The following is a 144,179-nucleotide window of genomic DNA, read 5'->3' as shown; positions in this document are numbered from 1 at the left end:
ATGTTTTGGAACCAGCAGCCTCTTTGAGACCATGGTGCAGGGAGGGTAAAGCCAAGCAGAGGACCAGCAGGGACAGAGCTCCAGAAATGTGTAAATCTGTACACCTGCTAAGCTGAGCCATTCCCACAGACTATGCAGGGCTGGGAGATATTCAGGTTCTGACTGGGTGGAATGCAGAGACCTTGCTGAACATTCTGAGCAGTGGGCAGCAATCCCAGAAGGGTCACATGTTAGCAGCAGAATTAAAAGAGTCCTTTATTAAAGACTACTCTAGACATACCTGGAAAAAGCTTATAAACAAGCCTCAAAGATAAGACTCATGCACCCCAATGTTAATAGCAGCACTATTTACAACAGCCAAGATATGGAAACAACCCAAATGTCCATGAACAGATGACTGGATAAAGAAGATGTGGTACATGTATACAATGGAACACTACTCAGCCATAAAAAAGAATAAAATAATGCCATTTGCAGCAACATGGATGGTCCTGAAGATTGTCATTCTAAGTGAAGTGAGCTGGAAGGAGAAATAAAAATGTCATATGATATCACTTATTTGTGGAATCTAAAAAAAAAATTTTTTTTGGAGGTACAGAGAGTTTATTCAAAGTCCAGTACAGACTGGCCCAGCTGCCTTCTACAATGTGCCAGGAAAAAAGAGCCTACAGAAAAGGTAGAAGTTGTTATAAAATTGCTTTAATTCAGTTCTCTCCACATTACAAGCTGGCGGCAGGCAGTGGACTCTGCCTGCTCCCCTTACAACACTGAGCCTGTAACCACTGTTATCAAAATATACATCTGTCACCATAAAAAACCATGTGTGCTGCCCCTTGTGACTTACAACAGGTATAAAAAATTATAAATATTTACACCCTTGTTCCACGTGACATGGAAACTTGGGGCCCAGACCCTGAGGGAGGGCTGGCCAGCATGGGGCCTGTGTGCGGGAGCCCCTTAGACCCCTGAGTGCAGGACGAGGCAGTTAAGACCAGAGAGTGGCTGCCCCAGCTCCTGGGGTCCCAGCATTAGAGGCAGAAAAAAAAAAGAAACAAAACTTTGGTCCAAAATTTGCAGGAAGAAAGAAACCCTGAAAGTTTAAGAGCATTCGTCCTCCCTGACCGAGGGCAGTCGTTTGTGAGTAAGGCATCTGGGGGCCACCCTGAGGCTGGATCCTGCCCTGCAACTTCGTTACAAGGAATAAAATAACAGTATACAAGGTCATACTCGCTGGAGACACTTTAGATTACACGCATGCCATTTTTATCTTGCTATATAAAAAGGTACCTAAAACTATTTCTTTTGCATATAAATGAGAAAGTTTAGGATATTTGGTCAAGTGGAAATATTGCTAGGCACAGACGTCTGCAGCTGCATCAAAGCGTAATACAAAGGTTCCAGTGAAAACAAAGCTGAAGAAGCGCCAGGGACATGCCCTGGGGTCTCGCCCTGGGACTTGGGAGGAGAATCACATACTTGATTAAAGGATCCAGGGTGTCGGCCAGGTCGGCCACTCACAGCCTGCTGCCACACCAGGCACATGATCCCAGGGGAGGCTGGCCCCTTGGGCCGCAAAAGCCCTCCATGCCTGCTACCCCAAGAAGGCCCTGCCAGAGCAGCAGGTTTAAAGCACAAGAGAGCCACGTGGAGGTTTCGGAGCATGCACCCTGCAGCTGCAGAAGGCATGGGCGAGGGGTGGGGAGCAGTGAGTGCCGTCCTTGCCTGCACCCCATCTCCCCTAGGTGAGCAAGTGAATTAGATTTAATTTTTTAAAAACAGGTAAACTGATTTCTCTTAAAAAAATAAAATCTCTGGTCTTTTAAGGTCACTTCAGCTGCTTTTTAAAGTGGCTTTTTTCTGGAATGACAGAAGTTGTGGCCAGGAACCCAGCAGGCTGGTCCTGGGGGCCTAGATGGTGGACTTGGAGAAGTAAAAAACTTTTTTAAAAATTTTCTTTAATACAACAAGCCTCAAGGGGTCAAACTGACTTGAGAATAACTGCCTGTCAATCAAAACAAAGTTCAACACCCTTTACAAGAAGAAAAAAAAATTCAGATACTCAACAACATGAAATTCACAATATCCAGCACCCAATAAAAAGTCAGTCAATATAGAAAAAAACAGAAAAAGATCCAGAAATAAGAGCAATGACAGAATCAGCAGAAAAAGCCTTTAAGACAACTATTATAAATATGTTCAAGTATCTAAGGGAAAGCAGGAACACAATGAGGAGAAAAAAGGATATTTAAAAAGAACAAAATGGAACTTTCCAGAGATGAAAAATACAATATTCAAAATAAAAATTTTATTGGATGGGATCAGCAGCAGATTAGACGTGCAACGGGAAAAAGATCAGTGAACTTAAAAATGATGCAAAAGAAACCACCCAAACTGAAGCAAACAAAGGGAAAAAAAGGGTGAAAATAATGAACTGAGCCTTGGCACCCTGTGGGACAATAAGTACCAAGTGGTCCAGGTTCATGTAATTGGGGTGCAGAAGGAGGGGAGAAAGGAGAAAACAGAAGTCATCTGAAGAAAAAGGTGTTTGAGGAAATAATAGCCCCCAAATTTTCAAATTAAATGAAAAACAAATCATAACCAAATTGTTGAGAAACAGAGATAAACATAATATTAAAAGCAGTGCGAAGAGAAGGAGGGGAGACATTACACACGGGAGGGAAAAAGAATAGTCGCTGACTTCGAAGCAGTACAAGCTGGAAAACAGAGGAGCAACATTTCCAAAGTGATGAAACGGGAAAAAAGTTAACTTAGGGTTCTCTATCTAGCAAAAATATCCTTCAAAGAGACAGGCAAAAATAAAGAAATCTTCAGGCAAACAGAGAAACTGGGAAGATCATGGGTAGCATAGTTGCACGATAAAAAATATGAAAGAAAGTCCATTCTTCAGGCCATTGAAAGGTGATCTCTAATAAAAACTCAGATCAAGAGCAGAGCTGCACGCGCACTCGGGAAAGGGAAGGGCGCGGGGTCTAGAAAGGAGGGGTTAAGTCCCCTGGTCCCCCCTGGTTTCCCTCGACTGGGATGGAATAAGGGGAGGCAATGATCGAGAGGGCGCGGAGAAGGAGCCGTTTCTGGTGCCAGCCCCGCCGCCGCCGCTCAAAGGTGAGTGGGACGGAGGCGGCGGCCCCACGGGGCAGCCGCACGAGAGGCCGCCTCCGGGGAGCTCCGCGGCGGGACGCAGCGCGGGCCGGGGCTGCATCCACCCCTCCGGGCGGCCGGTCGCAGCAGCAACGAGGGGGCGGCCCCCAGGCGCAGTCGCACGGGGAGGCCCGCTTGTCCGATCCCCACAGGCGAGCCGCTCCCCCCGGGCGTGGGGGAGGAGCGACGCGGAGGGGGCAGAACAGAACCGGGCCCCCCTGCCCCCTCCTCGACCCCGTAATGGCTATCAGCCCCACCGACCCCCGGGGGGAGGTGGGGGGAAGAGGAGAAACAGCTGTAATGTAGGGGGAGGTGGTGGAGGCTTCAAACATCCAGCCTTCAAGAGGCGCAGGCGGGTTAATTCAGACTGTGACTCTGTCTTGCCTTCCAGCTTCCTCCTGGAGGGCAATATCTTTGATCCGCTGAACCTGAATAGCCTCCTGGATGAGGAAGTGAGCCGCGCACTCAATGCAGAGGCCCCCTAAGTCATCCCCACTTCCGGCCAAGGGGCGAGATCCAGTGGATAGCCTCATCCCCAAAGATATTACTGACCCTCTCAGTCTGAATACTTGCACTGATGAGGCCCAAGTAGTTCTTGCTTCACCACTCAAGACTGGTCGGAAACGGCATAGACACTGGGGACAGCAGCAGCAGCAGAGGCAGGCAACTGGAGGGAACGATAGCCACTCTGTGCTTCCCACAGCCCCCCTCACTCCCTCACTCCATGGGGAGGGCACCACACAGCAGCAGCGGCATAGGGGCCAAAACTGGGACGTCCCCCAACCCTATGAAATTAACACAGCCATCAACTGCAGGGATGAGGTCGTGTCACCCCTTCCATCTGCCCTGCAGGGTCCCTCAGGCTCCCTTTCAGCCCCTCCAGCTGTCTCAGTTACCTCTGCACCCCCATCTTCATCCTCACGACATCGCAAACGTCGCAGGACTTCCAGCAAGTCAGAGGCAGGGGTGGAGGCCAGGGTCCCAAGGTAAAGGGCCGAGGGAGTGGGGGAGGCCGCCACCGGGTCCACCCACTACCTGCAGCAGGTTTCAAAAAGCAACAGTGCAAGTTCCAGTATAGGAATTACTGCAAGTACTGTGGGTACCACAATCCTTCTTGTGAGGATGGGCACCTTCGGGTGTTGAAGCCTGAGTGGTTTCGGGGTTGGGACGTCCTAGATCTGGGCAGCAATGTGGGCCACCTGACCCTGAGCATTGCCTGTAAGTGGGGCCCATCCCGCATGGTGGGCCTGGATATTGATGCCCAGCTCATCCGCTCCGCCCACCAAAACATCCGACACTACCTGTCCGAAGACCTGCGTCTGCCACCCCGGACTTCTGAAGGGGACCCAGGAGCAGAGACTGAGGAAGGGACCACAACTGTCCGAAAGAGGAGCTGCTTCCCAGCCTCACTGTCAGCCAGTCGGGGTCCCATTTTTGCACCCAAGTGCCCTTGGTTGGAGCTGACACATCTGTCTTCCCCAACAATGTTGTCTCCGTCACAGGTAACTATGTGCTGGATCGAGATGAGCTGGTGGAGGCCCAAACACCAGAGTATGATGTGGTGCTCTGTCTCAGCCTCACCAAGTGGGTGCATCTGAACTCGGGAGACGAGGGGCTGAAGCATATGTTTCGCCAGATCTACCGGCACCTACGTCCTGGGGGCATCCTGGTCCTGGAGCTTCAACCTTGGTCATCTTACGGCAAGAGAAAGACCCTTACGGAAACAATCTACAAGAACTACTATCGAATCCAGCTGAAGCCAGAGCAGTTCATTTCCTACCTGACATCCCCAGAGGTGGGCTTCTCCAGCTATGAGCTTGTGGCCACACCCCACAACACCTCCAATGGCCTCCAATGGCCTCCAGCATCCTGTGTACCTGTTCCACAAGGCCTGTTCCCCCAGCCACTAAGTGGCCTCCTGAACAGAAAGTGTGCAGAAGCTGCCTGCTGCTCCTAAGGACCTGGGGGAAGAGGAAAGTATCCCAAGGTCTTTCCTTTCTGGCTCCAAAAATAGTTTCCTTTCTTGGATCTGCAAAGAAAGCTTTTCCTGTGTTGCTGCCCCATCCTCTTCCCTACATCTCTGGCACCTAAGCAAGCCCAGCTGTGCTGGAGTTGCCATCATCTTCCTCTCCCTAGCCCGCTGGGCTGGATGGCATGGACTGTTTGCTGACCTCCGTTCTCCTACGGCATGGGAGGTGGGGGGTATCAAGTTCTCTAGCCTTTTTCTCCTTTTCTCCCAGCTGTCCCCCATTGGGAAAGGGGGTTGGGTTTGGAATGTGAGAACAGCACAATAAACTTGATGTTTAGGGTAGTGGCCCCCCCAACCCCCCCAAAACTCAGATCTACGTAAAGGAATGAAGAATACTGGAAATAGTAAATATGTGAGCAAGTTTTAATAACTTTTATACTCATTTTAAAAATAACTGACGATGCCAAACAACAGTAACGAGAATTTATTTGTGGATTTCACCACGTGGAGAAATAAAGTGGATGATGATAACAGCACAACAGACAGGAGGCGCTTCAGCAGAATCGCACTCTGTGAAGTGGCACATACCACTCTTTGAAGGTGGATGGTGACAAGGGAAAGAAGGATATTATGACCTCTTGAGTGGTGATGACACTAGGGAGCCAGGTAGAGGTCTATGGAACGCTGGGTACTACTTCCGCAACTTTTCTATAAGTCTAAAATTATTTCAGGGGGAAGGTATAGCTCAAGTGGTAGAGTGCGTGCTTAATATGCACCAGGTCCTGGGTTCAATCCCCAGTACCTTCTCTAAAAATAAATTAATAAATAAACTTAATTAACATCCCCTCCCCACCAAAACAAACCTAAAAAAAAATAAAATAATTTCAAAATAAAATGTTAAAAAGAAACAATATAAACCAACATAAAAATAAACACTATAAACCAGATACATTTGATCTTATGTTAACTGTATCTTTAAAAATTGATTTAACAAATAAAGGTGCTACCAAGGATCCAGCTATTTGTCTCCTCTCTGTGTGTCATGGAGTCAATGTCATTTTCAAGGTGGTTTCCATAACAGTCTCAAGACCCCTGCTAGCTAGCTAGTTTCATCATGTCTATCAGGGGAGAGGGTAAGCACTTTATAGGAAGTTCTCATAATTCCTTCACAGAGAGCCCCCAAACATCTCTTCTTGTGTCTCACCGCACTGACTGGATCACATGCCTACTTCTGAACCAAGCTCTGTGGCCTGGAAAATAGGATATCTTGATTGACTCAAGCCAATCAGGGCTCACCCTGGAGCTGGAGGTGAGGTTATTAGTCACATCGGAAACTCGCTCCTGGGGAAGTTGGGGTTTTGTTAGAACAAGAGCTGAAAGAAATGTATGCTGGGGAGGCAGCCACCAAATGCCTGTAAGAGATGGCTTCTTCTGGGCTGCTATAAGCAAAATATATTTTAAATTCCCAACCTACGAGGCTCTAAAGATTGATTGTTAGTATTATTAACTGTAGCTGTTTTATCATTCTGCTCGCTCCTTCCAGAGAAATTTCCGAAGAATTTGGATAGGCTTACACTTGCTGATACCATTTAGATAAAATATTAGATAAACTCGTTTATCTATTTTTCATCCAGTTTTGCACGACTCCCAGAAGATGGCCTGTTCCATTCTCTTTCTTCCTCCCTCCTCTACTTGACAGACTCCCTTACCCCCTTTTCCTCCTCCTCTTACTTTCCTCACTCTTCCTGTTCTCAACACCTTGTTTGCAATAAAACAGGTAGAGCAATCTTTGAGTCAAGTGCAATAGTAAGTGCAATTTGTTTGACAGTCCCCTGCTTTCAAAGAACATGTTTGTCGTGCAGATGCAGTCTTTGATTTTTCCAACAGCTATTAAATGTAAAAATGGTTAGTGCTAATATAAAAACAAACAAATGTTCCAACTGTGAGCTCTTCCCAGTGGGAATAATCAGTTTAGAGTGAGGATTAGAACCTCTGCAAACAGAGGAATGCAATTACTGGACGTCTTCACTCACTCTTGTTTACTCAATTTTCTCAAACCCCCATTGATAAATGTTTCCCCAGTGACTGTCATGGAAGAACATTGTAATTTTCCTAAGCCTGCTTAAGAGCTTCTAGCCTTGACTGAGTCTAACACTTTTGGGACAAAATTTGATTTTTCTAGGAATAATAAGTAACCAGTTTCAGAGTTTGCCAATAATAGGAATACACATCAAATAATGTATTATCTGCAATTATGTTTTAGTTAGCATGCTATTACATAATTAGCAATTTTTAAGATTACTATAATAATCAAAAGAGCATATATTTTGATAATGTGCTGATTACATGGCCTACAGAATATCTTAACTCTTAAGGAGATGCTTGTCTTTGAGCGTTTTTGAAATTCATACAGTGGAAAGTCAGCTCATCCTGCTTCTCAGCTGCAAACCACTTAACAAATCCAGAGTGAATTTTAAAAATGCCAACCCTGCTATCTGAAGATCCTGCCATTGTGCCAGATTCTGCTGATGGAAGAATGTTTTTCACAGCTTGAATATCAATCCTGAAAAAATATCCAGCAGAAAGCAGAAATATTAGACAAAGGGGAAGACTATAAACCCAAAAAAGAATGCATTATTTCCCTTAGCTATAGTGGTCTGGACTGGTGAGTCTCTGAATACTGACTTTGCAGATTTATCCATTTTGCAAGTGTTATTTTTGTTATTTATACCATTAAAACATTTTACACTAGTCACTGTTATTAATTCACAATTTACATGAGTGTCAGTTTTTTAAATGACTAAGTACAATTTGTATATATTTAGCCTAAGTTTATAAATATAAGTAAAGAATTCTTTTTTTCCCCTAGAACATAAAATACTCTGTGATATTTTAATGGGAATTGGAAAAATTAAGTGTGAGTGAGTGAAGCCAGGATGTCCAATAATTGACCTCATACACAGCCTAGTGAGAAAGCCAAGAGACTCTAGCATCATGCTGTCCAAGAGGATACAGTGAGAGCCACACATGTAACGTCAAACTTGTTAGAAGCCAAACAAAACAGGTGAGATTAATTTTAGTATTATATTTTATTTAGCCTAATATACATAACACAGTCAATATTAAATTATGAATAATAGATTTTGCCCTTTTTTATACTATGTCCTTGAAATCCAGCATGTATATGACACTTAGAAGCCCATCTCAACTTGGACCAACCACATTTCAAGTACTCCAAGGCCACATGTGGCTGGTGGATATCACGTTGGACAGCAGAGTTCTGGGTAGATTCACCATGGGTTGGGTGTCTTCTGCTTCTGAGGCTTTTGGGAGACAAATTAAAGTAATAGGTTTTTAAAGATAAACCTCTTACTGAGGTCCAAAGTATACAGAAAAGTTCACAAATCCTAAGTGCATCTGGATGAGTGTTCATGGAGGACATAGCTGTGTAACCAGAATCCAGATCATGAGATGGAACACAAGGAGAACTGCAGAAGCTCCCTCATAGTTCCCTTGGATTTTCTTACTGTCACAAATATGAAGACACTGTCCCCTCTCCCTGAAGTGGATCTACTTACATAACTGGGACGAGGGTATTGCCGATCTGCTGAAAGTCAATCCTTGGGTGCTAAGGGCATTTTCATTTATGGCCATGAACTTGGATTAAGAACCCTCACACATATGAAGAAATCCTCATGGCATCATGCCAGGAAAGCAGGCTTGGGAAAGCAGGACATCCCTGAGTACGTTAAAAAAAAAAAGAAAGAAAGAAAGAAAGAAAAGAGCTATGGCTGTACTTGCCCAGGCTCTCATTTAGTTTCAAATAGTGGGTGATTTAGATTCAAACAGCTTTTAATCTGCTTTCTTTCTTCACATGGCCATTAAATATGAGGAGAGTAATGAGGAGAAAATTATTCTCAGTTATAGCCACTTTGATGGGACTCTGTGAAGACCATGAACAGTTTTGATCAGGCAAAATTGTCTCTTGGCATACGAAGAACTGGGTAGACAACATATGCTCTGGAAATACTTGGTGTAACTAGAAGCATGAGAGGCCAGAGCAAGCCTCCAAGCATTTTATGTATTTTTCTGAAAAAACAAACAAACAACAACAACAACAACAACAACAACAACAACACAAAAACCAAAAACTGGAAGGCTATCTCTGAGATTTACAGATGTAAAGTCTTTCTAGAGTCAGGCTGGGGGGTGAGGCACAGAAAGGGTCAGAGTGGGGATCAGCATGAAAGCAGGAGGCAAACAGAGCCGAGCCAGGGAATCAACCACACGCCCCTGCCCTCCGCCTGGGCCGGGAGCGCTGCTCAGCTGGACGGCCCTGCCCGAGCAGAGAGCAGTCTCCATCCACCGCGCAAACCTTAAAGGCTCTCCCAGGAGATAGAACCCCTGCTTCCTGCTCTCAGCCTGAGGTCCTCCTCTTTCTTTCGGGCACGTCCTGCCCAGTAGGGTGCCTTTCTTTGTGGGGGACAGTGTCTAGGCTATTTTCAAGCACCTGACAAATGAAGATGATAATGAGAACCCGTCAACCACACAGCAATTTAAGCGGTTAGAGATAGACAGTGGTATTGGCGAAAACCCAGCCTTTCCATAGCTTAGTGACCATTTTGTCATAACCTGTTCTGAAGAGAATGAAATCATTTTATAATATTGGCATCAAGGGAAGGAGGCTGAGGATTCCCTGTTACATCATTTGCTCTGTCTCAGAGTATGATTTAACACCTGATGTATCTGAACGTGACAGAAATCCGTATCACCATGGGGTCTTGGGGCTTGGCCAGGAAATGGGCTGGCAACACTAGATCAGCCAGGGAATTAAACCCTTCTAATTCCCCACAAGACCTTTGGAAACGTCGTTGTTGGATTGAGTACCTCTGAGAAACTCTTTGCGCAGCTGAACAAGGGCATTAGAACATTTAAGAATAAAATAAATTAACATAATCTTAATACTTACGTGCAAAATAGATCTCTTCACCTCCCAGAAAAGAAAACCACAAGACAAAACAATGGGGGTTCTAAATTTACTTTCTGAAAAGATTTCAGCTTTGTAGAGGTTTAACTGACATATAAAATTTTAAGATATCTGAAGTGTCCATCAGGGTGACTTGAGAGATGTCTACATTGTGAAAGCATCTCCCCCTTCCAATTAATTAACACACTCATCACCTCACAAAAAAGTCAGTGATAGCCACATAGTTACTGCTTGTATTTAGCAAAAGGAGTGGAGGTCCAGCTCTGTGAAGGTAGTTTTCAATGGCAGCAGGAGTTTGATCATGTGATAACCCCCAGACAATGCCTAAACCCACCCATCTCCATTACAACCTCCTTAATGTCCAGCTTAAGGATGGAGGAGGAAAAGGAGAGAAGGATGGCAGCCACGTGTAAAAGAAACCGTGAAGTTCAACTTTCTCTGGCTTTCCCACCTACCTCTGTCCCAACCTAGCCTTTGCTCCCTGATAAAGCTCTCAAGGGTTGATGCATCTGAGCAGACTACATAGCAGCAGTTGTACTAGAACTTCTCTTTGTGCACACCTAGGTAAGTGTGTCATTTTCATAAATTCAGACATCTTCTGTATACCAACAACTCCCAGATCTAGACACACCTGGCACAGACCTTTCCTCTGAGCTTCAGACACATAAAGAGAGCTTCATGGTAGACACCTCTGAATGCATGGTTTATACGTATGGCAAACTCAGCATGTCCAGTTGAGCTTGGGGTGTCTCCCTGACAAACCTGTTCTCGTCCAGTGTTCTCTGACTCAGTGAATGGCACCACCATGTCCCTAGTTACCCAAGTCTAACATCTGGTAGTCATTCATGACACCTCTCACATCAGTACACCAACTTCCAATCAATCACCAAATCCTTTTGATTCCAGCTCCTGCAAACCTTAAGTCCATCCACTTGAGCTCAAGGTGAGGCACACAGTCCTTCAGACTGTCAAGTCTGCCCAAGACTTCTGACACCAGCCAGAAGTTGGAGAGGGCGGTTCCCAGAGCTACCCTCACTTCAGTCTAGCTGGCTACAGATACAGGGGTCCCCACAGACTCCCTCAGGTTCTATAATTTGGTAGAATGACTCACAAAACTCAAGAAAGTACTTTTTATTACAGTAAAGAGTAAAAATCAGAACCAGACAAAGGAAAAGATGCATGGGGCGGAATTTGGGACTGAGAGGGCTGCAAACTCAAGCTTCCATGTCCACGTGGAAGAGAGAAGGGTTCACTGCTATCCCCGTGTCCATGTGCAGGCATACACATGTGGAGTGGGCCCAGCTAAGCAGCACACCTGAGCGCTGGTGTTCAGAGATTTCACTGGGGCTCTATTAAGTGGGCGTGTTGATGGAGCCTTAGCCACACAGCTAAACTCAATCTCCAGCCAGCTCCTCTTCTTGGCAGTCAGACTGGAATCACGTGGCTCAAAGTCCCAACCCTTTAATCATAGGGTTGGTCTCTGGTGTGGCCAGTCCTTGCATTAAGACTTTTGGTGTAGGAAGAACCCCTCTGCTGAGTCATCCCTTCCCATAACCTATCAGAATGCCCACCATGAGTCATTTATTAGCATAAACTGTTAGGTATGGTTTGATGGGTCACTGTGAATAAAAACACATTCCTATTACTTGGGACATTCCAAGGGTATAAAGGTTAACTCCCAGGAGCAGGGACAAAGGCCAGACTTCTCTCTGAGTAAAGTTAACTCATCACTATACTGCATCTTAGAACTGGCAGGTTGGTGCCTAGGACAGACAGGCTGAGTTCTTTCCCTAACTATATATATAAGAGGTAGAGAAAAAGCAACATATGGCTTTGAAAAATAGTTTTAGTGTTGATTACAAGCAAAAAGTAGAGTTGTCTGAATTGAACTGCCCCTTGTTTCTTTTTAATTAGATCCATTTGTTTGAATTACAAGTGCATTTTCAAGTAACCATTTTATATAACTAAATTTACATGATTTATTGTATTATATTTATTTCTTATAATTCATGGGAAAATGACTCTTTGGAGAGTCAATACAGGTCATTAAAAATAAGTAGTACACTCACATGTATCAAACTCTAGAAGATTCTGTGAAAAGTCCACTCCCACATCCGTCCTCCTTCCATGCCTCTCCTCAGAGAATACCCATGTTACTGTATATGAAAGAGAGAAACTCCTGACAAATGTTATGCACATACAACCATAAATACACAAACACCAGAAGACTTAGATCCACGTCCTGGCTCTACACTAACCATGGAACTCTGGAGAAGTCATTTAAACTCTTAGTTACAGGGCACATCTGCAAAGTGCCAAAAAGGATGATTAGGTTTCTTTCAATTCTAAAATAGCTCAGATGATGAAAGCTGACCACAGCAGTTTATCCCTCCATTTATTTTCATCTTGAAGTTGGAACGTCCTTCTTTAATCTACAATAGGCAATTTCATCATTTTCTTACATGGCATGAAGAACAGGAACTCACATGCCGTCTGTAACTTCTGTTTGCCTCCCCTTCTTGACGTCTATGAGCTGAAAGAATCAGAACTCTGCCTTGCGGACTATTCATGGACTCAAAACTATTCCTTGTCTTCAACTCATTGATGTCCTGAGGAAATGCAGGTTCACAATTGCCAGATCTTTAAATTTTTCAAGAGAAACCTTTAACCCAGGTTTTTAAAAGTCTCTTGATTTAAAAATGTTGGTAAGCTTTTAATTATTTTTTCAGTTCAGTTTATACATATACACCACATCTTCTTTATCTTTATTCATCTGTTGATGGACATTTAGGTTGTTCCCATGTCTCGGCTATTGTAATTAATGCTGCTATGAACATAGTGGTGCAGATAGCTTTACAAATTAATATTTTCATTTCCTTTCAGTATAGTCCCAGAAGAGTAATTGCTGGATCATTTGGTAATTCTAGTTTTAATTTTTGGAGGATCCTCCATACTGTTTTCCATAGTGGTTGTATCAATTTACAATCCACCAACAGTATAAAAGTGTTCCTTCACTCCACATTCAAGCCAGCATTTATCTATCTTTTTGATGATGGCCATTATAATAGGTATGAAATCATACCCCATAGTTTTAATTTGCATTTTCCTAGTGACTAGCAATATTGAGTATCTTTTCATGTACCTGTTGGTCCTTCCTACATTTTCTTTGGAGAAATACTTATTTAGGTCTTTTGCACATTTTAATAGGGATATTTGGGGGTTTTGTTATTAAGTTATATGAGTTCTTTATATATTTTGGCTCTTAACCCCTTATCAGATATACAAATTGCAAATATTTTTCCCATTCCATAGGTTATCTTTTCACCTTGCAGATGGTTTCCTTTTCTGTGCAGAAGCTTTTTAGTTTGGTATAGTCCCACTTATTTAATTTTGATTTTGTTGTTCATGTAATATCCAAAAAAGTCATTACCAAGACCCATGTCATGGAGTTTTATTCCTGTTTCCTGTCTTCTTCTAGGAGTTTCATGGTTTCAGGTCTTACATTTAAGCTTTAACCCATTTTGAGTTAATTTTTGTGAGTGATATAAGATATGGGTCCAGTTTCATTCTTTTATATGTGAATATCCAGTTATCCCAGCACCATTCATTGAAGAGACTGTGCTTTCCCCACTGAGTATCCTTGTCTCTCTCGTCAAATATTAGTTTATCATATACGCCTACATTTATTTCTGCACTCTCAATTCTGTTCAATTGGGCTATTTGCCAATACCATACAGTTTTGATGACTGTAGCTTTACAATATAGCTGGATATCAGAAAATGTGATACCTCCTGCTTTGTTCTTGTTGCTTCAGATTTCTCTGGCTATTCGGGGTCTTTTGTGGTTAGATATATATTTTAGGACTATTTTTCCTACTTCTGCAAAAAATGCCATTGGAATCTTCATAAAGATTGCACTGAATCTATAAATGGCTTTGGTAGTATTGAACATGTTACCAATATTCATTCTTCCAATCCAATAAATGGAACACAGGATACATTTCCATTTATTTACATTTTCTTTAATTTCTTTCATCACTTTTTTTTAACATTTTTTACTGATTTATAATCATTTTACAATGTTGTGTCAAATTCCAGTGTAGAGCAAATTTTTCAGTTATACATGAACATGTATATATTCATTGTCACATTTATTTCTCTGTGAGCTACCATAAAATCTTGTATATATTTCCCTGTGGTATACAGTATAATCTTGTTTATCTATTCTACAATTTTGAAATCCCAGTCTATCTCTTCCTACCCCTCGCCCCCTTGGCAACCACAAGTTTATATTCTATGCCTGTGAGTCTATTTCTGTTTTGTATTTATGCTTTGTTTGTTTGTTTGTTTTAGATTCCACATATGAGTGATCTCATATGGTATTTTTCTTTCTCTTTCTGGCTTACTTCACTTAGAATGACATTCTCCAGGAGCATCCATGTTGCTGCAAATGGCATTATGTTGTCATTTTTATGGCTGAGTAGTATTCCATTGTATAAATATACCACTTCTTTATCCAGTCATCTGTTGATGGACATTTAGGCTGTTTCCATGTCTGGGCTATTGTAAATAATGCTGCTATGAACATCAGGGTGTAGGTGTCATCCTGAAGTAGGGTTCCTTCTGGATATAAGCCCAGGAGCGGGATTCCTGGGTCATATGGTAAGTCTATTCCTAGTCTTTTGAGGAATCTCCATAGTGTTTTCCACAGTGGCTGCACCAAACTGCATTCCCACCAGCAGTGGAGGAGGGTTCCCCTTTTCTCCACAGCCTCTCCAGCATTTGTCATTTGTTTCATCACTCGTTTTTAGTTTTCAGTATAGAGATCTTGCACTCCTTAGTTAAATTTATTCTAATTATTTTGCTGTTTTTGATGATTTTGTAAATAAGATCAATTTGTTTACTTCTTTTACAAATATTTTGTTCTTAGCATATAGAAATGCTATTGATTTTTGTATGTTAATTTTGTATCCTGCAACTTTTCTGAATTCATTGATTAGGTCTAACAGATTTTTTGAGTCTTTAGAATTTTTTATACATAAAATTATGTCATATGCAAATAGAGACAATTTTACTTCTTCCTTTCCAATTCTGATAACTTTTAGTTCTTTTTCTTGTCTATTTATTCTAGCTAGGACCTCCATACTATGTTGAATAGGAGTGATGAGAGTGGGACCCCTTGTCTTGATCTTAGAGAAAAAGCTCTCAACTTCCCACCACTGAGTATGTTAGCTGTAGACCTGTCATAATTTGCTTTTAAAATGTTAATCTATGTTCTTTCTATGCCTAATTTGTTAAGAGATTTTATAATAAATGGATGTTGAATTTTGTTAAATGCTTTCTCTCTATTAAAATGATCATATGCTTCTTTCTCTGATTCTATTAATGTGATATATTGTATTGATTGATTAGTGTATGTTGTACCATCCTTGCATCCTAAGGGTAGATCTCACTTGATCATAGTAAATGATCTTTTAAATACGCTGCTGAATCTGGTTTGCTAGAAATGGATTGAGAGTTTTTGCACCTGTACCCAGCAGGGATATCGGCCTGTAGTTTTCTTATCAAGTAATGTCCTTTTCTGGTTTTGGTATCAGAATAATTCTGGCCTTGTAAAATAAGTTTGCAAGTGTTTCCTCCTCTTCTATTTTTGAAAGAGTTTGATAAGGATTCAGGTTAATTTTCCAAAATGTTTGGTAAAATTGACTAATGAAGCCATCTGGTTCTGAGCTTTTCTTTGAGAGATTTTTGGTTACTGATCGAATCCCCTTAATAGCAATTGGTCTAGTCACATTTTCTTTTTCTTTCTGATAAGGTCTTGGTAAGTTGCATGTTTCTAAAAAAAATCCCATTTTTTTCTAGATTGATAGTTTATTGGCAGATAACTGTTCATAGTGGCTTATTACGATCCCTTGAATTTCTGTGGTATCAGTTGTAATGTATCCCTTTACATTTATAATTTTGTTGATTTGGGTCCCTTCTGTTTTTTTCCTGGGTGAATCTAGCTAAGGGTTTATCAGCTTTGTTTAGCTTTTTAATGAATCACCTCTTATTTTAGTTAATCTTTTCTATTGTTTTTTCAGTTCTCTATTTCATTTATTTCTGTTCAAATTTTTATTATTTCCTTTCTTCTGCTGACTTTGGGCTCAGTTTGTTCCCCTTTTTCTAGTTCCTTAAGATATAGAGTTAGTCTACCATTTTAGTTCTTGGATTCAAAGTTAATAGAAATCTAATGCAAAATTATCCATAGCCTTCAGCAATCATCTGAAGAGTATTTGGCAAGCTGAGGGAAATATTTTTTGTACTGTGATTTCCACATAGTATCCCTGACAAAAAAATATAAGAGCAAACAATGTTTTCCTAAATTTTCTGCCTAATGTATTTTGATTAAACACTTTCTCATGCTTATTATAAACTATTCATGTGTCTCACAGAGAGACTTCCTTCTGTGAGTGACAGCTCTGTGATTTATAATTAACACTTTATGAGAACAAAGTGGAAGGAATATATTCCTATGGTTGCTTTACACTAAGCACATTGACAATAACTTAGTTTTGCTGAATGTTGATAACATTCTGCACAGCTACTATCAGATTTTGGCATAAAGATTCTCAGAGAGCCTTGTTAAAACTTACTATCATTTATATCAAAGATACTGGCTTTAGTATTTCAATAACTAATATTCTCCCAATCACAAATTTATTCCAAGCTCCACTCCAGTGATCTGACTCCATTTCTACTGGCCTGGAACCCTTCTAAGCTCCATTCTCACCAGTAAAAGAGCTTGTCTGGAAGGTGCATTTATAGAAAGCAAACTTTAAAAAAATCTAGCTTAATTATTCATTCATTTGTAGTGACTTTGTAGTTTGACAAGGTCATGGTGGTAATTATATGCAGGTGCAATTAAATTCTTGCAAAGCACAACTAGGATTATTATTGTCCAAGTCCTGTCTTCCATGTTCTCACATACCATGTACTGAAAAATCTCAGAGACTCAACTCTTCATTTACCAAAGATTCCTCTGAATTCCACTCTTCTTAGCGAATTAACTATATTAACGTAAACCAAGAGCATCTATTTAATCTGCTTTTTTAAATCACATAGCCAGTATGAAAACTTAAACACTGAAGTAACTTTAGAAACTGACTTCATTCCCTTGACTTTAAGATGGCAAAACTGAGAACTTCTTCAAGTTGTTAATTCATAACAGTCATGCATTTGGAATCTGATGCCAATTTTTTCTCTGTCTCATCGCAGAAATTTAAGCACTTGTACAAAGCTAGGCTAAGCCAGTTTCAGACATTGCCATAAAAAAAATATAGTTTAAAAGAGATAGTACCTTCTTGTGCTGCATGCTAGATCATATCCCTTACAAGTATTGAATTTTGGTTGGAATCATATGAAAGATAACATAAGCTGTGTAGAAAAATCTTTATTAGCTTTTAATGTGTATCATCTGATTCCCCAGGTCTATCATGTATGCATATAGAAGAGATAATACCACTTAAACAACAAGCTTAGGAGTCCCAGGTGCAGGTTTTCCTTGCTGTAACAATTTGATCACAAGGAAGTAACTTTTAGAATGTTGTTTAAGGTTGCAGACAGCTTTTTGTTTGTTTTACTCAATGAAAGGAAGTTTGGTTCACCAATAACATGCAGAACATTTTTCAGCCTACTTAAAGTTATTCCATGAATATAATACTAGTGTATGATATTTAAGGTACACTCAATAATAGTTATTTATTCACTTAGTTTTACTAATTAATATACTTCAGTCTAGAGACCAGACTGATTAATAGGCAGATGTCTGCACATGTAGAGAAGCTTAAAGTTCCATTTGATTAGAGAAGTAATAAGTAGTTCTGGGAACTAAAATTCTGTACTTAACAGTGATTTGCTGGGAGGAACAAAAGTTTGATAGCATTTCTTGATGACACAATGAAGACATTAGTGCTAAAAGGTACACTTGTAATTTTATCTATTTTTCAGCCAACAGGAGGAACAAAAGCAGACTTCCAGGAAGCATGTCATATAATCAAGGAAAGAAAGGCACGTGTGTACCAGGTGATAATTTGGATATCCATGTTACTATGCTCTTTAACTTGGCTTTAGGAAAATCATGTCATTTTCCTGTTATAATAGCTACTGTATTTTAATTGGACACATAAATATAAAAAAGAGTCTTATAGCATCTTCTCAATTAAGCATTAATAAAAGATATGTTTAAAAAAGAAAAAAAGTCTTATTGTAATTTTAGATTAAATATCTCATATACACATATAGCTAGAGAGTAGGCAAACATATTACACAGTATTAATTCACATTATTTTCAGAAGATGGGTTCTGATTTCCATTAACCTTGAATATCTTTACTTGTCAAGCAATTAATATGACAGACAAAATAACAGATGTACTTTTCCCATTAACCTTCAGAAAGGAGTGCCCCTTTCCCAGTATTCATAACCATCTGACACAATCTATTAAAGCAATGGAAACATTCCCCCACTCAGAGACCTCCAGTTTGCTCACTGTGGATAAAATAAATATGTAACCCAAATTTAACTTCCCTTTCAAAGGCATATGAGACTGTCTCCTAACGTGTCTTGCCAATTTTTAAAATTTTTATGATGGTAAATAAACCCTGGAAAATTCCTTCTTCGATTTTACCACCTGAAACTGCCGCTGTTGGCTGCCACTATCAAAGCCACCCAACTCCAAACTCACGTGCAAACCTCATCAAGGGCAGACATTTCTAATTGATTCCAGAAGTATTTCTTTTGCTGAGATCAGGGGGCAAAGGAAGAATAATGAGCAGCTTTTTAGAGGGAACTAGGGGGTTAGGGTGTTGAGGAGGGGGGCTTTTAAAATCTCGGGCTGGGCCAGAAATGCATAGCAACTTTACGGTCAATTGGCGAAGAGTGTCTGGAACCAGGCATCCTGGCCTTGTAGTTGATGGTAGTGAAACCAGCTTACAGGCAACAGCAAGCCCATAACGAGTCCCTGTCATGTACTAGTGGAACCCACATTGATGTTCTGCCAAATATCCCTGCACCTTTTTCTCAGGGTCAGGCTTCCCCTTAGAGCCCTCATCTAGTATATGAAATCCTGCCTACCCATGGATCTTAAGTTATTTCAGCCATTATCAAAGGCAACGCAAAAAGAAAGTCTAAAAATTAGAACTTGTCTGTGTTTAATTCCTTGCATGCTGACAAGGCTTTATATCACAAGGCTGTGTTTGCTTTCATTCAGGGGATATATTTCAAACACAGTGGGCCATCTTGTTAGTGCATGGAGAGTGTCGGATGCTCAGGTCATAAGTCACAGCACAGCACGTGGCACACTCTGACTAGAGAAGACAGAATTCGAGGCTCTTTGTTATTTCAAATGTAGGACAGGTGATTATAAAAAGGGGCAGGATTTTTTTTTAATGCCAAGCAGAAAACCAAGGTGATGTGGAAATCATTTCTTATGAGTAAATGATGTTTACCCTAAGCTGCTGCTTGTAATTCACTCTGCTGACATTGGTAGATTACCCCCATGAAAGGACAGCCATGAAAAATGTAGAGTGACGTAAATCAACAGGATGGACACTGGTTCAGTGGTCAGGAAGGGGAGATGCAGAAATCTAGACTCCTAACATTCCCAAATTTCCATTTTAATCTAAGCAATATAATTAATAGAGACAGTATCCATTTGAGAACTCACTCAAAATTCCAAAATTTGTGATAGTGGAATAAATTCAAGATGTTTCTTCGTCCAGTTAATCTACTCTTGGCAAGTAAGCACTTCTTGTTTTCAAACAAGAGAAGTAAAACAAGTGAAAAAGCAAGACCAACTAAAGGAAACATACAAAAACTAAACAAAAAGACATGCATTTAAAATGTTTTTTTAAAAAACACTCAGAAAACTCAATATATATTTTGATGTACAAGTCTCCTTAAAACATCTTCGCTTTGATGATTTCAGCATAAGTTAACAGAAATATGTAAAATCAGTGCTCCTCATAATATATGTAGTATTAAAATGTGGGGGAAAATTGCTTGATAGTGAAGATTTCCTTGAAGCTAGTGTTTGCAAAAGCATCTGTACTTGGTAGTTGCCCACACTGGTACTTTTCAAATAAGAGCCTAAATTAGAAGGGATGGCATGATACTATATACACAGAAACTACTAAAGACACTACCAGAAAACTACTAGAACTCGTCAATGAATTCGGTAAAGTTGTAGGATACAATATTAACATACAGAAATCTGTTGTATTTCTAAATAGTAACAATGAAATATCAGAAAAAGAAATTAAAGAAACAATGCCATTTACCATTGCATCCCAGCGAATAAAATACCTAAGAATAAACCTACTCAAGGAGGCAAAAGCAACTATGTTCTGAAAACTAAAAGATGCTGATTAAAAGAAACTGAGGACAACACAGACAGATGGAAAGATGCACCGTGTTCTTGGATTGTTAGACTCACTATTGTTCAAATGGCCATACTACTACGAATTTTTTGATAGTTATTTAAAATTTTTATACTTTTGAATATACATTGCTTCCTATGAAGCAGTCTTTTAAGTCCTTTCTACAAAGCCACTCTCTGTTGTGTATTTAAACCCATTTGCATTTAATATTTATGAAATTTTAAATACATTTTGTAAAATTAAAAAGAAAATAAAGTAGAAGGGGCGGGTGGGTAAGAATATGTGATATATTTGTATCTCTTAATTTTTAACCATCTTAATAGGAAACCATGATACTTAGAAAATTATTATGGGTTAACATTTTCTCATATGTAGATTCAAATTTATTTAAAAATCTCACACAAGGGCCAATACAATTCAGGAATTTTAATGTGATCATCTACAATCTACTGTGTCAAATGTAGCCTTTCTCTCCTATCATGAAACAGAAAAGCATATATTCTAACATTGCTTTATTTTGTTTACCAGGTGTTTTGTTGCTCATAGAAAGAAAAAGTAATTATTTCTAGAAAAACAGAAGAAGTGGAGAGGATTTTTGGAAAAATAGGCCTCATATAAATCATTCCAATTAGTTTATTTTCACCTGCTATTTAGCCTGCTACACATTCAATACATTAGTTACTTTGTATCCACGCTTATACAACAGTACATGAATGGACATGAGACATATATGTGCGTTATGAGTGAGTTTACACATAAAGCTTTCTGCACACGAGCTAGAGCAGAATAAATGTATTTTATATTTGTGTTATTTGTATGTGATAATAAACCTTGAAAAATGTATATCTTTAGATTCTAAAAATGCAAGAATTATAAAGGACTGTGAAAGAGTAAAATATTTTATTTTATTTTATTTTTTATTGTAGTATAGTCAGCTTACAATGTTGTGTCAGTTTCTGGTGTACAGCATCATGTCTCAGTCATATATATGCATACATATATTTGTTTTCCTATTCTTTTTCATTGTAGGTTACTGCAAGATATTGAATATAATTCCCTGTGCTACATGAACAATAAAAATATTTTAAAAGAAAGTGCCGGTGATAAACTGAATTAGAGGTAAAGACAGAAGAATGAAAAACTTTATGGTATGAATATGCAAAAAAATCTAAAGGGAATTTTCTAATAACCTCAATGGTTGTGTATTTTATGCCATTCCACGAATGCTGCATATGAGGCTAAAAATAAAAATCTCCTACATCCTATAAAATATATTCTCTTATGTGTCACCTGCAAGTTATTTTCAAATTTCTTAATTAATAGAGTAAGAAGGGATTACGTTCTGGGATGTGATCTGCCTCGTGAAGTGGCTTATATTCATGAATCTATTGGTAAATAGCTCATTAACAGAAAGAAATAGCTAATATTTGGTTTATTTAATAGAAGCCTCATATATTCTCTGCACATAAGTGAATTCCAATACATTTTAGTACTTTTGATATTATGTAAAGATTTTGGATTAATTTTGTTTGAATACTCTTCCCTGCAAAAGGATAGGGGAAATTCTGATCTGTACATTTAAAATTCAAATAATTAATAAACTTTGCTAAAGAAGCCATGCCTGTGGAATTAATCTTCGTATGTTAGCTTTATATTTTTACATAATTATAGACTAGATTCATAACACTGTCTAAGATTCATATAGATGTATTGGTGGTTATAGGAAGAACCGTAACTGGATACACCTAGCAGTACATATATAGGAAAAGTATATGTTTTTCTGAATTAGTAATGATGGATGGTTTAGTAGTACCATCTTCATGTATAGAAATAGAATACTATTTATATGGCATTGCTTTATGGAAATAAAATGCATTTGAGTTCAATCAAGGGGCAATGAGATAAGCTACAAGTTGAGGAAAGATATTTTTGACAAATATAACTGACAAATGACTGTTATCATACATAGAATTTCTAAAAAGCAGAACTAAATAACAACCAAATAGAAAAAAATGCATAAGTGACATGCAAAAGCGTATTGCTAGAAAAGAAACATAAATGGCCAATTAAGATGAAAAAGTGATCTGCTTCACTCATAAACAAGAAAATGGTAATTAGGAATACAATGAGATATCATTTAGACCCCCAGATGAGCAAAAGTTAAGAAATCTAACAATTATGATTTATACTCTTACAGTGATAAATTTTACAACTCCTTTGGAAGACAAATTAGCGTTCTCTTAAGAATGTAATCAGGCCACATTTCCTACAACCCAGCAATTCCGCATCTAGCTGTATGATCCCACAGAAATTACATATATGTCATGCGCACTAGAAGATATGTGCATGAATTCTCGTGGCAGCATCATAAAGTCAAAGCTAGAAACACACACTAGAGAATAGATCTTGGACATGGTCATACAAGGTACATAAACAACAACTACATGTAAGAAAAAGGATACACTTTAGAAACAATACACTTAGTAAATTAAAGGAAATTGTAGGAAACTATATACATGTAGTATGATACCATTTTATTATACTGAAGATTTTTTTGATAAATCAAATATTGCTTAATGATAAACTTAAGAATATATGAAAAAATAGAATGTGTTCAGAAAAAGCATGGCTATGATAAACACAAATTACAATTTCATGGTAGTATCTGTCAGAGTATGAAGTAGAGGAGGGTCACATGGACAGCAGATCATAGTGTTAATAATACTTCACTGGTATTGTAATATTTAGTCTTAAGGTATGCGGATTTCATTTTATTATCTTTTAAAAACCATTTTATATAATTTAATAGATAATAAATATTATATAATGGAAAATTGTAAGTTGATATGAAGAAAGTATTGTTTAAAACATACATAGCTATTACTCACAAATGCAAACTTTGTACAGTTGATAGTAATATTTGAGACTTGAAAAATATTGAAATAGGTTAGTTAAAATTGCTGGATATTATGAATATTCACAAATCAGTGCGTATATGTGTGTATGTGTGTGTGTGTGCACGCTATTTTCCCCCTTAAATCCATAATTATATTTGTGGCAGATTAACATATATTTCATAAAAAAAAAACTTGGGTGCAATTTAGTCTTCACATTCATAACATGGCCAGGTGTACAGCTGAAATGAACCGTCTAAGATGGCTTTAGACAACTATGTCTACATTTTGTGATATGCTGATTATCACTGTGACATAAACCTAAGTGATATAAAACCCAAGTGTGGTGGCTTGGATAATGGCCATAAATTTGGGCATATCCTTTTTTAATTGACTGCTCTTCTAATCAAGAGATGGAGTCCATTTTTCCACTCCCTGAACAGTGGCTGGCCTAGTGATGTTCTTGGAATGTGTATTAATTATGATGGAATGTGACAAATGGAATGTGACAAAACACATTCCAATGGAATGTGACAAAAATGATGCTTTTTGAGTTCCAGAGCCAAAGCTTCAAGAAATGTGGCAGATTCAATTGTCATGATCCTGAAATTGCCAGATAAAGACCAAGTCTGCTCCACTGGCACGTGAGAAGTCACGTGGAGGGAAATTAAGGGTATTCCTGCCAACAGCCCTCAAGTGACCCTCGTGCATATTCAAGCCCAGCTGATCCCCACACTTAAAAAAGCCTGATGAGTGAGGCCAGGTGAGACCAATAGTGGAGGGAACACAGAATAGTGAGAAATAAAATTTCATTGTTTCAAGCCATTAAGTTTTGGGTTGGTTTGTTGTGTAGAGATAGAGAACTTAAACACCAAAAAAAAGAAAGTAAAATGATTATAAATCAATAAAAAATGTTAAAAAAAATAAAAAATAAATTAAAAAAGGCTGAATTTTACTTGAAAAAAAGAAAGAACAAAGGAAGAATCCATGAAAATATGAAGCTGGTAAGAACTTTACTTTCTGAGACAAGCACTTTTACCAATTATTTAGATAACAAAGGACATCTGAATATGCAGGTTATTAGAAGTCAATATTTAATTCAGCAGTCTATGTAAGTTTAAATTCCAGCAACTTGCTCTCCTCCACGTTGGTGAGGAACAATTACAGAGCAGGTGACGCCAGTGCATATTCAAAATTTACTGAATAAATAAATAAATGTTGAAGCATCTTTACCATATTCTGCTGGCTAGAAGCAAGTCACAGGTCTCGCCCACACTCTAAGGAAGGGGATTCTGTGGACTGACAGGTCATAAACAGCAGGGACAACGATCACTGGGCCACTCTAGTTTCTATCTGCCACAGCTGGAGAGGGTGCAGAAAATAACTCAGACAAATCCTTATACACATATATATTTATATTCGTATGTGTTCATTAGCTACTGGGATGTACTAAGGTGAATAATAAATCAGGGGTGGAGAAGGCAAAATTAGAAAACAACAACAATAAAAATGGTACCCAGGGATGCTGTACATCAGAAATTGAGACAACATTGTAAACCGACTATATTTCAATTAAAAAAAAAAATGGGACCCAGGGAAGGTTGGCAGCATATTAGTTAAGACCTGATGTGAGGGCAAAATTCAGGTGGATTCATGGGAAAGAACAGGCAAAGGGAAAATCAAGAACAAAGCTCCCGAGGCAGGGTACACTGAACATGCTCCTAGAACACTGCACATGCCCAGAACTGAGCAAGCAAGAAGGAAAGTAATAGAAACATGGTCAGAGCACTAAGGCAGGGTCAGCTGATTTTCACTCCATGAAAGTATCCTGGATGAGCCTGGCTACATCAGGTGAGAGCCCTTAAAAGAGGGACTGAGCCTCACAGAAGCAAGTGTTTGTTCTTGTGGTTGGATGAAGTAGGCGGCCATGTGGAGGAAGCCCAAGTGCCAGGGACCTGCAGGCGGCCTCTAGGACCTGGGGGAAGCCCCTAGTCCAAAGCCAGCAGAAAGTGGGGCCCTAAGTCATACAGCAGCAAGGAAGTGAATTCTGTCAATGACCTAAGTGAGTTTGGAAGTGGATTTTTCCATAGTTAAGCCTCCAATGAGAACACAATCTAGCTGACACCTGAAATGCAGCCTTTTGAGACCCCTCACAGAGAGCAGAGGATAGAGAGAAATTGTGCCTGACCTCCTAGCCCGTGGACACTGTTAGATAATAAATGTCTGTTGTTTTAAGCCACTAAATTTGTGGTTATTTGTTACAGCAATCAAAAATTAATACACCAGTTTACATTGAGTCCCACAAAGGCAGGGCTTTTGCTGTGATTTTGCTGCAGCAGGCATCCAGTAAGGGTTGAATAACCATTTCTGCCTGCCACTTAGAGCACTGGGCCAGCTGGGTTCTGTCTTCTGTGAACATTTATTTATCACCTATTAAGACCCACTCTTTGGGCTGTTGCTACATCTCACCACTTAAACAGTCCACGGTACCCCTGCTTCCAGCCTTTTCACTGTTCTCTCCTTTCAGCCAAGTGTTCACCAACTTCCACTCAGCTTGTTCAAATCCTACCCATCTCTTGTGCACATCTTCAGCAGATACAAGTTTAGAGGTAAGGTGCTTCCATTTTAATTTTAAACAAAAGCTATAGACCGGATTTTAGAATTTTTTTGAGGTCTAAATTTATAAATATTGCATGTTCTTTTGGAATCAGCTAATAAGCAGATATTCTCAGGTTTATGTTTTCATTGATTTTAATACCCTTGTTCTCAAAACATTATTTTAAGTGTGTGTGTGTAGTTTGTGTACATATGTGTGTATATAGTAAAGATAAGATCTTATATAATAATAATATCTTATATAATAATATATATCTTATATATAATAAGATATAATCATTATTAATGCTACTACTTACATGCTAGAACTTATGGTAGGTTCTGCAGACTGTCTTATTTACTCCTTTGAATATAGAAACAGCTCCCATAAGTTTTTTATTCTCCTTCTTGCTGAGGGATCTAAGGTGTGATTATTTTAGATAATTCCTCAAGGCCATACAACTAATTGGCAGAGCTGAAGATGGCTGTTAGATTTGTATGACTTCAAAACCAATGCTTTTTTCATTACCCTAAACTATCTCCTTAATTAAATACATAGTCACATGAAACAAAATATACATAGTATCAAAATAAATGCAAACAAGTATTTCTTATTATCTCATATACCTACATACTTATCAAAATAGCTATTCATCTTTCAACTTGCTATCTTTGTTTAAGTGTTCATCAGGTTAGATATCTTTAAAGCTACTGATAAGAGAAATTAAAGCAATCTCACATTCACAGGTGTACCTTAGAAAGAAAAAATTATACCTGAGCCAGCAGAAAAAAAATGTATGTGCTTAGACGGGATTTCAAAATTGTAGAATAGATATACAAGATTATACTGTATATAGCACAGGGAAATATATACAAGATCTTATGGTAGCTCACAGAGAAAAAAATGTAACAATGAATATATATATGTTCATGTATAACTGAAAAATTGTGCTCTACACTGGAATTTGACACAACATTGTAAAATGATTATAAATCAATAAAAAATGTTAAAAAAAAAAAAGTGAGCTCAGGGAACAAATAGAATTTTAGGGGTAAGTAAGCCATTTCAGAGGCAAAAAATGAGATAGAGCCTCTGGGCCAGGGAACCAGGTGGTGCTGGCAGGAGAGTATTGGCCCTGCCTGGGGGTCCTACTGGTCTTTTTATGGGGCTTCCCACCTTACCTCAACATAATAAAAGTCGTATATGACAAACCCATAGCTAACATCATGTTAACTGGTGAAAAGCTGAAGGATTTTTCTTTAAATCAGGAACAAGCAAAGGATGCTCACTCTCACCACTTCTGTTCCATTTGGTACAGGAAGTACTAACCAGAGCAATTAGTAAGAAAAAGAAAGAAGAGGCATCCAGATCTGAAAAAGGGAAGTAAAGTGTCCCTGTTTGCAGTTGGCATGATCTTTTACAAGCAAACTCTAAAGATTCCACCAAAACGGTAGAACTAAACAAATTCAGCAAAGTTTCAGGATACAAAATCAACTTATAAAAGTCAGCTGCATTTCTATACACTAACAATGGACTATTTGAAAAGGAAATTTATGACACAACATTGTAAAATGATTATAAATCAATAAAAATGTATAAAAAAAGAAAAGGAAATTGAGAACAAATCTCACTTACATTAGCATCAAAAAGAATAAAATACTTAGGAATAAACTTAACAAAAAAAGGTGAAAGACTTGTATATTAAAAACTACAATTGCTGAAAGAAATTAACAAGACACAGATAAACGAAGACATCCTGCATTCATGAATTTGCTTTATTTTTTTAGTGCTTGCTTAAGCATTTACAGTATGTATTTTTACCTTAATTTAGTCTACCTTTAATGAATATTGTACCACATTCCATGTTATATACGAACCTCACCATAGAATGTTTCCACTTTTTGCATTCTGTTCTCTGTGCTGTTGCTGTCATACACCTTACTTCTGCACATGTTATAAACACCACAATACATTGTTACTATTTTTTTGCTTTAAGAAGTCTATTGTTGTTTAAATAAATTTAAAAATGAGAAAAAAATTTTTAAAAATGGGTGAATGGAAGAATGAATGGATTGTTTTTTACATCGAATTTCTCATGAATAGAAAAGCAAGTTTAAAAAAGGTATGTGAATTGGCCAAAATACTGATGGAACTATCCAAAGAGAAATGTACAAGGGCATGGACTAAACTTTGCTCACACTAGAAAGATAATCATACATTGTATAGCAGTAAATTTTGTTCCTAAGTAGCAAGAGCACTACACTCTTACTTAATTTTCTGGATATAAGCTAAAGGGAATAAGATTTCCACATGGAAATCCCAGGATCAAATTCAAATTATACTTTGTATTTCTGTCTCGGATTTAAACTACCTAAGAGCTGCTTTATAATCTAAGTGAAAAATAATTCAAGATCAATTTTCCAGTCTGTCTGTGCTCATGTGTATGTGTTTTTAGCTGAAAGTGTAACCAGCAGTATGCTTGTTTAGTGTAGGACTGTTGTCATACACACCTACGGAATTAGACTTTCAAAATAAAGTAACATAACAGACAGCCTCCAACCAGCCTTCTAGATGAATAGAGAAGAGTCACAGGGCTACAAGCTGATGTTGCCAGTCAGTATATACTACACTGATTTATAGAAGAAAGAGAATTAATTGCTTCTATGACACTGATTCTAATTATAGCCTCAAAGAAAAATGATGAGAACAGTCTTGTAGGATAATCACTCTTCGTTGGCCTTAATTCATATTGAATGGAGTCACTGAGACCATATATTAGAGTTCTGGACAACTTGTGGGATGCAAAAAAAGTTTTATTAACACTATGATAAATAGCAAAAATTTACATAAAGTTCTAGGAAATAAAACTGCGAGGAAAACACAAATTTGAAATTCACAATTAACAAATAAGAATTGGTAACTCGTTTTAATTTTTAAATTTTTGAGCTTTAAAAAGAAGTGGAAAATGCAAATCAAAACTACAATGAGGTAGCACCCCACACGGGTCAGAATGGCCATCATTAAAAAGTCTACAAACAGTAAATGCTGGAAAGGGTGTGAAGAAAAGGGAATCCTCCTGCACTTTTGCTGAGAATGTAAATTAGTGCAGCCACCACAGAAAATAGTATGGAGGTTCCTTAAAAAAGTAAAAACAAAGCTACTATATGATCCAGTCCTAGGCATATATCCAGAGAAACTCTAATTTGAAAAGATACATGCACCTCAGTATTTATAGCAGCACTATTTACAATAGCCAAGATATAGAAGCAACCTAAATGTCCACTGACAGATGATTGGATACAGAAGTTGTGAAACACACACACACACACTCACTCACACTGGAATAATACTCAGCCATAAAAAAAGAATGAAATATTGCCATTTGTAGCAACACAGATGGACCTAGAGATTATTATACTAAGTGAAGTAAGTCAGACAGAGAAAGACAAATACCATATATCACTTATACGTGGAATCTAAACAAAAAAATGACATAAGTGAGCTTATTTACAAAACAGAAACAGCAGAAACAGACTCACAGACAGAAAACAACTTATTGCTACCAAAGAGCAAAGGGAGGGGGAGGGATAAATTAGGAGTTTCAGATTTGCAGATACTAACTACTATATATAAAATAGATAAACTACAAGATCCTACTGTACAGCACAGGAAAATATATTCAATAGCTTGTAATAACCTATAATGAAAAAGAATGTAAAAAAAAAAATATATATATATGTATAACTGAATCACTATGCTATACACCAGAAAATAAAATTGTAGGGAGATTTTAATACACAAATGCCATCAGCACACTTTATTTTGTCTTCAGCTGCTAAAACTTCATGGAATGGACAAGAAGGATGTAATATTACCAGATACATCCACAAACAATGGCTGCTAGAGTAAGGCTTAGTTAAACCAAAAGTTACAGTAATTTTACTTACCTCTTGCTGGTGATTTATAGTTTAGAAAGTGCCTCATATACTTTATCCTTGGATTGTTAGCCCTAGTGTAAAAAGAGTATAAAAATTAATTCAAAAATTGAGTGACAATTAGCAGAGCAAAAAGATTATCAACTTAATTCAAGAATTGAGTTGTGCTAGAATTCATTTTTCTAGCACAGCAGAAGCATCATTTACATAACAATTGATATGCTAATTTATTCTCCCCTAAGAACTCTGCTATGTGGCAATCCTTTGCCAATAAAGTTCAAGATATTTTGTTATTTGAAAGTTCAGAATTTGATAGGTGATAACTTTTTTGAGGGTTTTAAACTATAAAATCAACCTTAGGTTAGTGTGACATGAAAAAATTAAGATAAAACAGATGAAGAAATTCTTTGGAAGGAAGTTATTTGCCATTTAAGCAGAATATTTTCCTCTTTGCCCCTAAATAGGGAGAAATTCGTGTCTCTTTTTGAGAATGTGTGAAAGTTCTTTACTTCTGGTATTATATCAATCTACCGATCGGTAATTTTCAGATGCAGAAAGTTATGCCCCCCACCCCTTTCCTTCAAAATTTCTATATTTAAGCTTTTCACAAAGGCTTAGCTATAATGATGATATTTTTCTAAACCATTTAAAGGATGATTCCAGATTATTTAGAAACAAATCACTAACTAGAGGATCTGGTCATGATAACAGATTGCACTCACATTGAAGCCTTATTCTATGACTCCCAAACCCTGGAAACAAGATAAAATAAATATAATCATCTGGTAAATCTGAAACTGCTCTAGAAATTAAGGACAGCAATTGAGGAACAAAACTATGAGGTTCTTCTAAAGTATGGAAAGCAGACAGGTCCAAAATTTTAAAACCAGAGCTGGAAATGAAAGAACTGCTGATGGACGGATGGATATATTCCAGTGTATCAGTCAGGGAAGCAGAGAAGCAGGACCAGTAGTGGAGGTATCTACATCCCTGTGGACAAAGAGATTTGTTGCAGGGAATTGGCTTACCCACTTGTCCAAATGTGGAAGCTAGTTAAGCAATCTCTATGAAGCTTTGTCTCCACATTTGAGGCTGGAGATTTAAGTCCACAGGGCGGGCAGTGAGTGTGGAAAGATCATGAGCAGAACAGAACCCACAAATGCAAACTGGAACTTCATAAGGAGAGACTGAAACCTGTGCCCATTCTTGTCACTCTTGACCTTGGTGTTATTAGTGCCACTGTGTTATAGAGCTAAACCTGCAAACCTGGCTGAGGGTCAGAGAAGTGGGTCCAGGGGTAGGCAGGCTAATTGCAGGCCTAGCTGCAACCGCATCAGCAGATCAGTAACAACATGTGCACACCCAGACCAGAAACATACAAGAAAGGGAATTCTGGGAAATGTAGGTCAGCCTACTAGCCAAGGTTACCACATTACAAAGCTATATATTCAAGAGGAAGATGTGGAATGCAAGGGAAAAATAATCAGTGAAACAGCTTATTAAATCTAAACGTGCCCAAGAAAGACAAATACTGTATGATTTCACGTATACATAGAATCTAAGAACCAAAACACATGAACAAAGGTAACAAAGCAGAAATGAAGTTGCAATACAGAGAACAAACAGGTGGTTGCCAGAGAGGGAGGAGGTGGTGGGAGAATGAGATAAATAGGCGAGGGGTACACAGAGGTTCAAACTTCCAGTTACTGGTAGAAAATGTACAGAGTGGGCAATATAGGCAATAATTATGTAAGATCTTTGTATAGTGAGGGATGGTAACTAGACATATCACGGTGATTATTTTGAAACACAGAGAAATATCCAATCACTATGTTGTGTAACAGGAACTGACACAGTGTTGGAGTTCATTATACTTCAAAAATAAACAGACAAACAAGCTCATTGAAAAAGAGATCAGATTTGTGGTTACCAGAGACCAGGGGTGGCAAGAGGGGGAATTGGATGAAGGTGGTCAAAATGTACAAACTTCCAGTTATAAGATAAGTAAGTATCAAGGATGTAATGTGCAACATGATAAATATAATTAACACTGTTATATGCTATATACAGAAATTATTAGAGTAAGTCCTAAGTGTATACTGTTGTAAGGTTATTATATTGTATATGCAATGATACAATATTATTTGATGATAGAATGTGATGATAAAGATGAATACTGCAAACTCCAGAACAACCCTCAGTACCTTCAAAAACAAACAAATAAACCAAACAACAAGCAATTCAAACAGATACAGCTGTAATGAAAAACCAGTAGAGAAGATACAGGGGAATACTAAAAAAAATACTTAATTAAAAAGAAGGAAGAAAAAGGGGAGGGGAGGAAAAAGAACATATGGGACAAATGAACAGCAAAGAGCAAGATGACAGACTTAAATCCAACTATATCAGAATTTAAATTAAATTTAAGTGGTCTAGACACTCCAGTTAAAAGACAAAGCCTTAGTGAAATAAATCAGAGGAAGGCAAATACTATATGATCTCACTTACAAGTAGATTGTAAAAAATAATACAAATGAATGATATACAAAACAGAAACAGATTTACAGACCTAAAAACAAACTTGTGGTTACCAAAGGGGAGAGGGATGGAGGAGGGACAAATTAGGAGTATGGGATTAATAGACACAAATTGTTATACATAAAATAGATAAGCAATAAAGATTTACTCTCTAGCACAGGGAATTATACTCATCTTGTAATAACCTATAATGGAATATATTCTGCAAAAATACCGAATCACTATGCTGTACACCTGAAACTAACACAATATTGTAAATCAACTACACTTCAATAAAAAAAAATGAAAAAACCTGCCAAGCAGGATAAAATATAAATGTCAATTATGCATTTCTTAAAAGAGTTACATATTAAATAGAAAGATACCAAAATGTTGAATGTTAATGGATAGAAACAGACAAATATAAACCATAACAAAAGAAAATTGGCATGGCTATATTAATACTGTTTTTCTGGCTTGCATAGTTTCAGACAAAAAGACGTTCTCTTCTTTACATTTGTTCCTTTGTATATAATGTGCCTTTTTTTTCTGGCTGATTTTAGAATTTTCTCATTATCACTGTCATTGTAGTTCTACTTTTTTTAACTGAATTTTTTCTCCTCCTGAATATGAGTCACATATTCTGCTTTTTCGCACATCTAGTAATGTTTTTGGATGCTGGATGTTTGGAATATTATGTTGTTGAGTGTCTGAATTTAAAAAAAAAAAAAACTTTCTTTAAAGAGTACTGAATTTTGCTATGACTGGTACACAAATTATTTGTGGATCAGTTTAATCTTTTTGATGTTTATTAGGTTTGCTTGGGGGGGGCAGCAGTGGGCTTTACTCTAGGCTGCTTTAGCTCTGTTACAAAGTTTCAACCCTTCTAAGGTCTCTGCTGAACAGTCCAGCTTTTCAATGTAGTTTCACTATTGTATCGAGTTAGAAAATAAAACACCTCCCAGCCCCACATGAGCTCTGGGAAATTTCCAGCCTACAGCTGCTTTGCAAAGCCTCATGGAGTTCTGCACAGCATTCATGTAGCTTAGTATTCAGCCCAAACCTCAACAGGCCTTTGAACAGATTTGCAGGTTTTTGGAGCTCAGACTCTGCACAACCCCCTTTCTCCCAATATTTGCCTTGTAAGTTCCATTCACCTTGGCATTCTCAAACTCCAGTCCCTGTCTTTTCAGTTTGGAGAGACCGCTGTCATCTGCCTGCTGCCCTCTTACTATGATCCAACATGGAAAGTACCTCTGGGAAGAAACAAATGGTGATCATCAGTTTCACCTTGTTTCATTTTTAAGAAGTGTTACAGCCCTGACTGGTTTCCAACTTCTGAATGTCTGTTGTTTCAGAGATTTTGTCCAATTTGCTGATTGTTTATGGCTAGTTCAGTACCAGGTATTCTGTCATGGCTGAAAGAAGAAATCTTACATTTTCTCTTGGTTGTATCATTGAACCAATGACTCCCATGAAAAATGACCTACTTCTGGACTTTTTAGATACATGAGCCAATGAATTTCATTTTTATTTTAAGACAGAATGAGCTGGATTTTTCCGTTGCCTACAACCAAAATCTGTATCCCAAGTGATATACTCTATAAAGACTTGGATTCAGAGCCAAGAATTGAAATATTGATTTGCTATTTTCTTATTTCTCCTGTATTTTTTCCCAAATTGATCTTTAGCAATGCAAGCACTATTCTAATTCAGTTCATTTTCCTTCTATACACATTTACTGAAAAGTATCTACATACATTGACCTAAATGTAATTCTGTGATATGCTAGACACCAAGATTATAAAGATAAAGTTACTGCTCTCAAGAAGCTAACCGTCTCCTAAGGGAAGCTAACACATGAGCGATTAAGGGCAATACTGCTTATTGTGGATAGAATTGTGTCCCCTAAAATGTTATGCGGAAGTCCTAACCTCTGATACCTGTGAGTGTAAAATTTAAGAATTTGGAAAAACGGTCTTTGCAGTGGTAATCAGGTTAAGAGACGGTCATATTGAATTAGTGTAAGCCTTAATCCAATGACTGCTTATCTTTATACAAAGGAGGAAATTTGGATACAGACACAGAGAGGAGGGTGCCAAGTGAAAACAGAAATGCAGATACCAGGGCAGAAGGCCACATGAAGACAGAGGCAGAGAGGAGAGTAATGCATTGACAGGCTAAGGGATTCTAAAGTTTGCCAGCAACCACTAGAAGCTAAGAGAAGGCAAAGGAAGAATTCTCCAGAGTCTTCAGGGAGAGCACGGCCCTGCTACCACCTTGACTTTGGACTTCTAGCTTCCAGAACTGTGAAAGAATACATTTCTCTTGTTTTAAGCTACCTAGTTTGTGGTACTTTGTTATGGTGGCTCAAGGAGACAAATTCAGTTTTATACACACAGTGGTGGAAACACATGGCAAAGAAGCAGCACAGAGGAAGGAACGAAGCTTCTCTGGAACTCATGTGCTGCGATGCATCCGAGAGAGGCAGGGAGCGAGGGAAAACCAGGGCCCATTGTTCAGGGACTTCTTTAAAAAGTTTAAAATTAACCTATATCCAACTTCAGGAAATACTTTTGCTTGAGTGCTAGAAGAAGTTACCTTGAGGGAGCAAAGAGCACTGGCTTGACCCAACCTACACGACCACATGCTTTGAGGGTCCGGCTTGCTTTTGCAAAGTGCTTTCTCTGCAGAGCAGAGCAGCCTGGAGAATGAATGTGAAAAGAGCAGCCAGTGCGAAGATGACAAGAAGCCACCAAGAAGATGAACAAAAGGACCCAATAGAGGGAGTTCTTATGTCAAGCTTCCTGGCATATGGCTCCCCCATCCCTCCCCTGGAGCAGAAAAGCAGCTTTTCCGTTTGTCCCTCTGCCTCAGTTCTGAATTTTTCACAGCTGGGCCCACACGTTGGTGGGCTTCCTAATTCCGGACTCTCACCACCCGCTAATACGTCTATTAGATGTGAGCTGAAGGACAAATTACTAGACACTGAACCAAGGTGTCAGTCAGGAGAAGAAAGACGGGAAGGGGAAGCAGAAAAATATTTCAAGAAATAACGGCCAAAATTTTTCCAAAATCAAGGAAAACCTTGAACCCACATATCCAAGATTCTCAAAACTCAGGGGCTAAAAATGACAAAGATTTCTCATGCACACAGAGCTTACTGCATTTTGGAAGAGCCTCCAGGGCACCTGTCATCCAGGTGATGGCTTCACAGGATCAGCCTCGGCTTTCCAGCCAACATCGCACCATTCTCGGGGTGGCCCCTAGCTGGTGATGAGCACGTCAATATATCAGGCACCTAGTCATTTCTGCCCAATGCGGTACCCCTTTGAAGGGCAATCTTTGCTCCAGAGTTCTGTCTTTCTGAGCCAGAGACCCTGCCCTGCCTGCCCTGTGGTCTGACAGCCCCTCTGCCCAATCCTGCTTCCTCCCCCTCTCCTTGGTAACTTCTACGTCATGACAAAACATTGACACTCCTGACTCCATCACCACAACTGCCTCTTGGAGAACCCAACCCGGGATCCTCCTCTTAGCCCTCCACCCCACCATCAAGGGAGGAACTGGGAAATCAAAGTAAAACCCATCGAGAAAAGTAACCTTCCCTGTTTGGCTCATAACGAGATACTTCCTGCTACACTGAGAGCACGTTTTAACGCAAACAGACCCAGCTAGAAGGCAACTTCTTTTCTAGCATAATAAGAGGTGTTACTGTGTAAGATACAGAGCCTAAGTCTTGGTAATAGGAGGAAGAGGCTGCCTCAGAAGAATACTAATTCCTGGTTAAGTCAGTGGAAACCAGCTGCAATCTATCACTGGGAAGAGAGGCCAAGTGGTCCCGCCCGGCAGCCAGGAGCCAGAGCCCCTTTCCTTTCTTTCAGAGCCAGGCCAGAGCTAAGGCAGAGGGAAACCCATCCACAGTGAGGTCTGGGTTAGCAGAGTTCACAAGCCCTTCAAAAGCAGCAGGATCTGACACCTCCTTATCTTGCAGGATTACCAAGCTTCCCCCCAAACGGGTGATGCAAAGAGATCTTAGGCGGCAAAATCCCGACCAGCCGACCAGCCGTGTAGCAGTGCTGTGCTGTGCTGCACAAGGATGCTTCCAGGAACACTCAGTGACAACCTTTTTATTTTAAAATTTTGTACAGGCTGCTTTTACCTCCATCTCAGTTTAGGGTGGTTTAATCTGGGAAGTGAGGCAGGCAATGTTTAGGAAGGGGCAGTTTCTGTTCCTAATCACCTAGTAGGTCACTGTCGGAGACAACCTTGATTTCTGTTAGTGATCCCTCTCCATAGAGGGTTGCCAGGGACATCCCGGTGGAATAAGGAAGTGTCCCCACCCTACTGGTGATATGATGATCTGTCTGGGTGTAGAATTTCCTGGGTGCAAATGGGTCTATTTTAATTTTATGAGCCTCCATAGTTGGTTTATTTTATAAAGTGGTTTCCCAAAGTGTAATGGATAAAGCTGAATATGCTTTGTATAAACTTCTTGGGCATAAGGTCCCTGCCCCTCCTTACAGGCTCTGTCAGCTCATGTCACGATAACTTTCTTGCAGTCTGCAAAAGGTATTTTGTTCCTATTATATCCTCTATCTGAAATGAGGTCCGCTCTTTGTCTATCAGGCTAAAATGAATCATTTCAGGAAATTCAGCTTGGATTGCCTGCTCCCTGGAGCCTGCCCACACCTTCTTCCTTCTCTCTTCAACCCAGGGCTGTCCTGTCCTATTGCACTCCTCTGATCCTTTTTATATCTGTTTATTGAGACTGAGAACTGTGAGTTATTGATGGAGTTTACATTAAAAAAAAACAAACTAATATTTTTGTGGCCACCAGTGAACTCTTCTTGTAAATACATCTATTTCTAAACCAGTTCATATCATCCAGATGAACTGAAATGGAAAACATTTGTGAAACAAATTTTTAAATAAAATACCTTACTTAACTAAAGCACAGTATAAATATCCTAATTGATACGTTCTTTAGTATATACTCCTGAAAAGGGGGGCCTTAGCGTTAGTTCATAAAATATATGATGGGCCAAAACCTCAACAGAGGGGTGAGGTATAAATTTAAGTGATCACATGTAGTTTTTCAATAGACTCTTTTTGGTTGGGGGGAGGGTATAGCTCAGTGGTAGAGCACATGTTTAGCATGCATGAGGTTCTGGGTTCAATCCCCAGTATCTCCATTGAAAAACTAACTAAATAAATAAAACTAATTACCTACCCTCTGCAAAAAAAAAAAAAAAAAAAAAAAAAAGACTCTTCTTGGCAGTGTCAACATTTTGCTTTTGAAACTATTAGTCTAGACCCAGAATTGCCAAAGCAATATTGAAGAAAAATAGAATGAAGCTGGAGGAATAACCCTCCCAGACTTCATACAATCTCACAGAGCTACAGTAATCACAACAGCATGGTATTGAAACTGTTAGTCTAATTAAGAACTAATGCTAGTTCCAGTGATGGAGAATGAGTAAAATGCTCATAAGTTTTTATCTCCTCCCATCTCCTGAGACAGAGGGGGACAAACAAGAATAATCTTTGATAATGTAGGAATTCCCTCATTAGAGTTCCTTACTGTTTTAAATGGTAAGAAGATACGTGGATAGAGTTGTTTCTGAAATGCCTAAGCTTCTTTTTTTTTCTCTCTCTCTCTCATTTTATTTCAATGAAGTTATCAGTAAAGAAAAGTCACATGACCTTGGTGGGTCAGATTTCTTAAACCCTGCAACACGAGGAACTCTAAATACATTAAATATTGTTACACATTCACACTTCCAATGTACAGGTACTTGGAGACAGTTACAGCCCTCACCAAGCTAGTTTGGGGACATGAAGTCCAACAGCATATGAAATGCTGTGAAGGTATAACTTTACAAATAGCAATGTAAACTTACAGAACTTGCCTTCATTAAGGTGGTATGTTCATGTAATCCCAGCACCTTCACAATATAATGAACCAAATTTACTATACTTCACTTCTAAAAACCTAGATGAAACATGAAAAAGAAGACATACGGTATAAATTGCAACTTCAGGAAAAGTTCTTGCTTTATTATTCCAAATAATTTTTCCCATGTGAAATAAATGTCCGATTGTTCCTGGTATGTGGGAAGATAATATGTGTTAAAGTCACAGTGAAGCCTTATTGACGAAGCTTGGCTATCTAAACAGCACAAGTTGAGAAAAGGTTTACTCTCCAAACCTGTTAGACTGGATGAAATGAGATTAGTAATGGCCACCTTGCGACATTACGGGAGGTCTCATTCCCATCGGAGGTCGAGGAGGCCCACCTTGGTAAGGGGGCACCATTGATGGTCCCTGCCCATACAGAGGCATTGCACCAGGAAGGTAACCTGGCATGCCTTGATGATGACCACCATACTGACCATGAAGTGGCATTGGGGGTCTCATTCCTTGCTGCTGTGGGATGCCTGGCTGTGGTGGCATCGTACCTCTAGTTGGTCCAACAAGTGGATTACCAGTGGGAGCCTGTCCTAGTCAAGGAAGATTACGTTGATATTTAGGTAACTGCTCTCTCTTTTCCAGTGATATATCCTCATCTGGATGGATCAACTTACTGGTTGCACTGGTTGTCATAAGTGTAGCAGGCTTACTTGTTACTGAAGCTGCTGGTTTAGCTGCAGTGCTATTGGTTGTACTAGTGGTCAAAGCTGTAGACTGTGTACATGCAGGGAATGTAGGCTATGGGGGTTCTGTAGTTGTTGCAGGGGTACTATTTAAGGGCTTGAAATCTGTACCGACAGGTCCTTGGACAGCTGCCTGAGCCTGTCCCGCACTGGGGAAAAGAGGCTTAGTAACTGGAGGCTATGGAGCAGGAACTGTTGGTGTTGGCGCAGGTGGTCTGTTAAGAATCCCTGGTGCTGAACTTGAGTTCAGTGGAGCCTGAGCTTGAGTCAATGGAGAAATCCCAGGACGTGGAATAGGAGGTGGCATATCCGGCATCAGAGGTGGTGTTCCTGGTCCAGGTGACATTATTCCACCCATCGGCATCATTATGTTTTCACCCCAGAATGACTGGGTGTATTTTCTCTGATGATGCAATCCAGGTGGCATGCCTGGCATAACTGGTGGCGTGCCTGGCATCAGAGGAGGAACACCTGGCATTAATGGAGGTATGCCTGGGGGCATTCCTGGTGCTCCCAGAACTGGTGGTGGTCCTGGTTGTGCCACTGTGGGGATATAACCTTGCGGAGGTTGAACTGGCTGTGGTTGAAATGAAGTTGAAGCTGCAGAGTCATCATCATCATATTCATCAGAATCATCCTGTTGGTTCATTTTTTGGCTCTCTGCTTGTGTTTTTTGCTCAAGAAGTCTTCTTCTTTCATCCATGTCTTTTCCTGGAATACCTTCCATATCATATATTTCCAGTTCTATGTCTGTTCTCCCAGGTATTACATTTGGCACAGCATCTATTGTCTCTTTATGCACCTGCATGCAATGAATAGCTAAGCCAGGTCTTATATACACTTTCTTATGACATATATAGCATTTAAAATGCTTTGCTTTTTGGTGCTGTATAAGGATATTCTCATCATCAAAATCTCTATTACAATCTCTATACCAGCACTACGGCTTCAGCTGCTGCTTCTTCTTGTGTCCCATAACTGCCCTCTACTGAAAAAAAAAAAAAAAAAGGAGGATAAAACAAGCAGAAAAAATGAGTCAAAATTTGCTCACTCCTCCGACCCAACTGCCACCACCGCGTCCCACAGGAAACCTGAAATGCCTAAGCTTCTAAGGAGCTAGCTTCTTCCTCCACTGGTTGGAGCAGGAGAACACTGGCATTGGTGGCCTCAGAGGAAGGGAATGGGCTTGCTGTGCATCCTGTCAACTCAGACTGTCCCTTTGGGAGGGGGCCAGAAACTCCAGATCCACCCATTTTGTCAAGCCAGACAGGACATTCTGGGTATGGGCTGCCCAGACACGTTCCCTGTTATTCTTTCCTTTTTGCTTTAATTTCCCACTTATAAATTATCTTATCTTTAAATAGCTAATGTAATCACATTACACAAAAGGGATCCAGTGTTATCCCGTAAAGAATAAGTCTCCTTCCAGCCCCTGCGCTCAAACCATCCAGTTGTTTCCCCTCGATTTGACAACTATTATCACCTGCTTGTGTGTCTTCTAGTTTTTCTCCTCAAATTGTAGCATAATATTCATGCTATTATGCACCCTGCTTTTTAACTTAGTATCTTTTTGAGATTATTTCAAATCAATACATATACATCATTCTTTTTTTAACAACTGCATATTATCCTATTACTAAATGAATTTTATTTCTTTGCAATTGAAAATCATGCTAGAATGGATATTCTTTCTTTCAGTTTTACTGAGGTATAACTGACAAATAAAACTGTAATATATTAAAAGTGTACACTGTGATGATTTGATAAATGTACACATTATGAAAGGATTCCCACCAAGCTGATGAACACATTCATCACTTCTCATATTTACCATTTCTTTTTTTCTTGGTGAGAATGCTTAAATTCTACTCTCTTAGCAAATTTCAATTATACAATACAGTGTTACCAACTATAGTTGCCATGTTACACATTAGATCTTCAGACTTATTCATCTTACAGCTGAAAGTCTGTACCTGTTTACCAACCTCTCCCTATTTCCCCCACCCTCCCAGTCTCTGGCAACCACTTTTCTACTCTCTTTATATGATTTTATCTTTTAAAAAATTATTCCACATATTAGTGATACCATGCAGTATTTGTCTTTCTCTGTGTAGCCTATTTCATTTCACTTAGCTTCATGCCCTCCAGGTTCATTCATTCATGCCTCCAGGTGGCAAATGGAGTTATCCTTCTTTTTTTTATTATCCTGAATAATATTCCATTGTACAGATACCACATCTTTATCCATTTATGTGTCGATGGACCCTGAGGTTGTGTCCGTATGCTGGCTACTGTGAATAATGCTACAGTGATCACAGGAGTGCAGATAGCTCTACAGATAATGATTTCATTTCCTTGGAATACATATCCAGGAGTGGGACTGCTGGATTATACGGTAGTTCTATTTTAAACTTTTTGAGGAACTTCCATACTGTTTTCCACAGTATCTGTACCAGTTTACATTCCCACCAACAGTGTACAAGGGTTCCCATTTCCCCACATCCTCATCAGCATTTGTTATCTCTTATTTTATTGATAACAGACATCCCAACAGGTGTGAGGTGATATCTCATGTCCAAGGGTTGCTCTGACAGCAGTTCTCACTCTTTATCCACAAGCATTGGTTACACATTCCATGAGGGCTGGCCAGCGGCAGAAGCCATTCTGGGGCACCCTTCAAAGGATGAGATGTTATTTCAAAAGGATAAGTTGTCTCAGGTTTTTGCTAAGTGGGGTGCACCCTATCTTTCCTCTTAAGCCTCCAACCTCTAGCAAACAAGCAGGTACCTCCACCGTGCAAATTACAGAAACTGAGTTTGGAGTCCAAAGAATGTAAAAACCAGACTAAGCGCTAAATGAGTAAGCAGTAAACATGCTACATATGGACCCTGTCCACTGAGTTAAGCTGATTTTAAAGGCCTGGAGTCAAGTACACAATGAGCAATGTTTACTTTGAAACTCTATCTTTCAGGCTTTTCAATGATCTTTTTAATAGTGTGGCTGCCTTTCGTGTGAGGGGGTCTTATGTTTCACAGTGGGTGCTTAGCAGTATTACCCTTTTGAAAAGCCAGCAGGGCTCCCCACTGTTTCATGACCATTTGCAGAACAGCATCAATCTCTGGGGCCCCTTATTTTTTTTTCTCCCCTGGTACAACAAGACAAATGCACTGAAATTGTGCCAAGATTTTGCTTCCACCCTAGCGTGAGATAAAGAGGATTTACAGGCAAAGAACTCCCTTGAATAGCAGCCAAAAAAGCAGATAACTTTTAAATAACACAATGTGGTGGAAGAAACTGCCTTGTGGCAGTCGACTGTGGAGAAAAATAGCAACTATTTACAGTACATGTTGGCAAACTATCTGTGTTTATGTTCTAGAAAAGGTGAAAGGTCACCACGCTATTTCTGGCTTTCCTCACATCGCTAACACTTGAAGTGAATATTACAAACAGAAGTCTTACATTTTTATTATTTATCTTCAGCCAAGTTCAGTTGATTTACAACAATCAACCATCTGACTAATTCAATCTGAATGGAAATGAATTCAAAGAATACATTATAAGGAACCTATTATGATAAATTACCTAATATTATACAGATGCACCCCCTCATTTTAAGCAAATTTAGATTTATAAAGTGGATAAATAATAGATAATTGCTTTCTTTTACTGAAGGGCTCTTTTCTTTTTCTGTATAAAGTGATTCATCCTCAGATTCCTCTAAATAGTGAACTCTCAGTGTTCTTCAAGTATAATTAGATTTCAAAAATTCTTTTCAAAAACATATTTTCTGGACCACATCTATTGAATCAAATGAAGCTTGTTGTGCTGAGACTCTGCAGCTGTTCACATGGGAGAGTTAGTGTTAGGAGGTTTAATTAGTTTTCAAAAACCACAGTACTTGGGTGGAGCGTGATGGTGAGATTACCTAAGGACACTGACTTTTAAACATATATAATATGAGGCAACGAAACATCTTGTAGCCATAGAAATAGCCACACAGACTGCAACAGGGTCCAGAAGAGAAAGACGCTGAGTCTGAAGGTTAGTACAGGCAAAAAAGAATTGTTGCCTGTGGTAAGGCAAGAAAATCCATTGAGATCTCTCCCCTCCCCTAGCCCTAGTTTCTATTCACTCACAATGTCCCAATAGTTAATTTGCTGCTCAAATACCTTAACACCAGGAAAGAAAGTACACTGATTCAGCGGAGCTGGGATTAGTGCTCATTATATGTTGTTTAACAGACATGTTTGATGATCTCTCCATGTATGTATGGATAATATCAAGTTACTGGACTCGAACCACTGGGGACAAAGTCCTGTAGATCCAACAAGTGGCTGGTCAGCAAAAGACTTTAGATCAGTGGTTCTCAAACTTCTCCACCACATGGCACATTCAGAAAATGATAATATGTACAAGTCACACTGAGATGAACTGGGAGGGACTTAAAAAGTCAACATGGGGCTAGGTGAAAAAAAAAATACTAACTTTTCTTTATATTGCACATTTAAGATAAGGAAAATAAAAATTAGTAGAAATATATTAAATACTATTCATAAAACATTTACAAATAAACTAGCCTCACATGTTTAAATGAAAAGTTGAACTAGCCATAGTGCTTCACAATAGGCACTTCTATTTCACCATCGTTTAATATAGTAGCCTATTCTTAATAAGAGTCACTCACAGTTTATAAATGTCCTGGTATGCATTCTTTATAGTGAAGTATTACTACATTACACCTTATTTATTTTATCAAATCAGTATATTTTCTGTATTTAATTATAAAATGTTAACTTAGTTTTTGAAACTTTTTGGAAATACATTTTTTCCACTTGGCCCTATGGTTTGTTTCCTACTTAGCTGAATATGTAATGCAGCTTGTCCTAAGGCTGTCCACATACTTAATTTACTTAAATATTCATTTTAAGTAAAGCTCTCACTGTGTATAGGAATTTATATTTTGGAGATGCTTGATCTATCTACAAAGAAAAATTAGGAATTACTTTCTTATAAAATGCTCCTAGAAGACTTAATTGTGTTTATTTAAAAAAAAAAAGCAAACCTGTAATGTTAGACTTGTGTGCATGGAAGTAATTAAGGTACATTGTTATTGTAGTCTGAAGTTGTAAATGATAAGACATATTTTGTTTGTACTGTAGGTTTTTACTGAATGATCTATTCCCCATCCCAAGGCAAGAATGAATAAAATTAGGTTAAATGTGAAAAAAAGAAAGAAAAGTTGAATTTGTTTTTGTAAATATTTTACACACACGCACACATACCCCCACACCTGATTTGCAGGTTGAAACTGCTGGATGTAATTCCTGATCAGAATCTTTCATGCTCTTCACAGTTACCTTGATCAGCAACCACATTTACACAAGTAGAGGTGGCAAATAACAGACTGTCACTTTTCCTTTAATGAATGAGAACTACTTTCTTACCCTTTATCAGATAATTTGATCTTTAATTTTGCAAATTTTTACTTCATAGGTTTATAATTTTTAGGCATAAAAACTCTCTTAACTTTGCCAAGTGCAGCACTGAAATATTTTGTGATAATGAATAGATACTGAATTTTTTAAAATGTTTTCAAATTAAGTACTTCCAGTTTTTAACCAAGTTTTTATTCTAGCATAAACATATTGCTCTGCTGGTCTTACTAATTTTTTAGTATTCTAATTTTAACACCTGCTAAACATCAGTGGTGATTTTTTTCTTTGAATTCATTAATGTTAGCAGTACACATTATTATAATTCCTGTGGGCCTTCCAATTTTGGACCACGTTCATTAAGATGCTCAGAATATTAGTTAACACATTTTTTTTAAGCCAACAAGCCAAACTTCAAATTTGCAAAGAATTATTTATACCCACACTTGCACTCAAAATTTCAATTCTTTTAACCTCAGAAACTCTTGAGAAAATTTTCGCTGGTCATCCTCTTTGGTACCAATTGGCAGAGTGTTTTTTGGGTCTTAATTTTTGCATAAAGCTGTAAACAGGGATGACTACTGTGTCTTGGATTCACCATGTTAAGACTATCATTTACTGTGCAATATAGATCTGTGGAGAACCGTTTACACCAACATTTTTCTGTAATAAAAACACTGAGTTTTTCACTGATAGGATTTTGGGAACAAACTACTGATGTAAACTCTTTCACCTGCAATTAAAGCATCAAAAGACACATTTAAGCATTGTTCCTAATATATCTTATTTATTTCCACATATTCATTCAGCACTTTAGATATCTTATCCTAAGGTCTTTGTTTTGGTACCTCTTTGCTGAATAAACAATTTTTTTTTGAAACATTTATCTTTAGGTTGTGTGACCAGATCTATTCACTGGACATGTTTTATAATCTCTGTAAATTCATCAATCATTTTTTGATTTAACTATCTTCTAAATTAGTGTTATCTTGAAGGCACTGCACATGCCAGAAATGCATCTACTTATGGTGCTATTCAAAAATGACATCTTTTCCTTGCTGGTCCCAAACATAGACAATTTCCACAGAAGCTGTCAAACTGAATGATTTTGCAACCGTGTGAGTGTGTGTATGTGTATGAGTGTGTGTGTGTGTGTGTGTTTCTTGGCTTTAGCTATGAAACTGAGCTTAATTTCATACAGGTGTAACTAATTTCATAAGAGAACTTCAATTTTTATTTTGAACTTGCAGTTGGTCTAAGAAGTACAAATCTTTTTCTCTTTAAGGCATACATTGTGTGGAGTGGAGCTGGCCTGATTTGTTAGCTACTTCTGCTTCACTTCATAACTTTTCCATGACCAAAAAAAAAAAAAAACCGTTGAGGAGGAAAAGAACAAATGGAGACTATAAATGCTAATTTGAGATAATCCTCATTATTCTGCACAAAAGTGACTTAAGCCTCCTGACTCCTTGGCTTGTTTGGCCATTTCTGCAGTATTTTTCCCCCAGCTGTATTGACATAAAATTTACATATAACATTGTATAAGTTTAAGGTGTACACAGTGATGATTTGATATATATGTATTGAAAAATGATTACCACAATAAGGTTGGTATCTGGTATACCCTTCACCCCACATAACCAGCATCTGTCATTGTGATCACTGTTCTGGTGAGAAGACTAAAGCTCAACTCTTGTAATAACTTGTAAGTGTACAATACAGCAGTGTTAACTATAATCACCATACTGTACATTACATCCCTGGAACTTACTCATCTTATAACTAAAAATGTATACCTTCTGACCAACATCTTCCCATTTCCCCTGACCCTTCAGCCCCTGGCAACCATCATTCTACTCTGTTTCTATGAGTTTGATGCTTTTAGATTCCACATATAAGTGAGATCATACCGTATTTGTCTTTCTCTGTCTGACTTATTTTACTTAACATCATGCCCTCAGGCCCATCATCACTGTCATAAATGGCAGGAGTCCCTTCTTTTTTATGGCTGAATAATCTTCCATTTGTATATAGATACACATTTTCTTTATCCAGTCATCTGTCAATGGACACTTAACGTTGTTTTCATGTCATGCTATTGTGAATTATGCTCTGCAGTATTGTTTTGAAAGCCATCTCCAAAAGTTTAGCCCAGAACCTGTTTCTCCAGTGTTTGCAGCAATGTTATAAATCTCTAATTCCCTGCTAACCAGAACAGATTTTGTTGTCTGCAGTGGAACTTCAAGTGACACAGTAATTGAAACCAGCAGTGGTTACTGATCTCAGAGGCTCAAAGATGTAAACTTTGGACTGGTTGTTTGATCTGACTGAATTTGAAAACAGTGAAGATTTCCTTACTTTGAGAGGATGTCTTATGAGGAGTCACCTGTGGTGTCCTAGAAAGAATTACCTATTGGAGACAGTTTTGACAGACTGATTGCCATAGTACAGTATGGTGGACTTCAAGGGATGTAGAGGGGTGAATTAATTCGAATTATATTTAGTAGTTCTGAGACAGAAAAGGAGGATTTTAAGTCCCAGTAGAAGCCACAGCTAGAGAACCAGAGGTTGCCTATGACTGCCACACAGTGATATCTCTTATAACCGCAGTCTGGATCTGTAGATTTCTGATTTATAATGTGTGTTGAATTCAGAGCTTCACCAGGCTTCTGAGAGACCTAGAAGGAATGACCAACCTAGTAGCAATAAGCAACCTTAGTGTTTAGATTATGGTCTCTAAATTTCATTTTCCATTATAATGAACTAGAGCAGGAAAAAAAATTCAAATTATATATATGACAAATGACCTGTATCCAGAATATATAGCAAATTCTTACAACTCAAAAATAAGACAAACAGCCCAGTTAAAAGTAGAAAAAATATTTGAATAGATATTTCACAAAAGAAGGTAGAGAAATGGTTAACAAGTACAGAGAATCAGCTCATCACCATAAGTCACGGAGGAAATGCAAATTAAAACCAGAAGGAGATACCACTATGCACCCAATAGAGTGACTAAAACTAGAAGGCCTGACAATATCAAGTGTTGTAGGATATATAGAGGGATTGAATCTCTGACTCACTGCTGACAGGAATGCAAAAATAGTATAATTCCTTTGGAAAACAGTTTGGCAAGTTCTCATAACATCAAACATACACATGGCATAAGACCCAGAAATCACACTCTTGGGTATCTTCCCAAGGAAGGAGAAACATATGTTCACACAAAAACCTGTGTATAACTGTTCAGAGCAGATTTATTTATAACAGTCCAAAGCTGGAAAGAACCCAAATGTCCATCAACCAGCGAATGGATGTTGTACATCCGTGCAGTGCAATCCTACTCAGCAATAGAGAGAAACAAACTATTGATACACGCAATGCCATGAACAAGTCTCAAAAGCTTTATGCTAAGCTGAAGAAGCCAGACAGAAAAGGTTGTGTATTGTGTGGTTCCATAGATAAGATATTCACAAAAATGCAAAATTAAAGGGAGAGAAAATAGGTCAGTTGTGCCCAGGGAAGTGGGATGGAAGGAGAGATCCAACTTCAAAGGGGCCATGAGGGGAATTTGGGATGATGGAAATGTTCTATATCTTAATTGTGGTAGTGGTCACACAGCTGTCAACATTTGTCAAAACTCATCCAACTGTATAAATAGGACCTCAAAACTAGACATGTGCAGTAAAGACTAAGTCTGCAGGGGAAAAAAAAGAATAAAAAGAGCCATTTTAATTATTTCATGAAAATTCTTTACAATTTGTTATGACACTGTATTTTCAGAATGTGCTTGTATGATGTGTTGGATCAGAACATGGCTATGACAATCAAGCTGACCACAGTTCAAGTCCTGGCTCTGCCATTTACTGCCAATTACTTATGCCAGTTTTTTCATGTGTACCTTATAGGGTTACAGTGGGGGGTTAATGATACATTTCAATAAGTTCACAAGTGCCTGGCTCATAATAAGCACTCAACAAATAATAGTTATTTGAAGGATATTTAGGTGCAGAGATGCACACATAAGTAAATTACAATATCATGTGAGGAAAGCAGAAACAGAGCAGGTATAAGGTACACTGATGGCACAAAATGAGAAATGTTCACTATGTTTGGAAAAGCCAATTAAGACTTTCTGGAGGAAATCATGATTAAAATAAATTTTGAAAGACAAATAGATAAGTTTTCAGGCTGATTAGGAGAGTGAAGGGCATAAAACATCATGGTGTCCCTGGAGAACTATGAGAAGTTTGCTAATTTTTAAAAAAGTGATTAGAGAAGTTATCGCAGTAGAGAGGAGTCACCTGGAACAAGGTCTTGAATGCAAATTTAAGACTCTTTTTGCATTTCATCATGTATGTGGTGGAGTAACTGGCAACCAGCAGAGAGAGAGAAAAATGACAAAGATTACTTGGGTCATCTTGGAGAAGACGGACTGAAGCAGGAGAAAGCTAGAGGATGGGAGGCCTGTCAGAACACTTGTTCAATGAAATCAAGCCAAGGATGGTGATATTCTGCACCTGGGCTATGGGAATGGAAAAGTGAGAATAAATTCAGGAGACTTTTAAGGGAATCCAGATAACTGCATATGAAGGACAGCAGGTCTACGATGACTGTCAGACTTCATGCTTGGGTATCTAGGTGAGTGGTGGTAGCCCTTGATAAATAGACAAACATGTTTATATTGGGAAGATGATGAATTTAGGTGGGTAACGTGGACCTTCAGGTGGAGCTTTCCATAAAAATGATATATGAGTCTACAGCTCAGTATTGGAGTCTGGTGGGAAGATATATATATACACACACACACATATACATATACATATATACATATATATATATATATATATGGCATTTGAAGTCACAAAAATAAGTAAGATCACCCTGGAAAAGCATACAAATACAGCAAGAGAACCAGGGACAGATCACTGGGAAATATCAACATTTAAGACTGTACAGAAAAGACCTTAAATAATGGTCAGGAAAGTAGGAGTATCAAAAGTAAGTGGTACCAAGCAAAGCAAGGAAGGTGTGTCAAGAATGAGGTATCATCAAGAGAGTTACTGGCAGCAGTGATGTCAAGAAAGATGAACACTAAGTAGTAGACGATGGATTTGGGCAGTTTTAGCGGGAGGATCAAACTATGGTTTGAAGAGTAAGTGTAGGTTAATAATGTGGAAGTATCAAATGCAGGCTACTTTGGGGGAAATTCATGGTCAAGAAGAGAAAGGGAAAAATAGAATGATAGCCAGAAGGAGATACAGATTCAAAGGAGTTTGTTTTTGTTTTTGTTTTTTATGAGGCAAACAAGAGACTTCATTGTATTTGCATACTGAAAGGAAGAGAGAGACTGGCTAAAGATACTGGCGTGTATTATTCAAGGTCCAATCAGGAGACAGAAATCACACGTCATTTAACCACAGACAATTTTATTTAAGGAATTGTTAACAATGTATAAAGCTGTTTATCAGGTAATTTAAAAGGTGAGAAGAGGACATACAAGGATATGAAAGAAGCAATTGTATATAAGAAGCACCCAACACTCTTAGGACTGGGGAACGCACAGGAACAGAGACGAGACGGAGTTCAGAAAGTGTGAGAGGAAATCAGGAAAGGGAGAGATTTTTTGTTAAAGTTAAAGAGCATTTTGTGAAGATGGCATTTGAGCAGGGCTTCCATAAGCAGAAATGAAAGAATATTCCAGGAGCTGTACAAGTTGTACATGACCTGGCAAATGGTAGATGCTTAAAAAATATTTGTGGGATAGACGAAATGCTAAAGGAACAGAGTGAGCGAGAATCTAGAGAAAAGCAGGGGAAAATCTAGGGGAAGAGTAATTTGGCTGGGGCTTGTGTTGTGGGGGAGCGGCGGGCTGGCACAGATAGAACAGGCGCAGGGCGAATGGCTTTAGACTTCATTTTAGGAAGCCACTGAAGTTTGTGTATGGGAATGACCTGTCTAGAGCAGTAATTTCTGGAAGGTGGATCTGCGGTAAAAGGAAGAAATGGAAGGAGGGAGAAACAGAAGTCATCACTGAGAAGGCCAAAGATGACGACCTGGAGCAGGGTGACAGTAAAAATTTAAGAGAGGGAAGAAACAGGGGACAAAAAGTGGAGGGCCAATGACTAAATGCTGACTGGAGTTGAGGGTGGAGGAGGAGGAAGGTAAACAGATGTTCCATGCTTTTGGGAAGAAGGGCAGAAACAGGAAAGAAAGGTGTAAGAGGAATAGGTTTTGAAGGGACATGGTAAGTTCTGTGGGAACAGACTGGACACCTTTGTGCATGGAAAGGTGGCGATGCCGGCCGGCACCTCAGCGGAGAACGGGCAGAAAGTGATGACTTGGGAGTCACCTGCACTGAGTTTGCTGAGGCGAACGCTGAGGCTGCACTGCCTGCTGATTTACAGTTGTCACTAGGGCGGGCCCTCAACGACCAGAAGGGGAGGATTCCCAGTGTCTATCCTGCCCTAAAGCCCAGGACTTAGAAACAGGGATGCACACGGATCTGCGGGTACCTGTGTCTCCCTGACAGGACAATGGACACTGCGGACCGCGGAGCGCGCGCTTCCCTGGCGGAGGCGCGCGCAGGCGCGGCCCGCTGTCGCCTAGCAACCGGGCACAACAGTGGACCAGGAGGCGCGCGCCGGGGCGGCGGTTGCGGTTCGTCAGGTCTGAGCAGAGACTGTGGGGCGGCATTTCCCGGCAGGTAAAGCAGGCGGGCGGCTGCGCCGCTGTCCCCGCGGTTTGGAGAGGCCCCAGGAAAACTTCGGGAAGGAGAAGGTGCCCCCTCCCCGTCTGGGTAGGGACATCTGGGGCGACTGGGAGGACACATTGTGAGGGCCTGTGGGTCCCTGCCCAACACCTGCAGTGTTAGAAGGGGGGTTCTGATGGATTTCTTATATAAGTGTCCCAACCGTCTCCTATTTAAACAGGTGACAAAACTGAGGTCTGGAGTGGGGATCTTAGGGTCTAAGATTCTGTTACTTCACAGTGAGCAGCTCAAAAAGTGGGTCCCCAATTGCTCTATCCTTTATCCTCAAAATAAATCTCATTAGAAAACGTTTAAGATCACATAGGCTGGACGTTCAGGAGGAAGGTCAGTAAACTTGTGAAAAGATTCCTTTCCAAGAATCAAGACGGTGCACATTCAAAGCAGATTTGCTTTCATGTGTAGTGCCATGAAGTTCATACCTTTTCAACCAGTTATTTTACTGCTAGAGACAGATGCTGCAGAGGTAGATGGAAATTTTATGTCTAGGGATGTTCGTTTGCAGCCTGTCCACAATTCTAGAAAACTGGAAACCAATGCTCAACAATAGGGGACTGGCTATAGTGGATTTTAAAATATTTTAAATGACATATTGATCCATTGATGATGACTGAAGCAACAAATGGAGACTGGGATTTCATGAACTTGTCCATTAATTTAAGAATTTAGTAAGAAAATGGTCCCATGAAGGGAAGTTGAGAATAAGGGATAGAAATCCAGGTAGGAAGGTAAAAATCAGCATAGAAAACACACAAAAATGGAACTACATAGAAATAGTGATGATCTCCTTGAGCTTATTTCTGAGTGATTTTTTTAAAAAAATTCCATGTGCCCTTCCTTGTTTTCCAAATTCTCTGTAATGAAATGTAATACCTTTGTTAAGTGTACAGTAGACGTAGAATTGTACACTTAAAATGATTTAAAATGGTAAATTTTATGTGATGTAATTTTTAGCAAAATAAAAAAACACCAATGGGCAAGTGGTAAAATAGTCAAAGAAAACAGACTTTATTTGCTTCAAAAAGTCAAAGGGATTCACTTTCTTCCCTTGACATCTCTATAGCTTTAAAGGAAAGCAAATCTTTAAAGAATAAAATAAGGTAATTTAATTGTATCATGTTGATTTTAAGTGAAATGTTTAATTTACAAAGTTAAAAAAAAAACCCTTAGGGTAATCTCTGGGGCTCTCTGCCCCTGATCTATGTTGGCTGTATATTTTCTCCCCCATTAACTGTTATTCCCAATATGGTGAGAAAAACAAACAAAACGCTTCCCACTCCACAATGTTGCCAAGGACCAGTTCCATCTCTGTAATCCTGTATGATTCATCTATTCCAGCCTCTGTATTTTTCAATATGCAATCACTCAAAACCACTGTCCTGAAATGGGAAAAATAAATTCCTGAGTGAAAATCAGATGACCTCAAGTAACTTTCTACAGGTGTAACTTAATTGCTTCGAGAATGTTATTCATAAGGAATCTTTTGTAAATCAAAGGCTGCTATATCTTGGAATTGGTTATAAAGAGCTATAAAATCTCTTTTTCCTAGAAAAATCGTAGGAAAGATTTTCATCTGTCCGTAATAGTCTGTGTGTCTGCCTGAAATGTTACAAGCACAAAGTCTAGGATCTGTGTGCTTTTCACATTTCTGTGAAAGATATTTGAGATCTGAAAAATCAGATTGGCTCTAAAATATGAAAAGCAAATCTGAGAATTAATGTTAAATGTTTTTATTAATGTTAAAGTTACATTTGAAAATTTTTTCTCATTTTGCAAGAATTTCCAGGTGTACAAACTAAGTCATTTCAAGTGCAAAGCTTCCAAACTTTTTATTATGAAAATTATATTTAACGGGAGATGTGGATGCATTTTAATGTTTTAACATATTGTAGTGTGAGATAGTAGTACATCACACAGTAAGCTTACCCAGGCCCTCAAAGATCTTGAAATTTATGTGACCTGAAGTTAGTTACCTGGAATAGGTATCTTTCAGAAGACACTGAGTTTCTTTGAATGTGTGTTTTTTTTTCTGTTCAGTGTCTCTAACGCTTGGGGTTGCTTTTGTCCCTTGAGAACCCATTTGAACTAACATTGACATTGTAGATTCTCTCCAAAGATTTTCTCCTTTTCAGAATTTCTCTTGAGACCATAGGGATTTCCTTGGGACTAGAATATACCATTTGAGGTTACCATAATGCCAAACATAACCCTACAAACTCTTAATTGGAGAAAACTCAAAAAACTTCTAGTGTTATTCTAACAGTCACCAACATCTTGGAACACCTTCTCTCTACCCAGGTGGAGTTACTCCTCGTGGTATAGCAACTCTATACTATTCTGTTGGCTTTTATCTTCTTAAGCATGGACATATAAGGGCAAACGGGAAAGGGTCTTTACAAGAAGTAACCCCAATTTCCCTAGAATACGTCTTTCAGATTCTCAATTACTTTTTTTAATTGAAAAGTGGAATATATTAGAGAAGAGTTTTTGCTATTTGAGAAAATGACACAAATGTTCATTTGGACTTGGTAGATCTTGGATACCATTCAGAAAGTAATTACTGCCAAGAAAAACAGAGTTAATGATTTTTAAAAATATCAAATGTCTACTATGTCCAGACACTGTCCTAGGTGTTTGGAATAGATGAGTGCCAGAAAGCAGATAAGAATCCCTCCCTTGGTGGCAGAACGTTCCTGAAAATCTCAAAAGTGGTTTGGATTTAGTCTCCCAAGCCCTACTTAAGTGGGCTATAAGAATGATAAACCATTACCTGTCATGTCGGTAAAATTTACATCATTAATCTAGTCTCCTTTCCAAACTGCAAGGCAGGACTAATGCCCAACAATCTTATCAATAAGTTCCTTTAAAATTGTGACGTTTGGGATGTAGGTAACATATTTGTACATGTGGAATAATTTCTATATGTATTGCATGGCCTCTTCTTAGGGTGAAATTTAGAGGGGGAAGTACATTTCCTCCCAGGGACATAGGTAACTGAGAGATTTGTGCATATACAATGTACAAATGACATTTTAATCATTTGTGGCATCTTTTTCCAGAATGGGTAAAAAGACAAAGAAGGAAGCAGAGCCCCCTCCCAAGGACGTGGTAAGTTTCTGATTTGAATACTAGCAGGACATTAACAACCAGTTTTAAAATAAATTGTTCAAACAGTTTGGCATGTTCCAGTGTATACATGAGTGCACAGTGGCAGAAGTCCAAAGTCTGACTAATGATAAGATTAGTCAGAGAAATCTAACATAATATAAACAAACATTTACAACGTTGTCATTACATAATTAGTGCAATTAGAGAGTAATTATTAGCTTTTCCAGTTATGTGGATGGCATGTTTATAAGCCTAGTTAATGAACAAATAGTTTTGGTTTGTTCTTTCAAATACTTTAAATTTACACTTGCCAGTCTCTCACTAATGTTCATTATCCAACTGAAGTTTTTAAAATGACTTGAAGTTATGCTGTAGCTATTGGATATGTCTGTAGAGTTGTCTGAAGATGACCATTTGGACATCACGAGTCCTGTATTTTCCAATTCTATGGAGAGAAAAGTCTGTGTTCATCACCTTTTTCTCTTTCAAATGCTTGAATAATGCATTCCCCACAACACAAACTTAATGTTCAGTAGGTTGGCTATTTGGGACAAGGTGGTTTTAGAAGATGCAAGATAATTTAAAATCATCATGGTAAATAAGCATGGATCATACAAAAAATTATTTCCATAGCAGTAGTGATTATAGAAGTAAAAAATTAGAAATAACAAAAATGTTTTATAATAAAAAACTTAGTTAAATAAATTATTCTATTTTGATAAAATAAAAGATCACTGAATGTTTGATAGCATGGGAATACAATCACAATATCTGAATTAAAAAGCTATCAAAAAATGAAAGCAGTATTCTATCTTCTGTCCTTAAAGTTTATGAACTACTGAAAGGTAGTGTTAAAAATGGAAATGTCCTTAGACAGTTTTCAATTTAGAAACATTTTGAAACAGACATTTGATGTAGTTTTTCTTTAAGTAAGATGGGAGTAGGAAAAAAAAAACGTGTACAGTCAGCATACTCACAGGATTTTACAGTTTGAAGGAACCTGAGCTTAGTGCAGGAATCTTCCTGACAGCAACTAGAACACAGTGGCTACAAATGTGAGCTCCGTCCCAGGTCTGCCCCTTGTAAACACTGTTATTTTGGTGACGTGGCCAAATTTGGAAGGCAGCTATGCTAACCGCTATACCACCAATGCTACGTGGCCAAATTTGGCCAAGATATTTCACCTTAAAAAAAATCTCTTAAATGAGAATTGTAATGTCCAGCTTGTTTCGGTTATTCTATGAATTACAATGAAATAGAGCACATGAAGTTTCACAATGCCTGGCACATAGTAAACACTCAGTAAGTAAGATCTGCTATCTTGGGAATCCTTTAGTTGCTGCTACACACACGCACACCCCTGTATAACTTATGTATGATCCTTCAATACAGCTGGAGACAAAGGCTGCAGAAGACCTGTCTGCCCAGGTCTCGGAAAGCTTTGCAGAGATAGTCTCTTGATAGATTTCATCAATCTGGCTGCTCTCCTTTGGACATACTCCTAAAATGTTCTAAATTCTTTTATTTCTTCACTGCACCTGGTTTGCATTACCCCTCTTTTTGCTGCAAAATAGCATTATTGACACCTTATTACCAGCAAGTGGCATCATGAACACAGTACTTGGTGACAAACACTTTCTGATCAAAATTAGAATTAAGGGACTATTAAACAATAGATAGACTTATCTAATACACTTTCCATAATTTTATAATGTCTCGCTGGTATTGTCCTCTGTACAATACCAGAGGGGCACACCAAGGACTTAAGAAACAATTCAAGTTAACAAAAATCTAGCTCTTGCTTCTTAAGGTCACAGCAGCAACCTTGAGGGCAGCCAAAGGCAGGTGTGACAGTTACCAATGGTCCCCGACTATCACCTTTCCCCAGGGTCCTTCCATCCTTCCCCTACTCTGATTTTACGTTAATAAAGCTGATAGAGTAGTATTGAAATATCTAGCTGCTTTTCTATCTTATACGTTCTAATATTTCAAAACAGTATAGCACAATTTAAAGTATCTGAACTTGGAATCTATCCCAAAGTATACCTCTTCAAAGTCTGTGAGGGTTTGTTGTACAAATTATAAATGAAAACCAGATTTAAAAGAGGGATATATATAATTGCTTGAGAAAATAAACTTTTTCCATGTCGACTCATGGCAATTTGCTTCTTGATGATTTCCTAAAACATTGCTTCCAATGGTTTTTAGTTTTATTAGTCTTTGATCTACTGGTTAAAATGGGCAATGGGGATGGAAAAACAGAGTGTTTGGTGGTAAGAGTGAAACAAAAAGCTCCCTTTGCTTTTCTTAGTATTTTCATTGTCAAAACATACATTAATATGGGCATTTATGGTTTCTTGCTCCCCATTTCATCTTGTAAAAGTGAGTATTAGCTACAAAGATGCCTAGATGTGGGAAAGATATGGCTTGAACAACCAATTCAACTATATTCTGCTCTCCCAGATCATTTCCAAGTCTGGCTGAAAGGTGCTTTGTGATGCTTTGATAAAAGGCAGACTTTCTGTGGATTGACTGCATGAAAGAATTATAAACAAAAATGACCTTAATAGGTAATGTTTAGTGTAAAGCAAGATATGGTGACTAAGCGTATGGGCTTCAGATTTATGCTGTCTGAGTCTGAACCCTTACTTCATCACCCACCGTCTATGATCTGGGGTGAATCTCCTCACCTCTGTATTCCCCAGGGAGGGTGTAATGATGTCCACTTCATAGGCTGTCCATGTCACACCCACTCACAGCAGTGAGGCAAGATTCAGTTAATGAAAGATGCTTAGAACAGTGCCTGGCATTAGATAAGAACTTTGAAAATGTTATTATTAATGTTGTAGTTAAGGGTGCTGTTCATCATTCTCCAAAACTATAGATGTTTGAATGAGAACTGTCAAAGGAGGCAGGGATACCAGCTGTCAAAGACCAGCTGATGGTCTTGACTTTAGTGGCTAAATTCCCAGAGACATAGAGCACGTCCATCATGATTCATGGTCAGGTCTTCGAGTTTAAGAGTATGGAAATTTTATTCCCTTATATCTCAGAGGCAAATGAACTTCAGTGGATAAATCCACAGTATCTAAACTCACAAGAGGCTACGATTTGGCTCTGGAATCTTAGTGATTCTGTATCAGGTTAACTGAAAATTTATGTTAATAGTTCAGTACCTTTTCTTCCTTGTTAAGTGCATACGGGAGCCAAGCACGGTGAGCGGTAAATCAGAGGAACAGGCAATAGCGTAACTGCTCCCTCACGTGGGCAACCAGACCCTGAGTTGGATGTCTCCCGGGGCTTGTTTCTTCCTGACCCCTTTCAGCAGCCTTAGAACTCAACCTTGAACTCTGTCATAGACTTTTTTTCTAGCAATGAAATGTCACAGGGACTTTCCCCCATCTTTCTCCCTCATCACAGATAATGATACAACATGAATTAATAAAATATAGTATAAATTCATAAATAACACATATACAAAGCTGTATAAATAAATGTCAGCTTACTGAACTTGCTCAGAAAAAAATCTGCGGTTCCTGTTAAGGCTGTAAAGCAAACTAGAGTTCATTTTAGCTGTTTCCATTTTAACTTTTACCCTTTTGCAGATTTTAACGGCTGTCTAGAGAGTCTGTACCAAAGATTCATACTAGAGTGGTGCAGTCTACTTCCTTCTGTTTATCTGTCTCTTTTCCTGTTCAGTTGGCTCCCTGTGATCAGAGAACAGTGACTTGGTAAACACATTCCAACAGAAATCAGAAGAGCCTTTTATTTGCACTTACCAGCAGCATAAAAATCACTCCAACTGTCATGATTCACCTGTTTCTGCTGAGTTCAGCTCTGTAATTTTACATTCTTTTAGACCTGTGCTGTCTAATACAGTAGCCACTAGACACATGTGGTGATTTACATTAAAAATAACTAAAATTATATCAGTTAAAATCAACAATAAAAAATAAATTGAAAAATTCAGTTCCTCAGTCGCATTAGTTACACTTCAAGCGCCCATGAACCACATGGGGATTGTGTGTGCCCTTTCAGACACACAGAATCGAAACACTTCCATCACTGAAGTTCTGCTGGGCAACTTTATTCCAGACAGTCTTATTTCCTTAACAGAGGTAGGAAAGTATCCCTACAAGTCTCTGGCTCCTCTAATTGATAGAGCTTAAAATTCAAAGCTCAGCCAAAACGCCTTTCCTTTCTTTCATTCTCTTTCTCAATAATTTTGGTTCATTATTTATTCTGCACGGAGCACGAAATTATAATTTCACAACCAGCCTGTTGGTGGCTGACTGTGAATTCCTCACGGGAAAGCAGATGGGATATGTAATTACAGCCCAGTATTATTTATTTAGTCATGTGGCATTCTGTTACAGCTATCATTTTATTCTCGGCGCCTTTTTTTAATAAAAAATTACTATAATGCTGCAGGCTCTGTGGGGAAAACAGATGTCATGCCAATGTCTCCACTGTCTGCCAAGCACTGGTATTTCTCCTCCTGGGACAGCTCTTAGGATTATAACTCTCACACGGTTTTCCTCTTCCCTTTAAGCTTCTTGTACCCCCATCACCTTTTTCTTAAGGATGACCAGAAGATCTGGCAACATTCTGAAATGTCTTCTAAACCACTGACAGAGGATGCAAAGATCCTTACCATAGTTTTTGTTCAAGTGTATTTTCACGTACCGTGCTCCTTTGAGAAGTGTAGCCATTCTGTGGAGATCACGACAAATCTATATGCTTCAACAGAGTATATTTATTCCCATGCTTGTAAAATCAGCTTTAAAAATCTTGAAATATCAGAAGTCTTTCAAGTGAAAGTTCTAAAATGGAAGGGACGGTAACCAGCCAGAATGCTAGGGAAATTGTCTTAAGTGGAAAAGGTGATCGAAGACTGGGATTCTCAAGGGTTTGGTCAGGGGGGTCACCGGGCCTTATGAGGGTAGGGTGGTGACTGCAGACTCTCTCACCACAGAATGCACACCAAACGTTCTGCATGCAATTTCAGAGAGGCAGTGTGTCCCTGGAGCCCACTGATGGCTTCGTGAACCTGAGATTCAGAATCTTCTCTGGCATTAATAGATAGTAGGACAGTGAAGGCACTTCAAGGCCACATAAAAAAGAAGTTTCCAGAGGCACTTTCATACAGTCCCTTATAGACATTTTGAGTATTTCCACATCCCGGGTGTTATTCCAGGTAATGGAGATCGACGACACATAACATAGTCCTTTGCCTGAAGAAAGCCGTCCATTTATTGGATAGATGCTGAGTGCATACCACATGCAAGTGTTCTTCTGCATCTGGGGCATACAGATCAGGCCTCGAGGCAGCTTTCATTCTAGTGGGGGAAACAGCCAGCTAACAACAATATAATTTAGGGAGTGATAAAATCAATGAAAATTTCCCTGGGTTTTGTTGAAATAATCTAGAATTTCAATTCTAAGTCATTATTAACTTTTTTTTCCATACCATGTGTCATAACTTAGGAAATCCTTTCTTAAGAATTATGCTGTGATTCAGACCATCATTATCATTCAGTTTAACTATCAATTTTACCACATTTATTGATTCCCCACTATTGTTTTTATATTTTGTCCTCCCCAATCTTGGCTGTAGTATTTTCCCAGGAATTTGTTTGAGTGCACAGTTGATACACTTGTTGAGCATGTGAATGCCTGAACATGTCGTTTTCACATATGAATGATGACTTAGTAAGGTGTAAATTTCTTGGATCACAATTCTTTCCCTTTCAACTTTGTTGATTTTCCTCAATAGAGGGTTGGTGAAGGGAGGATCTAGGTCATTTGCTGAGGCCTGACCTTTCCTTATTTTTCAATAATACTTTTGCTTCCTATCACGTATCTTCTACTTAGTCAAGCTCCTATTTTATTCACCATAAACACAACATTCATTCCCATTTTAAACCTTCCTGATGTGGTTCCCCCCATTTGAATATCTTTCTTCTTTATCTCAACCCATCCCGTTGTATCCATTCTTCAAATCACATCTAAAATTCTACCACCTCCACGGCCCTTTCTCCATTTACCCCAGTTCAAATGAATCTCCCCTCCCCCAGCACAACATTTATTATCTCTGCCATATATGTTCTTGTACTTCATGGAATCCTAGAATTTTATACCCAGAAGAGATCTAAGAGATATATAATCCAACTCCCTAATTTTTCAGATTAAAAAAGATGTGGTTACTGAGTCATATGTGTCACCCAGATGACTCCACGTCCTCTGGCATTCTGGGGTTACCCTTTAATACCTAGCTTAGGTGATTCTCAAGCCTCCATCCCTGAATACTTTTAGAAGTTCTTCCTGAAAATTTCTGTGGATTTCCAGGTCCTTTTGCTCTCCTGTTCAGTGTTGGAGACACCATCCCAGCCATTGCTCTGGGCTTTCCCAGAGGCCACTTTTTCTCAGCGGTTCCTATCACTGGAACCCATAAGTGTCACAAGCTTGGGGCATGGAAGACTTTTACTGAAGATCTGGCTCCCCAGAAAAGAGTCTAAAAGGCTTGAGACTTTTTTTTAAACTTTTTTTTTTTTATTGAGTAATAGTCATTTTACAATGTTGTGTCAAATTCCAGTGTAGAGCACAATTTTTCAGTTGTACATGAACATACATCTATTCATTGTCACCTTTTTTTTTCACCGTGAGCTACCACAAGATCTTGTATATATTTCCCTGTGCTATACAGTATAATCCTGTTTATCTATTCTGCATTTTGAAATCCCAGTCTATCCTTTCCCACCCCCGCCACCTTGGCAACCGCAAGTTTGTATTCTATGTCTATGAGTCTGTTTCTGTTTTGTATTTATTTTATTTTTTTTAGATTTCACATACGAGTGATCTCATATGGTATTTTTCTTTCTCTTTCTGGCTTACTTCATTTAGAATGACATTCTCCAGGAGCATCCATGTTGCTGCAAATGGCTTTATGTTGTTGGTTTTTATGGCTGAGTAGTATTCCATTGTATAAATATACCACCTCTTCTTTATCCAGTCATCTGTTGTTGGACATTTAGGCTGTTTCCATGTCTGGGCTATTGTAAATAGTGCTGCTATGAACATTGGGGTGCAGGTGTCTTTTTGAAGTACAGTTCCTTCTGGATATATGCCCAGGAGTGGGATTCCTGGGTCATATGGTGAGTCTATTCCTAGTCTTTTGAGGAATCTCCATAGTGTTTTCCGCAGTGGCTGCACCAAACTGCCTTCCCACCAGCAGTGTAGGAGGGTTCCCTTTTCTCCACAGCCTCTCCAGCATAAAAGGCTGGAGACTTTTGCAACTCTTACAGCTGCTAATACAGAAGCACAAACAACGGCTTCAGTTTGGGTGTTTGATCATTCTGTCCTAAAACCCAACAGCCATCTTCCCTTTAAGGGGTATTTCCATCCCAGCCGTGTCCTTTCAGGTCACTGCTTACTGCCATCCTCTCTGTCTTCACTCTTCTAGCCTCACACAATTATGTCTCCTTACTCAGAGTAATCTAATTCTCCATCTAAAACTGGACATCAACTTTCTGTTATATTCCAAAACACATTACGGTGTCCATTTAGAAGAGTCAACACAAAGAACCAGCTAATGCTCTGAAATTCAATTTTTTTCCTTTAGTATAAGCAGAAATTCCTCTTTTACAGTCTCTGGAAATGGAAGAAAAATAGTGTAATAATTTGTTTTCTCTTTGACCCAAAAAAGCCCAGAGGGGCCATGAGTTTGTTATTGTTCATTTCAGCTACACATGAATGCTCAAGACCTCACAGCAGGATACACGTCTTCATAGAGTCCTCTAGTTTTTCTTTATACTGCATTGCCTTTTCCCCTGTTCTAGATTTTACCTGTTTTGCATGCTTTCATACGCTGTTTCCTTTTGCTTTCTAGTTGTTTCACACATGTAATTCCTGCTTTCCCAGAAAGGGTGTAGTGGTTGGAAAGCAGGTACTCTTCCCTGAGACTCTCAGGGCATTGAGTATATACAGGTTCATAAGGATTCTTGTGTATTGACTAAGAATTACACTAATACATGTTATTTAATGAGCAGCTAGCATGTGCCAGACAATGTGCTAAGTGCTTTACGTATATGATGATCCCTAATCCTCTCCTTAACCCTTTGCGATAGGTATTATTATACCTGTTATTCAAAGAAGGAAACTGAAATTCTAGCAGCTTAAGTAACTTGTTTGATTCTGCCTGACTAAACTGAGAAACTGCACCTGCCAGATTCTAGAATGCTTTGCTTCTCCCTCCATACCTCAGGAATTCCAGTGCCACCAATGTCGACAACTGTCTATCAGTAATGTTTTTTAAATAAAAACTCCATAGTGCACTTTGTGGGCAATGACCACATTCTTTTTTTATAAGATTATATTCTCTTTAAGTTTCCAGACATCATTCATGTTTTACGTGCATTTTAAAGCTCATGTGTGACTCTGATGTTTTTCTCTCTGCATTTCAGTTTGATCCATTAACAATTGAAAGCAAAAATGCAGCCACGGTGATGTTATTGCTTAATTCCCCAGAAGAAGAAGTTTTGGCTGATGTGTGTGAAGCCATTTATAGATTTGCTTTAAAAGGTTTGGATTTTTTCAGTTTACCTTTCTATTTCATTAACTTCTTAAAATATTTACCACATTAGGGACCCTTTTCTCCCTAGCCTTTAACTTTCTGTCAGATGAATTCTTTCAAACAACCAGACTACCATTTAATGCATTACCTGGAAGTACTATATCTCCCCACCTGTAATGTAGTCACTGGATAGAACAATCATTTTGAAGGTTTCACTGCAGTTTAAAAAATTGTAAATGACACAGGAGCTGAAAGAACTCCCAAGGATCAAAGCTGGAACAATTTGAGAAAAGAAAGGAAGGAAGGAAGGAAGGGAAAGGAAAGGAAAGAGGGAAGGGAAGGGAAGAATTAGATTATAACCCAAAGAAGAAAATAAACATCTGTGAATCTACATGGATAAATGATTGAGTAAGTAAACAAATGGGAGAGAAAAGACAAATCTCCAAGGCAGAAGGAAGCCAATTTAGGTAGATACTAGTCCTTCAAGGAGGTAGGATGTAACTTCCCACTTTTTAGGGGCTGTGTGTAGTGACATCTTCCCAAAGAGTGCAACACGGGCACAGCGGGAAGAAAGTAAGTTTCTAGCATAGAAGCCTGACCGGTTGATCAAAATCAACAGCCACAGGGATACGTCATTTAATAATAGGTGCCCTTGACATGACATTGACAATGAAAATGACACTTTACTTCTGTGTTATTTTCCCCCTAAAGCTATAACCCCAGTCCAAATATGATTTTTTAATAAATCAAACAAATTCCAACTCAGAGACATTCTACAATGACCTAAATGGTAGTCCTCAAAACTGTCACAGCTATCAAAAACAGAAACATCTGAGAAACTGTCACAGCCAAGAGGAGCTGAGGACACACAATGATAAAATGTCATGTAGGGTCCCAGATAGGGTCCTGGAGCAGAGAAAGAACATTAGGCTAGAAGTAAGGAAATCTGAATAAACTATGGAATTTCATTAATAAGAATATATCAATATTGGTTCATTAATTGCATCAAATGCCCCTTCTAATGTAAAGTGTTAATGACAGGGGTCACTGGGTGTGGGAAATATCTGTATTATCTCTGAAATTTTTCTGTAAAATTAAAATCGTTGTAAAATATAAAGTTTACTAAAACATTGTAAATATTACATATTAGATTCTATTGAAAGGTTTAGTTCATTCTGAGTGGTGATAAAAGTAGACCTTTACTATACTATGTAACAATGTAAGTGGAAATATTTGAAGAGTTCAGCATAACTTGGTATTTCTAACAAGATCTTTTTAAGCTAAGATGGGAGCAATTTGATTTTAAAGAAATGATACTTGAAACATTGCTTTAGTGACTTCTATGAGAGAACAACAAATCATTCAATTAGCAAATGGTAAAATGCTCACCTGGCTAATTACCACCATCACCTCTTTAGTCATCACTAAGAATTCTGAAAAAAACCAGGGTGCTGCTGGAAGGTCTGACTCACCAGCAGATTGTGTAGACTACAGGGTCAAATTTCAGGGAGACATTGGATCATGCATCTGTATAGCAGCATGAGTCCCGCTCAGCTTTACAGAGTCATCAGTAAAGTCACATCTTTTTATGTGACAGGATTTAAAGAAATAGGTAAGCATGTACATTACATGAAATCAACTGAAATTAGAAACTACTGAAATCAAAACAAATAATTATAAGTCTGGTGTTCTCTATCAGCAGTATTTTCTGAAATATTCTCTTAAATGATGGGGATTTGCCTTCTGGCCAAGATGGAGTAAGGGGCCAAATTTACACTCCTGCCCAGAAAAACTAAGAAAACAGAAAACATGTGAAATACAAGTTAGCAAAATGCTGAATACCAGGCAATGAAGGAGCGCAACTGTTGAGAGACAGGAGAGAAAGGAAACATGTCCCCTGATTATCCCCAGTTTGCTGATTTCAGAGAGTTTCCAGGCCACAGCACAGCATGGGAAGGCGCAACCTGTGGTGGACCCTCTGAGTTGAGACGATAGATCTGAAAATCCAGGCAGCAAGAGACAAAGGCTGCAAGAGTTTTCAGGACAGAGTAACAGAGAGGAAAGAGTTGCACACAGAGAGAACTCAGGAGATCTGTAAAGGGTTCCACTCAAGTGTTCAGCTTGATTCACATGTCCGTATGTGGGGACTAGTCAGAGTCAGACAAAGCACCCAACAGGATTAGATGAAAAGATGCCTGGTGCTCACCAAGCTACACTTCAAAAAACGCACTTAGAATATAATGACACAAATAACTTGAAAATAAAAGGGTGAAAAAAGGATACCCTATGCTAGCCAGTGTTCATCAAAAGAAAGCTGGAGGGGCTGTATTAGTATCACACAAATAGAGAAAAGAGCAGTATCAGAGGTAAAGATGGCCATGTTATGATAATAATAAAGGGGTCAGTTAATTAAGATGCTATGAAAAGTCCTAAACAGTTATGTACTTAATGTCAGACCTTCAAAATCCATGAAGCTGGAAATGCAAAGAGAAATCGACACCCACAAGTATAGCTGAGGATTTTGACACTCTTCTCTCAATAAATGAAAGAACCACTAGACAGTAAATCTGTAAGGATATAATAGATTTGAATAGCAATATAAGTGCATTTAACCTAATTTATATTTATAGAACACTCCAAGAGCAACAGAGTATATACATTCTTTTCAAGTACGTACAAGACTTGGAAAAAGGGCCATAAAACAAGACTTAATAAGTTTAAAAGAATTCTAGTCATACAAAATATACACTATGCCACATTAGAATTAAGGTAAAAGTCAATAACATGAAGAACTCTGGACAATCACTAGAAATTAGATAACACACTTCAAGTAACCTATGCATGAAAGTCAAAAGGAAAATCTACATTGAAAATGAAAACACAGCATATAAAGATGTGTAGGATGCTACTAAAAGAGTATTTAGAGAGAAATTTATATATTGCACTAAATGCCTGTTAGAAAACATCTCTCAAATCAATGACCTCAGCTTCCACTTTAAGAAAATAGAAAGAGAAGAACAAATTAAACCCAGTCATTGGTAATAAGGATAGAAATCAATGAAACAGAGAATGGAAAAAGAATGGACAAAAGCAATGAAATGGAAAGCTGGATTTTTGAGATCGATAAGAATAATAAAACCTCTAGCCAGACTGATAAATAAAAAGAGAGAAGACAAGTTATTGAGATGGAGAATGAGAGAGGGCACATCATTACAGATCTACAGATACTAAAAGGATAATATGAATATTATGAACAATTTGATGCCAATAAATTCTACAACTTAGATGAATTGAGCAAATTCATTTTAAGGCACAAACTCTCAAAGCTCACAAAGAAAAAACAGATAGCCTAAAAAAAACCCCTTATCTATTACAGAAATGGAAATCTGTAGTTAAAAACCTCAAAAAAAATCCTTCAGGTCCAGATGTTCTCACTGCTGAATTATACCAAACACTTACGGAAGAAATAATACCAGTTATACACAAACTGTTTTAGAAAATTGAAAAAGAAGGAATATTTCTCTATTCTATGAAGCCACCATTTATTTAAGTATCCTAAAATTTATCCTTAAAGTTTATTTTACAAAATATTTTCATCCAAGAAATTAACTTTTAGAACTCCAATAAAATGCAAATAATATGGAAGATCTGAGAAGGACGTCTGTAATAGTCAGCAATGCATATATCAGCATATTCTTATCAAGTGACAGATTTAACCACTTAGATACAGGGCAATTCCATGGGAAGGTAACAGTCTGTGTTTTGAGAACTGTGTTATCAGAATGAACCTATAACTTTAAGTACAAAATATTTTAATTTTATGAGAAAACTGAGGCGAAAAAGTTTAAAAGACTTTATTATACTCCTAAATTAATTTTGAAGTGAAATCTGTATTTTCATAGCCAGTGAAATTGAAAAGCTGAAATTAATCAGGACCTAAACATTATTCCATACTTTGCAGAATGACACCTCACTTATCAGGATATGGATAAACTGCTTCTACAGTTAGGCTCAACTTCAGCCTCAATAATCTGGTTCTGGGGCTTTTTTTGCCAGAACTAAGGAGTCTCCAGTGACCCGGATGGCTCTCCTCTGTGCATGCACCTCCCTGCTGGCTGCAGGCAAACCCATCAGGAGAAAAATGAGCCCTCTAAACTCCATCACACATGCTTTAACTTGAAGTGGGGACTATGTGTGTTAATTTTTGTAATTAATTATGCAAGTAAGTATGATTGAGTGCCCATTATTACATGCCCGCCACTGTGCTAGGCACTGAGGTTATGAGAGAATAGAACAGACAGGGTATCTGTGTTCATGGAAGGTTAAATTACAGGGGAGTAAGCAAGTAATGCACAGAAGTCGTTAAGTGGTATGAAGAAAATAAAGCAGGATAAAGAGAGATCAGAAAGCCTGGGATGTAGTGATGACGTTAGGTAGGGTGGTCAGAGGAGACCTCTCAGAAGGTGCAATGTGGTCTCAGAACCAAATGACAAGAGGGAGCCAGCTTTGTAATCATTTGGAGATGGAAGAGCAGCAAATGTTCAGGATACCTGTGCTCTAAAGTTTATTCTAAGAGAAACACACTTGGAAGCAGAGGAATGTGAAAGGCAAATGGCAAATCAGAAATTGGAATGACACAGAGAAGAATTTTGATGGTACTGCTATCCATGTATGATTTTATTTCAGGTGAGGAAAACAAAGCAACCCTCCTTGAACTTGGAGGTGTGGAACCTTTAACTAAGCTGCTTACTCATGAAGACAAAATTGTGAGAAGAAACGCCACTATGATATTTGGAATCCTGACTTCTAATAGTAAGCATCCTCTTTTAAAACTAATCAAATAATCTCATGTAACGCATTATCTTTCTTTCAAATTTAACTCTAAGGGGTCTGTTTTAATTTTATTTAAACTGACCTTAATGTTCACAAAAAAGTTAAATACATATAATGTATGATTTCATATTTTAAGGGATATTTTTAAATATAAAAATATGTGCACATTTATCCATGCAAAAACTCTCAGGGTTAGTGATGTAGTATGTTCTGGTCTTACAAGTTAGGAGAGCAATCATTGTCTCTTAAAATTAAAATAGTTTTTTCTTGAGTTAGGATAATGTAATTTGTCAGTTATATTTCATGTATATGTCATTGTAAATGAAGCCCAGAGCAAAAAGTTTTGGTACATTTATTTTTTTGAAGCTGCAAGCTATATTTTGCCAACAATAAATTTAGACATGTATTTACCCCTTAAATCAGACTTATCACTTGCTTGAATATTTTCATAGATTTTAATATGGTGGAATGATAGTTAAAATATACTGTCATGTCTATTAGAATATCAGTTTGATCAAAATCCTGCAATTAACGCAGTCCCTGACTAATGAACAGGATATGTTTTCCATTTGTAAGTCATTGTCATGTTATAATGGTGGATTTTTGAGTTAGCCAACAAAAGCCTTGTTATTTATAATAATGACTTTCTTGGTGGAGACTTAATTCTACCATGCAACTCAGGCTGATAGGAATAAACCCGTCTCTCTCTACCATGGTACGTGGCTACAATCATCCTACTTTGTCCCTTTTACCATAATCTCAGCAAAAACACAAGCACAAATTCCTCCTCCTAACTTCCTGCGCTGCCCCAGCTCACTTACCAGGGACCCTGTGTGAGACAGTAGGGGCTGCTCATTCCACGAGGTCCAGCAGGGACTGTGGCCTTGGTGTCTTTAGAGACAGTTATGAGTGGAGGAGGGGGAGGGAGGGGAAGGAGAGCTTTGTCTGGCTTCCTTGCCATTACAGCCTCGGCTGCAGAGGCTCCATGATCAGCACCTGCAGTGCTGGGGCGAGGGTACTTCATAGGGGTTGTTGGTGGAAGGAGTCCTGGGGGCAACTTCAGGAGCTCTAACGATGGCTGTGCTGAAAGGTGGGGGGGTCTCTGGGAGTATTTCCGGGAATGGCAGCAGGCTGAGGACAGTCATGGGGGAATGAATGTTCCACCAACCTAGATTATAACGACACTGGTCAGAATGCTTATCCAGTGCTTACGGTGTGCCAGGCACCATCCTGCACGGTGCTCATTAATCAAATCATCTAATGAGGTTGGAGGTATTATTTCCTTTTCACGTGCAACTGAGGCACAGAGAAGTTACGGTGGAACTCATCTGTATAGTGGGGCCTTCATAAATCTATCTCAGGGGCTGTCTTATAGACTGGTTCTGCCCTGTTGAATGTGTCACAGTGAATGTATTTATAACCAAAAAAGGGAAAATCTTTAATTTCCTTATGTTCTATTCTGTGTACACACCATAGAATTTGAGAACCAAAGGTGCTTTGTAATATCTCTTGTGCAACTCCTCATTTTAAAAATAAGAAATATTCCTCGAAGGAATCTTTGGGTTCCTTGCCCAAAGTCATGCAGGTGGCCAGCAGCAGAACTGAGATGAGAACTAGGATTACAGTTTTACTCTCTGACTCATACTTCAGTAGACTTCCTATTCACTAAATCCTTTATGATCCTTAACTTTGGTGTACATGTTAAGTCAGGTTCTTGTTCTAAACTGGGTGAAAAAAAAATCAAACCATTATTGGGGTTAACTTATCTGATTTTCTGTTTGAACCCTCTGAAGACATGAATAAAACACACGGCATCCTCAGCTGCTTGTGAAGTTCTTTTTTTTTTTTTTTTTTTTGTTAGAAGAGCCAACACACTAATAGCTATTGCTTCACTTTCCATACATGCCCAAGGAAACGTGGAATGAAACACGAGCACCCAGTCATTTGATAGAAATGAAAAGTCACGTTTCCAGACCAGTATGTAAATAAATACATCTCTGAAGCCACATGGTTAAATCATCCTCTTTGGGAAGACTTAAAATAACTGATGCTTCTTCAGAAATTTGTATCTTCGTATGGTTTCCATGCACACGGTGAAATCACTGTGTTCGTAGTGGATTAACCAGCAGAAAGTCAGAATGTTCCAACATTCCAGTTGCTAAAGGATTGCTGTGAGAACCATCTTTCCCATTTGCTGTTGCAAATAAGTAGTTTTTTTGTTTTGTTTTGTTTTGTTTTGTTTTTTGGTACAATGATTGAGCTACGTGCCTGTGCCACATCTGGGTCATCAAAGATAGGCATTTAAATTACTTTGTTAACCCTTTAACCAAATGGAAGCTGCTGTCTTCTTTCACCTGCCCAGCTGGTATTTAGTTCAGTGGGGCCATATAACAGAGACTCACTTAACAAAGTCAGCTAAGGACCCTTGTGAGGAGAAGCAGCCTTGGAAGCCCGGACTTGACATCACTTTGAAGAGCTTGCCATCTTAGGAGAAGGTTGATGTAAAAGAGTCTACAAGATCAAGAATAAATTAGATGGTCAATATTATGCAGCCAAAATATTGTGAATAAGAATGCAATGAAAACATACAGCATGAAGGTGCGCCAGGAAGAAAGATGCTGGTGGTTCTGAAACAAGGTAGAATTGCAGGTATCACAGTGTTTGGCTAGAGCATGTTCACATGGTCTAACCACAAGCCCAAGTTACCGTGTCTGAGAGTGTTCTCTGGTGAGGAAAAAAGGGGGCAGAGGTCAACATTATGTTCAAAGTGACAGAAGTAGTACCTTGTCCATTATTTTTGCTGATTTAACTTCCAGAAAAGAAGGACTGTTTGAACAATCTGGTATCAAAAAGCAGAATAACAAATTAAACAACTGTGCCACCAGTTTACACAATCTGTCCGTGAATCTGAACCATCCATTGAGCCTTAAGAAAGTGGCGCAGTGGGTTAACTTACCAGATCTGTCCTTGAACAGATTTGCACTAAATTCATATCTGGAAGGGACTTTCATGGCCCAGAGCAGACCAAGGGGTGGTGGCACACACAGATGCAGCCAGGGGCCCCTTCCTATGGAAGCAGATCCTTCCTGCAGAGAAACACGAGCAGCAGAGAGTGCCCAGAGCCCGGACCTTCCTGACCTCGTGTTCAGCGTTGCAGCAGAAACTCTGGAGTATGTGGAAGATTATTTTGTACACTAAACAGAGAATGTACCTGGAGATCTAGAAGCCCAGAAGTGATTTTTCTGCCAGCATGTAAAAACAGACTTTGGTATGATCTTCAAAAAATCATTCCAAACAACACGGACTGGACTCATAAGAGTCAGGAGGCAATGACAACACACTTTTCCAGAGGAGACAGTGAGACTTACAAGGACCCGAGTATCAGGCCAAGGCTATTATTTCTTAACCTGTGGAGGTAAAATGTGTTTTTCAGACAAGTTTCAACTGTAAAATGAAGTTCTGTACTTCCCCAGAACTCAATTGTTCTTTTGTGCCGAAAGCCTGTTCATGTGCAGATAGCCAGCTGTAGGTCTGCTAGCCCTCTGAGCCCCTTTGAAAAGAACAAAGATGAAGAAGTTGTAACAGGTTGAGGAACAGCCATACACCTGAATCCCACCAGGAAAGGTGTATAATACAAGGCAAATATATCCAGCGGTTAACGAGGAAGAATTCATCCAGAGACCACCTGCTTCAACTGCTACAAAGTGAACTTTTCCAAACTTCCATAATGCTAGTTTTGGCTTACAGAGAGGATAATTGACCAAGAAGAGAAATTGCAAAACTAAAGTAGCAGCTATGCCTTATTTTTCAGAAAAAGGGGTTAAGGATGGCAAGAAAGAAGTAGGGGCATAACTGTTAGCTTTAAATAGACCCCTGTATATAATACAAAAATGAACTTTAAAAAATCAATATACTTGTCTTTAAGCGTTTTTGGCATGTCTGATAACCAAATGGAATGTAAACATGATGTATTTATTGGAAAAGGCTGAGGATAATACTTATTTGCATTTTGTAGTCATTTTATTAAAAATCTAAATTTAAAAATATCCTTCCAACAAAAGAAAAAAAGAATTACTATTACATAAGAAGTAAATGTAGGGCACAGTAACTCAACTCTACTGATGAGTGTTCTGGGCACCTTTTGCACATCCATGGTTCTCTTTTCTAGTGTTTTGGAAGGTAGTGCAGTTGAGCAGTCAAGGAACACAGGCTAGAGTCTGTCTGAGGTCAGACAGACCTGGGCTTGAAACCTGTCCCCACCACTTACTTTGAGTGATTTTGAGCCTCCAGTTCCTTCTCTGTAAAATTAGGTAATAGATCCTATCTCATAAGGAACTATTCCACAGACACTGCCATTATTATTAATAATAAACATTACTATTCTGTTCCTTCTTGTAGGTGACATTAAAAAGTTGTTAAGGGAGTTAGATGTCATGAGTTCAGTGATTGCTCAGCTGGCTCCAGAAGGTAACTCTACATCTTCTATCTATTTCACAAATGGGGGATGGTTTATTTTTCACATCTGATCAAACAGCCCATTGAAAATAATTTATGAAACACCAATTGTGAATTGTCCTTAAAATCTCTCAGACCAAGATGGGCTCCAACCAAGATGAGATTTGTGGAACTTTGGGTTTCAAAGCATGCTTTAAAGCAGTGGTTGAACAAGCCTTTACATACTTGTGTTATTTATTTTTGATACACAGAAGAAGTAGTTACCCATGAGTTTGCTAGTCTTTGCCTAGCAAACATGTCTGTGGAGTATATGGGTAAAGTGCAAATATTTGAACAAGGTGGATTAGAGCCTCTCATCAGACTGCTAACCAGCCCAGACCCGGATGTGAAGAAGAATTCTATTGAGTGCATTTACAACATGGTCCAGGTGAGATTAATTTCTAAAAATGTGTTATATGTTATGTTATAGACTATATTTCCCCACTTTAAAAAAAGGAAAAAAAAAACTTTTAAAAAATTCCGATTTAAATTGATCAGTTCCTCTTGGTACTATTTATTTAGTAGTTATCATTCAGAGGGGGAAAAAAATGGAAGTTTAGTGTCCATACTTTTTAGTTTTCACATTTTATAAGTAATTGTCCCCCATGGAGGGGCATTTTAGAAATGTATTCCAATTTTAAAAGAATAGAATGGCTTGCAAATTAAGGCGCAGTTATACTAGATAAAATATATTTTTTCCAAAACAGGACATCCGTTACTAATGTTGAACTGATGTTGACCTGGGCAGTTACCTATTGACCTAATCTTGGTGATCCTCTCGGATGTGCCATGCACCCTGTGCCATGTACCAAGAATTTGGATTAGGCTTGTTTGTTGGTGAAAAATCTAGTGAGTTGAGTTTTGCCAAACAGAACTCTTCGTTTGCATTTGCAAGATGCTACTTCACGCTGCTGTTTTCCTCTGTGATGGAAGAAACTGCCTCCCTCCCCCTCCTCCACCTGTCCTGTCCTCTGGCCCCTCCCCCACAGCCCTCCATCCCCCAGCCCGGCAGGGCGTCCTCGCACCCAAAGCAGGTCAGTTCCCTGCCGCTCTGGACAGCCTCCTCTGCTTCTTTTCCTGCTCAGGCTCCTGAACAGTTCCTACTCACATTTGAGACACTTTCAATCAATGGGAAGTACAAGACACTGTTTTAAATAGCCATGAATAGAATGTAAAAGAAGAGATATGGAAGCAAAGATGAAGGAGAGTTCACTGAGAGGCAAAGTCTCTAGACAAAATATACAGAAAAAGAGGACAAATGGGTTCATGCCAGGAGGCACCCAAAGCTTGCATTCCTGGCCATGGTGCATCCTTGCCCCGCAGCCGGGCACTCACTGGGGCTACCTGCGCTCTTCCTGCAGAGTCAATGCCGCTGTCTTCCTTCTCTGGTGACTTGACTTCATCCTAGAGTCCTCAGTAATCCTGCAAATCTGGATTTGCATGTTTCATCCCAAGACTCCTTGTGAGCTCTGTTTCTCTATACTTTTTATCATGTGGAAATGAGAGGACTCACCTCCACTGGCCTTCAGAACAAGTTCTAGTTAATAGCAGTGTCCTCGGTTCCTAGGGCTGCGGTAACCAAGTCTCACAAACTTAAAGCATGGCTTAAAATGGCAGGAGTCTGCTCCCTCTCTGTTCTGGAGGCTGGACTTCTGAAATCTGGTGGCAGCAGGGCCATGCTCCCTCTGGGACCCTGGGTGGAACCCTTCCTTGCCTCTCCCTAGCTTCTGGGGGTGGCTGTGTGTCCCCGGCAGCCCCGGTTTCAGCTGCACAGCTGGGGTCCCTCCCTCTGTCAGCTGTCTCTCCTCCTCCTCTTACAAAGACACCAATCTTACAAGGACACTGTTAAACATCCACCCTACTCCACCATGACCTTATCTTAACTAATTATATCTGCAATGACCCTATTTCCAAATGAGGTCACATCTTGAAGTACTGAGGGTTAGAACTTCAATATCTATTTTGGGGGGATACAGTTCAACCCATAGCTAACAGTACCCTACGTTTTTCACGTCCAAAGGGAGCTGCATATTAGAGGTCAGTTAAAGGAGGGGTAGAAGAAAGCGAAGCTGGAAGAGGGGTCTTTTCTGCCTTTAATACTATTTTAAGTTGATCCTATTTTGATTTAAAATGTCACGATTTAGCAGTTAGAGTTTGGGGGCTTTTCATGGCTTTTTTGCTTTGTTTTCTCTATCACGCTCCCTAACAACCCCTCCCTCTACCATACACACACAGAAGATTACAGACACACTATGCAGGACGACTTGTCTGGCCTCTAATGACCCCTTAATCTTGTAAATGTCTTAAATAAAGGTCATGTGTCAGAACTAAACCTGATGTAAATTTGCATGCACAGGGCCTGCTGCCAGCACTGCGGGCAGATAAGCATTTTATAAACAATCTGTTCGAATGAAGATACTAAAGAATTTGATGCCATCATTTCATTTTATCAAATACTATTTGAAACAGAGTTTAGAGCATGAAAAGAATTTCATTATGCATAGATTTTACTGTAATGCCGTTTATAGTTATAGGAATTTGCTGTATACTAAATAGTAGATACTGAAAAGTCATAGATTATGTCTATTTCCCACTATTGGCAATGTGTAGTTAAAGGGATTATTTCGGTGTTGTCAGCTGAATGTTTGTTTATTTTTGTTTGTGAGTTATTTTGGAAGTGAATCTGGAATAAGTTATGGGAACATTGTAACTTACAATTTTCCTTTTTAGAAAATAGAATTTCTCCATTCTTGAGATCATATTTTGCTTTAAAAATCACTTATTTGATCATTTGTATTTCATGGCAGGATGTTCAGTGCCGAGCTACACTTCAAGAACTAAATGCAATCCCTCCGATATTAGATCTCTTGGAATCAGAATACCCAATTATTCAGTTGTTGGCTCTCAAAACCTTAGATGTTGTTACAAACGAAAAGGAGTTTCGGGCAATGCTCAGAGACAGCCAAGCACTGGACCACCTTATTAAGATCCTAGAAACTAAGGTACCTGTAACATTCGTTCACCTAAGAGATGTATCTCTCCTTAGTGTTGTTATAAGAAACAAATTACTGAATTTTTTTTAAACTGAAATTTTATTATATGTAAGCTTGGTACTAAGTATAATGCTTATTGCTACATAGTTTATCAGCATGATTACATCAGACTAATGATAGAGGCCATTCCAAAACAAGTTTTTTAAATCTTCTGGTTTAAAAGATTTAAGATTTTAAAATTCTTGTTTATGATCTTATGATTTCTTGAAGCACCTAAAATTAATCTTTTAACCTTTGTCTGCCAGATTTTTCTCTAGGGTAAAAAGCAAGAAGAGTCATTTAACCCCCATTCTGGGGGGCATCTGCTTTACTCAGTCTACTGATTTTAAAATTTCATTGAAAAAAGAATACCTTCACAGAAACTTCTAGAATAATGTTTGACTAACTATCTGGATACTGTGGCCTGGCCAAGTTAAAATATCACAAGTCTATCATTAGTCAATATGGCACCCAAACACAGCTCCTTAAATCATTAATCTTCATGTAAAGACAATGAGAACATCATACTTCCACTTAACACAATACGAATGTCTTGTGTAGAACCAAAAACACAGCGGCCCCCTCCCCAGAGGAGGATGCAAAGTCCTTGGATGACATTTACGCTTCTTCACATCCCACAACTTTTAAATACTGAGATGTGAAGTTAACAATACTTAAATGCTATTCTATAAAGTCAGTACGTCTCATGTCACCTGAAGGGTAAAAGAGAGAAGAAAACAAAGATATTTCATACACCCACACATACACATCCATAACAGAATAAAAAAAGAAATAACTCGTAATAATTACAGTCTGGGTGGCAGTCTTAGCTTTTAGTTCAGGGGACTAACTGTTGTGTCTCCTGGTGTGAGCATCCCCTTCCTGTGGAACTGAGACTTCTAGATCAGAAGTGTATAAGTTATGGGTACAGGTAACAAAAATGTTGCTCCTGAATCACTCTGGGTAATGAGTGGGGCCCCTCCCACATCCACTCCTTGACTCCTGGACCCACAGACCCGGGCTATGGGAGCAAGACCACCATATATTGGATGCTGTGTCAGTGCACCCACGATCCCTGTGCTTGGCTACAGCTGTGACTGAAGTCTTCCAGAGGCCATTCTGTCAAACCAGCTGCTTCAGGATGGTGGAGACCATGGCAAGTCCAGTGACTTCTGTGACCACGTTCCCACTGCCGTGCTTCCCCTGCTGTGAGTTCCTTGAGCAGAAGCAGTGCTGTGTGGAATGCCACGGCGGCGGTGCGGCATCCTTGCCGTGTCTCTCTCACTTTAAGGATTTCCACCTTAAGTTTCTAACTGTTCAGGCAAGGCTGCAGTTTCCCACCGCCTTGGGGATTCTGGAGATTCCTCACGCAAGAAAGCCACACACTCACAATACTCCCCTTTAGAGATTTTAAGAAATATACTTTTCCTTTAGCTCCTGTCTGCTTTTTCAAAAAATTCCTTTCTTTACATTTTGAAATTGTTATTGGTAGAAGTCTGTTGGAGCAGCTTCACTTGGATACCATTCCTGGAAGTTTCCAGGAATTATTTTTTATCTATAAAATGTCTTGGAGTAGGGGAAATGAGAAGAGATGGGGCAAATGGTTAGGGAGAGTGATGCTACATTGAACAGAACTGTCTCGTTGGGCCTCTGTCACAACAAAATTCATTACATTATGTTCTGAGTGACCTTAATCCCTCTTGTAGTAAAATTTGGAAAGTGTGACTTTCTTTTATTATAGTTTTCTAAAGTTGTGTTTGCTTTTACTATCAGGAATTGAATGACCTTCATATGGAAGCGCTTTCAGTGATGGCCAATTGCCTCGAAGATAAGGAGACGATGGTGCTGATTCAGGAGACAGTTCTTAAAAAGCTCCTATCATTTGCAGAAAACTCTACGAATCCTGATATTCAGAAGAATGCAGCAAAAGCAGTTACTAAAGCCGCCTGTGACCGTAGGTCTCATTTTATCACACCTGTTTCCTCTTGTGTTCTTGACTTTGATTAGTACCAGCAAACGCTAGAGTATTTGTCTACATTTAAACGGTCATTTGAAAATAGTGCTACACTTACTACTTAAGGCCAAAATTCATCTCAATGCCAATAAGTAAAAGTAGAGACTGCTTTGTCAAGGACATAATAAACTCAATATGATTTAATTATAAGCCCTTAAAAAAAAACCCCAATTCATTCCTAAGTTAAATTTTAAGACTTATTTCTCCTGATTTTGAAATTTTACAGAATGTATGCATTGTTTGTGATCCTGGAAATGTTGTTCCCATAAATCCACATTTTGAATAATATCTATACAGTAATTTCAAGTTGCAGCTGGAGTCTAGCTGAGCCACATTGTATAGCTGGGAAAAATAATATGTTCATACTATGTACAGAATACAATTTTCATTTCACTGGCAAGCTGTGTTGACATAAATCTGTAAAATATGAGAGATTAATTACATCATAAGCACGAAAGATGAAATTATAGTTTAATTTATGTATATTTGGAGTATTTTCTTTAACAAAATATGTGATTTTATTTTCCCCCTTCCACATAACTCCTCTTATAAATGATGACAGCTTTGACTAGTTTAAGTGATTTATATTCTAAACATATATACTCACATCTGTATATATGTTTGTGTGTCTATTACAAGAAACATTTTCTTTTCAACCTGGAGTGGATTTCTTCAAGGCAAAGTTTTAATGCAGGATGCCGAACTTCACCATCCAGGACAAAGTTAGTAGAAAGGGGCTTCCTCAGTTAGATCATAAAGGCCAAGTATCAAGACAGGCTGTAAAATGAAGGGGTTTAATCAAGCAAAAGCTGCCTGATTCAGTATTTTCAAACCTGGTCAGTTCTCTTTTCTATCTGTCCCAGGTATGGTAAGAGGCCAAAAGAGAGGCCAATGGGAAGACACGGGCAATGTCAAACCTAAAATTTTTACGTATCTTAACTTCTCTTTGGTTTGCAGCCCCTCTTGGGATAATGAGTTTCTCAGGTTTATTGCCCATCCTGTGACAGAGAGGTGAAAAGAGTGCTGGGGTGGGGGGGCACATCCCTGTATTCTAGTTCTACTGCTGGTTTCGCTGCTGGCCCTGCAGTGACCTAGGGATGTGACTGTAAGCGAAAAACAGCCTCTCTGGATCTGTTTATTAATTTGTTTATTAATGATTTACTCAGCCCCCTCCCTTTGGGTCAACAAACCCAGGGCAGGCAAGTAAATAGACAATCACAGTGCAGTGTTAAAGGTGCCTGATGGCAGGAGAACAGGAGGGCCACCTGCTGCAGACGCAGATCAGACAAGCTTCCCAGAATAGGTGATTTACAGACAAGGACTTAGAGTAGGTGATGGGAACTGGCTGGGCACAGAAGGTCCTGCTGGGATGGGGAGGCTCAGCCGTGCTCCAAGGAGAAGGAGCAATGTGTAGAGGCCAGAGAGGGACAGAACATGGGAAGTTCCAGAAAGCGGGAAGTTCAGAACGGCCAGTGAATAGACTACAGCAGAAAACTGAGAGTTAAGGCTGGAGAAGCAATGAGGTACCAAATGCTAATGGGCATCACAAACCAAGTTAAGGGCTTTGGACTTTATTTTCGTGGCAACAGAGTGCCACTCAAGTGACTCGAGAAGGGAGGAAACATTAATTTTTCATTTTTTAAAGAAAGAGCATCTTTAGAGATGGGCCAAGATGGCAGAGTAGAAGGACCACTAGCTCACCCTCTCCTACGAATACGGCGAAAATACATCTACGTAGAGAACCAATCACACAGAACACCTACTGAAGTTTGGTAGAATATCTCTTACGTTGGAAATACAAGGAAATCATCACAAAACCAAGTAGGAAAAAAGAAAAAGAAAAAGAAAAAGAAAAAGGAGATCAGCGTATGACCTGTCCCTGCGGGGAGGGAGCAGCAAAGGAGGAAAAGCGCCCTCACTCTGGGAAGCCCCCTCCCCAGCAGGGAGGTCAAAGGGGACAGAAAGGGGGCTTCAGAGGCTCGGAGCAGAAAGCAGCAGCTGCTTGGCAGACAGACCTGAGCGACACCGGCACAGGGGGTCCCTGCACTCCCTTGCCCAAGATGCCAGCCGAGGGGGAGCGGGTTGGGACTGGCTGCTGGAGCCTGGGAAGGGGACTGGGGCTGACTGTGTAGAGACAGCAACAAGGGGCTGGAGTGTGGTGTGGGCTCAGGCTGGGACTGCATGCAGAACACAACAGGCTGGGGCCCCCATGAGAAGCACCGCTGCTGGTGCGTACTTGGGACAGGGGTGTCACATAGCCACGCCGTAGGCACGGTTGCCACAGGCCCAGAGGGCTCTCCTGGCACCATTGTTGGTGCGTTCTCACGGGCAGAGGGGCAACGTTCAGGCACAGCTGTCTTTCCGCCTTGCTCCACAGGGCACAACAGCTAGTGCACGGCTCCCCCCACAGAGGCAGGGTAGAAGCCTGAATCCGTTCCCAAAGGGCCTGCCACTTTAGGTGGAACTGAGATTTAATTTGGTCCCCAAGTGGCAGTGGCAGATTTGTGCCGCCAGGGCCTTTCTGGACGTGTGCCTCTGAGAGTCCTGAGCAGAGTTCTGGCACACGGTGGGGGCGGCTCTAGTGTTAACAGCAGCCAGTGTACAGGGACGCAGGGCTGGGGTCTGTGGCTCACGGTGGCTCTGGGTGTGTGACTGCACATGCGCTACGTCGGGTCTAGTGCCAGACTCCAGCAGATCTGCACGGGTGGCTCCGCGGGTACAGAACCTGGGGCACACCAGGGTGGGTTGGCCAACATTCCCATGGCTGAGGCAGGGACAAGGGCAGTGTCAACAGAGTGTGCTTTGTAAACCTGCGTAACAAGTGACAGATGCCACAGAGGGCACTTCCCAGCAATTCCTTTTCCAACAGAAGTGCCTCAATCCCACCTTCCACACACTGCAACTCACAGATGAGTCTGGAAGCCTCCATCCCAACAACAGGAAGCAGGCTTGGCCCCTGTCAGCACTGTGACAACCGCAGAGCAAAGAGGAGGCCCCACTCAGCAACCAGGGCAGGCTCTGGTCACAACACCGACTACACCCCTAATCAAGGGGAGAGCAACCAGCACACATGGAGGAAAGACATGGCAACCATCTGGACTGAAACAGCCCTCATGATGAAAATATTAGCTGCACACAATCTATATGGGGACACTACTACATAAAAAAAAAAAAAAATCACCCTTCAGGACCACAGTAAGTAACTGTGACTCCTAAATTCACAGGGTCAGAGAAAAAAATTAGTAAAATGAAGAAGCAGAGGAACCACTCCCAATTAAAAGAACAAGAGAAGTCCCCTGAAAGACAAACAATAAAACAGACCTTGACAGTCTGCTAGATTTTGAGTTCGAAAAGGTGACAAAAGCACTGAAGGGAATAAGAGAGACTATGAATAGAAATGCAGAATACAATGAAAAGGAAATAGAAACTGTAAAGAGGAGCCAATTAAAATCAGAAAACTCAATGGCTGAGATAAAAGCCAAGGTAAAGGCAGTCAAACAGCAGACTAAATAATGCAGAAGAACAAATAAGTGATCTAGAAGACAGAATAATGGAAATCACCCAGTCAGACCAGCAGACAGAAAAACGAATGAAAACCAATGAGAGCAGTGTAGGGGACCTATGGGACAATACAAAGCATGGGCCATTTTTGCTCTCTTTCTTCCATACCTATGATGCACTCTTTCATAATTTTGGTTTTTAATGTTTTATTCACCAGGAGTGTTCTGCCTAGGCCTGGTAATAATAAACAGACAAGGCTTATAGGGTGCCCTGCCCCGTCCTCCCCACCAGTTAAGGTGGCAATGGCATCCTTAAGCCCAGTTTTGGATGACAAGGCAGCATTCCTCTAATATGGTCTTACAACACAAACATGCTACTTCCTCCTGGTATGTAGGAGGAGCTGATATAGGTTTGGAACATTCTGAGGAGCCCATAATTCTTGACTGACCAAGAATAGTTTATAGAAATTTGTTTCTTCCTCTCTTGCCCCTGCCCAAGGGAGGGCCCTCTTTTTCTTCTTTTCTTCTCAATCAGCTTCCCACCTATGCATCTAATCTCCATCTCCTGACCTACTGCATGTGATTTCTGCTTCCACCTTCTGCCAAAATGGTCCTTGTAGACTTTGACAGTGACCTCCCAGCAACTAAGTTTTATAGACGCATTTTCAGTCTTGATTTCTCTGCGGCACTCCACGTGATTGATTGCCCCTTCCTCTGAAAACTCTTTTATCCCTTGATTTCCATAACACCCCTCTCCCCTGATTATTATCCTAATCATCAGACCAACCTCTGTCTTCCTCTTCTCTGCCTACCATTTCAGTATCAAACTTGCTTTCCCACCTTCTGTCTTGCTGTCTTTTAAATCTCACTCATGACTGTGTTTCAGCTGACTCTTTGATTGCTTATGAATCCCAAACCTGTATCTAATTATAACCTGTCTTCTGAATTCCTGCCTGTATTTCTGATGACTTCCAAGCACATCCAACTACACTGCCCAAACTCAACTTCTGAGGGGCCTTGCATTTCTTTGAAAATCTGATGAAAGAGTACCCTTCCCCTAGTACACAGATGCACAACATTCTGCATATAATTTCAGGAAGTTCATGGACTGCCTGAAACCCATCTACGCCCCCTGGATCCATGGACCCCAAGTTAATACCTCTGGGATTAGAATGAACAGGATCAAGTCCAGATATCCTAGATTGGAATAAGAGATTCTTGCATTTCAAACAATCACATGGCCATTGGTTATCAATCCGTTCTTGCTCAGACACTCTCCATTGGGTTCTGGAATATGTGACTTATGCTCTACCATGACTTTGTACACATTTACTCTGGTTTAGGTGTTTAGTCTGGATTCTCTTTCCATCATCAGCAAAAAAAATTTTTGTAAGCTAGGTAATGCATTATCATTGCATGTCAAAAACAGAGTTGAAAGAAACACACATAATATACACTTTTAAAGTTTTGCTTGCTGAGTAAAGTTTTAACATGCACCCCTAAATCAGTATGCCTTTGACTGGGCACCAGGAGGAGGAAGGTGTTAATTACCATGTTGCTATGAGGTTTATGAACTGACATTAACATCTCAGCAGGAGAACAGGTGGCCGGATAGCAACTTCCGAGAATGAGTAAAGAAAAGCATCATTACATACAGATTTATTTTCAGATACAAAACCTCATGCTTTTTATTTTAATGATACTGAACAAATGTCATTTTTAAAGGCCATTACTCTATTAGTAGCAAAATTACCTTGCCATCTTTATCATCTGTGTAATTAAAATATAAATACTTCTCAGGGTAGTAATTCGTTGAAGGTACGTGGTTAATATGTTAATTCATCTTTAAAATCTATTATAGCCACTCTGCAGTCAGCACTTTTGAGGTTTGGTGAACACAGCTGGATTTTGAGAACACTCCCAGCAGGGTTGAGAAACTAATTGCCCACAGTATGTAAATTATTTTTAAAAAATCGTTCCAATAACTGCATGTACACTGTTTTTTGACTGTAACAATCACATACTCCAAAGTTAGGTTGATTTTCCTGATAGAATCCATGCTCAGAGTGTTCTGTTAAGGAAAGTCAATTTAGCACCATCAGGGAAGTCTTAATTATAAATCTGAGCATTTTAAGTCAGGGATTCTGGAACAGTACAAGATCTTGTTTATTCAGTGAAAACTAATAAGGACTGCACATATTTTAAAACGTTTTAGGGGCCACATACTTGATATTTAAGTATAAATCATAGCTTTTTAATGAGACAGTTATGGCCTGACTGAATCCCAATTTTAAATGAAAGGAGCAAGGGATTAAAATGATAGGATTACAGGACATGGTTCATGACTGGTTTAAGACTAATGAACAGAAGTGCTAGTGACTTAGCTTGTGGCCGGGATGGCCAGATTGCTCGGCGTACATCTGTGTATCAGATGAACAAAGGCCAAAGAGAGTGTTTGCAAATATGGTGACATCTGACTGTGATACTGCTTCTGTGGAAAAGGGTTGCTTAAAGCAATCACGTTGAAAGAAGTTGTAACTCCTATATTAACTTAAAATGGAAACCTTGTTGCTATAATTTCTAAAGACATTTCTGGAGGGGGAAAAAACCAAGTTAATTAAAATACATACAAGTAATGAATGAGCCCCACATGTTGCTGTAATGTAAGTATCAACAGTTTTTCAGAGATAGTTATTCAAACAAAATACTCTTCTCTTATATGTCAACATCCTAAGAGCTTATATCACACATTCTTCTCTTTTAACCATCTGCATTGACTTTATAAAGGTTAATTAATGGAGAATCAAACCCATGACAGAGTTTTCTAAGGAGCTGTAAATAAATTAGCAAGGAATTATTTGTTAGCTGTTTCTTTCCCAACTTGTCTCTGATACTTATTATGGCATTAAAACTGAATTTGATTTAATACTGTTTAGTACATGCTTTAAGTGAATGGTAATTTATTCAGAATTAGCTATAGAACACAAAACAAAAAATTGTCTAATATTCTGATTTAATTTAAGGCAATATTTGCTTTTGTATAGTAATGGGATTATCATTTTTTTTTAAAGATCAGACTAAATCAAGAGAAAAACATTAGGGAACAAAAAGAACATTAAAAATACTTTGGTTTTTAATTTAGTGTTTTATGGGGTGAATACCGTGCTATGTACTCAGAGTCATAACTTTGTTTTCAAACAAAACTGTGCTTAATGTATGTTTATGATAACTTACCATTAATAATTTTAATTTTTGCTATGTCAGCATGTATCATAATATGATAAAAGATGATTATAAATTCCTTCAGATGTGGGATCATACTTCATTACTCATTGTTACTGTCTCCTCTTCTCTGCTCTTCTCTTGAACATCCAGCTCACCAGTTTATACATCTTAGGCATTCTTCAGATATTGAGTTTTGTATTTAAATAAACAGGGTTTTGTGCTTAGTGAGAAGACTGCATGTGTGAACACAGGACCACACCAGGCACATGACTGGTGTTAAGTAAGTTCTTGCTAAATCTGAAACTTGCATCTTTCTTATCATAGAATATTCTCTGCCATAGGATTGATATCATATAAGGGAATATGAAAAAATGCAATATCCATTCATTTTTCATAATCACAGTCTAAAGGTTAAGTAGGTATATATTTGGTTTAGCTTAGACTGTAAAGCTAACAAATTATTTGAATTCCTATCATATTTTGGATGGGGAAGTCTTTATTTTGCTGCACAGTTTTTGCAGCAAAATTCTGATTTTCCTTTTTCCCTGTTGGTTTTTGACAGCTGAAAATAGAAAACTGTTTCACGAACAAGAGGTGGAAAAATGTCTCATAACCCTTTTGGAGTCTGAAAACGACGGAACTAAAATTGCTGCTTCCCAAGCTATTTCGGCAATGAGTGAGAATTCGAGCAGCAAACAATTCTTCAACAATCAGGGTGAACAAACTGGGAAAGAAAACACTTTGAACGTTTTTAGGTTACCGTATTCCAGTTCACATGGATGTCTATAAAGTTGCATCTTTTCTTTTTGTGTAGGGATCCCGCAGTTAATTCAGTTGCTAAAAAGTGACAACGAGGAGGTACGGGAAGCTGCAGCCTTCGCCCTGGCTAATCTGACCACTTGCAACCACGCCAACGCAAAGTAAGTACTAAAAGACTCATTCAACAATGTTACCTCGATAAAAAAAGAAAGAAAGAAGATAAAAAAACAAAACAAAACTATTTACCCTTCCTAAATATGGTATGTGTATTAGTCAGGGTTCTTCAGAGAAACAGAACCAATAGGAAATAAATATGAGATTTATTATAGGGATAAGCTTGTGAGTTTACAAAGGCTGAGAAGTTCCAGAATCTGCCACCTGCAACCTGGAGAATCAGGAAGGATGCTGGTGAAATTCAGTCCCAGTCTGAGAACCAGGACCACTGATGTCCGCAGGCAGGAGATGGTTGTCCCAGCTCAGGCAGAGAGCAAAGTCACCCTTCCTCCTCCTTTGTCCTTTGTACAGTTCCTCAACGGATTGGGTGATGCCACCCACACTGGTGAGAGGGACCTTTATTCAGTCCACTGATTCAAATGCTGGCCTCTTCCAGAAACACCCTCACAGACACACTCAAAACTCATGTTTTACCAGCTATCCAGGTATCCCTTAGCCCAGTCAAGTTGGCACTTAAAATTAACCATCACTGTATGTTAGTTTTTAACATTCATATATTATCGTTTTGTGGCATTGTGGCTAAAATTACCTTTTCTAGCTTGAAATAAATCCTCCCCCACCTCCGCCACACACTTAATCTATCTCTGACCCTTTCTTTCTTTCTCTCTACTCCCACGTGAATATTTTATAAGACCTGAATGGAATGACTAAAAAAAATCTAAGAATACCCAATGAAAACACAGCTGAAATGCACAGGCATCAAGACAAAATCGTGTTCCTTTAATAGCGACAATCTTTGACACAGTAATTTCCTAATTCAGGGCCATCATCATCTGTGTGAAAGCACACACATTTCTAGAACATTTGGTCATAGTAAGTAGCAATTTGCAAACAGCATATTCAGTGATTTTTTTCCAATATAGGCATGCCAGTGCAAAAATCTTATCAGTGACATGAAAACACTTCTATTTCTTGTGTATTTATATATATATATAGAATATAGAATACCCTAATAGGCTTTGTACAGCTGCTTGATTTGATGTGAGTTTGCCTGGCTTACAACATTTCACAGTTTTATATAAAATCATAGAAAATTAGGATGGTAAATAGTCCTAAAAGAAACCTTCTTCAGATTTTCTCTCTCAGTTATCTGTTTATCAGATTTTTGCCATCTGCCAAAGTCGTTCTGTTTTGTCAGCACAGAAAGGTCAATTAGGACTAAACAATGCCTGACTTTTCCTCTGTGAAGAGCAACTTTGTTTTTGTAATTTAATTTTACCTTTTTATAAATTTTAATCACTGTTATTTCTTTAACCTATTACATGCTTTGCATTCTGACTTCTTTTTTTCCCATTTGTGTTTGGTAAGGAAAACAGGACATGAATGAAAGTGGTTTTATGGATGTTTTTTGAGATCTATGTAGTTTTTACTCTGGACTTTTTGAGCTTAAAAGATCATTGAAAATAAATGGTTTCTGAGGAGGAAATAGAGTCAGATTTGACCTGTTTGTGACAAACGCTGAAAACTGGGGTCGACAAAGATTCTATAATCAATCAAAAGGGGTTAAAAAAAAAAAAAAAAAAAAAGGCCCCGTTGTGGATCCTTCTAGCAAGTCTCTCCCTTGGGTATTACTTACTGAAGCTACCCACAGCAGGAGACAACAGAGATGATTGGTTATCTGCAGTAAAAATATTTATACCCGGATCATCTTTTAAAAATTATCCTAAATGTGGCATTGGTGAGTGTTTCCAGCATCACTTTTTAGAAGCAGTGCATTTCATCACCATTCCTAGCAAACTGCTACAGGACCAAGGCTGGTTCCCAGCATGGTTCCCACTGCTGGGTGGCTGGAGTTGGGGATTAGAAATACAGAGTTGCTTTTCCACCACACCTAAGTGCTAAGGGAAGAGGGCAAAACCCAGAGCTAATACCTTCCAGGTACATTTGATAGCTGTTTGGATACCTGATAATTGCTAGTTTAATTTTTTTTAATGCAGTTAAGTACTGAGAATTCTAATTTCGTTTGTTAAAATGTAACCCCTTCCCCTACACTCATCTCTTCAATGTGCCTAAATGGACTTCTTTTTTCTTGTTTTCTTTTTTGGTGGGGAGGTAATTAGATTTATTTATCTACTTATTTATTTTAATGGAGGTACTGGGGATTGAACCTAGGACCTCATGTGTGCTAAGCACACACTCTACCACTGAGCTATACCCTCCCCATAAAATGGATTTCTAATTTTTAAACTCAGGGTACTTTCTGGAGCTGGAGACTCATTTCGTGAATTGCATAATCATTAGCGTGTAATGACAACATATAATGCTGGTATAATTTCCTTTAAGTAACTGATTTTTGCCTGGAAAGTTGTAGGTAAATAAAAAATTTCTAAAGTGAAAAATCAGTTGGAGGAAGGAGGGGCATACTTTGCCATGACTCTTTTTAGAAAACTGACCAATGCTTTTTAAAGTATTTTTGTCATATAAATTAAGGTATTTTTATAATCTAAAACATAATTTTTAAATATATGTAAAATAACTTAAAATCTAAGATAAGTGAATTCAGATTTGCACACCTTGCTTTCTTGGCAAAAGAAAACACACTCAAATGTAATAAAATAGTATGATGATTGATTAGAAATTTTGTAGCAATGATAAATAAATAACCAGACCATCCCATACCCCTTTGTGGAAGGTTTTCAACTTTACCTATAAGTATCAAAAGATTGTACCTAATTGCTAGTCTCTGTTGAATGAGGCTTCCCGGATACTCGAGTCTTCGGGATATTTGAAAATTTACTTCTATAGTCAACAAAGCTTCTTAAAATATGTAATGAATTTGAATCAAAATCTTCTAAAATCCTTCCCTGACAATTTTCTGATCGTACTGCTGTTAACCTTTAGGGGAGAGTATGGTTATCATTTTGAGTAAGTGGCTGTCATACGCTCCACAGTGGTGTGGTCAGAGTCCCGGAGGGAAGGTGGGTGCTTGCCCCCTCTCTCAGTATGGCCTCCAGGAGGAGTGCCTTTGGGATGGATGCATTTTCCTGACTCCTTATTGGCAGGCTGGCAGTGTTAACGTTCATCACTGTCTGTAGATCTGAGTGGCAGGGCCAACCCTGCCAAAGGTTCTCTTCAAATCCCTTCCCTCTGGTCAGTGAAAAACTTGGACAGCAGGTAACTAAGCTTTATCAAATGTTATTTAAAAGTCATAAAGGAGGGCCTGGGCCAGTTCTCTAAGTAGTGTTTTGATCCTCAGGGGCCATTTCTTTCTTCTCTGTCTCTCTTTTCTTCCTTCCTCGTGTGTATTCTGGATATGTGAAGTCTCCAGGTTTTTGAGTTATGAATAAGTGAAATTGTAGCTTAAAAAATAATTTAACAAACACAATTCCCTTTACTTACAAACAAGCCAATGTCAAAGAGTAAAATGATGAATAGTAAAATAGATAAAATGTATTCTGGAAGTATGTTCACCTTCCAGGAGTATTTTTATTAAGCCTTTTGTATGACCATCCTCTCTGCAGGGATGTTCTTCCATCCCAGGATGCCCACAGCTCAGCCCCTCACCCCTTCAGGTCTGCCCAAAAGTCAGCTCAAAGAGGCCTCTCATGACCATGGTGTTTACAGTCATACCCCCACCCCTGAAACATGTGTCCACAACCCTCTTTCCCTGCTGCCCTCTCTTCACAGCACTTCTCGTTGTCTTCTGTACCACGCAGCTCACTCGGTATGTTCTCTGACCAGCACCCAGCACCTCTGTCTCTTTAAATCACTGATACACACCAAGCATCTAGAATAGTGCCCATCCCATAGTAGGCATTCGGGGGCTGGGAGGAAGCCTTCCACTAAAAATACAACCAAAAGTAAAAACAGAAAACAAAAAACAAAAAACAAAACATAAACAGTGAAAAACAGAAGGTCTATCTGACATCAACCAGTGCACGTAATTTGAAACAAGTGATCAGCTGCATTGTTCTGTTAGTTTTCACATAATTTGGATCAGGAAGTGGAGAGTAACTTAGCTCTAAGAGTCTTCTAGTTTTACTTTTCATTGTTTATTATCTGCAGAATAAGGGCCACTCAAAGTGGATAAAGAAGGCAATGAATAAGAATAAAAATAACTATTTGAGGATACAGGAAAAGTGGACAAAAACAGCCAGATTCACTTATTTAAAGTGACAGGAGGAAAAGGTAAAATCATTTTTTAGTGAATAAAGAAAAAGTGAGGTTCAAACAACCCGTACAGAAAAAAAAAAAAAAAAAGATGGAAATGAGAACAAAGAAGCAATAATGAATTTTATATAAAAATGGTGTCCATTTGGTTATTTTGTACACCACTATCCTTTTTTGGTTCACTGTTAATCTTTTTGACACTTCTCAATTTATAATACATTTTGGAAAAGAAAAGTTCATTTTTGAAACAGGAAATACTATTTCAGCTAAATTTCAGGTTATGTTTACCTTGTACTCTTTTATCCAATTAGTCATATCAAGCTTTTACATTATTTACGCAAGTACTGAGAGAATTTATTCTTGGTTGACAGTTTCTGAGGGGACATATTCTACATATTATAAGATTATTTTAAACCATTAGTTTATAACATCACTGCCATCTGTTGGATGGATCTGATCAGAATAAGAGTTTTTAAGTTATCCCAAGAATGAAAAGGGTTCAATGCTTTTTATTTCCCAGTGCCAACACTAAATTTTGGCTATTGGTAAACACTTAAATGATTAGCGAATAATATGATTGTTGACTAGATAGTTTTCAAAAGATACAATTATTTTAGGAAATAAAACACAAATTAAATTATAAAATGTAATAACTACAATTATTTTAATATATATAGAGAAGTAAGTCAAAATGTAGTTTTGCTATAGAAAATACTTAATCAAGTCTCTGTTGTTTACACATGGATCATACTAAGTAAGTCTGATTCTTCATACTTATTTCACATTATCTCCATAAAGACCTGGATCATATCCCTATCTTAAAGTCTTTGTTATCTCCATTTCCTTATTTTTAATTTTTTGTTTGTTTGTTTTTTATACCCTTTCTTGACTTCCCACAACAGCAGTGACTCAAGGAAATTCTAAATGGCAACCTATAAAGTGGTAACTTTAAAACATTTTTTTCTTTTTTGATTGATGGCTGGGCCACTGCTGGCTTCCACAATACAAGAGACAAATAACTCTTCTCTAGGGACTGTCCTGCCATCGTGTGACCTACAGTCAGGACCACAACAAAGGAAATGAGGAGATGAGTAAGGAGTACACTCCAAAGGGACCCCAGAAAGAGACAAGAATGCCCCCAAATCATAGGGATGTGCATTTTGAGTGCTTTGGGAACTTTTCAGCATCCTTAACTATATATGGATGACCCTGTCATCCTGTGTTATTGGTATTAATATTTTTCCTCCCTAACAGAAATAAAGCATTGACTGAATAATTTTAATACCTGGTAGAATTATTCATGGGGCACTGCGCATAAGAAAGCCACGTACTGTGTAGAGAAAATTTTAAAAAGATACACGGCATCCAGGACTTCAAGAAAAGGCAGCAAGGCATTTATCCACAACCCCTTATCCATTCAGTATTGTCAGGGAAGGGCCTGACCCCGAGGGATTTCTTGCAATGTTCTATCTCTCTAGTGTGAATACAAAGCACTTTTCAAGGCTTTTTTTTTTTTTTTTTCCATTCTCACCCCATTAAATAGAGTTAGTTAAAGGTAATGTACTTCCCTATTTAAGAATATTTCTTTTAGGCCGCCGCCATCGCCGCCGCGCTCCGCGGCCCGCCAGGCGCCCTCCTTCCCTCCCCCTCGCCGGCCTGGGTGCGTGGGAGGCGGGGCGGCCCAGCCCGGCCGGCCGGCGGGGGGAAGGGGGAGAGGGAGGGGAGAGGGGCGGCCTGGGGGAAGGGAGGGGGGAGGGGAGGGAGCGGCCTGGGGGAGGGGCGGGGGGCAGCGGTGGGGGCAGCGGTGGGGGCAGCGGTGGGGGCGGCGGCCCGCGCCCCCAGCCCCCGCCCGCTGAGTCCCGGGGCCCCCGCCGTGGCCGAGGCCATGCTCCCGGTGTTCCCTTGCACGCTGCTGGCCCCCCCTCCCCCGTGCCGGGCCTGGATTCCCGGGGGGTGGGCGGCCTCCTGAACTCGTTCCCGCCAGCTCAGGGTCACGCCCAGAGCCCCCTGCGGGTCGGGGCTGAGCTCCAGTCCCGCTTCTTTGCCCCCCAGGGCTGCGCCCAGGGTCCCTTCCAGGCCGCGCCCGCGCCCCCACCCCCGCCCCGGGCCCCGGGCCCCGGGCCCCTCCAGGTGGGCGTGCTCCCGGTTCTCGCCGCCGCCCCGGAGCCCGCCGCGGCCGCAGCCCCCACGGCCGTGGGCTCCCTCTCGTGCGTCTCAGCCACTCCCCTCCCAGCCCCGGTGAGCTCCGAGCTGGGGTTGGGGGGGCGGCGGGGAGGATGGAGGGAAGTTCCTGGACACCAACTCCTCTTCCCCTTTCTCTGCTCACCGACTCCTCACTACTCCCCCCCCCAACCGCGGAGCCTCCAGAAGGGAGGGAGGAAGAAGTGTTTTCTTAGGGGAATTCACTAGGTTTTAACCAGTTGTTTCTCCTGCTCCTTTCTTCTCCCCATCAGACCTGACCCCACACACACCTGTCCCCTCGGTTGTGTTGAAGCCCCCTGGACAGTGAGTGGGCAGGGGTGGCAGAGGACAGGAGCAGCCACTTCCCTCACTCCCTCTCCTCTCTGTAACCACCTGCCTCGGTGGTCCTTCTTGCTCTTCTCCTTCCAGTGCCCACCCCCATTGTCTGCTGCCCCTCCCGGGGGAGTTGGTGCTTTTTTTTTTTTTTTTTTTTCCCAGGGGGAGGGAGGAGAGGAAGGAAGGGAAGCAAAGATTCTGTCCCAGAGAGGGTAAAGGTGCGATCTGAGAAGGGACAGAAGCAGGGAAGACAAAGGTTGTACCTGCATAAGGTGGGGTTGTTTGAGGTCAGGCCCTAAACATCATCCTACTTGAGCATCTGTCAGTGGAAAACAAGTCAAGGGGAGCAAAAGAAGGAGCCACTAGGGCCAGAGACAGGACAAGAGATGGAATCTTAGGGGGCCAAGGTAAGTGGGGGGATCCAGGGACTAGAGGTGCTTCCTGGGGGTGGGGGGAATGCAGCCGCAGTGTCTCCCCCTTCCCTCCTCCACCCCAGCTCCAGCCCTGGCCTTTTCTTTTCATCCCTCTCCCCCAAGACAGAAGCTGTGGCCCTGGCCATGTCATCGTGTTCCTGTGTCCCCTGCATGTTCCCCACCCTTCACCTCCCATTTTGCGAGGATCCCATTACAATAAATTTTAAATTAAAAAAAAAGACTATTTCTTTTAATATCTTTCATTCTATAGACTTCATTATAGACCAGTGCTATTCCTTAGAATTGCCTGTATTTTCTCATGCATTTGAAGCTGTAGTGCAGTGAATGATGATGGTCATTTTGAAGGAGGAAAAAACCGACCTCTCATAAAGTCAGCAAAACACTGCAAGATTTACTTCCCTGTCTCCACTCTACGGGAAGAGATGGGAACGTATACCTCTGAGATGACTGGGGACAGACACCATCACCCTTTGAAAATAAATGTTAATGTCTCTTCTAGATCACACTTCTTGGCCAGTCTGCACAGATTCACTTAGAATAAGTAATCCTGTCATTTAGAATACTTTTTTATTAAGTACTGACCACAGAAGTAACCCATTTAGTAATAATGCTTAAGTTGTGCAGTTATTGTCTTTGTCAGGGTTCTCTTCCCACCAGGTAAATGTTTTCCGAGTTCTATTTTCCTTCTAGCAGTGGAGGAACTGTGTCTTCATACTGACCCCTAGTGGCAGTTTGGGAAGAAGTTGGGGGAGGGGCAAAAAAGGTAATGGAAGGCTTGCTGTGTGTTAGTGAAACGCGCGCTGGGTTAATTAGAAATACTCCTCAATGTGTCTAAAATAATATTTTAAAAAATTATTGAAAGATAATAGGGTATCACGATTTTAAAAGGCTTTTGAAATCAATAGAGAAAACAGATGGGAAGAATCTTCGTGGTAAACTTAAGTATTATTCTTGCCACATTTCAACCCAGTTTACTGAGCGGACACTTTCCATTCTTACCCCTTAGCGCCTGGATTCCTTCTCTGCCTGTTGTCCTAACATAGCCTGTACCAGATTGGAAAAAAATCATACAGGATTTGAAGGAAGATATACCATAAAAAGCTGGATTTTGCAATAAAACAAGTTGTTTCTCTATCCCCATGTTGTGTCGGTTGATGCCTAGTGTGGACGTTCATGGTTTGAATTTTATTAGCCACCAGTTTTGTGAGGCTAGGTGAATCCCACAAAATGCTCAATTAGAAAATTATCTTTGCTGCTTTTATTACCTAGAGAGCAGAGACTGACATTTGCATCACCTTATTCTAAATTTGCTGGTACTTCTTTCTGGCTTAATTTCCAATGTTACTGATATTAAAGAGCTATCAAATACTTTGGATACTTTTATATTGTGTGACTTTTCTCTCAGCACTCTCTGTTTGAAGCAGTACTTAAAACCTACATAAATTCCGTTTTTGCTCACCCTTGATTTTTTTTTAATATTAATCCTTTCCTGTGATTTTTCTTCCCTCTGGAAATGGTCTCTATTGCTCATTGATTACCCAGGGAGACTTGGGTGAGATTCCTGAGGAAACTGCTTCAGCTCTAGCCCTGCGGGGGTTGGAGATTTGACCATCTAGCTGAAAAGTTGTCTGAAAATGAAAATTTCATACACACATGCAAATTTGGAAATAGGATACCATTCTGCCATGATCCAAGAAATGGAGTCAGGGCATGAGAAAGTGTCTGCCCTTGTGGCTCTCCGAGTGTGCATGGATGATAATGCTGGTGATGATGGCAGTGATGATAAGGATGATGGTGATGAAGAGAGCTGGCCTGTGTGGCCAGGCACTGAGCTGAGTACTCTGGATGGAATGTACCATTAAATCCTTGAAGCAGCGTATGGGGCAGGGAATATTATCATCACGTCCATTCTGCAGATGAGGAAACAGAGGCATAGTCCTTGCTCAGGGTCACAGAGGTGAGATGGACACTTCACACCGAGGCAGTGGGCTGTGTACGTGAGAGGGAACTCATGACTTTTCTCTCCCTCTGCCTCCTGCTCACTATCTCCCTGACTTTGAACACCAAATCTTCCCACCAAAATGCTTCCCTTTGCCTTTCTGGTCTCTCTGGATTCCCCCGGTGCTGGAATGGCCAGGGAGCCTTGTGAGTTTCCATCCTTCCTTTCCCACCCTTCTTCTGCCTCTCTCCCCGGTTCCTTTCCCCATTATCCCTCCTCTCCTCCTCTACCTCTTCCCCCTCCTCCTATAAAGAGAATAAGAAAGGGGGGGGGGATGTATCCCAATCATTAGTAAGAATTTCCCACTATGCTATTCTTCAAAATTTGTCATTATTCCCTGAGGAATGATGAAGTGAACCAAGCAGATTCTGGATTTTTTTTTCCCCCTAGAAAACATGGTACTTTCTAAAATTTAAGAAATGGATAATTGTAAAGATACTGGACTGAAAGTCAGAATACCATGGTTTTAATACTGTGTCCGTTGATTGACTTGCTTCATGAGCAAATCCTAGTTTCTCTACATTTTACCTTTCTTAACTATAAAACAACCAAACAAGTGAACCTAGATTATCTATTATATTTTGTGCATGTAAGGGGTTACCTTCAATCCAGTATCACAGGGAGCCTGGAACCCAGCCTCCACTAGAAACTAGACGGGGTCACTCTTTACCACTTTTATCATTTTATCCCAAAGGCTAAGGAAGTTACTATCTATGAATTTCGTTTTCTTTTGTAGTTATTTTATTGTTACCTGGGCATTCTTTATGTGCTAGGCACCGTTCTAGGCTGTAGAGATGCTGGAGGGAACATGGCAACGGGTCCACTGAAACTGCTTTCATGAAACTTACATTTCAGACAGGGAGACAGGCAACACACGAGTGATTTTAAAAAGGTAGTTTCAGAACCAGTAACACTATAGATCACATAAAACCACACAGTGTCACAGAGAGGGGCATGCATGGCACCAGGGCTGGGGAAGGGGCCACAGGGATGACACAGCTCATCAGAGAAGGTCTCTCTCAAGAAGTGACACTGGAGGTGATGAGACGGGGGTGGTCCTGTCAAGGGCGAGGGGTGTTCTAAGTGCTGTCACACTAGAGATCTCAGCATCCTTATTATTTGGTTAAGAGAATCAACGACGTGGTGTCTCTAATTCCTTTGGGATTGTCATTATCCAGATATGTAAATAGACTGATTTGCAGGCTAAACAGAAGCATTTGGTAACTGCAGAAAGCCACTGATTATGAGTGTGCTAACACCTTGACCATTATTGCTACTTTATCAGGGGGCGGCTCAGCCATGTAAAACGAAGACATTTGTTCTTTCCTGATGGCAGCTAGTTAACTGTTGGCAGGCATTCCTGCTTTTGAAACAGAAGGTGGCATGTATGGAAGTGAAGTATCGTGAACAGATAGGTCAATAAGGATTCCATGTCACTTGTAAGAAAATTACATTTGATCTCCCTGCACTTTGACTGACTGCCTTGTAATTGGTAACAAACATCCGCACGTTCTCTGTGGAGGTGCCAGATGGGTGTGTACCTGTCTCTCTTTAACTAGCAGTTTTCTCTTGAAAAATCATGTCACAGCAACTGTAGCATAAAAGTACATTCTGTAAGTCCCCAAATCATACCTGCTAAGGCACATCAGTATGATGGAAACAGTTTGGTGTCACACACTTTAAAATTTTTTTTTTTTGCATTTTTTCTTAATTTTTTTATAGGACACAAAACTTCCTGCATTTGTTTCTGTGGCTGGGTTTCACTTCATTTTAAGCTTTTTGCCTGCAGTTAATGGTGATTCTTTCCCTTACTATGGATAAGCATCTTTAAATAATGTTTCTTTTGAAGGAGATAATTCTTTTGACTACCTTTGTCAATCCTGGGGTTCAGCCAGAGTTGGGGGGCACATATATTAGTCTTCTGCAGCTGTGGGGCTGCAGTGGGGCGAAAGTTGTTCGGGACTCAGAAGTTGATCAATTTAACAAACACCCTCGACTTCTTGGATCATTACCTTTGTTGAAAAGCTGGCTGGGATGAGAGTCAGGAATCCCATTCACAGCATTCCAGACCTGGCTGTGATAACCAGGAGATCTGTTTAAACTAATGGCCAGCATCCCACCTGCCTTGCACCTGTACAGACTCGCTGGGAGCCCGCAAGCCTTCAACTCACCAACCCTGAGTCACTGCGGCAAAGGCACCTCTCCCCACTACTCCCAGTGTGTCTGCCACTGATACGTCTTCCTTGGTGTGACAAATCTCACGGAGACATATGAAAAGTCATGCTGGTGGGAATGGTTGTAATCACTGTTAACAAACAAGGTTCTGATTGCCAATATTACCATCTGTTCCATTGGGTTCCACATATTACCCTGTATGTGGGCTCTGTTAAACAGATTTCCCGTACGGCCCAAGGTCACCCTTGATTCACGTTACCAGCCTTTGCAGATGGGTTAAATGTGAGCCTCCAAACAGTGGCAAGGATCAAAATCTGAGCGGTACCAAATCGTGTCCCCTGATAACACAACCTAAACAGACAGTCAACGATGTTTGCAAAGACAGAATGGAGATGTCCCTCGAAGTAAGAAAGTGGTGTCCCCAAGACACTGTCTAAAGTGCAAGGTTCCATTTATTCAACTTCACGTAAAATTTATTTCACTATATAATTAGAGAAGCATGGGGATGAGGAGGAAATAAACTGATTTCAAGAGCAAGGGAACATCCCAATTTTGGGGGGCCCTGTCCCTTTGTGCACCCTTAAAACTGAGCTGAGTACTTTTCCCCCTCCCTTTCTCAGCGCTGGCAGACGTTTCCATCACTCCCTGTGAGTTGGTTCACGTCAGTTAAAATCTGTTGATGATCTCAGCACTGGGGATATAAATAAGGCTCACACACTGCCTGGGAGAAGTAGGTACCAGCCATAGACCTAGCAGAGGGGAGGGAATGACTGACAAGGAGGGGCAGTGAGGGATGTGGATGGCTTCACCGAGGAAGAGGTGGGTGGGCAGGTTTTGCAGGTGAGCTAGTGTTCCCCAGTGGAGATGCAGAGGGACAGGGAAGGGTATTTTGGGCAAAGGGAACACAAGTACCAGGGCACACAGACGTGAAACAGCATAGTATTTTCAGGGAGGCATAAGTAGACATCATTTGTGCAACTGAATTTTTCCCTAACAAGGTTCTTAGTGCCTGAGCTATAAGTGCGTTTTCACTGTGGGGCTTTGTGCCAAACTTTGTGCCAAATTCCTTTCCATAACTAGGTGCTGTAAAATAATATTTCAAGATTGTTATTATTCTCCAAGTGTGAACTTTGTGCCAAAAATCTCACTTTTTTAAACAGAAATGTATATGTTTAGCAAATGAATGCTCTGAGTTCATGTGAAAAAAGAGAGCTAACCTAGTTTGCGGGTCAAGAAATGCTCCCTTGAGGAAGAGACATCTGGGCCAAACCTTGCAAGATGACTTACCAGGGGGAAGAGGCCTCAGGGAGTGGGACTGGCATGTGGGAACACCTCGAGGTGAGACGGAGCTTGGCATATGGCAGGTGGCCAGGCAGGTCCAGAACACAGCAACAGGAAGAGGCCAAAGGGCACATGGGCTGGTGAGGAAGGTGCGGTTAGCTCCTGCTCAGCCTCTGAGATCATGTGAGAAACTTGAGGCTTTATCCCAAACAATGGGAAACCATGGAAATTTTAAGTAGGAGAGAAATATGATTGTATTTATTATTTTAAAAATCACTTTAGCTGTAAGATGGAGAAAGGATTAGAGGGGAGACCTGTTAGGGGAGTACTTAGGTCAGTCCACAAACTAGGATGTTGGACTGGACTCAGTGGGAGAGATGAAGATGGGAAAAAGGAAGAGATCTGAGAAATAGGCAGGAGGGAAATACTGAAGACTCGGTCACGTGACATGTTAAACTTCACTTCTGTTCATATATATCAACTTATATAGACAGATGTTTTTATACATTCCCATATCTGGTTTTTAGTCTGGTTAATTTTCTTTTCAATTTAGATTTGAAACTCTTAATCTGATTAAACTCCAACCGGATGGAGACAAATGATAGTAAATATCAGAAAATATTTTCATACCTTTGTGATGATACGTGGCCCTGTAATTCTGGATTTTGTAACAAAGACAGTTTGACTTCTGTCCTATTTGGATAATGCTGTACCATCTAGGAGACTAAAATGTGTCTTTAAAATCTGACAGGTCTTCCGCTTGTGTATATGTTAGACACAGGGCAAAATAAGACACAATGCCTTGGATTTGAAAGGCACAAAATTAATGTATTTCTTTTTTATTTTTTAAGTACAAACTCTGCACTCTATTTCTATAACTGAAATTAGGTATTTTTAAAGACTAATAGGTTGATTTTTCACATCATAATTTAATCTGTTATGCTTTTTACCCCTAGAGCTGCGCATAGCAAATTATGGGCAGCTACATACATACAATACACGTTGCTTTCCCAGCTGTGCGTGTATGATTTGTCTTTTGGTGCTGGCAGTTATGTTCAATTTAGTAAAAGCTATATTCCACTGTGTACTAGAACCTTTTTTTTTTTTTAACAGCTAGGTTTTTATGTACTTCCCTTTACTGCCTCTATAAAGAGCAAAGAAAAAGGAGAAGGTAGAGTATAAATGAAACAGGGCCAGACATGCCTTCATACAGGAGAAAGGAAGACACAGCAAAAGCCAAGCAGAAAGGCTGTGGGCAGAGGCACACCTGATGACGATTCCTGTTTCCATGACCCAGTTCTATATATATAAACTAAAACGATGGCGTACGATCCTATGTACTTGCTTAAATTTTCCCTAAACTCCCTGATACACACAAAAGACAAAGCCTTTGAGAATTTACTGTTACGTAATTACCTAAAGCACTGCTGGCTTCTATCATGAATGCCGTTGAAACACCTCCATTGTGTGGTTTCCTTACTCTCCGATATGTTTTTAAAAGTGAGCATCGTCAAAGGAAAAACCACTAAGTGACAAAGGAATCGTGCATTTTAGCCAAGGTGTGTGTGTAATGATTAAAAATCACAGACTATTAAAAAAATCACAGAGTATTTGGCTTAAGGAACTGACTGTATTAAGTACATGAAAAATGAGTCAAAGGAAAAAGTTTTTAGAAGGTTTAAGCATACATAAATTAATTAATTAATTAATTAGAATATATGCATAATTTCAAAATCTTGCTGGCAGTGTTTTTTTTTAAGTCAACATTTCAAATGTAAGTTGAATATGAGAAGTTTCTGTTAGGCTAATAAATATATTAGAGCCTCCAAAGTTTCCCTTATTTGTCAAATCAAATGATTGCTATGTCAGTTAATATTAGGAGGGAGATGTAAATATGAAATTACCTTGAGTGTCTATTTTTATCCTCTAGGAAAGGAAATTAAATGCCATCCTTCAGGCTGTCATAGGGAGATGCACAGCCTTCCTGTCAATATTTTTCTTTGGCTTCCTACCAGATTTTGATGACGTGTCATCTCACCAAATTTTAGTTAAGGGATGCCTTCCCCGAAAAAGACTGGGAGATGCTACAGAGTGTTAAATAGACACCAAGAACTAGAGGAAGGGAAACAGGAAACTGAGTGCTGACTTCGCCTTGATATCAATCAGTATGGTGTGTTTTCTGGCTGGGTTCATATAAACCAGGGGTAGGAGGTACCTCCAAGGTCAACACCAAGGATCCCTTCATTATCCAGGGCTGCGGCCTCTTGTCATTCCGTTCCTGCCCAATTGCTCTCTGCTGTTCAGTCTCCTTCAGAGCTGGCTTGTGCCTGATCACAGCTTCCTCTCACCTCGAGCTACCAGTCCCCTTGTCGAAGTTGTCCTTGCATTCTGCTTTCTGATGAACAATTGCAACAAATTCTGTTCTTGACATTGTCAGTTCCCCTTCACAACCAGCAAATTTAGGTGACAAAACCAAGTTACACTGAACTTGTCAGAATACAGAGGGCCATTGGCTAAACCACATAGCCTAACTTTTTTTTTTTTCAATTTTGGTTATTAATATGATCCTAAATGAAAAAAAAATATGTCAAATAGAAACTGAAAAGAGATGTTTGTACTGTTGGATTCTCAAGTGCACTTTTATTGTCTTGATTACCTCCATTCCCATGATGGTTTAAATGGATTTTTAACCTAACTTGGGGCCTTCCTTTAAAACCAGGATGCTCTGATATATATCTTATTGCTTGGAACATCTCTTATTTGAAGCAATTCCAAACATTAAAGAACATAATTAAATCATATTCCACTTGTTAAAATGATCTCTTTTTTATTTTTACTATTTTATGAGCTTTTTGAGCAATTATAAAGCAAGGACTATAAAAACTACGCTAGTTTTAAAAGGAGGAGTAGACTTTCTAATTGTGAGAAAATGTTAATATATTGATGACTGTAGTCTTTTTGTACTAAAAATAGGAAACTTAACAACTGAACATACCTACATTACTAAAGTTATTTTTCAATGTCATGACTTTGATCCCTGATGTTTAATTTGTAAAAGCAACATTCACCTCCAAAAATGATGTGCTGTCTTCAAACATGTTAACATCTGCCCACCATTAACAACCTCATTTAAAAAGGAGGAAGATGACTTGAAGAATTTTAACTTAAATTCCCACGCTCATTCATGCCTCCTATTTAAAGCTTTGTTTTCCTACTGGTTAGGAATATTTTAATAGGCTTTCTTGGAATAGAATTTCCTGATCTCGTAAGTATCACTGAGTTTAAAAATGAACAGCTGTGGCAGGGTTTCTAAGAAGCAGTCGTGCATTTTTCTAAAACCAAAAGCTGTAGATGGTAGGGAAAGGATTATTTAAATTCCTTCATACCTGACATTTTACCCCAGACTCCATTTAAATCCCTAGGGCCTGAGTTCCAGGTTCATTGCCCAGGTAAATTCATTTACGTCTAAAATTGTATTTATGCAGTCGTTTGTTTCATAAGCTTAGTGGAAGGCTCCAGAGATTGTTTCTTGAACTGCGGTGAACAGTATTCCTTTCTTCTTCACTGACCCAGCGCTGCTGCCAAAGCGGACGGTATCGAAGCATTGATCAACACCCTGTCCAGCGGGCGCAACAAGGTGGTCGCCAATGCAGCCACGGTGCTGATGAACATGGCCACGCAGGAACCTCTGCGCCTGAGCATCCAGACCCACGACATCATGCACGCCCTGCGCGGCCCCCTGTGCTCTGCCAACAAGGTCGTGCAGAGCAAAGCCACTCTCGCCATCGCTGCCATTGCCTGTGATGCCAAGGCCCGGACCGAGGTGAGCCTTTTCATCCCTCATGTTCATTCCTCCTTCCTTCTGGTCTTTTGAAACATTTTCAAGGGTTTGAACCCATCCATCACTTAAATCCCTCAAATTTGGTGCAACACGTTAGAAAACAAATCGGCACCATCCAGCAAAGAAGGTGAGCCTTCCCTATCATCAGGCAGTTCTGTTCCTGGGTCTGTACTAAGACACACTCTGGCCTCTGTGCACCAGGAAGCATTGTTTATAATACCCCAACAGCTGGAAACAGACCAGTTGTCTTATTGTTAAGAGAATGGATGCATACATTTGTGGTATATGCATAAAATGGAATCTCATATCAGTGAAAATGAATGAACTGCAGCTACAGAGAAGAAATCAACACAGCAGACACTCAACCAGCATAATACTGAGCAAAGTCAAGCTCAGAAGAGAACAGACTTGTGATTCTATTTCTCTAACGTTCAAACATATGCAAAGTCAAGCAATGTGCTTTTAAGCACACACGTATATAAGTTAAAACTATGAAGAAAAGCAAGAGAATGACTGGCCCTAAATTCAAGGAAGTGGTTGCCTCTTAAGGGATCAAGAAAGTGGATGTGATTGCAGAGGGCATATAGGGGTTCAAGGTCACTGAAATGTGCCATTTCTTAAGCTGAGTGGTAGACAAACAAGTGTGCCTTTTACTATGATGCTTGAAATTATGTGTATGGGTTACATACACTCCTCTTTTCCTTACATTTCAAAAATTTAAAACACGGAATTGCATTTTTTACAAGTGTGTTGGTCCTATTCATAGACAATATAAACCTAGAAGTGTATATTTTTCTCTTTTTTCCCATTTGCTTATCACATGGCACTCATTCAAACAGCCTAGGACTCTGTCCCTCTCTCTCTCCAAAAGAAGTAACAATGTTGAGCACTTACTAAGCATCAGGCACTGTGCCAAGCACTTTCCATGCATTTAAGCCTCGCCTGAAATAGGTATATTTATCACTAATTGGAAACATACATGCTCCCCAATGTTCACAGAAGCATTATTTACAATAGCCAAGAAAAGGAAGCAGCCTAAATGCCCATCAACAGATGAATGGATAAAGACGATGTGGTATATATACATAATAGAATATTACTCAGCCATAAAAAGAGTGAAATCCTGCCATTTGCAACAATGTGGTTGGACCTAGAGTGTATTATACTTAGTAAAACAAGTCAGAGAGAGACAAATACTCTGTTATCATTTACATGTGGAATTTAAAAAATAAAACAAATGACTATAACAAAACAGAGGCTCACAGATACAGAGAAAAAACTAGTGGTTACCCATTTGGAGAGGGAAGGGGGAGGGGCAAGGTAGGGGAAGGGGAATAAGAGGTATAAACTATTAGGTATAAAATAAATAAGCAACAGGATATATTGCACAGCACAGGGAAATACAGCCATGATTTTGTAATAACATTAAATGGAGTATAATCTATAAAAATATTGAATCACTGCATCCTAAAACTAAAACTAACATGATAAATGAACTATATGTAATATGTAAACCAATTATACTCTAATTAAAAAAAAAGACATAGGTACAATTGTAATCCCCATTTTACAGATAAGGAAAATGAGGCTTAAAGAAAGAATATTTACAGAGTTGGTCGGTGGGTGAATCAGGGATGTGAGAACATACCTTTCTGAGTCTATCTGCTCAGACAACTGACAAATCTATTCTCTTCTGTCTCTTAGATGTCTTTTCCATCCTCCTTCTTTGTCCCCACTGACTCAGTTCATTTGTATTATTCCATTAAGGTAGTAAGACAGCCATCAAGTATTTATTTACCAACTACTATGTGCCAGGCACTACGTTAGGCAGTGGCAACGCAGTGAGAAACACCGGTGTCTCTCGGTCCCACTTCCGTGTGGCTTACAGAGTGGTCCATCTGCTTCCTGGAATATTGCAGCCAACTCTACAGCTCTCCCTACCCCTGCCATTTCCTCCTCCCCAAACTGCCTCTAAACTGATCTCTCAAATATATGACCCTCATCACATCATTCCAAGTCCCCAGTGGCACATCATTTCCCGTGGGAAAAGCTAAGCTGCCTAGTGCACTACGTAAGGGCTCGCCCCTACCTGCCTAAGCCGGAACTCTCTTCCCAGGTGTAACTCTACACTCCAGAGATACCATAGGATTTGTAATCTGTCAGCATCCTCTGTTCTCTTATTTATACCTCCTTGATTTCTCTGTTTGGGAAGCTAGTCTCACTTTTGTCCACCTGATAAATGCCTGTTTCTCCTTCAAAACCCAGCTCAACCATCCTGTCTTCCGTGAGGCCTTTCTTCAGTCCTTAAACATGGACTCCAACATCCTCCTCCGTGCTCCCACCACCCCCTCTGCATGCCTCCCTTGTCCTCTGCTTTGCTTAGCTTTTGTATGAAAGGCTAAAAGCTCCTCGAGGCTTTAGGGACAGGAACTGAGGTTTTTCTTCCCTATTTCCCTGTCATTGACACATACCTGGCCCACAGTCCACATTTCATAAACAGCTAGTGAGTGAATAAGCAAGTGAATGAATGAGTGGAGAAATTAATAAATGAATTAGATCTTTGCCAAAAGAACACATGGAGTCAGATTCCTATCTTGTATTATACTCAGAAATAAAGATGTTCAGAGATCTGGCTTGCTAAACATAAGATGCTTCAAGTAAACTTTTCAAAGCTGTCCAAGTTGAGTTGCTAACATGCAATCCCCGTCAGAGTCCCTTGTTTGAGAAGGAAATGCCTGGAAGCGGATCATTTCCCTCAGGGTCTCTCGTCTTCAGATAGTACGTGGAGAGACCAGTGCAATATTCTTTTGTCCTCGGGGCTCAGTTAATACCGCATTACATTTCAGACAGTGAGACAAGAGCTCTGTCAAATCTTTTTTTTCCCCCTGATTGGAAACATTTTATACATGAGTAATCTCTTTTAATACTGTAAGTAATGTAGTTCTGTTCAATTTCCCTCTTGTTCTTTTTTTTTTTTACTCCTTGAAGAAAAGTGAGTGATGACAAAATGGATCTCTTTCTGGGGAACTGTTTCAGTATTGTTTTTGGCCACACTGCTGACTTGGCGTCAGCGTCCAGTCACATGGGTGGCACTTGCCTGCATTGGTTCCTCCCACCCAGCCTTGGAAACTGTATCCGGTCATTTGCTGAAACAAACGACCACAGCTTAGTGGCTTACAGCAATACAAATTTGTTACCTTGCAGTTTGGGAGTTCAGAAGGCTGACAATGGGTCTTATGAGTTAAAATCAAGGTATCAACAGAGCTGTGATGCTTCTGGAGACTTGAGGGGAAAAATCTGTTTCCCGGCACTTTCTAGCTTTTACCATCCACCTACATTCCTTGGCTTTCGTGTCTTCCTTCACCTTCAAAGCAGATTACTGCTCCTGACACCCTCATCTCCCTCTTATAAGGACATTTATAGTTAAATGGGGCCCACCTGCTAATCCAGGACAATCTCCCCACCCTCAAATCCTTAACTACATCTGCCAAATCCCTCCCAGGAACACGACCATCTCTGGGGGTCCATTACTTTGTCCACTGCAGGGCCAAGTGGACCTGCAGTGCTGAGGAGCAGAGTGAATGAACACACGGCAGCCCACCTGCAGGCAGGGAGAGGACAGGCTCTCTGCCCCGTCCCTGCACCGAGTAAAATCAAAATGACCTCCATCACTTTCCTGTGGCCTCTTCTTGACTTTGAACAGAAAACTGGGCTATCTGTAAGGTTTATTTGCAATAGATTCTTTTCCCCTGGATTTAATAAATCTAAAATATGGACACATCTTATAATGTTTTTATATAGACAAAACCTTTCAACAATCAAATAATGAGATTTTTTTTAAAGCATTAATGTTTACGTTCTGTCCCCTTAATGTGTATAATTTTGGTTCCTCCTTCTAGTTGAGAAATTCAGGTGGACTGGAGCCGCTGGTTGAGCTCCTGCGTTCCAAGAACAACGAGGTCAGAAATCACGCCAGCTGGGCCGTGATGGTCTGTGCCAGTGATGAGCCCACAGCCACTGAGTTATGCAGGCTCGGGTGAGTGGGGCAGAATCGGGTGTCTGGTTCAGATGAAGAAGCTCAGTCACAAGCTTCAGGCCCAAGAAGGTCAAACAGAGTCCACGCACCGGAGTGTTCAGAAGTCCTGCCTGTCCCAATGGGGGGGGTGCTTACAGAAGTGGGGCCCTCCCCCGTTGCTCCCACCTAGAGATCTCCCTCACCACCGCCATAAAAAGCATCCTCAGCATTTCCTTTTCCACTTTTTTCACCTTGATGAATGCTTCTCTTTCACTTTCCTCTGCTCTGCTAGACACAATCGTACTTGTCTCTCAGCTTTCAAGGCTAAAATAAAATGGGCAAGCCAGGACTGGCATCTCTCCTCCTCTCCCCGACAAACCTTTCCACCAGAATTAAACATTTAACCGACCTCACCAAATCGCTTCTCCTTACTTACAGCCGATGTGTGAGCTGCCTTTAGCATATCAGCAAACAGGGTTAAAACAGGTAAACAGGTTTGCCCTATTTCCAACCATTTTTATTCTTAGTGTGCATTGCCTGGTTAGCTGAGAGAGCTGGAGCCCGATACTAATTTTGCTTCAGATGGAGAACTTTTTCTTCTGAAAGTGTCCTTTTCAACTGTTGGAGTATGAGTTACTACCTGGCATGTATGCTCTCAAGAAGGACTGATTTGTCTTCATAATTGTGTCAGGATTAGTTTACTGAAAAGGGTGGGATGGTTTTAACCTTTCCTCCTCAATTCCTCATTCAGGACCTTAGTGAGGTATGTAAATGGGTCCTTATAAAAGCAAATCATGTTTTTTGGCTTTTATTGACAGGGCTTTAGATATCCTTGAAGAAATTGATCTATCAGTAAGTCGAAAAAATAAATTCAGTGAGGTAGCTTATAACAAATTGCTCAACCACCACCTGTCTCTGAAATACAGCAAGACTGGCTATTTGTCCTCAAGTAACATAATTAATGATGGATTCTATGACTGTGGTCGGGTAAGTGGCAGCCCTAATTTTTATATTAGTATGTGTGACCATTTCTTCTTTAATCATGGTGCCATTACATTGCAATTATAACCGCTTAACATAATTTATATTTTTATAGACAGAAACTTGGGAATCAGAACTTCATCCTTAAATTTTGTCTGGCTATAAGATTTTGTGTTATAGTTTTAACTAGAATCTGGTTACTTATACTTAAATCAGCTTGCTGATGCTAGTCTCAAGTTTCAGAGAAAATATCAAAGAAACAGCTTCCTTTGTATTACTTTTAGGGCTCAGTATTAATGATAAGGATAAAATTATAAGCTTTTCATTTTATTAATTATAGTTGAAATTAACCAAATTGTAATACTGAATTTTAAAATGTAACATGGGAGAATATTATTTTACTTAGCTGCATTTATGATTGTGATTTTCAAAAATTTAAAACAATTTATAGTGAAATTCAGTGTTACTGTTGAGAGAAATGGGAAGCTGAGCATTAGAATCTTGAGGACTTTTGGACATTACTGTCTCAGTCAGCACTTTCTACTTCTTCTGGAAACTGAAAGCAATAAAGGAGAATGGGGACATTTTTTAAAACCTACAAATCCCATTTTAGGCAAAAAGAGGAAACAGGTATGATCCACAGACTTCAGAAACATTTAAGAGTTAAAAGTCCCTCATTGTGCTGTACATCAGAAATTGACACATTGTAACTGACTGTACTTCAATAAAAATAAACAAATATATGTATATATTTTAAATGAAAGAGTTAAAAGTCCCTGAGATCAGGCAGGAGTATATAGGAGGAAGAATGAGAAGGGGAAAAAGAGCAGAGGGAGGGACAAGAGTAGTGGTGGATCTCAGAAAGCACCACCAAAAGTCTATTCTTCCTGAGTGGATGGAGAACTCAGAAGTGCACAGACTAATTGTTCAGTTTGCCAGGGGGCAGGTGGGCTGGGGTGAGCAGCGCTGGCAGCAGAATCCCTCTTGGGCCAATTTGGTTCAAAGAAGCAGAGGAGACAGGGCCATAAGAGAATCACAGCTCAGCCATGTTTGCAGGAAACACTGTATCACGGTAAAATAATTAGAGACATTCTGAATAATCAAAACAGCCAGCCTAAAACTTTACTCTAGCTCTTTCTTCTGCTTCTCCCGACTACCGCCACCACTGTATTCTCTGTAACGCACACACAAACTTGGAGAATTTACTGCTCCCGTTCAATGAGGAGTCATTTACAGAGAACTGGTCCAGAATCATTAGTACAAAGCTGCTTTAAGAAAAGTGAGGAAAAGAGCAGAAAAACCACCAAAGAGCCCTTACCAGAAAAATGTTGCCATGGGACAGATAAATTTGTGACAAAATATATTTATATATTTTATTATGTAAAACTAAGGAGACAATTTCCTTGTGAAGGAGAATTCTCTGGTTCATTCATTCAGTAAATACTAAGTTTCTAACATTTTAGGCTTGAAAAATGTCAGTACACAAAAGAAACAGCAATCTCTACTCCATGGCACCAGTGAGAGGAAACAGACGATAGACAATAAATCTCACAAATAACTTATATCACATGATCAAAATGGGAAGAGCTACAGTTGGGTGGGGAGTGGAGCAAAGGAGGATAAGGGTGCTCCATCGTACTGGGGATACTGGGGTTGATGGTCGTAATTTGACACGATGGCCAGGTAGCCTCACTGTAAGCAAAAATTTGAAGGAGGTGAGGGACTTAGCCATGAGGAGAGTAGGGACAGGAGCTTTTGAGGCAGAGGAAGCAGCTAGTGCAGAAGCCATACAGGGTCAACATGGTTGGCACATTTAAGGGACAGCAAAGTCAGTGCAGCCAGAGCTGAGTGAACCAGGGATGGAAAAGCAGAGACGAAATCAGAGAGGTAAGGAGCAAGCACACCATGTCGGTCTTGTAGACCATTGGAAGGATTTGGGACTTTACTCCGAATCAAGTAGGGAAACACGGCAGGGTTCTGACCAGAAGAATGGCCATGATCTGTCTTACTTTAAAAGGATCAGGAAGAGTATCTTGGATAAGAGAGGGCCCTATTTCTTGATTGGAAAAAGACCTCAGAAGGCGATCAGGTCTCCCTCCCCCTCTTCACCAGGCTGATAAAATTGCTGGTATAAGGCTTTGTCCAGCTTGTCTTTAGTTATCCTCACAACATTTTTAGTGGTCTGTTTAGTAATTAGTTATTCTTACAGGCAATAAGCCCTCCCTTATGTATATAGATGGATTTTCAAACTCAAATACTTCCAGGGGCCAAGCTGATCATTATGGTGGGAAACAGCTGAGTATAAATCTACAGAGCCTGCAGGGGAATTGGGGGCTATATCTTCCCCAAAGGCAAGATGCCCACAAGCTTCAGGCTCCTATTTCTAGGTGTGTGTGTCTCTGTGTGTGTGTGTGTGATATTAGACACCTCAAACAGTAGAGAACCTATTTATCAGTATTCATTAAGAAAACATATAACCCATGCAGATACTACTTTTTAATTCTTATATCTACAGATACTGATTGGCACCAAATTTTTGCCTTTGAAGGACCTCTGCTTACAAGAACCAAGTGATCTACATACTGTACTCTTAGTTAACAGCAGATCTTCTGATGTGTGAGTCATTTCAGGGGAGAAGGGATGCAGGGAGGCCGATAGCCATCAGCGCTTCTTACCCTTCCGGGTAACATGAAGTAATTGAAGAAATTATAAATAGGAGCAAAGTGAGATGAATTATGTTTACAAATCTCTAAAACTATATGCAGGAATACCACTGCTGCCCAATTTTTTTTTTTCAAAATAGGAAGTAAATAACAGCACTAATAATGAAAGCTTCAACTGATCTTAAAATAGTCTTGTATTCCTATATATCTATATAATACATTTTATGTGACATAGTTTATAAAAATATTTCCAGTTCTAACTCCATGAAAAGCTTTATAATATTCATTTTGCCTTATCTTAACCTCTCCTTTATGCTTTTAAAAATAAAACATCACTGTTAAAAGTCAGCTCCAAACATGATTTTTTCAGGAAAAAAAAATCTATTTTGTAGGAGAAAGTCAATGTTGACAAACACATTATCTTAATTTGTACATAATTTCAAATATGTAAAATTTTAGTTCTCCACCTCCATCTACGGAAGATAAGCCATCAGACGTTGGTAATGGATGAAGTATTTCCTCTTCATCTTCTTTACGAAGAGCAAGTAAAGAAAAGACCAAGTAGGGAAATGATATTTTATCTGTACTCAAGTAATTCTCTCCCTTAATTTGGGAGTGAACAAAAATTTAGATTTTAGATTTTTGGCAACTTAAGTTTTTATTCCTTCTCCTAGTCATAAAATTTCATGATTAAAGCCTGGAGACCTGGTTTGACATTCTGGCTGCTGTGAACCTAGATGGACATCTTGAGCCCCTGAGAGTGTCAGTAGACAGGCTTTGTTTCCTTATCTGTAGATGGAAATATACCTGGTGCCCGGCTTCCTCTCAGTGAGTGGAATAGAAGCATATGATGAAGTGAAAATGCCTTATAGATTATAAAATGCCTCACAAATGTAGTGTATTGTTATTTTCTATCTGATTGAAATTGGCTGTGGTTTTTTTTTTCTTTTTTTTTTTTTCAAATAACCAGAGAACATAGTTATCATTTTAGTGCTGGATTTGGATCTCCCACCGAAGAGAAATCAGAACCTACTTCGGGACACAATACTGCTCTTAGCAAAAGCGCCACTAAAGAGAAAGGATCAAGGTAGAAAATGCGTTATTTTATTCTTCTCCTAACTGTAATCCCATCAAGCGTTAATTTTCCCCGCAAAGTTGGTGAATGGGAGGGGTGGCTTTTAACTAGGAAGTTCTGCTTATGTAATCAGATGTAGAACTAAGCAGGACCCAGGAAGTGTGGTTAAAATTAACTTCATTTCTGTCTCTTGTCTCTTTAAAACTTTACCCAGAGGGAATTACTCCTCCTGCCTCTGGGTGAGAACCCAGGGCACTTTGATCACGTAAACTCCTGCAGACACTTTAATTCAGAAATGACAACAGAAACAGCAGTCTCCAGTCATTCTTTTCAAAGCCCAACCATGTGTAGTAATCAACTTAAAATGAACTTCTCTGCCCTCCCCTGGCGGCTGCCTTTGCAGGCAGTGAGCTACCCAGGCTGGAGCATCACCCCTCCCTCTTCCCTGCCTCTTGGTTCCATGTCCCCTCCCTACCTAGCTCACCGAGATCTCTGACCCTTCAGGAAGCAATGAGAAGAGGAAAGGGAAACAAGCAGGACCACATTCTTGACCTAGTTGGAACGGTTATAATGTGGTTTCATGTGTTTTAGGTCTGGCGTATTTGAAACATACTGTCTACACGCTGACACATTTTTAAACGTATTCTTCCTCTTATGATCATTTTCCTGGATTCTTCAAAAAACCACTTGGACCTCCTGCCACGAGCCCTGATCCTCCAATTATTGTTGACTTAAGCTCTTGAGAACCACTGGGGTACTGGAGGCTATTTGCCACACACGTATATTGAGCATCCACTTTCTAAACCGGGACTGTCCCCTAAGGTCTCCTAAGGAGGTGTCTGCCGGCCTCCTCAGACCTCAGAGCTGTGTAGTTTCTCTTTCTGTGTTTATGTTCTATCCTCAGTCTCTGTTGCCCACTCTCCTGGTCTCTGCTTCTGATCTGCTCCCGTCAGTCCAGTCCTCATCCTTTCTGCCCTCCCCTCCCCTCCCCTCCCCTTCCTTCCCCACCTCTTCTCCCTTTTCCTCCTCACTTGGCCTCTCGGGACTTCTCCTCCAACTGGACTGAGAGTGCCTTCAGGACAAGCACATATTCTGACTTGAAGAACTTCTCTTTTGGTCCCTCATGTTTAGCATAGTGCTTGGTTGGCAGACATAGGGCATTCGTGTTTATTCAAGAGAATAGAAATCCAAACTTTTGTAGGAGAAGGTTATTTTCAACAAGGCCCACACTTAACAAACCACGTCTCTTGGGCAAATAGGTTACCTTCTCTTTGCCTGAGTATGCTTATTGGTAAGATGGAAAAACAGTAGTCCTTCCTCATAAGTGTTGAGAAGATGAAATAATTTAATGAATGTTAAGGGCCGAGGGCAGTGCCTGGCCCAGAGTAAACACTCAACAAATGTTAGCTCTGTTATGTGGAGCCCAAACCCACTCCAGCCTTGCAGGGGTTCAGAGGAATCCCCAGAATCCAGCGGTTGACAGGAGCTGGAAATAAAGTCCATAGCCACAGGGTCTGCTCGCCTCTCCCTCCAGTGTCTCTGATGCCGCATCACTGTCATCTTGGGTAGTTCTGCCATCCTCAACTCTTTTCCCATTATTTTATTTTTCTTACAGGTCAGTCTGGTTCATGGTCCTAAATCTTTTGGAGGAGAAACCTTCAAGGTTGAAAGTTATTTGGTATACTTGTGAATGTTGAAATAGCAGTCTTCCAACAGCTGTGGGTTTTTTTTTTTAACTTAGAATTTTAATTATGTACATAAATAGCAACATGAGAACGAGGAGTTCTAAGGCTTATACATTTTCTCTAGGTGACAGAATTTCCGATTAGTCCACTTGTAGTATGGAATCATCCAAGAGAATAAAGAGGCCTAGTGTAGTTTTTCCTGAAGAAGAATGCCAATTTACTACATTCAATACTGACTTTTCTGCCATTTTTCTGTAGAAATATTGGTTTACTGTATGGAGTTTTCAATGTTTACCTATAACTGATTAAAATGGACAGAGCATGGAGTATTCTACTTATTTCCGGGTGAACTCTTCACATTTCCTGGCTTTTGAAAGTTCTCCTTCCATAAATCTTCTACGACTATGTATCCTCGTAAACCCCAGTCATATAATTTATCCCCACTGACCTGGACAAATACGATGGCTTGTTGTGGGTAATAAAGAGAGGCAGCTAATCCCATGAAACCAGGTGGATACACCAGCTTCTTTATTTTTGAACCTCTAGCCAAAAGGAGTCCAATAATACCAGCAAAACCAATAACACCAAGTCTTGGAAAAAATCCAGGAGGTGCATTTTGGAGATATTCATAGCTGTCTAACCGCCATTGAACCAAATTTTGCATCTTGGGCTTAGTTTGGGAGTACATTTCCTGACACCAATTTGTATATGGCTCACAATAATGTCGGAGATGGGAGATGCTTTCTTCAAGTTGGGTCCTTGGCTCTTCCACATATTTAGACCGCCCCTCAGGAACGGAGTAGAGTGAAAGCTCATTAACTTTCACAGAAGCCTTGTGAGGTGAGTCCTTTTTTGGTGACGCATAGACTTTGAAGGTGAGCAGACTCAGGCTGGCCGGCCCCACAGACCTCTGAATTACCTTGAACATGTCGCTGGCAGTGGCGGCTCCGGCGGGGTCACCCCTGTGGGTTTTTAATTGTGATATCCGGTATTCATATTTTTCCATAACATTTTGAAGCATTCACGTGTTCATCTCATTTGACCCTAGTCGCCTTGTTCTGTGTGTAAGTCCCGTCTTTTCTGGTTCTTTAGCTATCTCCTCATCCTCCATAAATATCTTAAATATTGGTATTCTCCAGAATTCTTCATCGACTCCTTTATTTAGTCTCCGTAGTCTTGGCTACCACTCACGTTTCTGTGCCAGTCTGCACCCCTCTCCTGGGTCCAGACTTGTGTATCCAGTTGCTTTTTGGACTTCTCTGTCCTGCTACCCTCTAACAGCTCAAATTCAATATGTTCCCAACTAAACTCACCATTCTCCCAACTCCCAAACCACCTCCTCGCCCGTTCCCTGTGCCGGTCGATATACCCTCTTCCCATACAACTGCCCAAGCCTAGGAATCAGCTCCAAGTCCTCCTGCCTTCTCCCCAGTGCTGAATGCGTCTTAGTCCTGTTGCCCTATGCCTTATTTACCCCTTAAATCGCTCTTTTTTAATTTCCACCTTATCTTCCCTAGCTAAGGCCTTTATCTTATATTTCAACCACACTGACCTTCTTATTGTAAGATCCTCCTGCCTCGGGAATAGCTCTCCTTAAACCCGCCCTGCATGCTACACCACCACCCCTAGAGTCTGATCATATTATTCTGCCTGAAATAGTGATTCCCTGTTATCGTCCAGATGAAGTCCAAACTCCAACTATGGCAGGTTGTGGAATAACCTTCAATGTCTTGTATGCACGGCAATGCCTAGTCTTCATTCTCTTCACCTTTTTGTTTCTGTGAGGCCTTCCCTGATCACCCCAGGTTAAATATTCTCTTCACGGCCAGTCCTTTGTGAATTTGATTCTCTCTCTTGTATATAACCTGAACTGTTAATGCTGATTGTTTGTCTTTCTTACTGGGCACTGAGCTGCTTGAGATCTGAGACCATGCTTTTTTTTTTTCATCTGTATATTCATAAGCCTAAAATAATACCAGGCACATCAGGAACAGTAGAGGAATATTTATTGATTAAATAGTCACACATTATTTCAAATATTGAATGCTGGTTGTTGAAAGGAATAGATGTTTGAGTCCCTTGCAGTGTCCCCAGGGGGAAAAGTTATAAACAAGTGATGGTAATTATCTCTTCTTCACACCATTTCCACTCTGCTCCTTGTCTCTGCATATTCTGGCATATCACTCCCCACTTAAATATGAACTTTACTGTGCTCCTAACATTTAAAGGATTGTTGACAAGGAGGAGATCACACTGATTTTGGATTCAAACAAAAGCGGTCCTTGGTTTTCATATCTGTAAACTGGAAATGATGGTCCCTACCTCACAGAGCTGCTGTAAGAGAGAGTGAGATGATGTATGTAAAGTTCCTAAACAACTGCCTGGCTTATTTAAGTGATCAGTGTGTGTCCAGGCTATTTCCTCATCTTAGCCCTTGGTCCACTGGGTGAGAGATTTGTCATAATCTCATTGTCCCATTGTTTATCTTTTGGTCAACCTTTCTCATCTTGTGACTGTTAAAACTTTGGACCTCTGGACATAGAGTAAAATATTTTAACTCTACTCATCTGTTAATGTCATGGAGAATGTTTAACATTGACAAAAAGATCCTGAGCAATACAGACAAAGAATAATGAGCCATCTGGAACCACAGAGCGGCTGAATTTTTGAAAGGGAGAGGAGAGAAGAGCTGGGAGACAAGTCAACCCCCTGCATGTGAGGTGCCCTAATACAGACAAGGAAAGTGAAAACGTGGGTTTCTGTTTTTCCGGATGAATATCATTACCATATACCATGTAAATTAAAACTTTTAAGCAAGAGGCTCTCGTTAGGTGACCATCCTATTTCTGCCTTTGAAATTTAATTTTAATTGCACTCTCTTTGATGGCACAACACTCATAGGAGAGGTGATCAATTTATTTCCTGTCTATGCAATCACCTTCTTCCATCCAAGTACTGACCAGGCCCGACCCTGCTTAGCTTCCAAGATCAGATGAAATCGGGCACGTTCAGGGTGGTATGGCATAGGCTCCAGTCACCTTCTTGATACTTCCCCAGGCTTCACTGAAACCAACATGTCTAATGCCCTCTAAAGCTTTTCCTCATAAAGACCATTCTCTTTACAATAAATATTTACTACACCCATTCATGAAATGAATTATAACTTCTGTCTATACTCTATTTTTGTATTCAGACTAGTCTTCATAAATATTTAAGTTGATTGCACATGAGTTTATTATACACGCTTGAAAGTTTAATGTTTTTCTGTCTCCTTTTTCACATCCTTCCAGTCTGTTCATCTTTGGAGACTTTTAGACTTTAACTTTTCTGCTACTTAGATCATCTTGATCCCCATCACAATGACTTCCCCAAACATTTTTGCTTTTGAAATAATTTCCCTCAGAAAACTGGATAGCCACATGTATAAGAATGCAACTAGGTGACTATCTTTTACCACAAACAAAAATTAACTCAGAACATAAGACCTGAAGCCATAAAACTCCTAGAAGAAAACTTAGGTGATAAGCTATTGACTTTAGTCTTGGCAATACATTTTTGGATCTGACTCCCAAGAGTACAGGCAACAAATCAAAAATAAACAACTGGGACTACATCAAACTAAAAAGCTTCTGCACAGCAAAGGAAACCATCAATGAAATGAAAAGATAACCTACTGAATGGGAGAAAATATTTGCAGATCATATATACAAAAAGAAAGTTGATATCTAAAATATAAAAATAATTCATAAAATTCATGAGAAAAAAAATCCAATCTGATTTAAAAAGGGGCAAAGGATCTGAAGTTTTTTTTTTCCAAAAAAGATATACAGATGGCCAACAGGCACGTGAAAAGATGCTAAACGTCACTAATCATCAGAGAAATGCAAATCGATACCACAATGAGCTGTCACCTCACACCTGGTAGGATGGCCATCAGGAAGGCAAGAGATAAGAAGTGTTGTCCAAGATGTAGAGAAAGGGAACCCTCATGCACTGTTGGTGGGAATGCAAACTGGTGCAGGCACCAAGAAAAACAGTATGGATATTTCTCAAAAAAATTAAAAATTAAAATGGTCCAGCAATTCCATTTCTGATTATCAGAAAAGAATGAAAACACTAATTTGAAAAGAATTCTACACCCCCATGCTCATTGCAGCATTACTTAAAATAGCCAAGATGTGGAAACAACCTAAGTGTCCATCAATAGATTAATGGATAAAGAAGAAGTGGTACATGTAGACAATAGAATAGTACTCAGCAATAAAAAAGAATGAAATCTTGCCATTTGAGACAACATGGTTGGATCTTGAAGGAATTATGGTAAGCAAAATGTCAGAGAAAGACAAATAGCATAGAATTTCACTTATGTGTGAAATCTAAAAAACAAAGCAAATGAACAACAAATCTAACAAAATAAAAAGCATAAAGTGAGCAGAATGGTGGTTGCGTATATTTTCTTCTAGGAGGTTTATTGTATCTTGTCTTATTTTTAAGTCTTTGACCCATTTTGAGTTTATTTTCATGTATGGTGTAAGGGAGTGTTCTAGCTTCACTGATTTACATGCTGCCATCCAGTTTTCCCAGCACCGTTTGCTGAAGAGACTGTCTTCATTCCGTTGTATGTTCTTGCCTCCTTTGTTGAAGATTAGTTGACCAAAAGTTTGTGGGTTCATTTCTGGGCTCTCTATTCTGTTCCATTGGTCCATATGTCTGTTTTTGTACGAATACCATGCTGTTTTGATGACTGTAGCTCTATAGTATTATCTGAAGTCTGGGAGAGTTATTCCTCCATCCTCTTTCTTTTTTTTCAGTAATGCTTTGGCAATTCTAGGTTTTTTGTGGTTCCATATAAATTGTATTATGATTTGTTCTAGTTCTGTGAAATATGTCTTGGGTAATTTGATAGGGATTGCATTAAATCTGTAGATTGCCTTGGGCAGAGTGACCATTTTAACAATATTGATTCTTCCAATCCAAGAGCATGGGATATCTTTCCATTTTTTAAAATCTGCTTTAATTTCCTTAATCAGTGTTTTATAGTTTTCCATGTATAAGTCTTTCACCTCCTTGGTTAGATTTATTCGTAGCTATTTTATTACTTTGGGTGCTATTTTAAAGAGGGTTGTTTCTTTACTTTCTTTTTCTGTTGATGCATCATTAATGTAAAGAAATGCAATTGATTTTTGAATGTTAATCTTGTAACCTGCAACCTTGCTGAATTCTTCAATTATTTCTAGTAGTTTTTGTGTGGACCTTTTAGGGTTTTCTATATATAGTATCATGTCATCTGCATATAGTGACACTTTTACCTCTTCTTTTCCAATTTGGATCCCTTTTATTTCTCTCTTGCCTGATTGCTGGGGCTAGGACTTCCAAGACTATGTTGAATAGGAGTGGGGATAGTGGGCAGCCTTGTCTTGTCCCAGATTTTAGTGGGAAGCTTTTGAGTTTTTCACTGTTGGGTACTATGCTGGCTGTAGGTTTGTCATATATAGCTTTTATCATGTTCAGATATGTTCCCTCTATACCCACTTTGGTGAGAGTTTTTATCATAAGTGGGTGTTGAATTTTATCAAATGCTTTTTCTGCATCTATTGAGATGATCATGTGGTTTTTGTCCTTTCTCTTGTTGATGTGATGTATTACATTGATTGATTTGCATATGTTGAACCACCCTTGTGTCCCTGGGATGAACCCACTTGATCATGATGCATAATCTTTTTTATGTGCTGTTGGATTCTATTTGCTAATATTTTGGTAAAGATTTTTGCATCTATGTTCATCAGTGATATTGGTCTGTAATTGTCTTTTTTGGTGGTGTCTTTGCTTGGTTTTGGTATCAGGGTGATGGTGGCTTCATAGAATGAGTTTGGGAGTATTCCTTCCTTTTCAATCTTCTGGAAGAGTTTGAGAAAGACTGGTATGAGTTCTTCTTTGTATGTTTGGTAGAATTCCCCAGTGAAGCCGATCAGAAAACAATATTTGAAACCTGTGTATAATCAATAGCAGGAGATTAAAATCAAGAGAAATAAAAATGAAATGAGGTAGAGTTTTTAAAGTGATAAAAATAAAAATATTTTAAAAGAAAAATTTTAAAGGGATTAAAACCATAGACATATACAGTTGTTTAAAAAGTAAAAATTAAAAAGGTAATAGAAAATAGAACAGATATAAAAAAGATTTTTTAAAAAAGGGGGTGTGTTCTTCTGGAGACTGTGCGCTCTTAATGATTTTATCGAGAAGTCTTTCTGTCTTCGCCTTGTTTTGCAAACTCAGCTTGCTGTTTCCAGAGGCCCTCCATTGGTGCCCTTGTCAGTGCTGCTCCCAGTGCCAGTTGGCAAGCAGACAGCGCCCCATCCCAATAGTGGGTCAGGTGCTGAGCTCTCACCCAGTGGGCAGGCGGGTCACTCCCCCAACCGATGGCGCAGTCAGATGCTGCACTCAGGCAAGGCAGGTGGGCAGATCGCGCCCCCTCCCAGCACCACGGTCAGGTGCTGCATTCCTGCAAGGAAGGCGGGTGGCCGCCCGCCCTCTCCCAGCATCTGCTCCGCTGCTCTGTGCAGCTGCCCGCTCTGCCTCGGGAAGGCGCTCTGTAGTTGGGCTCGGGGAAGACCACAGAACAGCCCCGCCCCTGCTCCAGCCCAAATCTCAGCTCCTCGTTTGTCTTGGTGGTGCAAGTTCTCTGAGGTGCCAGGGCAGAAAGATCCCATCTGCCTCGGGCTGTAAACAAGTCTCCATCCTGCGCAGGAGGTTGTGGATCCCCCAGTGCGGATTCAGGTCTGGGCCCCACCCTGGCGTGGGCGCTGCGCATGGAGGAGGTGGCGGCTGTGGCCGCGCCAGCAATGGTGGCGCAGGTCTGAGGAGACAAAGGCTATGGCGCCCCTCCCCCCAGGGCACACCAGCCGTGTTGCTTTGCTTTTTTCCCCCATAATTTATGTGGGACCCAGGGGGTTCCGCTCCATATCCCCTCCCAGCCACGGCGCGCAGCCCCCCGCAGTCCCCGGGGCTCCCTCAGTGCAGCGTCCCCCGTCCTCCGCCCAGCTTGGGCCACCTGTCCCAGCTGCCGGCTCGCGTCTCTGGCTGGGTGTCGCAGGGACACTTTATGCTCATTTAACTTAGTTCTGTTGGTCAAGGGCTGCTCCGTGCAGATCTGAGCCTCGGAGGCTCCCCCTCTGTCCCGCTGGCGTCTCCGTTGGAGGGGGGAGACCCAGCGAACGAGGGCTAGTCCTTTGCCGCTCCCTCCCTGTGGGACTGGTCCCACACTGTTTTGCTTTTTCTTCTTTCTTTTTTCCCTTTCTCCTACCAGATTTGTGGCATTTTTGTCTTTTGAAGAGGGCGATGTTTTGTTGGAGTTAAGCAGGTGCTCTGGTTGGCTAGGTGGGTCCGCGGTTGTGAGTTTTGGTGTGTTTGTGGGAGAGGGTGAGCGATGAGCGTCCTTCTACTCTGCCATCTTGGCCCCTCCCCTCCACTTGGTGATTTTGATTGCTGTCCTTTACTCTCTAAGGAAAGGCAGAGGGAAAAAAGAGGAGGAAAAAGTGAAGGAGGAGGAAGAGGTTGCAGTAGCACCAAAACTGACTGGAGAAGGAAACACTGATAAAGAGTGGTGCCCTCCCTCCGACCCTGACTTCTGTGTTTATGTGTGTGAAGTGACCAAATCCATCCTTCCCATCACCAATATCAGGGAACAGATTGAGCTTCTTGCCAAGTAAGTCATCTATATATACATATACATTTTTTTATTTTCTGAAAAAATGTTTTTGATTTTAGCGGTTTGCATTTTTTAGCCGATTTTCAGACTACACCATAATAAAATTGAACTTTACAGCACCCTACCTCTGACTCTGAAGCATAAACACAGTGAACTGAAAAAACAAAAATCCTCCATTTCTAGTTTAGATCCTATTTCTGCCAAGAATCAGAGCTAGGAGTTGGAAGTGGTTTAAAGAAAAATGACTAAGTCATTTTCCCCAGCTAAACCTTGAAAAGCATCTTTCAGGGTGATCCTGAAGAAGTTATGAATGAAGGAATCCTATTGTGAATTATTTGTAAACTCACAAGTTATTTTCTCATACAAATCACCACCCCCTACTTTTATGTCATACATCTGATACTTTGTGTCTCATGTTGCTCTAAATTGGGCTTGTGGGTCTTCTGAGAGATGGCTCAGCACTCTGAAGAAGCCAGTGAGGTCGCCTTCTAAGTTAGAGCATTTAACCTGATTCCGTTTAGAGGTGGCTGAGAACTTGACTTGATAGCTGTAAGAAAACTAGAAACAGAGGACTGCCTTCGTGCCTGACACCAGCCAGTCGTGAGCCCCTGGCTTGTGCAACAGCTGCAGTCTCCACAGGAGCTTGTACCTACTCCAAATGGAAGTGTGTCACAGCCATCAAACCTGGATGTGACAACTGCAGAAACACAGCCGCCAGGTTGCCGACGTCCCGGCAGCCGGAGCTGGAAGAGAGTTGTTTCTGGCTACGGAAGTTTTCCCAGTGTCCTTGAGAAGTGATGACTCAAGCAGAACTCTAACTTAGCTCATTTCAACATTTGTCAAATTTCCTCATGCTCTGCTCCTATCCGAAATACTTTCTATCATTCCCAAACTATTAGGCTTTTAACCTGAGCCCCCACCAAGATAGATATTCAGAGACTTGTCCTCAAGCGTTTGGTTCCTAGTGGTCATTACAGGACACCTGGCTGGCTGGCACTGCAGCTTTCTACCCAACCCTTTCTCTTGGTTTTCACCATTGTTCTTCTTTGCTTGGTTCCACATACAGCAGGAGGAAATTCTTTCTTTAAAATGTGCAATTCTGCCTTTACTCCAAGATGAAGTAGGCTGAGTTGACGGAGGATTTTTGCAGGTGTGTTCACTGACATCTTGAGGGAGAGCCTGATTTTAGGAGAAACCCACAGGCAAAGTATGCCCCACACATCTCACCTCCTCACCTAACTGTTAGTTCTTCCTTTTTGCCTCTTCATCTCTCCTCTAACTTTAGTGTTATATAAATGCCATGTCCTTCTCTAAATTAAAAAAAAGATAAAATTTAAAAGAAAAAGATGATGAAACTGGAATATATTTGTGAACCTATTGGGAAAATTTCTTATGTGTTTGTCTTTGTTTCTGAGTTTAAATTCCTAAAAAGAAAGATAGTTAGTATAATGCCTTGGATTTCAGATGGAAACATTTGAAAATACTTTCAAGAGTAAGAGAACATTTAATTGTGTTGATATAAATTTAGTGTGATGTGGATTTGTATCTTGCTATAAATATTGGGAAAATTAGCATTCCTGTCTTTCTTCCTGCTGAATGATACTGTTAGAATTTCAGTTGACATTTGATAGTTTGAATAGATTAAGCATAATGTTAACAGCTACTTACAGTAAGTACATTTTAAAAAGTAAAGCAAACAGAAATTAGAGGGGAAATATTTTTAACACATATAGTTACACTCAAAGCATCCAAAGTGAGATACTAAACTTGACTGATTTGATCTCAATGTGATTGACACAGGTATGTGGCAGAAAAAATGGGTGGTAAGATTCCAAAAGAGAAACTACAGGATTTCAGCTGGCAACTTCATATAAGTGAACTAAAATTCCAACTTAAATCCAATGTTGTACCGATTGGACAGATCAAAAAAGGAATCTTCTGCCATCGAGCTTTGCTTTTCAAGGTATTCAAAATGTTTGGCCTCATTTCTGATTAGGTAAAAATGTTTCACCTTTATGATTGTGGAGTGAGCCAGTTGCTAACATTCAGTTGGGTGATATTTCTCCTGCCATTTAGATGTACTTATATTTGACATGTATATGTATGTGTACAGCCACACACCTACATACATATTCACTGGACTATTAGAAGCACATTCTGTCGACACTTATCACAATCTACTATAGGCCAGGGTCTCTTCCAGGGTCTGGAATACAGAGATACTAACGTGACAGTTCCTGTAAACAAGGGATGCCTGAGCCACACTTGTGGCTCTCAAGTGACATCAGGGAAAGTTCCAGGGGAGAAAGGGATATGTGGCCTCAGTATTAGAGGCTAACTAGGATTTCAGTCGGTAAAGAAGGAAGACAAGAGTGTTCTAAACAATGTGAACACGTGATTCAAAATAACAGGTGTGAGAGTCAGTGGTCCATTGGAGGGATGTAGTTTGTCTGGATGCAGAAAAGAGGGGAAGCGTTGGGGGAGGCTAAAGGGCCAGATGATAAAGCACCATGTGAGTTTGCACTTGATCTTAAATCTGTGAGCAGCCACTGAAAGTTAAGGGGAAAGTGGCGACATGATTTTGAAAGATCATCCAGGGAATGAATTAGAACAGGAGTGAGACTGGAGACAGATCAGTTGGAAGGTCACTGGAGCAAGAAGTAAAGTGAGCAAGACTAGAGCCAGGGTGGAGGATGTCAACGATGGGGTGAGTTTACAGGGAGATATAGGAGATAAAACCAATCAGTAAGTATTTTGGAATTGATAATTACATGTATATTTTTGTGTCTCTACCCCCACTATGAGTGTAAAATGATTCTAGGCCTAATTTCACAGGGGTGGGAGATGTTTTCCACACATCCAAGCAATTCTTCGACACCAGCCAGGTGTCCTACAATTCAACTCAGTTCTGACACTCCCTGCCTGGAGAGAGTGTCAGATCCCACAGGTTAAGGGATCAGTCCTAAAAGACTGCCCCACCCCACCCTCTGCCCACTTCAGATGCCAATCACAAGCCCAAATTGTCACCTGTGCATCTGACTGACCAGGCTGTAGACTGGAGGTTCCAATGACCTCCTCCTGGGGTTCAATTAGTTTCCTAGAGGGGCTCACAGAACCCAGAGAAACATACTACTTAGGTCAGTGGTTTATTATAAAAGAGTATAACTCAGGAACAGCCAGGTAGGAGAGATGATCAGAGCAAGGTATGGGGAAAGGGCCCAGGGCTTCCATGCTTTCTGAGCACACTGTTCTCCCCAAACCTCCACCTGTTCATCAGCCCCAGAACCCCTCCATATCCTTCCTTTTTGGGTTTTTATGGGCACTTCATTGCATAACATGATTAAATCACTGGCCATTGGCTACTGATTCAACCTCCAGCCCTTCTCCCTTCCCCAGGGGTCTTGGGGAGTGGGTGTGAAAGTTCCAAAGTTGAGCCTCCTGGCAACAAGCCCCCTTCCATACAAAAGTCACCCCATTCATATAACAAAGGACACCTTTATGGCTCTCATCACTTAGGAAATTCCAAGCGTCTTAGGAGCTCTATGCTAGCAAGTGGACAAAGACCAAATATGTATTTCTTACTATATATCACAGAGTGCCACATAGCCAGATACAGTCATGTTGTAGTTGCCTGTTGACCAGACTAGATAGAATGTAAGGCCCTAGAAGTGACAACCATGTCTTAGTCATCTTGGTCGAGCCAAGATGGTAGCAGTCATTACATAGTAAGCAATCAATAATTACATTAATATAGAAACACAGAGATGACTGAAACGATGCAAGAGTTGCCTTCTAGTACTGAGCACGTTCGTCGCGCACTTGCTCTGTGCCAGCGTTCATAGCATGCATTCACTTCATCTTCACACCCAGCTGATGAGGAAGGTGGTTATACCTTTGTTAGCCTCGTTTCACAGATAAAGACGTAGAAGCACAGAGAGGCTGAGTCATTTGACGTGACAACTACTAGTCAGTGGCTGACCCTAAATTCAAACCCAGCCATCTTCCTTACCCACTATGGTGTGGCTAAGAAGCTCCCAGATTATTTTAAAGGTACATTCAAAATAACCTCAAAATCAGGACAAATTGAAGAGACTATTTCCAAGGAACATAAGCAAGCCCTGAGAACAGGGCAGCAGGCAGCCCTAGAAGGGCCCACTGCCCACGACCCTGCCCCTTCCTCCCCAGGACACCCGTCTACACCACCCAGAACAAATGGGCTAGAAACAGGCCCCCAGCAATTTGACCCTTCCATTCAATCCCACTGCATATCACACCCCAAGAGCAGCCCAGAAGCACAGAAAGATTGATAGACACACTAGTGCCGAAAGCCCGTGGAACAGCTTTTCTCCAATTACATGATCAATCTTGTGCTGATACAATGCAGCGTAACTGCCTGAAAAATGTCACTTCCCAGCAGGACTGACACAAATTTTTGAGTCCACAGAATCTTGAGGAACAAGGAAACTTACCCCATTTTATCGACTCCTATCGACTCCTAACACTCTACATTTTTCCCCCAGCCTTCCTCCTAAGCACTTTTTTTTTTGAGGGGGGGCAAGAGTTTTATATCTCACCTTCAACCAAGGTGCATCTTTCAACCAAGGATTTTTCTCCACCCCTCCCCTCCTCCCTCTTAATTGATGTCACGTTTTCTCCCACAGGCTCTGGCTGATAAAATTGGCATTGGCTGCTCTCTGGTTCGAGGGGAGTACGGCAGAGCCTGGAATGAAGTTCAGCTGATGAACGAACCCCAAAAGGGGTTGACTGGGGCTTTCTCTCCCCCTGAATTTTACATAGTTGACCTCATGTTCCATCCAGGGGCACTGATGAAGTTAAGAAGCCAAGAGGCAGATCTTTACAGATTTCTCTGAACTTCCAAATGAACACAGGAGGGGTTCAAACAAGAAATACATTTCATACACTTTCTGCGATGCCCATCAGTAGATTTTATTTCTTTAAATAAAAATGTTAGAAGTGTTTTCCCTGTGCAGAAATGAGGTCACTTGCATTGGACTTGGTCCTGCTTCTGATTTCAGGCTTTTGGCAAATGTTCCATCTGATGAGATCATATTATGCTCATAGTCCCTCATATAAAGCCTATTATTCTCAACATTAATTCACCCCACTGTTTCCTAAGGAGCATCTCTGCCCTTTGGGAATCACATGGAAAAGGCTCCAGCTACTGTCCCCAGGACAGTGCCTTGCGACTGTCCTCTGTGTACAGAATGCTCCAGGAAGACTTGGTTAAGTAAGTCAAACCAACTCTTTTTTTTTTTTAAGTGTCTTTATGTTTTTAATGTCTTCAGTCGCCTTGTCTCACTCTCATAAAATAGGGTTATTGATATTTTTGAATATTTATAAATCTAGATTAGTGTTACAAATTCCTTCCTAAAATTTTTTGTTCATATTTTCCCAAATTTATCATCAAGAACACCATTTAATATGTGTCACTGAGCTAAGAATATCCCTAAAAACTATTGCCATTCACTGTCCTTGTCTGTGTTGACTTGGAAATATACTTTCAGTTAAAAACAGCTCTGATTTGCTTGTACATGTTGCAATGCTGGGTCACAAACTCGTGTAACTTAAAAATTCTTTTCTGGAAAATTTTGAAATATAAGAACTGAGTAAGTCTTTGCTGAGGAATTTTGTTTTCAGTACTGAGCACAAAATGGGGAACCCATTTCAAATGGCAAGAGAAAATGAATCTCATGAGGCATACACTTCCCAGTCAAGATTTAAGTCTAAAGTTTAGCCATCTAATAACCATTTTACTGGAAGGTTTCTAAAAGTGAGTTTGAGTTTAGAAATTTGAGCTAAGATTATTCTGTGTGAACTGATCTGTACTTTCAGAGAATGTGTCAGTCTTTATTTCAAAATAAAGTTCTTTATATCAAATGGTGTGGTAATTATATTTATCCTGCAGTTTCATGAACGAGAGCGCAGATTATCGGATACATACCTGCTGAAGTAGTTCTAAGTCCCTCTTGATCCAGAAAGCACTGACAGTGGATTACAAAGACGTATAAGATGTAACAAGATAAAAATAAGTGAACAAGAGGCTTAAGTATAGGAAAGAAAGTTCAGCAAGGCCAGGAATAAGCTTAGAATTCAAAACGCAAGCCATGAAAATCCTACACATTTGTTAGAGGTGAGCAAAAATTTGACTCCAAGCTCTCTAGCAGCCAGCGCAGAGGGGGATGCTATCAGTTGCGTGATTTACAGAAGGGACCACTAGAGAAAAACACAAAGCAGCTTCTCAAGAGGAACAAAGTCCAGGGGAATTTTTGAGAACTTCATACAGATGACAAATATAATATAGAAAATAACATCTTTGAAAAGCAACCTCCTAGTAAGTTCTGGAAAGAGTTTTCATAGGCCAATGGCCAAACGTCAAAAAAAAAAAAAAGGAGAGGGATGTTCCATGCAGAGTCCCTATGATGCAGTCCAGGCAGACACTGCGTTTTGCAGCCTGGTGCAGACCAAAGATGCGTTTTTCTCCATCTTAGAGATGATTTTGTATTCTGTCTCTCTCACTTAGATTCTAGGTAATAACTGAACAGGAATGATTTTAAATTATATTCTCAGACAGGTCTTTGAAGTTCATCTATTCTGTGTTTCCAGTTAAGTATAGAGCCATAAGATTCGATAATAAGCCAATCTATTATAAAAAGTAAACACTTTCACAGTAGCAAACATTACAAAATACCTAGACACAGATTTAACAAGCCATATGCAAGAAAAACTATAACATTTTAATGAGACCTGAATAAATGAAGGTACATATACCATTTTCCTTGATGGAAAACTCAGTAATATAAAGATTTCAGTGTTCCCTGTATTAATATATACATTCAGTATAATTTCAGCTAGAATCCCAACACATTTTCTTTCCTGGAACTTGACAAACAATAACATTTATCTGGAATGAGTGCATATGAATAATAACAATATTTTGAAATAGAAAAATGAATATGTCCATCACATATCAGAACATTTATTAAAAGCAATAGTAAGTAAATTACTATGAAACAGGTATAAAAATTAAAAAAAAAAATTAAAGAGTCCAGAGACAGATCCACATATATAGGTAGGGATTTAGTGTTGCTAAAAATAGCTTTTCTGCCCAGTGGGGAAATGATAGCCTATTTAGTAAATGGCAATAGGGAAATTATAATCTTGGCAAAGAGAGAGCCCTTCTATTTATGGTAGAGAAACTAGAAGCCATAGAAAAATATATCAGACAAGTTTGGCTACATGAAACTTTTAAATTCCTATTCAAACAATACAGCATAAGAAAAATATTTGTTTAGCAAAATAAAATGTAAGCATAATTATAGACAGGGAGAAAAATGTGCAGCATATGTAATAGCCAAATGTTCATATCCTTAATAAACAAAGAGCTCCTATATATCAATGAGAAAAGGGCAATCCACTTGGAAAATAGGCAAAGAACTGTATTTGAATAAGACCTCTAAACAGTGCTTATAAGCAATCCCAGATATCCCCATATTATAATATATACATTTAGTATAATTTCAATTAAAATCCCAACACATTTCCTTTTCTGGAACTTGGCAAATAGTAATATTCATCTAGAAGAGTACATGTGAATACCTATAATATTTTGAAATAGAAAAATGAGGAGGATTTTTCTCCCAGATCTTAGTAAGATAAAAGCCTTTGATCACATCACATGCACAGGTCAGTGGAGGGGACTCTGCTTCATATGGTCACTCAAGGACCCAGGCTGACAGCAGCTCCACAACTTGACACCGGCAGGAGGTGGAATATTTGAACCTCTCAGTCACTGGAGCAGGAGGAGAAAATTTCAGGATTTACATGCTTTGGGCTGGAATAACATGTTATTTGGGCAGAACTGGACTTAGGCAGGATGGGGTAATGTCTGAAACCAAGGAGATCTGAGTTTGAATCCTGACTCCGTCCCTTAAAACCTTTAAAGATTCTGGCAACTGTTGTGGTTGTGAGATTTCAAAACAATTTATATGAAGTAACTTGTTACTCTATCAGAATCAAGAGCTACCGTTTCTCTTCTGGAGATCAAACCATTTCATTAAAACAAATACCAATCTTTTAAAAATAACTGTGAATTAAACTGGGGACAGTTAAACAGACACACAGACATGCTCACTGGCTTTGGAGCTCCTGTCTGCAATCATTCCCCATTAGGCCTATCTTTTCTTTTGATTCCATGGTCTTTGAGAAAAACTGAAAAACCCAGATGAGCGTATTTACGTCTCTACTATCAAGTCATTTATCTGCTAAATCATTGAGGGTCATAATCCTGTGGACACCACTTGCTGATTGTGGAATCATGCCCGCTTCACCAACACCTTGCCCACCCTCAGGGTGTGACCTGTGTGTGTCCACTTCATTGGAAAGGGACCTTAGTGTTTCTTCCTGGGTTTGATGACTTCCTACTGCTGCTTGGTCCAGCTTGCCTGTGCTTTTGAAAGGCTTGTCTTGCGTATTTACCTTTGAAAGCACTTTTAATGTGTGTGGTTAAGACTACTTACGTCCTTTTTAACTTGCTAACAAGGCATAAGGTTCCCTATTGGCTCAGACCTTTCCACCAAGCAGAACCTACACACGGGACGGGCCCTGGATTTAACAAGTCCCCAGGAATATGCATCTGCTTTAGGAATACATTTCGGTCGTGAGCATCTGGGTATGACCTCATCAGGATGAGATAAGGGCCCTCCACTTCCTTTCTTAACTCATGGTATCAGCCCCCAAACCCTGCAGACGGACGGACACTGGTTATCTTGAGAAAGTCCCAGTTTGTTTTACGCAAGAACAGCTGGCATACAAATGGAATCAAGCACTTTTAAGTAGTCATTAATCATACTGATGAGAACAGCTGAAATAAACAGTGTTCTCTAAGTACTTACATATCTGACATAAAATCAAGTGATAGTCCAATTAGTTTATTTATAGGTTCCTTTCTTTGAAAAATCTGAGTGACTATCTTTCGATTCCATAGTCTTTGAGGAAAACTTTGAAAAACCCAGATGAATGCATTTATATCTATTATCAAGTCATTTATCTGCTAAATCATTGATAGTCGTTATCCCTCATACACGATTTCCTAGATGTGTGATTTCATTTATTTCGCTTTCTAAAAAATTTTTTAAATCTCTTTTTATTAAAACAAGTAAGAGAGAGACAGAAAGGGAGAAATATGCTGGTTCTTTGGACTCTTCCAAAATTGAAAGCTTGGCTTGTATCCTTTGTATAAATTACTTACTCCTTTGAGAATTAGGATGAAAGGGAAAAATTAACTGCTGAATAAGATAAGGAGATTTTCCTTGTGCAGTTTTTTTTTTTTCTTATCTAAATAGGAGAGTAAAAAATAAAAAGGGAGCTTAGAGTTGCCAGAAATGGACTTCAGTGCCCCACTCAGAAGTAATCACATGGAACCTATCCTCGCTGGCTTTAAGAAGTGGCACAAAATTTAGCAATAGGAAAGGCCTCTCCATGCCCAGGATCTATGATCGCTACACAAACATTATTGATGAGCTAAAAACATTTACACAATAACTCAAATGGTCCCTTCTTATGCATGTTCTTTATGAAATGAGTGCCCTGAGACTCAGTATCAACACATCCAGTGCTGGCACACCATCACATTCAGAGGACATGCTCTCGAATATGAAATCCCACAGAAAGGAAACAAAGAAACGAGCAAAGCCTTGGTAAATCTCTTAATGCAGACCATCTGCTTTCTTCCAGGCTTAGATTCAGGCTCGCCATCGAGTTATGGGCTCAGTCCTGAAAGCCTGGGCTGGGCGGGGGATGGCATCTAGCTGGGAACCTAGTCCAGAGCCTTAAAGTAAATCACTTTGGGAGAGAAGCCAAGTCTTGCTTCAGTCTGTCCCTGGCTGAAATTCAGAGCCCTCAGAGTCAAAGTTCAGGGAGAGGACACTTGGAAAGTGGTTCCTCCAAGGACACGTCCTGTTACCATTTTTTACATACAATTGGCATCACTGTCAAAGACGCCATGATTCAAAAAGGCACAGAGTTCAGCTGTGAACTAGAAACTTCCATAGAGAAGGTCAGAGTCAGTCTTTGGTGAGTGCCCCAAAGTGTTCCTGCAGCTCAAATTTCCACATCCAGGGTTAAGTGTGGATGTTGAGACATTCAGCCAAGGAGAGATTTGCAAGTAACTGTTTTTCAAACTTTTTAAAAAATTGGGACCAAACCTTTTTTTAGATGTGTGTTCATGTCTATAAAAAGACAATTAAAAACATATGAAATGAATAGTCTAGGAAATGTGAGACCCCTGTTGTATTGACTGTCTTGGTTGCAAACACCATCAACTTTAAAGTTTTGTTATTTCACTTTTGTGGATTGCTGATGGCAGGGCTGAGAACACACTACTCCAAAGCCCAGCAACTTGGCAAACTGAATGGTTGTAGCTGAAAGAATGTGAGAAATGACACATGCGGGTGACTCTCACTGACCTCCTCCATCCCCCAGAAGTGGGTCGTGGGACCCTCCTGTGAGCGGTGCCCTCCTTATAGCAAGAGGAAAGCAGAGGCCTTCTCTCCAAAGACCAGGGGGCTCAGAGAAATCTGAAGAAACAGGCTTTTTCCACTTTTCCACACTTTACTACAGTCAGCTCACATCCTTTCATCCTATCACGTTTTTTTCCACAATGTTCCACTCTTCATCAAACCTCCCATAAAACCCCTCAGGTCTCATCTGCCCGGGGGTATTCATTTCCTATGAAGGCTCCTATGTCATGTAAAACTTATATTAAATAAATGCGTATGTCTTTCTTTTGTTAACCTGAATTTTGTCAGTCTAATTTACACGGCCCCAACCAGAGAACCTAGGAGGGTAGTAAGAAAAGACTTTTTCCTCCCCTGCACTGCAGGGAGCTGACTTGAGCCAGTTGGCCCACCTCCTTGTCTTTAACGATTCATGCCACTGGGTTGTTTAATCACTAAAATCCTTGGACCTTGAAAATATTTAGATGATGGGCTACCATTGGGCACCAGTGCTCGTTGGTATGCTATCTTTATTCTTGGGATTTGGGTCTGTGGTTTCCACATGGAGTAATATTTGTACCCTCCTTCTGCGAGCAACAGAATCACTCACTCCCCAGTCTCCTAATTACGGATGTAAATTGTGAGTGCATTATAATTAGCATAATGCATGGAAAGGTATTCTAGTATAATTATTTTTTTAAGACTTCTATGCACAGATGTAAGCAAAACTGGCAATGGCCATCTGCAGACACCATGGTGGGAGGCAACGTGTATCGTGGTTATCAGCTGAAGGCCACCACCGAACACCCGGGTTCACAGCCTGGCTCTGCCGCTCACTCACTGAGTGCTCTCAGGCAGGTGACTCCCTGGCCCCCACTTTCTTTGCCTGGAAAAGAGCAATGACAGGAGCTCCTTTCTCATCGGGTTGCAGAGAGAGTTAAATGGGTGAATAAACATAAAGCCTGGCACAGAGGAAGCACCCGATGAGTGTCCACAAGAATGTTCATCCACACCGTGCCCCTGGACCCAGAGTTTCAGACACAATCACCATAAGGGCAACTCTGCAGACAGAAACAATTCACAGCCTCCTTTCATTCAGTGAGGGCTGCCCTGAATGTAATGAGAACAGTCCATCAAAACATCTCCCTTACCAAACCGGAAATCCTCCCACCTCTCCTCACTGAGGTTGGTAAGCGCGAGCTGGGGTCTGGACAGGTATGCCCCCTGCTTTTGCATCTAAAAACAAGACTAGGAAAATCTGTCCAAATGGTTTCTGACAGCCCCAGGACTATGATAAAAGTCTTCTTTTTTATTAAAAGAAAAATCACTTTTAATCACTCAGTGTTGGGAGCTAGAACATTCTGTTGTCAAACACCCGAAGCCTCTGGCTTCCTTTTCTGCCCCCCTGCAGAGGGAGGGCAGGAGGCTGTGAGGGCCTAGACAGAAAGAAATCTTGAAACTTGAGGGCTGGGGAGGGGCCCAGATTGTCCAATGTTTCCAGACAACAGCTGGGCTTTCCAGGAATTCAGCACAGAAAAAGCAGGGGCGCCCTCACATTTGTACTTCAGAGTCCCAGTTGCACCCCTGGCAAACCTTGTGGTGGGCAAAGCTGGTCTCCCAACCTGCCTTCTGGTCTTTTCTCCCAGCCCCCTGCCCCACACCCCTCATCAGAGCCTGCTCTGGAGGGAAGTGGCTGGATGGGGGAAGGACATCAACTCCAAAGCCTAAAGACACCTTCTACCAAAATCCACATTTTAAAAGCATAAAAAACTTGAAGCTGAATGAATGATTCTTTAATTGTGGAATTTCCAGTATCAGTGAATGTACAGAAAATGTATTATTTTATTGTTAAGAAATACACGCTCATTATAGACAGTATGGAAAATATTGCAAAGAAGACAGAATTTTCTATCAACCACAGTATTTATGTTTTGATATATTTCTTTCCAGTCTATTCATCTGAGCTCTTAAAAATGTAATGGCCTACTGAATATGCAGATTTTCCTATCCCCCAACACAGAACACATTTATTTAGAAATGATATTGGAGAGAAGGGCATAGACAAGTCAGAGAGAGAGATCCCCCCAGCATCCAGAAGTCACACTTCAATTGGCAGCTTCTTTCCCCTGTTCATGGGAGGGCTGAGCAGTAAGAAGCAAATGGGGAGAAAAGAACTTGAAAGTGTTACCTCTTCCTGTGCTTTGAGTCACTGGCTCTTTCTCTAAGGTCTGGCTTTACGGAATAGCAGCCACAACCCGTGACAAGCTGGGTGATAAATAGGATATTGATGGGTAATTACCTGACACCAAATAGCTCCATAAATCAACGTGCTAGAAGCTGTACCACGTCAAGGGCAGCTCTCAGCCAACGCAGGCCCCAAGCCCTGTGAGGTGAGGCTGGGAAGCAGGGCGGCCTTCTGAGCACCTTGCAGTGACCTGGAGATTTCCTTTTCGGGAGCCAACAGCCCTCCCCGGCCACCGGCGGCAGTTTGGGGAGTCACTGGCAGGTTTCCAGGCCCAACGGGGCTGCCCTCCTGTCTCAGCACCTTCCTACAACTACCAGCTCCATGACACCCCCTGACTTCCTCCAGGATGGGGAGCTTTAAAAAGAATTAGTGTTTTAGGATTCTGAGAGTGACACATTCTCACTGTAGAGAGTTTTGGAAATGTAGACAAATACAGAAAGAAGCAACTGTCACCCACAGTCCCATGACCAGAGGTAATTAACCACTGTTAACATACTGCCCCCTTACAGGCTTTAAAAAAGAAAACGGTGTATCCATCATCCCGGATGCTAAGAAGTGGTACATTTTCATCCTCTGCCCGCCCAGGACACCCACACAAGGAGGAAGCGTCCCTTCGGTCCCTTCACCACAGAGCCAGTTCAGCTTTCTCTTGCTCAAAAGGCAGGGAGCTCAAATTTCAGGCAACCACTTTCTTGCCAAAAGATGGCCCCAACTAGCTGCACTGATGCTTGAGATGCTAAATCCTTCCTGCTAGGTGTCACTCAGCTACTGCCAGATGTGCCATCCCAGCCACGGCACACCACCCCAGGCAGGGAAAATATCTTCCCACAAAAAGCAGCAAAAACAAAACTTGTAAATCGGGTCTTCAAGATGCACATTTTAGAGGCTCCATGCAGAACTGTTAACAGAAGAGACTGTCACCTTTACAGACCAGTGAACCTCCTTCGTGGGAGGAAGAGAAGACAGAACAAAGGCCTTTATTCCCTCGCTCCTACGGGAGTCATGCTTAGAAACAATAAATGAAGTGAGATTGTATGATTTAACAGAGTCCCCTAATACAGTTATTTTGCAGATAATCACCAAAGCTTTTTAAAAGAAAAAATTCCTTTACGACACTGTTTTAAATACATAAAAAGCAGGAATTGCCCCCAAATGAACATTCTTGAGCAGCCTGCATCCTTCAGCTGGTCTGTGCAGACCGACACAGCACAGATATGCTGACTTGCTGCGGGGATAGAGCTCATTTCTCACAAGGTTCCTTATCAATTACAGCCGAGATGGAATTTACCCCTTGTGTTCATAGTCACGCAAGCACGTCTTAATGAAAAACACACCTTGTCGGGCCCTCTAACAAAATCAATCCCTCAGCAGGAGAGTGAGAGCTTGTCTCTGATCCTGCATGGAAATGCACATTTGCATGCTAATTACCCAGAAAGCTCCTCCAATTCACCGAGGTGTTATGGAAATGCTGGGTCAGAATTCTAGAAGCCGGTCCACGGAGAGCAACAGGAACAGAATGGTTTTAGACGGAAGCCATTGGGATACAACTTATTTTTAGTCATTAAAAAAAAATCCACTTTAGCTGAATTAGTCATGTCTGGCTTAACCAGAGAATGCTCTCTTGGAATTACTCCGATTGTGAATCAGAGCAAACAGATTTCCCCCCCCCCCCCGTCATTTACAGTTTAAGGAGGCTCTTTGACTCTGAGCCCCAACACAAGAAAATACGAACATCAAAACTGGCAGACTGCTCCACGAAACTACCTGATCACAGCTTCGAAACTCTGTTCAATGACTAAAAATATATTGTTTTCAAATAGGGTTATCATCCAAAAGAATTATTTTCCAATGGAATAAATGGAAGCCGCATCTACACAGGAAAGTCAATCTGCGAAGACAATTTGAAAAGTGATTTCTTCTGCTGGAAACTACAGGGGAAAGATGGGGGAACCTACTTTTATTCATGCATATAAATGAAAAGGGAAAAGCTCTTTTGTTTTCTTTTCTTCATCCTCTGTATCCACGGGTGATGGGCAACAAATTTCCCTCTTTCCCTTTTTAGGAAGATGCTGTTTCTTTGGTTCTGCCATTTTTCTGTTTTGCTTCCGGAAGGTTGTGCAACCCGGAGAATGCCAAAGGGAAGTGAACATTCTTCTTACTGTTTCTTAGACTTTGACCAGGGTAAATTTATGCTCTGACTTCTTTCCATTTGTGCCAACCTTTCTTCTGTTCTGAAGGTTCTTTCACATGCCTGTGGGCCCCATGATCCTGTGCCCCTCACAGCAGTGCTCCCATATTAACCAGAAACTCCTGGAAGGCAGAGCCAGTGGGCCTGTCTCCCCATCCTTACTGACTCCAAACCAGCCCTACCAGAGCCCCTGGGATGAGAGGCCTCCGTGGAGGGCACAGGTAACAACAGATACCCCCTTTACTATCCCCTCAGCTTAAAATCTCTCTCTCAATATTGTGTGCATTTTCAAATCTTGAGTTAAAGTAGTGGATTAGGGCCCAAGAAAATGAGTTCTCCATTTTGAATTGTTTGATAGACAGGGACACTGAACTCCGAAAACCAAGGATCCTGAGTGTACATGAGGATGGAGCAGTAACAAAGAGGGCAGGGTATAGAATCATGCAGTGTAGACAATGTGATATGTGTCTACACTGTGCTATTCACTTAGCACTTTCTGAACACTACTCAGTAGTACACAGAGTTACTAAAAGTGTTTCCTCTGCAAAATGATGGAACTGTGAGCAATGCAAGAAAGCTTCTGGCACTTGTCTTCACATAGTAAACATGATGTAATGGCAGCTATTTTTCATAGACATGAAGGGTTCAGTCTGGTCTCAGGAGCTGATTCCAATGTAGTTTGTCCCCATGTCATATAATCCAAGATTCCAAGCTGCCTACAAATATGAGTGCTCTACAGACAGGTGATTGAGGATAGTGTCTTTCTTATTAACCAAAGAGGAACTTATCCTTCCACTAAACCCCCATCCCCTCCTCCACCATTTAATTTACTTGTAAAACAACTATGAAAAACATATTGTTGGATAATTATACAAAACATTCACCTAAAAATGATTATACTGTCCTTGAAATTAGATTATTTCCTCCCACTGACAAAGATTCCTTTCTTGACCAATTTTAGCCTAGTCCAGTTGTAGTAAAAATCCTGCTAAATCAGTTTAGCAAGAATCCCGCCATCCCTGAAATCTGATCAAATTGCTTATTCCCCACCCTTGAAATCTGGTCACCCCAGCCTGCCTCCAGCAAGAATCCCCCTACTCTTAGTGATTTTCATCCAATGACCCCATCACTCTGCTACTTAACTGTCCATCCCCAGCAGCCTTTACTGTATTTACAGTTAAGCCCAGTCTCTCTCCCCTATTGCAACAGTCCTGAATAAAATCTTCCTTACCCCTTCAACAAATGTCAAAATACTTTTTTCCTAGCATCTCCCATATACTCTTATTCAGAGCACACCTGCATGAATTACCCATTGATATTTTATTTTTACATTTTCAGAAGAACTTTTATGTATTGTCTTCCTCATTGCACGTATACCACCATTAAAGATGTAAATGAGTCATAATATGCTTAGAGCAACCAAGGAATTTCAGAGCAAAAGTGTGTTTCAGGCCTACAATTAATAAAACAAATGCTGTTGCCCCTATTAGGTTCACTAAAAACAACAGAGTTTTAAACTTGAAGGATTCCTAGAGACCACCTTGTGCAAACTTCCTATTTGATAACAGAGAAAAACTGAGGACCAGGGAAGCAAAATGATTTGCCCAAGATTTTTAATAAGTTCCTGGCAATGCTGGCTCTGAATACAGGTCTCTGCACTCGGAGGGAAGCTGTCTTTCCACTCCTTGGGGAGGGAGGTGTGAAACCAGGCCAACTCGCTCCTCAAGAGCAAAGACAATGCTTCTTTACTGTGGCCTCCCCCCACCCCCACCCAGCCCTCTGTCCCAGGAGCCAGCACCATCCTGGGTGCTGTGAGAGTGTCCACCACGTCCTGGGTGAGGGGGTGAGTATGGGAGCAAGTGCAAGAGGGAGGCTCTGGTCTGAACACTGAAGGGGGTTCGTTTCCTCACCCGGGAAATGAAAGGGCTGGGTCAGAGAGCACGCACTCCTGCAGGTGTGTTCTGGTTTGCTGGGGGATCCACGCGATGGTTCAGAGACCCGGGAGGCAGAACAGGTGCCGCTCATCCTCATCCACAGCTCAGAGAAGTGAGGCTCAGTGAGGTTGTTACCTGCCCTGTTTTCCCATAACCACCGGGTGCCAGGAGCATGACGACAACCTGGAGGCAGCCCATGACTCCAAACCGTTTTCTCTCTCCTCTCTCCCATGTGGATGCTTCTCTGGGGGATTTCTAAGTCTTCTACAGTTAGAGACAGAAGATAGAGGAGGATGAGGGGGTGAGGAGGGAGGAGAGAAGGAAAGAAAATCGAATCTATGCCTTTGTGTGCATATGTACCTTTCCACATCTCCTTGCTAAGATGACTCATGAGAAACTGTCCTTACTGCATCACTGGCAAGTTGGAAAGAAAATAATTTATAGTGATCCTAGTTAGACTCACAGCCCTGTGTCCACATTATCTATTTCCCCAAGGAGTTTAAATAATCCAGAAATCATGGCAGATGACTGGCCTTGAGCAGTCACCACAGTGGCTGGCCTTCTGTCCTGGGCAGAATCACATGGGCTTGTCCTATCCTGGGAGCCAGGCCCCCTTCCTTGGTGACTTCGTAGACATTCTCTCACAGTCCAGCCAAATCAGAAACTGGCTGATGTGAGGGAATTCTCTTAATGCAGGGAGAACGAAATTTCTCTCTGCCTGGAGTGTGTAAAACACGAACGACATAGCATAGAGCAGCTCTTAAATCACTTATATTTCCCCTTTTTATGATGCCATTGCAAATTAGCTGTTTTTTGCATTTGTAATTAGAGGCTTGAACAGATGGGGAGGCCGCAGTGTAAGGGGATAAATTTGCAAATGTGCAATGGCTATGCAGGATCTCCTGGCCGTAAGTCACCCAAATGCTTCCCAGGGCAAATCTCTTGCCCCCATCACCCCCAGCAACCTCTCTCCCATTCGGGGAGACTCCTGCTTACCAATGAGGGCGCCTTCCCAATTACCGCGGGGAGACCTCCAAAATGGGTGCCACATTTCTCACAAATATTCTTCAGCGCTCATCTTGATCTCAAACAAGTAACAAGAACTCTATCCATCGCATGTAAACCTGGGGCACTGGTTTGAAAGTCACAAAACTAAGCATTTTCAAACAAGAGCTGGTCATAAGTCAGGCGGTATTAGGGAGAGAAGTAGGGATCACTGCTTATCGCCAATGTCTTGTTTTGTCTGGAAAACAAATTCCAAGGAAATAATGCAAATGGATCTTGAATGTCTTGTGCGGCTTGGTGTCTGCCACACAGGAAGTGCTTAATCATACGTGTGAAAGGACGCTTGGCAGGGGGGATAAAATACAGAGGAGCTGAAAGGTCATTTTGTTGTACAAGCCTCTTCCTGGAGAATCCAACCAAACCAGGGATTCCCCCATCTTAGGCTGAGCCCCCGGACCCTGGGAGCTGCCCCAGAGCCAGGAGCCAGGCAGGGGCCACCCTGTCCCAGGAACGCTCCAACTCCCACTGCCCCCAGCTGGACCAGTCACCCCCTTTCTTTCCCAGAGTATCTCCTGTGCTCTGAGAGCCCATCCAGCTGCAACTAAGAAATTGGAAGGCCTCAGAAAATGAAAGGTAAACTTTCCAAAAGTTCAGCCCGTTTTCCAACCCTGCAGGAAGCAGTTTACGTCTGGGGTATCGGATAGCCGTTTGGGCCCAGTTAACACATCTCTCCCACCACAAATCACCCCGTCGCATTCTCAGATGACACTGGCCAAATAAACACTGGGATCGGAAGGCGCTGCTGCCCTTTGCTGAAATGTAAAACGAGGTAGGGGAAACTGGATACAGGACCTTGGCCTGAGAATCAGGAACTGATCTCAAATCCACTTGGAATCCTGCTCCTGTTCCCTCTGCCGTGAAAATGCAATTCTGGCTACACAGCATATGGGTAATAGCGCACGGCCCTCCCTCACCATCGGTCCTGTCCAACCGAAACCAGCCTGCAAAGAGCTGCTGACAGCCAACAGCTGAAGGAAGACGTTCTCACTGGTAGCGGGGAGCAAATGTTTGTATGCCGGGAGTCTTGGATGGGTTAGGGCATTTTAGGCTTGCTTTGCAAACTAAAACCCTCCATGTGTTACCATTTGGAGAAAACAGAGAAAACAATATTGTAAAAGAAGGAAGTCCTAAGGAAGGATAAGCTATGCTCAGGAATCAGTTTAAACTTTTTTTTTTAACTTTTCTTTTTTAATTGAAATATAGTTGATGTGTGGCTTAAACATCTTAAAAACACGATCCCCAGAGCAGCAGGGAGGAAGCTTAGCTTTGTCCCTTGTCATCTGACATTTCTTTTAGGACAATCCAGCATCTTTTTCAGGTGAATGCTCGATGTGGGTGACAAAACCTACTACGGTGAAATAAGGGGGAGAAACTGGCTTGCTAAATAATGGAATATAATTAAGGAATTCTTTCAAAAATATTAGATCCATTACATTCATCTACACCCTGATACTAAAAACACATGTTTACTGGACCTAATAGATGGATTAATTGATCCTTGGGTAACATCTGTTTGCTTTTTCAGCATCTTGTTGGCAGGTTACAAGTGGGAATCTTCACCAGCCTAGCCAAGGTGTACAGTTGCTTGTGAAAGGTGGTCCATGGTAAATGAGTACGTTACACGGAGAAGGCTCTTCTCTCAGTGGCGTCCTCCGGGCCTCTGCCTTTTGTCTGGCCTTGGTCTCACAGGATTTCCAGCCTCCCGAGGGTGAAGAATGCTGCTCGTAAAGCTACAAGCTAGACTCAGCTCCAGTAGCTTGTCCATTTAACAGACATGCTGTAGTAACAAGTGCCAACCCCTCTTCCACGTGTATTATTTTCTCACCTCTATATAATCTATTAACAACAGGAGAAATAACAGATCTTTTTTTGCCCAACCTGAGGGTCCACAACACCTGTGTCTTTATCAGAAAATCTGGGATGGGAAGAAAACTGCAAATAATGATACTCAGAACAGACAGCATGCTCTTCTGGAATTAAATATTACACCAGGATGAGTGTTATGTCTGTCTCCAGAACTGCCTGGCTATTTAAGATTAAACATACCAACACACAACAAATATTAACACCAAAGGGAGCACTGATCTCATAGGGAATACACAGGGTGCCAGAAATCATTTAAAATGGTAATAATACTAACATGTTGAACACTTACATTCCAGAGACTACTCTAGACGCTTGGATACATTCCTCATTTCATTATTTCTATAATTCTTTGGAGGACTATTATTATCTCTCCCGTGGAGATGAACCCTGAGGCTGGAACATTAGGTAACCTACCCGCTCCCAGGGTCACTTGGATAGTAAATGGTGGGGCTGTGATTTCAACCTGTATTTGTATAAATATGTGTCAGAAGTCACTCACTTTCTCCTGTAGGTCTTGGCTCAGTCTGGAGATACCCCACTCTGATTTTGTATGAATTTTTAAATTGCTACAATTTAAGTTTACCATGTTAGCATCCGGAATTCATAGTCTTTCCAGGAGGCTAGAACAATATACAAAAACTATTTACAGTGGGTCTCAGGTGGTGGAATTTCAGAGGATTTTTGGTTTTTTCTTTCCTTTGTGCTTTTCTATAGTAAGTTTCCTGTATTAAATAATGTTACATTTACACTGAGTAGAAATTGAAACTTTTTTCTTCTAATTTTTTAATGTAGCTATAATTGACATGTAACATCGTATTAGTTTTAGGTGTACAACATAATGACTTGATATGTGTACATATTGTGAAGTGATCACCACAATAAGTTAACATTCCTTCACCTCACAGTTACACATTTTTATTATTATTTGAAATTATCACTAATTCTTAAATTATTTTGGAAACTAGTTATTTTGTCAAAATGTGTTATTTGTACACACGAACAGTTTTATTACTATTATTTTTAAATGAGCCAATAAATAATTAAACTTCTTGGTTTGAATTTCCAGTACAGTAAATGGTGATTAATACAAACTGATAGAAACAATTACTTTTTAAAGTCTTCAGTAATTATATTGTAAAGGGGTTCTGAGACCAAAATATCTGAGAACAGTGAGAGGATACAGCAGGATTTGAAGATGGAATTCTAAATTCAAGTTTCAATTCCATCACTTAACTGACTTCAATTTTAGATAACTTATGTAAGTGCGGGCTCCAAAGTCAGGCTGTCTGGGGTCATAATTTTGGCTCCACTGCCTGCTGGTCGCATGACTCTGGGTGAGTCATTTTACCTTTGTAAACAGGAATGACTGTAATACCCCCTCATCAGGTTGCTGTGAGGATTAAATGGCATTATCCTTCTTAAATGCTCACTACTCTTCCTGGAGCAGAGTAAGAGTTCAGTAAATGCTAGCAACTATTATTAGACTCAAACATTCTAAAACAGGGGAGAATTTCCTTCCTTTTTCATCCTCTTGTGGCTCAAAACTGTCCGTCATAACTACATATGATTCTAAAGGGCTGGGAGCTACAAGAAAAACAACCTTCTCCATCCTCACCACCCGCTTCCATTGAAGTCAAAATGGATCACTTTTATTTTCCAGAAGGAGGATGCAAGCAAGGCAAGTTGTGACTCTGAAGCGACAGAAAAATTATAGAGGTTGCAGGTTGACACAGGGGCCTGGAAGGACACCGGGGAGACCCAGACAGCCAGGCTCACAGGATGCCTAAGACCCGTGGGACCTGGGAGACATCCTGGTCCCCTAATAAAGCCCAAACCTGGCTCCTCCCCTGTCCCCCTGCCACACCATATGGTCCACAAGAACCCCATATCCCAATGTCTCTGGAGCTCCCCAGTCCTACAAAAACCATCCTTCCCTCTCCGTCTCCTCCCCTCCCTTCTGGGGGCTGGCAGTGCCCTTCTCTGTCAAACCCATCAATAGACAGATGAAGGCCTTCCAGGAACAGTTCCAGAGCCTCCGGAGTGAGAGGCCTCCCGGCACCGGGGCTGGCAGCCCGCCTTCTCTTGCATTAAACGTGAACTATTCTGAGGTGCCCAGCGCCCCCTCGTGGGCCCTTCCTAATACCAAATCCCACAGACAGAATAACCTCTTTATCCACAGGGGAAGATGCCTTTCTTGAGGAGCAAGCAGGTTACAAAACAATGGTTCTAATCTATAGAAACCTTCTCTGCTCCCTCACTCTCCAAAATATTTTTCTAAGAAGGTAGACAGAGTAGAAAGGAAACTGTTAAACGAAGAGCCACCTCACTTTACAACAGTGTTCAGTTTGTCTAGAGTCCCCAGTAAGATTCCCTAACACAAAAACAGAATGAAACAGGCTATGGAGTAAACAGTGATGCAGAGATGGGACCAGAAAAAGCAAAGGCAGGAGAGATGTGGACACAGCAATGGCTGCGGCGTGACCCAGCTCTGGCACCTTGAGCTGCCGGTTTATATTTGAATGTTAGTTCAAGAGCAATGAATGGAAGCTCAAGAGCATAAGAATGCCCTTTGAGGACACGCACAAGCAAAATGGTCAGCGTCTGCTCTACACCCTGCTCTTCTGCAGTGGCCCTCCCCGGGCAGTAAAGCTACAAACCTCAGACGAGGGGAGAAAATGTCTCTATTCTGAGCACAGCCACGTCTCTCTGGAAAGCCACGCCTTTTCAGGCTGCAGCTGCCTCCAGAGGCCAGGAAGGAGTCCGAGCACAGATTCTGGCTCCTTCCACGGCCAGAGACCCCACTCTCTTTAAATGGCAGATTGTTCCAATGGAAAACCTCTTCTGTGCAGTCAGCCCAGGATGCAAGCAGACTGCTTTAGCTCTTAACTTTCAAAGGCAGGCCATCATAACCTAGAACTCTGGGAAACATCGTCAGGAAATCATAAAAGCTTGGATTTAGCCAAAGTGGCGTGTTCTTGTATCAGTCATTCATGCAAACCCATACAAATGCAATTTTAACAGCTGTTAGTACACACGTGAGCTGGTAGAGCATCTCCATTAATAACTGTCTGCTCATTCTGGGAGACTGGGACGACCTGTCTTAGCGACGGGCTCAAGTTCAAGGTAGGCTAGGAATAGTATTTCCACTTAGACATTTTTAAAATTACATTAGTAGAGGCTTGAAAAGTTCCTGACAAATGGCAGGACATAAATATGTGACCAGTGTGACTGTTTTTAACCAGTTCGCATAGGCAGTAATTACTCCTTGGTCTTATTTGATACATGTTAATTCCTACCTTGTCCAAATTGACTCAACTTGAGGTCCTTGTGTCTCTTAGTGACAACGGTGAAACTAAGAGGAAAGGTGACATTTTCTAAGGAAAAACAACTCCCAGATGTAACCCAGAGGAAGAAGAGGCTGCCCTCAGGGCCAGTGGCTGGCGGCTTGGCTCCAGGTACAGAGAGAAACTGAGGGCAGGTGGGCAGGGGCTGGAATATCCTGGCACCAACCTTTTCATTAGCGATTGCCCATCTCATTAATAGAAGAAAGCTCAAGGAGGGGGGAAGACCCTTCCTGGTCAGCCTGGGTATAATCCTCTTCTGGCTATGCCTGGAGGTTCAGGCCCAGCTAGAGCTGTTAAGTATGCTGATCCCAGCATTTATCTTTTAATTGCACATTTGATGTAAAGTTCTTATCACAATATTATAGGAATAACTTTAAATGCAGGCATGGCCATACATTTAAAACAAGGTCCATGGAGGTTGTGTTGGAAAAGCAGAGAGGAGACAGAGATTGAGTGATTCAGGTGCTAAAATACTTCTGTCTGCAGTATCGAGTTTACTGCAGTTCAAGAAATATTTTGAAAAAAAAAAAAATTCTTAAATGTAAAAAGAGAGAAAATAAATAATTTGCCCTACAAGATCTGGTTGGTTGTCACCTGTCAGAATGGCTATCATAAGGAAGAAAAGAAATAACAAAAGTCGGTGAGGCTGTGGAGAAAAGGGAGCCCTCATACACTGTTGATGGGAATGTAGATTAGTGCAGCCACTATAGAAAGCAATATGGAGGTTTCTCAAAAAACTAAAAAATTGAACTACCATATGACTCAGCACTTCTACTCCTCAGTATAGATCTGAAAAAAACAGAAACACTATTTCCAAAAGCTACATGCACCCTAATAGCCATAACAGCATTATTTACAAATTGCCAAGGTATGGAAACAACCCAAATGTCCATCCATAGATGACTGGATAAAGATGTGGTAAATATACCAATGGAATACTATTCAGCCATAAAAAAGAGTGAAATTTTGCCATTTGCAGCAACATGGATGGACTTGGAGGGCCTTATGCTAAGTGAAATAAGTTAGACAGAGAAAGACAAATATCATATGATATCATTTATATGCTGAAATCTAAAAAATACAGCAAACTAGTGAATATAACAATAAAGAAGCTGATTCACAGATATAGAGAACAAACTAGTGGTTATCAGTGAGGTGAAGGAAAGGGGGAGGGGCAATATATGGAAAAGGCATTAAAAGGTAGAAACTATGGTATAAAATAAGTTACAAGGATATATTATACAACATGGGGAATATAGCCAATATTTTATATCTGTAAATGGAGTAACTGTGAATCACTATATTGTACACCTGTAACATAATATTGTACATCAACTATATTTCGATTGAAAAGAAAAAGATCTGGTTGTTTGTCTGCAATGTGCCCTTGGTGATGGTTGGGAAATCAGCCCACGTGCCCATGTTCTGACATCTCTCTGGA

At 40.2% G+C, this 144,179-nt stretch overlaps 2 protein-coding genes, 1 non-coding gene and 2 pseudogenes across 6 annotated transcripts; 3 read left to right on the top strand and 2 right to left on the bottom strand.

Annotated features, from left to right (window-relative positions):
• LOC105079281 (7SK snRNA methylphosphate capping enzyme pseudogene) overlaps positions 1 to 6,215 on the top strand; it is a 13,814-nt pseudogene extending 7,599 nt beyond the window's left edge.
• On the top strand, positions 5,863 to 5,935 carry TRNAI-AAU (transfer RNA isoleucine (anticodon AAU)). Its single transcript has one exon. It is a non-coding gene; the product is annotated as a tRNA-Ile (tRNA).
• Positions 6,216 to 38,704: 32,489 nt separating the features above from the next.
• Positions 38,705 to 40,102, bottom strand: LOC105079280 (BUB3-interacting and GLEBS motif-containing protein ZNF207 pseudogene; annotated as a pseudogene).
• Positions 40,103 to 51,040: 10,938 nt separating this feature from the next.
• ARMC3 (armadillo repeat containing 3) lies at positions 51,041 to 125,480 on the top strand. 4 transcript variants are annotated; one of them, XM_074358087.1, is made up of 18 exons: positions 51,041 to 51,264; positions 54,387 to 54,435; positions 62,898 to 63,015; positions 67,694 to 67,819; positions 72,239 to 72,307; positions 72,547 to 72,722; positions 75,142 to 75,336; positions 77,140 to 77,320; positions 84,668 to 84,820; positions 84,920 to 85,025; positions 101,188 to 101,437; positions 105,355 to 105,491; positions 106,289 to 106,457; positions 108,967 to 109,067; positions 110,085 to 110,201; positions 119,379 to 119,579; positions 121,383 to 121,545; positions 124,244 to 125,480. In XM_074358087.1, exons 1-18 carry the CDS (start codon positions 51,095 to 51,097, stop codon positions 124,451 to 124,453), a joined length of 2,691 nt encoding a protein of 896 aa, XP_074214188.1. In that variant the 5' UTR covers positions 51,041 to 51,094; the 3' UTR covers positions 124,454 to 125,480. The 4 variants fall into 4 exon arrangements, with proteins under 4 accessions (XP_074214188.1, XP_074214189.1, XP_074214191.1 ...); XM_045505022.2 differs by having other exon boundaries at positions 51,223 to 51,357; XM_074358088.1 differs by lacking the exon at positions 84,668 to 84,820.
• Positions 112,170 to 112,895, bottom strand: LOC105079253 (MICOS complex subunit MIC26). Its single transcript, XM_010967968.3, has one exon. The coding sequence runs from the start codon at positions 112,893 to 112,895 to the stop codon at positions 112,206 to 112,208; it is 690 nt and encodes a 229-aa protein (XP_010966270.2). The 3' UTR covers positions 112,170 to 112,205.
• Positions 125,481 to 144,179: the final 18,699 nt, after the last annotated feature.

Source organism: Camelus bactrianus, chromosome 35 (genome assembly GCF_048773025.1).
Source record: "Camelus bactrianus isolate YW-2024 breed Bactrian camel chromosome 35, ASM4877302v1, whole genome shotgun sequence".
Taxonomy (NCBI): Eukaryota; Metazoa; Chordata; class Mammalia; order Artiodactyla; family Camelidae; genus Camelus; species Camelus bactrianus.
This window is presented reverse-complemented; position numbering and strand designations above follow the sequence as displayed.

Bases quoted from the DNA above. Each gene is read 5' to 3' on its own strand.
- LOC105079253 (XM_010967968.3), bottom strand. From the start codon at position 112,895: ATGCTTCAAAATGTTATGGAAAAATATGAATACCGGATATCACAATTA.
- ARMC3 (XM_074358087.1), top strand. From the start codon at position 51,095: ATGGACACTGCGGACCGCGGAGCGCGCGCTTCCCTGGCGGAGGCGCGC. The intron at 54,436-62,897 runs GTAAGTTTCTGA...TCTGCATTTCAG, and splicing joins AGCCCCCTCCCAAGGACGTG to TTTGATCCATTAACAATTGA. The intron at 101,438-105,354 runs GTGAGCCTTTTC...TCCTCCTTCTAG, and splicing joins ATGCCAAGGCCCGGACCGAG to TTGAGAAATTCAGGTGGACT.